The following is a 139,980-nucleotide window of genomic DNA, read 5'->3' on the forward strand; positions in this document are numbered from 1 at the left end:
CTCGGGAATCTCAGTGCCCCCTGCCATTGGCCTCCGGTCTCCAGAGCACAGCGGCCAGAGTTGGGCAGCATCTGACCTGGCCTGACCCACCTTCCCCCAGAGGAGGCAATACTGAGGGTGGCCTTTCCGATCCCCAAGGCTCAATGGGAGCCTGTTCTCTCTCAACACCCTTGGACAAAACAAGGCTTTTCCCCCCTTGTTTTTTGAGATGTGTTCATTCTGCTTGAAATCTGTTTCACCTTAAAGGGAGAACTACCTGTCCAAAGTATGGCAATGTTAGCATCCTTGGCATGGGGTTCAACTGGGACAGCGAGAGACAGCCTCCAGGAACTCTGCCACATGCCTGGGGGACGGCTTTGTCGGTGAGGGTGGCATGAGGGTGCTAGCACAACCTTTGGTCTCTAAGCCCCTCTGAGCATGGCTCTGAGAAGGGGCTTTTTCTTTCTTAGGGTGACTTCTTTTTTTTTTTTTTTTTTTTTTGCGGTATGCGGGCCTCTCACTGTTGTGGCCTCTCCCGTTGTGGAGCACAGGCTCCTGACACGCAGGTGCAGTGGCCATGGCTCACGGGCCCAGCCGCTCCGCGGCACGTGGGATCTTCCTGGACCGGGGCACGAACCCGCTTCCCTTGCATCGGCAGGCGGACTCTCAACCACTGCGCCACCAGGGAAGCCCTCTTAGGGTGACTTCTGTCTCGGCCTGTGTCCCTCCCTCCAACCCTCCCTTTCCCACCCTGAGGCCCCAGCCTCAAGGGGGTCCTTACTGTTCCTATGCAGCTCCGGGGGGCTTCTGATCACAGAATCTGGGGGTGCTGGATGTGGGTCCTGGAGGTCAGCTCTGGGCTTCATACAGTCACACTCTTGTGTGACTGCTGACCACCCCTCCCCCCCAAACACCTGGGATGGCAGGGGATGCTTAGACCTGCTTGAATCGCCATTAATATTTGTTTCTGCCTCCAGTTTTGATTATTTATAAACTTGCCTTATCCCTGCAGCTTGCTCTGCTCTCAATAGCGTGTAAGCTTTTCATGCACATCTTTGTTTTCAGTGTAGAACACCTGGTAGGGTGGCTGACAGGGAAGAGGTGCTCAATAAGTAATTAATGAATTAAACTGGGTTGGAAGTTCCTGGCAATTAAGTTAGAGCTGAGGCTTTCTCTGGAAAGGAAAGGTTGAGATTGAGCAAAAGGTAACAAAGCGCACCAATAACCTCCTCTGCTAAATTAGGGGTATGTGCTGCATGGGGACCATGAAAAGGCTGAAGTCAGCAGTCAGGGACCCGTCTCCGCGTGACTGCCTGCACACCACTGCCCTCCGCCGGACACTGGGCCAAAGCTGCCCCCGACCTGCAGCCACGTCAGGATGTCCTCAGGTTTCCTTCCCTCCCCCTTCTGGATCCAACTGCTGGGCAAACCGGTTCCTCAGCTGCCTTCTCTTACCAGGTTTGTTACACTCTGACTGCTCTGCCTTGAATCCATGAGACCTGGGAAGGCACAAGAGGAACAGCGGCTTCTTTGACTCCCGTGTCTCGTGGGTTCCACAAATGCTTATTGCGTGAAAATCAACCTAGTAACACGCAGTTCCTGGCATGTCAGCAGCACTGTGGACTGTCACTATGATTGTTAAACGAGAAGCCACTTAAGAACCTACTCCTATTCGTAGTCTACAACCACTATGGTGCTGACAGTTTTTAGAAGACAACCGAGGAGAACAAAGAAGGACAAAAAGCTCCAAGGAAAGAATTTGAAAACAATCAGTCATCTCTAACTTAAAAACAACAACAGAGCTTCCTCCTTAGGGGAAAGAGAGAGGAACAGGAGAGTAAACACATGTATCGCCAAATCTTGTGGAATGGACTGCTCTCTGCTGTACTGTGCCACATTTTCTGTCTTTAATTGTAGGTATTTGTGAATTTGCCTTATTATCTCTGCCCCTGATCTCACTAGCTCATAAATATTTTGCCCAACACAATCGTTGGCCCTTGAAAGGTCTGCAATACATAGGTATTGAATTCCTGGCAGTCAAATATAGTATATGAGTGGCTAATAATTTGCCAAATGGCAATAGTAAAATAAGTTTAAAAAGAAGCATCACATTTTTGGCTTATAAATTGCTTCAATTTGCTGAAAAATTGTTTTCATCTCCCAAAATTAAACTCCGGGGTTAGCCCCGGGGTCTGGCAGGCATTTGGATATATGAATCTGAAGCTCAGGGAAGAAGTCTGGACTAAGCAGCATGGAGGTGGAAGTGAAAACCCAAAGAACTACAGAAAGAACTACAGAGAGTGAAAGCCAAGTCTGGTATCTTGGGGCCCAGTGCTGAAGTGCTGAAGGGCCAAAAGGGCACAGGAGGCTAAGACAGAGCCAGAGTGGGAAAAGCCAGAAAGGTAGAAGGAGAAGCAAGGAAGGATCGAGTCAAAAAAGCCAAGCAGCTAGGAAATTGTAAGGATTAAGGGGTGGTCCATGGCCTCAGATGCAGCTGAATAATCCGGTCAAGAAAAGATTGAGAGTTGTCTGCTGGGTTGGGAAATATGAAGGTCACTAGTGACCCTGAGATCAGCTGGTGACCTCGTGAAAGCAACTTCAGTTGAGGGGTGTGGTGGGGACCGAGTGGAAGACCCTGTAGTGGGAATGGAATTGAATGGGAATCAAGGACAAGAAAACAATCACAAGAGGCAACCAATGCGGGCAAAGGAACAAAGGCTTTTGGTTTTGACCTTGCACCCAGGCTGGGCTCCACCCATCCAGCTTCCCTACTGCCGCTAGTGACAGGTTCTAACACTCAAAATTAATCATACCACTTCCTGTTGTTATTAGCATCTGCTAGCTTGCCACTTGCTGAACAATGGAGAGCAAAGTCCAGTGCCAATCTGTTTAGTATAATTTATTTCTCAGATGTGGTTTCTTCATCACTTGTAAAGGAGAGTCGCACAGGTCCATAATCCCTTATCCAAAATCCTTGGAGCCACATATCTTTCGGAATTGACAGCTTGCTGGATTCTAGAAAGGTAATATGGTACACATGCCATATATTACATAATACCTCCAGCAGAGATTAGGCTCCACTCTATAATCAAACACACCAGCTTGGACAAATAAAGACTACAAATAGCCTTATGAGAGGTCAGGTCAAGTTTTCCACCAAGATTATCAAGATACTTCTGTTTTTCAGAGCTTTTCAGAATTACAATAAGGGCTCGTGGACCACCTTCACAGTGTCGTTTTGGTGATCAGATGACATACGTGCATGAAGATGAAGCCGAAAGGATAACCACAAAGGGTGCAGAGGCCCTGCTCTTCCTGACTGGCAATGACAGGAATTTTTCTTTTCTGACATGTGCAAGTGGAGCAATTTATAAAGGACACTCTTTGATAGCCCTTGGGAAGCTATTTCTCCACAGCTGGAAAGAATAACCTACTTTAAAAAAATGCACCCAGGGCTTCCCTGGTGGCGTAGTGGTTGAGAATCCGCCTGCCAATGCAGGGGACACGGGTTCGAGCCCTGGTCTGGGAAGGTCCCACATGCCGAGGAGCAACTGGGCCCGTGAGCCACAGCTACCGAGCCTGTGCGTCTGGAGCCTGTGCTCCGCAACAAGAGAGGCCACGACAGTGAGAGGCCCGCGCACTGCGATGAAGAGTGGCCCCCACTCACCGCAACTGGAGAAAGCCCTCGCATAGAAACTAAGACCCAACACAGCCAAAAATAAATAAATAAATAAATACAATCTGCTAAAAAAAAAAAAAAGAGTAGAGGAATTAAACAAAAAATGCACCCAAGTGTGGCTGGGAACATTTGAATGAAGAAGGGCCTCTACCTTCTTCCTCATCTTGATTTCTCTCTCTCTTTTTTTTTTTTTTTTTTTTTGCTGTACGCGGGCCTCTCACTGCTGTGGCCTCTCCCGTTGCGGAGCACAGGCTCCGGACGCGCAGGCCTAGCGGCCATGGCTCACGGGCTTAGTTGCTCCGCGGCACGTGGGATCTTCCCGGACCAGGGCACGAACCCGTGTCTCCTGCATCGGCAGGCGGATTCTCAACCACTGCGCCACCAGGGAAGACCTTCTCTCTCTCTTTAGGGGCTGGGCTGAGCTAAGCTCGGGGGCTACTGGAACTCATCATGGGAACCCTCATAATGGAAATCACTTCTTTATTGTCACCCTGCCTTCTAAGCTGTGATCTCGATGAGGCAGGGACGAGGTCTTTCTTGTTCACTGTCGGGTCTCCAGTGCCTCGCACAGCCCCTGGTGCTTGCCCGGGGTGGGCACTTGATATGTTTTGCTGAATTGAATTGATCTCTTATGTTTCTCACTGTGATGAAGGCAAAGTTGGCATCGTCTTCACTCCCATTGTTTTCACCTTCAGGCAAAAACCCCTCCTCCCAAAGGGTCATTATTTCTTTTCTTTTTTTTTTTTTTTTGTGGTACGCGGGCCTCTCACTGTTGTGGCCTCTCCCGTTGCGGAGCACAGGCTCCGGACGCGCAGGCTCAGCGGCCATGGCTCACGGGCCCAGCCGCTCCGCGGCATGTGGGATCCTCCCGGACCGGGGCACAAACCCGCGTTCCCCGCATCGGCAGGCGGACTCCCAACCACTGCGCCACCAGGGAAGCCCAGGGTCATTATTTCTGACTCTGCCCTCTCTGCCTCATTCTTTGTGGCTCCCCCAACCCCGTTCTCATTAACTGAGGATTTGGGCCACTAGCTCACAGCCTTCTCCTTCATCCTATCCCCTTTCTTACTCATATGTGACTTTGATCCTAGTATGGACAACCCAGGAACCATTCTCCTCCAAAATGTTAAACCCCAATATCTCATCTGACCATAACCTCAGTTCCTCTTTCCTATTATATTACCTTCAGATTTCCTAGAGACCTGGTCCCTTAAACTCTCTCTTTTGACCCAATTAATTATCCCATGATTTATCACTTCAACTGCTCTCTTGCCTGTAGCGTCAACATTTTTGTCCCCTTGTCCTCCTGCCTTGCATACCCTGCAAATCCCTACTATCTGCCTTTTCCATTCTAAGACCCAAGCTTCTGGATGGTGCTGGAGACCATCCAGATTGGGGCAGATGTGCAGATGGGGGCAATTCCCAGGGTTTGATCTACAGTTTCAGCTGGGCCTTCAACTCTGTTTGACATACATTTTTTTTAAGTTTCTGGTCTGCTTCCTTACTCATTTCGCACAATGGCTTTTCTAAATCTTCTCAAGGCTCCAAACTCACTCTTGCCCTCCTATCTTAGAAGATGACCTTGCCTCTTAGGTGGCAAAGAAAGTTTACCTTCTTGTCCTCGTATCTACATACTCACCTATATCCTTACCCACCTTACCCTCCTTCCCCACCATCTCAAAGGCAATGGTGAATCTTCTCCTGTTTTCATACATCTGTGCCTTTAGTCCTCCCCTTCACGTTTCCCCTGAAATCTTGCTTTCCTCTTTCTCTTGTATTTTTTAATCTTTTCATCTCTTATAATTCCTTCCCTGAAAGTTATAAACAGGCACAAAATCTTTCCATCTTAAACAATAACGCTTTCTTTACCGGTGTCTTTGGGCCATCTTCTTACCTCCTTTTTTTTTTTTTTAATTTTAATTTATTTAACATCTTTATTGGAGTATAATTGCGTTACATGTTGTGTTAGTTTCTGCTGTATAACAAAGTGAATCAGCTATACGTATACATATATCCCCATATCTCCTCCCTCTTGCGTCTCCCTCCCATCCTCCTTATCCCACCCCTCTAGGTGGTCACAAAGCACCCAGCTGATCTCCCTGTGCTATGCGGCTGCTTCCCACTAGCTATCTATTTTACGTTTGGTAGTGTATATATGTCCATACCACTCTCTCACTTTGTCCCAGCTTACCCTTCCCCCTCCCCATGTCCTCAAGTCCATTCTCTACGTCTGCGTCTTTATTTCTGTCCTGCCCCTAGGTTCGTCAGAACCATTGTTTTTTTATTTTTTTTTTTTAGATTCCATATATATGCGCTGGCATACGGTATTTGTTTTTCTCTTTCTGACTTACTTCACTCTGTATGACAGACTCTGGGTCCATCCACCTCACTACAGATAACTCAATTTCATCTTTTAATTTACTTCCTCTTCTGTTTGTGGTTAAGCTCTTATAAAGAACAGTAGAAAGCAACTGCCTTCACTTTTCTACCTCTTCAGTCTCTTTCAGTCAGTTCTACCCGAACCCCAGTCTGACCGAGGGTTCTCTGGCTGAGGGTCGCCAACGGCCTCCCAATGACTACAATCAGTGCACTCATTTTAGTTCTCTCTGTACTTGCTCCCTACCCACCACTGACACCACGGACGACTCCCTTCTCAAAACCTTCTCCCCGCCACCTCCCAGACACTCCTGGTCTCCTTTTATCCCTCTGATAATTTCTGCTTCACCTCCTCTGCGAACTCTACTCCCTCTCTCTAACCCTTTGTACATGTGGCTGTTTCGCAGGCTTTTTCCTTAGTCTTCTCTTCTTAGTCTGTGTCCTCTCCCCAGGAAGGCTCAACTAAGACCTATCTGCTGATGACTCCTATTTCATACCACCTCTGGAGTTCCTGATGGAGATACCCAGCTAAGCTACCAGACATCTTCACCTGGATGTCCCAAAGATATTTCAAACTCATCAAGTTCACAACTGAACTCATCATCTTCCCCAATCTCCCCCAGACCTGTTCTTCTTCCCTTTCCCCTGCATCAGTCAATGGCATCACCACCTCCACTGGCCCAAGAGTCATTCTACTTTTTCCTCTCCTGCATACCCCATGTCATTCACTGAATAAATCTCAAAACTGTTTCCTCCTCTCCATTCCTAAGCTAGTGCCTTAATTCAGATCCATGGCTTTTTTTTTTTTTTTTGGTAAAATATTGGCTATATTCCTTGTGCTGTACAATATATCCTTAAAAAATTCGGGGGGGGAGTATAGTTGTTTTACAATGTAGTGTTAGTTTCAGGTGCACAGCAAAGTGAATCAGTTGTACATATACAATATATCCACTCTTTTTTAGATTTCTTTTCCCATAGAGGTCATTACACAGTGCTGAGGAGAGTTACCTGTGCTATACAGTAGGTCCTTTTTAGTTATCTATATGCCTGTATTACTGTATGAGCATCTTAAGAGGTCTCCCCATCTCCAGGTCTGCCACTTCACTTCAGTCTTTGTGTGAAGCTGGAGCCCTATAAAATGCAAATCAGCTTAAAGCCCTTGCATGGGCAGGAAAACTATAGTGGCAGAAAGCAGATTGGTGATTGTCCGGGATTAGGGGTGCAGGTGGTGGGATTGAATATAAAGAAGTATAAGGGAACTATTCTGGAGATAGAGATGTTCCTTATCTTGATTGTGGTACCTGGTATAAGGGCATATACCCAATGGTTTTAATATATAAATGTGTGTGTGTGTCAAAATGCATCAACCTGTACGTTTAAAACTGGTGTGTTTCATTGTACAAAAAAAAAAACTTCAATAAACTTGATTAAAGAAAAAATACCCTTCTACATCACTCCATTGCCTGGAGGACAAAGTTCAAATGTCTTCTCCTGGCTTAAGTGATGACACGATTTCTTCCCTTGATTCTTCTCTTCCCCCATCCCCCAAATACCTATCACATTAAATACACTACAGACCTAAAGTGGGCCTAGATGTCCTGCCCCGCCTTGCCCACCTGTTGGACATCCACCATGTTTATCTAGATTCAGCTTGTGCCATCACTATTAGCATCCCCCCCCCCACACGTGATCACTCTTCCTTTGCGTTCTACTAACCCGACATAAATATCCACCACATAAAGTTTTTGGTTGCATTCTTGTGTTTATATCTCCTCTCTCTTTTGCTAAGCTCTAGGTGTGACAGCTGGACCCTAATGTCTCCCTTCTTGTGGCTCCAGCGCTTATCACTAAGCTGCTCAATGTTTGCTGAAGAAACCTGGGCTTTATTGGAGTCCAGCCCAAAGAACAGCGGGACAGATCCTCCTCCAGTCCTATAGGGGGCGCTGTGGCAACCTCCATCGTTTCCCCGCTCTCCACTTCTCTGGACCAGCTCCCAGAGCCACACGCTCGGGGCTCCACCTCCTCCTTGGCAACATCCCTCCTTCCCATTGGGCGAGGGCGGTCCGGGCCGTCCAATGGAACGAGGCGTTGGTGCGAGGAGCCGTTGAGCGGCTGGGTCTCTGCGGCGGTAGGTGGCTGCGGGAGGTAGGGCGGTAGGTGGGCCGCGTCGCCTCGCCTCGCCTCAGGTCCGTAGCTTTGCCTCCCTCTCCTGTTCTGCCGCGGCCCCACGATGCCACAGTACCAGACCTGGGAGGAGTTCAGTCGCGCAGCGGAGAAGCTCTACCTCGCAGACCCTATGAAGGTAAATCACTGGAGGGGCCAGTGCCTCTGTCCCAGACCCCTGTCAGGATAACTTCTCTGCCGTCCGCTCGGCCTCCGAAGCTTCTCCAGCATCCTAGTAGGTGCTGTGAGTGAGGAGAGACAGACCCCGCCAAGTCCACTTGTTCCTCCCTTATTAATGGCTCGATGAAGCTCTGAAACGGGCAAGATTGGGGTCATTTCAGGGCCCTTAGATAGCCTTCCCCCGCCCCCAATCCTTGAACATCCGTTATGGCTGTCGTTGGTTTACGTGTCTCTAAGGGCAGGGCTCCTTCCCCTGCAGTTTCGGCCTTCTGTCCCTCAGCTATTTTGCTGCCCTTGTCCGGTACTGCCTCGTGTAAGATAAAACGGTTATGTTTTGGAAAGATCCCAGTTTGGAGGCATCTACAGCCATTAGCGTAGTGGTTCTTAATCTTTTGGAGGTCAGTGCCTTTTTGACAACATGAGATGCTTGCACCCTTTTCTCAGAAAAATCCACTTGTACGTAGAAGTTTGTAAACAATTTTAGAGGGCCCATGGATCCCTGTAATTCATTCATGGCCCCCACAAAAATTATAATAAGTGAGTGTTAGAGGTTAGCTTATTAAAAAGCAAAGAAGTCGCAAGGATGAGAATGTAGCATTTGGGTCTTGACTTTTCTTCCTCTCAGGTTTTTATTTATTTTATTGTCATCTAAATACTATTTGAAGCAGCTAACTGTTAATTAGAAATTTTGCTAGCGGGACTTCCCCGGTGGCACAGTGATTAAGAATCTGCCTGCCAGTGAAGGGGACACGGGTTCCATCCCTGGTCCGGGAAGATCCCACATGCCGAGGAGCAAGTAAGCCCCTGAGCCACAACCACTGAACCCACGTACTGCAACTACTGAAGCCTGCGCGCCCAGAGCCCTGCTTCGCAACATGAGAAGCCACCACAATGAGAAGCCCGCACACCTCAATGAAGACCAAATGCAGCCAGAAAAAAAAAAAAAAAAAAAAAATCCTGCTAGCTTTTTAGACCTAGATAAGTAACAAGAAGCTGTAAAACATTCTTAGTTTCATTCTTTGCAATACAAAGATGTAATAATAACAAATTTTGAAATGAATTAGATATTTTTGAAATTGAGTACTTTGTTTATGACACAATTTCTGGCTCCTCCATTTGGTAGATTTTGTTTGTAGGGCCATGTGTTTCTTTAAGCAGTACACCATGAGGACAATACAGGATTTTTGTCCAGAAGTACCCACAGTGTAAACTAAAAATATTTGAAAAGATAGTAAAGAATATACAAATTCACATTAAGAGTAATCATAGTTTAAGAATGTGGTCATTCTTAGGGAAAATGAAAGTAAAATGGTAATTATAGAGCATTACTGTGAACAAGGCATGTGTAGTATAGGCAAGAGAGCGAGAATCTTTGAGCTCTTTCCCCAATCAGAAAATTCCAGTGGCCTAAAAACTTGTGCCTTCTTATGATAACCTTGCACTAGTTAAAAACTAGTGATTTTTTGATTGGAAGGTGAGGGGATGAGTGGGGAGAGAGTGACAGTTATATTGAGTACCGTGTATGTGACAGACATTTTATATGTATATTTATTTGTATAATTTACGTGAACAATTAAGACAGCCCCTTCAGGTAGATGAATAAACAATCTTAGATACATTAAATGATTTGCTTAGTCTCTAAGAAATGAAGCTAAAATTTGAACCCATGTCTCTAAACCCCATGTTCATGCTATTTCTACCGGTCCATACTGCTGGGACTAAAAAAGAAAAGAAATTTTGTCAGAACTCTTTGGGATCTGTTTTACAGAATTCTTTCTTCCCTCCCTGTTGATTACATCCATCACCTTTTACCATTCTCTGTTGCATCCGCTCTAACTGAAGATGGCATTATTTCTGGACCATGTAATAACCTCTTAGTCTGTCTGTTTTTAAAATTCCTTCTTCACTCTCATACCACAGCTATCTAAAACACAAAAATTGAATTCTCAGTTTCCTGCTTGAAAACTAGTTCTTCATTGATTGCTGGTAGACATCCGGACTCCCAGTCCCCAGTCTGACCCTCTCTCCAGTCTTGCTGGCTTTGTCTTCCACCATTTCAACCATCCTCAGCCCTAGTCTCATGTAGCTACATAATGCATCATATCGTCAGATTGCCACTTCATCTTTTCTCCTAACTTCTTGCCTAAAAGAAAAAAAAATGCATTTCTGAAACCATCTCTATAAAGCCTTTTTACACTTCCCCTTCTCCCAAACTAAATTACTTGTGTTCTCTTTTAACATTTTACCTGTATATGCCTTTATAGGGCTTAATTTATGTTGTCTTATGTTTTGATTATTCTGCTTGGTTGAATTCAAAGTTCCTAAGAAAGCAAGAACCTTGATTTCTTTTTCTGTCTTAGTGGCGTCTGACATGGTAACAGGTGCTCCCTAAGTTACAAAATGGATTCTCTTATGGTACCACAGACCTTTTAACTCTCATTTCTCCTATTCGCCAGTGAATATTCTTTTAAGTGAGAGTTAAAACTTTACGTAGTTGTCATGCTTAGTATATTTTTTAGTTTCAGTTTCCTTTTGTTTCTGACGGACTGAATTTTTTTAAATACGTAAAACGGAATTTAATAGCTCAATAAATAGAATCAGGTCGTCTAAAGGTACTTAACCTAGTTGTCATTATTTATACCTACTTAAGTTCTTGGTGCGTTCCCTTTCCTCCCTCACCAAGACAAACGTCAGGGCGGTATGACTTTTTTTTTGCAATCCCAGGAGAGCAGAGAGCATAATGGGAAAAGCTGTAGGAAAAGCTCTAATAGCCCTTTTAATCTAGTTTCCAGAATTGTCTTGAGGGTCCTGTGCTACATTGTAACCATTTTAAAACTATGTTCCTGTTTTGGCTTATAGATACTTAGCACTTTTTAAAACAGCTAACTAAAACTAAACAAGAGTTATTTATTTTGGTTAACAAGAAACTTGACTCTGCTGCAGTACACTTTTGAGTCCATCATTTAAAGAAGTAAAAATAATGTTCATGGAAGTTGTAAACGCTATTGGAGAGGTCTTCTTTTATTGGAATATTGTAATACCTAAATCATTTTCTTGGCTTCCTAACTGTAGAATACCAAACAACAAAAAGTGCTGCGTAGCATGGCACTCAATATAGGAGTTATTCTGGATTTAGAAAGTTGTTGATGGAGCCATCATGTTGTGCCATCATGATAAAGATGTGATTTTGCTGAGTAACTTAGCCTGAGTCCACCTCCTGACAGCCATGGGAAAATGGAAAGTATAAACTGCAACTGCAGTGCTCTTTCCTGGGGAATGGATTTGAACTGAACTAGCCATTTCTGCTATTTTTTCCCCCTTTTCCTATCATTCCTCTATGGCTAGGTGTGTTGGTATTGTAGGGGAGAAAAAACTCTCCTTTACTCTCTTAGGTGTTATAACTGGGGCTCTGCAAATTAACAGGTAGAAATATACATAGCACAGAAGTTCACAAAGAAATGTGACCTGAGGAATTTGGGACCTGTATGCCATCTTAACAAAGGGTGGGAAAGAGGCTGGACAAAGGAAAAGAGATTTGGGGCTTGGGGCGGGGCGGGGGGGTGGGGGGGTAAGTTGTGAGAAGGTGACTAGGAAATGTATGGGAAATAAGAGTTGTTTAGTAAGGTTTATTAGGGAACAAACCTTGTTCTCTTTTCCCAGGGAGAGGGGAACACCTTTACAATTGGAAACTTATGTCACCTTTACAAAGGTTAATTTATGTCTTGCTTTTGGCCAGAAAGGGCAGAGAGCTAATCATCACCTTCAGCTCAAAACATTCCTTATGCCTAAGTAGTATACTTTGAGGTGGCAAGCTGTGAATACCCTTCAGTATACTATTCTTACTGGCAAGAAATGCCAAACCACCTTCCTTAAGAGTCTCTGAGGCTGTCTGCATATGGACGTGTCTTGGGAATTTTCAGTACATCTCTTCAAAGTGGCTGAAAATAAAATCCCTGACTATTTTAAGTCTTTAAAAAATTACAGCAATAGAAATGAACAAAATGCTGTTTTCCCACATTTCAGTAATAAGTTTACAGTAAAGTTGCCTTTAGATGTTTTGGCTATTAATTCTAAAAGGATCCATTTTAGCCCACCTGAAGACTAAATTATTTATGAGAAATGTCTTCTGACTTCACTGTTTCTAAATATGTATTTTTATTTCAGGCACGTGTGGTTCTCAAATATAGGCATTCTGATGGGAGTTTGTGTATTAAAGTAACAGATGATTTAGTTGTAAGTATACATTTTTATTTGTTGCATACTTTCAATTTTGCTTGAGTTAATCATTTGTTTGAAATTATTTACATAGAATTTATGCAGGTCACCCATTAGGATGCTTATTTCACATTTCATTCCCAAGTCAAGAACCTTGGTCTGGAAGCTATTTTTATAGGCACTTGGAAAGATAATTCAACTTGCTTCATTAATGCAGTATGTTAAGTGTGGTTTGATAACTGCTCTCTTCGGACCCTAAGCAAGAAGAACGTAGAGACCAAAAGTGGATATGAGGGGTAAAGGTTTCTTTATACGTGTGTGAGAGTAAATAATGGTATTTGAACACACAAGTTATAGGCTCTATAATTATATTTCTGACCTTCCCTGTCTGCTCACTCTTGTCTGTTCCTCACACCCCGTTCATCCCTTACCCCTCTGCCATCTGGTTTCTGCATGAAGTCGTCCACTCAGACTGCTCTTGGTGAGAGCTCAGCGGCAGCCCCTTTATTTTCAAACCCAGTAGTCTCAGCAGTTCATATTTTATGTGACCTGGCTGCTTCTGAGAAAACCACTTCTTGTAGAAATTATTATTTTGGCGTCTATTATTTTGGCATCATTTGGCATTAATAACCAAATTATTGATTTGGCAAATTAATGCCTTGGCATTAATTTGGCAAAATTATTATTTTGGCCATTTTATCTTGTTTTTCTTTTTCTGTTTGATTCTTCTTTGCTAATTATTTCACTGATGTGCCCCCATAAATATTGGTTTCTCCAGGATTCTGTTCTTGATCTTTTCATACCACTTCTGGACCAACCATTAAGTCCAGTACTGCCTGTATCTGTCTGTTTCCAGTTTTGTACCTTTAGCTCATATTTTTCTTTTGGCTTCCTGACTAGCTCTAAGTTGAGCATCCTTCCTCCTCTACTCGTTAACATTAGCCTGTCTAGAATGGAACTCATCATCTCTTATCAAACGGGCTCTTCCTGTTTTTTCTCTGTTAGTTGCACTGTCATCTACCTGCTCAGAAACCTGGGGATCATCTTTGGCCCCTTCCTTTCCCTCGTTCTCACGTTAACTGTTCCTTCATTTGAAAAACTTGTATTTTGATCCTCCGATAAGTTCCACACATTTTGCTGGGCATTTGTGAATTATTGACTCAAGTTCCCTCATCTCATTTTCTGCCATGAACTCTCCATCTTGACTGCTAACCTCTTAACTTTAAGGGCTCAACGTCACTCACCTGGACTAGTAGAATAGACTCTAACTGTCCCTGCTTCCAGTTCATTCTTTAGTCGTCCTATGCTGCCCTGCCGGAGTGATTTCTAAAAATGCAAATTTGGTTGTTACTACCCTGCTTAAAAGTCGTTAGTGGCCAAAAAAAATCTTTAGTGGCTTCTCATCACTCATAATGTAAATTCCACCCTCATATCCTGTCTAATCTTCGTCTTTTCTATGTTACTTAAGGGCTCCTTTCATATGCCATGCTGTCTTAGGCCTCTGAGCTTTTGAACAGTCTGTTTCCATCTCTGCAATATTGAATCCCACCCCTACCCCAGTGTGACAAGCCTGCTGCGTATCTTTCAAAACCCAGCTCAAAAGGATGGCTTCATCTCTTTCTTTTATTTCTGCCTCTTTTTGTGCTGTGTCACAATTGTCTTACCACATTTGACTTTTTAATAGACTGTGAGCTTCAAAATAAAGATGAGTAATATTCTTACCAGTGTTTGTAGTGACTAGCATGGTGTCCTGACCCAGAGGGTACTTAGCAAACACTTTTTTAAAATGGATTAATTCTTTTAAAAATTTAATAATGACTTTAAAAATGACTTTTTGGTCATATATTTTACGGTATTTGTGTTCAGGATTGCATTGTGAGGTTGTGTGAAGTCGTATCTTTTAATGATTACCATGTCTTCCAAGAACCAATTGAGTTTGGTGAAGTAACTGTGAAAATGTGAAAAAGGAAGAATAAATTGAGCTGTATTGTGCTAAACCTAGATTCAAGAGATCTGAATCCTAGCTTAGCCATCTACCAGCATTTCATCCTGGGGAAAGTTCAGGCCCAAAGTTTTGGCTTTTGGGGCCATAGTTTTCTTGTCTCTGAAGTGCCACAGTGATAGTCTGCTTACCCAGTTGGGTTGTTGTGGAGTGTAAATGAAATATGTGGAAGTGCCTAGCACTAGTGCCTGCACTTAGTCGATTCAATAAATGTATACTTGAATCTCGAGCATTCGCATTGAGAAAAATTTTATTTATGATTGTCGCAGAGTGAATAGATATATCTACTGAAGAGTAATTGGTATATCCTGCTTTAAAAATAGAGGAAAATGCAGAATTGAATTCAATACAAGAGGCTTTATCTCCAGATGATGACTTTTTGCCTCTGGTAATGATTAAATGTAGTTACGGATTCATGGTAAGCAGTATTGGAAAGAACTTTATTTAAAATTGATGATCCCTGTGACAAGATCTAAATATGAAAAATACTTTTTGTTCCCTTTCTTAAACTACTGAGAACTAGTCCATGTCTAGAAGGGACCAAAGATACAATCAAACCCATTCTCCTAAACAGTAAATATATGAATCAACTCCAACATAAAAATTTGTTTTCTAATGACTCTTAAAGAAAAGTTTGTATACTTCAGTAATTCATTTTAATGGCTAATAATTCCTTCACAAAACTCGTCTTAGACTTCATTCTTATTGTCATGGAGCTTTGACTTTTTTATAGTCCCATTTACACATCATTTTTTTCCAGTGCCATGACTGATTTATAATATTGTCTTCTGTGGACCTAAAATCTTCCTGTGTATTTTAGTGAGAAGGTGTTTGTTCTTCTCACTAAACTGTAGTGAGAAGGTGTTAGTTCTTCTACAGAACATATACTAAAATTGAAAGGGTGGAGATGATTATGGCCGCTTTACAAAATTGTTAGACAAATTTGTACAATGCATGGATAAAATTTTTTTAAGTAAGTGATTTAAAGGCTGTATGAATTCAGATCAGTTGGGCGTGATGGGGTTGAACTCCAAAGTACTTAAGCTGATGAATAATACTGTAGAATCATGAAGTTCCATTGTTTAAAACTCATGTGAACCTAAGATGGGCTAAAGAAAAATGGATCAGTGTTACAAGATGAAAAAAAGACTGCCAGTTTAAATTTGATAATTTTGAAGATTCTAGAACAAATAGTTTTATGGCCAATGATAAACAGATCTTAAGTATCTATCTAATGAAGAATTGAATTTATAGCAAGGAAGAATTTGGTTTGGTTTAAAAATTATAAGTAATGTCAGAAAATCGAGGTTGAATAGATTTATCTCGTTTGATTTAGCTAGCGACCAGCAGTAAGCAAGGGATTCCAGATTTTTAAAAAATTATCATTAACCCTCCCCCCTCCCATTTCACAAATAGAGAAAGGATCCTAAGATTTATATGCTTTTCCCACTGTAACTCAATCATTTATGACCAGATCCCAGGGAGAAAATATCTAATTCCAATCTTGAAGTCTTCTCATCAGATCATGGCAGAATTAGAATTTTCTGGATTTGAATTTGAATTCAGATTCAGAATTTGAATTTATTCAACTGGTCATTTTTGAGAAGCTTCTAATAGAGTTCAGTTTGTTTTTTTAACCACAGCAGTGGCATTTGAAATATTATAAAATACTAAACTTAAGGAATGTAATTGTTGGGGACTTGGAAACTTGAATATAATTTCTTAAGTATGACCTCCAGAGGAAGTAGAGCAAAACAGTGATAGGAAAAGACTCAAAATTTTATCCAAGCATACGTTTGCTACATCATTGATAATCTAGTTTTACCTAGTTAATGTGTGCTTTTAAAATTTCTGACAGTGTTTGGTGTATAGAACAGACCAAGCTCAAGATGTAAAGAAGATTGAGAAATTCCACAGTCAACTAATGCGACTTATGGTGGCCAAGGAATCCCGCAGTGTTGCCATGGAAACGGACTGAATGGTTTGAAATGGAGACTGTCATGTTCTTAGGAAGTAAATATCTTTTGAATTTGAGAAAGCGTTGGGACAGAAAATACTTTATGTAACTAAGTGGGCTATTCAGAAGCCAAGAGATCATTTTTTGTACTTTGTTTTTTAATATTTACTTTAGAGAGCTAGGACTGTAAATGCTTTCAGTTCGAAAGCCTTTATTTATTTTTGGAAATGGAACAAGGAATGGCTCTATCTTGGAAACTTTTTGCAGATTGTTTGATGTTAGACAAAATAAATAATTACTCTGGTAAGTTTGTATCAGTAATTTGAAAATGAGATATCAAGAAAAGCCAATTCTTCCTTAAATTTAGTTAATCTGTCTTTAAAAGAAAAATTAAGTAGAACCATTTTGCTGGATTGATATATTTCTTCTGGAGCATAAATTTTGTGCTGTTGATGACCAGCAAATATAAAATACGGTAACTGGAATTAACTGTGCACAGCAGTATAGCTGATTATATACGGTAGTGTAGTCTCAACTATATCTAAAAATAACTATGAAAACAAGTATGCTTTACCTTAAATTTTACAAATTTAAACTATATTTTTAAATATAAGGGATTCATAGTATCATTAACTTGTTGAGCAAAGACTAACTTTGAATCTAAGTTTCATTGCTCAGAAACATCTGCTATTACTTTAAATGCATGAACAGAATGCTCACTAATGGATTGAAACCACCATATTACAGAAATGTTTGCCACATTTTTGCCATCTATATTTTCTCAGAAGGGCTAAGGATTATTTGACCTGTTAAATTTTTGCATACCTCTATGACACCCCAACCCATTTCTCTCATTACTTAACCAAGGTGTTAAGCATGACTCTCACAACTGTTCTCCATTAAACCAGAAGTGTGATATTATTTGATATTTATCTTATGTTTGTAACCTGAGTTTTACCACCTGAATATAATGTTCACATGTTGATTCCTACATTAAAATATTTTTTGTTAGGAATTTGTTGTGTTGACCAGCGTTTTAACATGGAAAGTTCCATTAGCCATATGAATTTTGGCATTTTTCAGAGAGATCAGTAAATAAAATATTACATGAATATATATTGTTTCTCTTTTAAGTTTTTAACTTCTCAAGAATTACTTATTTCTTGACTGGGATATTCTATATTTATTTAGACTAAAGTGAGCCTAATGATGCTATATATACATTTTTATTTATTTTGTTTCTTGGTACTTTTATTATATGACTTTCTCTGAGCTATATGCTATGGCATTTTGTTCTCTTGATTAAGAAAAGTAACATCAAATAGTATAGGGTTTTTTGGGTTTTGGTGTTTTCCCCCCATAGTAGGATAACCGGAGGTTTTTTTGGCCTTTTTCTTTTTCATTTACATCTTTCACTTTTTTGTGTGTGTGTGTGGTACGCGGGCCTCTCGCTGTTGTGGCCTCTCCCGTTGCGGAGCACAGGCTCCGGACGCGCAGGCTCAGCGGCCATGGCTCACGGGTCCAGCTGCTCCGCGGCACGTGGGATCTTCCCGGACCGGGGCACGAACCCGCGTCACCTGCATCGGCAGGCGGGCTCTCAACCACTGCGCCACCAGGGAAGCCCTACATCTTTCACTTTTTAACACTGCTTTGTGAAGATAACCGGGAATGGGAGGGACTTCTATTTGAGTTCTTTGAGTCCTTGTGGCTTGCAGCAGTGATTAAGAGCAGGGGTTCCAAGGCAGACTGCCTGCGTTGCAATCTTGGCTCCACTGTTCCCCAATTCTGTGGCTTTTGAGACAGTACTTCTCTAAGCCTCCATTTTCTTCTCTGGAAATTGGGCTGACGGTAGTATTCATAGGGCTTTGAGGATTAAATGGCATAATCCCCTTTAAGCCCTTAGCACAGTACCTGGAACACAGTAAATCTCAATAAACGGTAGCTATTATTACTATTATTGTTATGATTGTTATTTTTCAGGGGACTGGGTATAAGTAGCCAGCTCTTAAGTTTTCTCATAATTGGAATTGAATAGTTACCTATAAGTAACGTTTGCTTTTTCTACCAAGCTATGTCTATTATCAAATGCCATTTTTGGCAGGTGAAGTAAAACAAGATTGTCCCCATGGGGAGTGTTCTTAGTGGTGGGGGAAACTGAAATCCTTAAATCTAAAACATGTTTATTTGTATCTACACAAAATAAAATTATTAAGAGAACTAATTGGTGGTGAAAGTATTGAATCTCTTAAAGACCGTATAAATAATAAAACACCAAATTATGTATTCTGAAAATCGCAATGCTGTATACTCTGATTGTTTTCTTTTGTTAGGAAGTATTTCTGGATACTATAATCACACTTTCATGGACTTTTTTTGGTGGGGGGCGCTGCATGTGCAGCCTGCGAGATCTTAGTTCCCCAACCAGGGATCGAACCCTGGGCCCTGGCAGTGAGAGCCCCAAGTCCTAACCACTGGACCGCCACGGAATTCCCCATGAACTAATTTTTAGCAAACTGTTTTGTGATGTATTTGATCAAATGCTGCTGACCCTAAGGTAATCCAAATGAAGTCATCATAGTAATTAAGATTCTAGGTACAGTTAGCGGTTTTGTTCTTCTCTTGGAAAGACCCACTCTCCTTGGAGCACAGAGCCCATTAAGCGTTGTTGGCTACATATGTTCTCTGTTGAAAGGGCTGGCTTCTTCTTCCCTAGCCTGCCAACTTTGTGTCTTAAAAATATAAAATCTCTTAGTCACAGCTCTAAGTCAGTGATTAGAGGCAGTGTTGGCAGCATTTTATAGTTGATATCTTCTGTTACCCTTAGAAAAATCTAACACAACAATATGATGGTAATAGTCTTGAAAGTACAGATGACCCTTGAACAACATGGGTTTGAACTGCACAGGTCCGCTTATATGCCAGTTTTTTTCAAAAATGCATAATACAGTAATACACAATCTGCAGTTGGTTGGAATTACAGTTATGGAGGGCCGGCTGTAAAGTTAAATGCGGATTTTCTACTGCATAGAGCGTCAGCACTCCTAACCCCTGCGTTGTTCAAGGGTCAGCTGTATTCTAAAACTAATTCAAAATGAGTGAAATGTGAAATTAATTGCCCAAGGACAGTAAGAGGTACTCCTTTCTTCCTACTAAAAATGAAACAAAACCAAATTCCTAGTTAATATTTATTCCCCTTTTAGTAAAAAATACCTTGTTGTGGTAATGGCAATATCATAGTATTTAGTATTATTTCTTTTTAAAACAAAATATTCCTCTAATTCTACAGTTAAAATTTATGATAGTATGAGAAGAAAGTCAAAATATTTCATTCTTTTTTCTTGCATTAAAAGTGATTGGGCTGGTTCCAGATAAAGATGAAGAAGCACTCTCCACCATGGCTCTTCCACTGAATATAGCTACGAATGCACAGAGCAGCTGTTTGAGGACTCTGAAAAGAAAATAGCAGGTGGGTTGGGCAAGAAGACTAGAATTTGAAGTACCACTGAACCAGTGATGAATGAGTCTTATCATTTTCCTCCCTCTGGTCTCCCCCAGCCTGAATTCAACACATTGGAAACCTAGAAGTGAGTACTGGGGTGCAGACCAGCAGTGGCAGAAGCCTTCGGGTCTGACCCAAGAAGTAGAAGGGTAACTTCTAATATTTGGAGAGAGTGCAGAAATCCTTTTTCTTTTTCTTTCACCCTCTTTTCTGGATTTCCTTACAGCTCACCCCCAAGCAATCCCATGGTGGTGACAGTGTCAACTGCTGGCAAATGGAAGCCTGCAGGAGCCAAAACTCAGGGAGATAGCCCTACCTTTCCAGCACAGCTGTGTTTCCAAGATGGTGAAACCAACCTTCATTTTTTTTCTCTTTGTTCTCTATCTGCTTGGCCCTGGATGCAAGAGACGGTGGCAGAAGTACACAGGGTAACCAAAGCCAGATTTCTTTTGGCCCGAGAACCAATAGAAGGAATCAGAAAGTACCAGGGAGATCATAGAAAGGAAGGAACTCCAAAAAGTGACCTTATAAAGCTGTTTATGTAGTTCTGAGTCTGCCCCCAGTCTGCTAATGTGTATGGATCTGATTCTTTTCAGCATGTTAAAGACTTAGAAACTGAATAGGTAGACCACCACCCAAATCCCAGACCAGCAGTTAGGAGGCATTCACATGCAGTAGGTCCAAAAAGCACTACAAAAATTCTGAAAGCTGCACCTGTCTTCTGTAGGCTATGATTCCAATGTCAGTTCACCGTTCAAAAACTACCTGGTGTTGAACACCTGAAAGTAACCAAAAGAAACAAAAACAAAAAGCCTTTGCCTGCAACCTAACCAGGTTGACTGCCTGCTAAAACAAACAAACACTCTGTATTCTCCATAGTATTTAAACAAGGCCCAGAGTTGGTAACAATATTCAAAATGTCAAGGATACAATCAAAAATTTCCTGGCATAGAAAACTCTCTAAATCTGGTGAAAAACTTAAAACCTATAGATTCAAGAAGGCCAAAGAGGGGCTTCCCAGGTGGCGCAGTTGTTGAGAGTCCACCTGCCGATGCAGGGGACACGGGTTCGTGCCCCGGTCCGGGAAGATACCACATGCCGCAGAGTGGCTGGGCCTGTGAGCCGTGGCCGCTGATCCTGAGCGTCCGGAACCTGTGCTCCACAACAGGAAAGGCCACAACAGTGAGAGGCCCGCGTACCGCCAAAAAAAAAAAAGGCCAAAGAAATCCATATCATAATGGAAATCCAATCACAATCATAATGAAACTGGACAATGATCTTGAAAGCAGCCAGTGAAAAGCATTATCTATAGGGAAACAATTATTTGAATGACTGGATTTCTCATCAGAAATCATGGAGGCCAGCAGGAAGTGGCACAATATTTCTAAATTGCTGAAAGGAAAGAATTGTCACCCAGAATTCTATATCCACAGAAAATATCCTTCAGGAACGAAAGTGATGTAAAGCCATTCTTGGATTAAGGAAAAGGAAGAGAATCCATTGTCAGCAGACTTGGTGTAAAAAAGAATTACTAAAGGAAGTTCTTCAGTTAGAAGGGAAATGATACCATAAGGGAAACAAACATTCAGGAATGAAGGAAGAGCAATAGAAATGATAATTAACTAGGTTAAAAGAATATTCTTTTTTTCAGGCTACGGACACGCAGGCCCAGCCGCTCTGTGGCATGTGGGATCTTCCCGGACCGGGGTGTGAACCCGTGTCCCCTGCATTGGCAGGCGGACTCTCAACCACTGTGCCACCAGGGAAGCTCTACAAATAATAAATGCTGGAGACAGTGTGGAGAAAAGGGAACCCTCCTACACTGTTGGTAGTAATGTAAATTGGTACAGCCACTATGGAGAACAGTATGGAGGTTCCTTAAAAAACTAAAAACAGAGCTACCATATGATCCTGCAATCCCACTCCTAGGCATATATCCAGAGAAAACCATAATTTGAAAAGATACATGCACCCCGATGTTCATAGCAGCACTGTTTACAATAGCCAAGACGTGGAAGCCACCTAAATGTCCATTGACAGGTGAATGGACAGAGAAGATGTGGTATATATATATATGTAAAATTAGCCATAAAAAAGAATGAAATAGTGCCATTTGCAGCAACATGGATGGACCTAGAGATTATTATATTAAGTAAAGTAAGTCAGAGAAAGACAAATTTCATATGATATCACTTATATGTGGAATCTAAAAAAAAAAAAATGATACAAATGAACTTATTTACAAAACAGAAACAGACTCACAGACATGGAGAACAAACATGGTTACCAAAGGGGATAGGTGGGGGGGAAGGGGTAAACTAGGAATTTGGGAATAACATATACACACTACTAAATATAAAATAGATAAATAATAAAAACCTACTTTAAAAAAATTTAAATGATCACAAGATATGCACTGGAAACTACAGAACATTGCTGAGAGAAATTAAGAGTTAAAAGATGAGTAATATATCTTATTTATGGGTCAGAAGAATTGGTATTAAGATATCATTTTTCCCTATGTTGATTTATAGATTCAATGCAATGTCAATTAAAATCCCAGCAGGCTTTTTTTTTTGTAGAAATTGGTATGCTGATTCTAAACATTTATATGGAAAGCAAAGGACCTAAAATAGCTAAAACAATTCTGCAAAAGAAGAATTAAAGTGAAAAGCTAGGTACTTCCCTCGTGGTGCAGTGGTTGAGAATCTGCCTGCCAATGCAGGGCACATGGTTTTGAGCACTGGTCCAGGAAGATCCCACATGCTGTGGAGCAACTAAGCCCGTGTGCCACAACTGCTGAGCCTGCGCTCTAGAGCCCTCGAGTCACAACTACTGAAGTCTGCACGCCTAGAGCCTGTGCTCTGCAACAACAAAAGCCACTGCAATGAGAAGCCTGTGCACTGCAACAAAGAGTAGCCCCCGCTTGCTGCAACTAGAGAAAGCCTTTGCGTAGCCAAATGCAGCCAAAATAAATAAATAGTAAATTCTTTTAAAAAAAAAGTGAAAAACTAAAACCGCCTCCTTTCCTGTCTCATTATAAAGCTACAGTTACGTGAGACAGCATCAAGATAAACATCTAAACCAATGGAACAGAATAGAGAGCCCAGAAACAGACCCACACATACATGGATAACATTTTACAAAGGAGCAAAGGCAAGTCAATGGAGAAAGGATAGTCTATTCAACAAATGATGCTGATATGATTAGATATCCACATGTTTAAAAAACATGAAACTGGGGGCTTCCCTGCTGGCACAGTGGTTAGGAATCTGCCTGCCAATGCAGGGGACACCGGTTTGAGCCCCAGTCCGGGATGATCCCACATGCCGCAGAGCAACTAAGCCCATGCGCCACAACTACTGAGCCTGTGCTCTAGAGCCCGTGAGCCACAACTACTGAGCCTGTGAGCCACAACTACTGAGCCCACGTGCCACAACTACTGAGCCCACGTGCCACAACTACTGAAGCCCGCATACCTAGAGCCCCAGCTCTGCAACAAGAGAAGCCACTGCAATGAGAAGCCCGCGCACCGCAACGAAGAGTAGCCTTCGCTCACTGCAACTAGAGAAAGCCCGCGTGCAGCAACAAAGACCCAACACAGCCAAAAATAAATAAAATTTAAAAAACAAAACAAACAAAAAAATGAGTAAAACTGTCAAAACTCCCCTTGCCCCGCAAAAAAAATACACAAAAGATTTGAACAGACACTTAACTGAAAAAGATGGAAAGATGGCAAATAAGCACAAGAAAAGATGTTCAACATCTTCAGTTTTTAAGGAAATGAAAATTAAAATCACAAAATACCACTACAGATCTATTATGATGGCTAAAATTAAAAAGACTGACCATACCAAGTGCTGGCAAGGATGTGGGACAACCAAATCTCTCATACTGCTGGTAGGAATGTAAACTGTACAACCATTTGGAAAACAGGCAGTTTCTTTAAAAGTTATACATACGTCTAATCATCCATTCAAAGACTTGTACCTGAATGTTCATAGCAGCTTTATTTATTAATAGCAAAACACTATCAATAGACACAACTGAAAAGTCCATCAACAGGTTTTTGGATAAACAAATTGTGACACATCCATACATAGAAATACTATTCAGCAATGAAAAGGAATGAACTGTTTATACACATGACAAGGTAGATGAATCTCAAAATAATTATGCTGAGTCAAAGAAGCCAGACATGAAAGAGTACATACTAAATGACTTAACTTACATGAAATTCTAAAAAGTGCAAACTAGTGTATAATGACTGCAGATCAGTGGTTTCCTTGGGGAAGAGGGGAGATGTGGATGGAAGGGATTATAATGAGACATGAGGAACCTTTGGAGGTTATGGATATATTCACTATGTTAATTATAGTGACAGTTTCATGGGTGTACACATATATAAAAATTTGTGAAATTGTATATTCTGAATATTTGCAGTTTATTGTATGCCAGTTATACCTCAATATGGTGTTTTGAAGAAAAGGAGAGAACCTCCTGAAAAAAAACTGCAGTTAGCTGGCAGCCTTCAGTTGCCACATCTGTGAGATTTGCTGCAGGTTCACACTGATATGTCACTCTTCCCGGGCTGTTCCCAGCCAGTAACTGACCATGGCAGGGATACTAGCACTGGGCCAGTCCTGCCCCGTATAGCCTGGCCAAGACCGAGAGCTGTACTGCAGGCTGAGGCTCTTCCTACCCAATCTTCCTTCCTCCCTGCTCTCCCTTCACAGGTGTCAGACCTGCACTGTGGTCTGAGGCTCTTTCCCTCTCCTGCTCCCTCTCCTATTCACAGGCATTTCTGCCAACAGACCTCTACACTTCTTATTCCATCTTGGTATGTGCTTTCCAGAGGACTTGAGTTGATAATGGTAACTTCAAACGTGTGTTGTCTGTTTGAATTTTAAATTTTTTGCTAATGTTCTGTTGGGTTGTTGTCACTTCTTTGTTTTTAACATCTTTATTGGAGTATAATTGCTTTACAGTGGTGTGTTAGTTTCTGCTGCACAACAAAGTGAATCAGTTATACATATACATATGTTCCCATATCTCTTCCCTCTTGCATCTCCCTCCCTCCCACCCTCCCTATCCCACCCCTCTAGGTGGTCACAAACCACTGAGCTGCTCTCCCTGTGCCATGTGGCTGCTTCCCACTAGCTATCCACCCTACGTTTGGTAGTGTATGTATGTCCATGCCACTCTCTCACTTCGTCACAGCTTACCCTTCCCCCTCCCCATATCCTCAAGGCCATGCTCTAGTAGGTCTGTGTTTTATTCCCGTCCTACCCCTAGGCTCTTCATGACATTTTTCTTTCTTAGATTCTATATATATGCGTTAGCATACAGTATTTGTTTTTCTCTTTCTGACTTACTTCACTCTGTATGACAGACTCCAGGTCCATCCATCTCACTACAAATAACTCAGTTTCGTTCCTTTTTATGGCTGAGTAATATTCCATTGTATATGTGTGCCACATCTTCTCTATCCATTCTGTTGTCATTTCTTTTTGTTGTTGTTGTTGTTGTTGTCATTTCTTTAAGGGTTCTTGGAAACTTAACCTCTGTGCCTCAGTTTCCTCAGATGTAAAATGGCAGATAATAAGAACCTCATAGAGTTATTATGAAGATTAAATGAATTAGCATTTGTAAAGCACTTAGGGCCAGGTACATAGTAATTTCTATGTGTTTATTACATTAAAAAAACAGGAATCCTCTGTGTTTTCAGAATGTCTTTTGTTAAATATGTCCCAAGCATTTTGCCCATTCTGTCATTCATATTTTATCTTTGTGTATATGGATACTGTTTTGATCCCTTGGAAACTAATTTGTTTGTTACTGCTGCCATAACAGATTATCATAAATTTAGTGGCTTAAAAAAACCACACATTTATTCTCTTACAGGAACAGAAGTTTGAAGTGACTGAAAAAGGGCTAGAATCAATCAGGATTCATTCCATCTGGGAGCTCCAGGGGAGAACCCATTTTTGCCTTTCCCAGCCTCTCGAGGCTGTTCTCATTCCTTGGCTCATGGCTCCACACTGCATCTCCTTTCCTGCCTGTACTCTGTCACCACATCTCCTTCTTCTTTTGACCTTCTTGACTCCCTCTTATAAGGACCCTGGTGATTACATTTAGTTCCCACCCAGATAACCCAGGATAATCTTCACATTTTAATGACATCTGCAAAGTCCCTTTTACCATCTAAGGTAACTGTCACAGGTTCTGGGGGTTAGCTCAGGGATGTCTTTGGGGGAACCATTGTTTAGCCTACCACCAATACCATTTGCCATGCAGAAGTTTCAGATTTTGATATAGTCACTTACTCTCTTAGTCCATCCCTTTATGGTTTCAGCCTGACACCACTTTTCTTGGCATTCATGTACATGCAACCCAGAAATGCAGGGAATTCTAAGCCTGTGAGGTTCACCCTTGACCAGTGAGGGATGGTGCTAATACTCCTACTTTTTGCTTCCTGGGTGGACAGTTCTGAGAATCATTTTATAAATCTTCTCAGAAGGTCCCATAGAATCAAGCACCAGTTACCCAGAGCAGTGGTGGAGTTGAAAACACATCCTCGTATTGTCTTTTCCTCCTTTACATTTTCACGTCCCAGCCCTCACTCCTATCCCTGGGATGACTTCCCAAATAGCTACTATAAGTAAGCCTTTGTCTCAGGCTCTGCTTTCAGGGGAACCTAGATTAAAAGAACAGAAAAGACTCCTGGAAATTAAAAACATGACAGCTGAAGTGAAAAAGTAGAAGTGGGAGAAGAAAAAATTGCAGAAACACCTCAGAAAATGGAGCCAAAAAGAAAAAAGAGGCAGAAAAAAAGGCGAGAGTAGATAGGAAAAACAGTTCACAATTTGGATATAGGAATTCCCTAAAAAAGAACATGGAGTAGAAGAAATCATCAACAAGATTATTTAAGAAATTTTTGCAAAATTAAAGGACATGAATTTCCAGACTGAAAGGACCTGCCTAGTGCCTTGCATGAGGGTGAAAGTAGACCAAATATCAGGACCTATGATCTCAGAATTTCAGTATAATGGTGATAAAGAGAATCTTCTATAAGCTTCCAGAGGAAAAAGGGGGAGGGGTCTTTTTAAAAAATTAATTTATTTATTTTTGGCTGCTACTCTTCATTGCGATGTGTGGGCTTTTCATTGCGGTGGCTTCTGTTGTCATGGAACAGAGGCTCTAGGCACGTGGGCTTCAGTAGTTGTAGCTCATGGGCTCAAGTAGTTGTGGGTCGCGGGCTCTAGAGCTCAGGCTTCGTAGTTGTGGTGCACAGGCTTAGTTGCTCCACGTCATGTGGGATCTTCCTGGACCAGGGCTCGAACCCATGTCTCCTGCACTGGCCAGCAGATTCTTAACCACTGTGCCACCAGGGAAGTCCCGGGGGTGGGGGGGTGGTTCTTTAAAAGGATCAGAACCTTTAAAAGGATCCGATGCCTTTAAAAGACATCAGAGTGGTGGCTTTGGACTTCTCAAGGGCAATACTAGAAACTAGAATATCGTGGAGCAATGCCTTCAGAATTCTGAAGGAAAACTGTTTCCATCCTGGAGTTTTGTATTCATCCAAACAGTTAAAGGGAAATATTAAATAAAGACATTTCCCAGACACATTTAGATTAGGTTTTACTGAGATAACCCCCCAATCTCAGTATCTTGAAAAAAGTTTGTCTTTTGCTCAAATTGCAGACAGTTGTGGCTCCTCAGCCCCTCCCCTGCTCCAGTGTCTTCATTCCAGGATCCAGGATGAAGGAGCCGAACCTGGAGACAGCTCTTAAAGCTTCTGCTCAGATGTCACATCATATTCTATTGGTCAAAACAAGCGACATGTCCAAGCCTGGTATTGGTGACATGGGGAATTATATTCATCTGTAGGGAGGCACTGGAAGTCACATAGCAAAGGGCAGGAATATATATCCAGCAAATCGCCGGGGGCAGTAATCTACTCCACAATGTCTCAGAAATTTACCTCCCACATACCCTTTTTCAGGAAGTCACTCAAGGAGGTGTTCCTCTAAAATGGAATGAATGAAGAAAGACGAAGACATGGGATATAGGAAGTGGATGCCTAACATAGGAGACAGCAGGAAGGAATCCCCAGGACGGTGGTGAAGAGGGAACTCAGATGACAGCTGTGCCACAGGGATGGAGCCACCAGACCAGATCAGAGGCAGGTCAGAGGGCTCCTGAGGCAGTTCTTTAAGAAAAGGAAAAAAATCTGATGTGAATGAATTTACTATGAAGGGATGTAAATAACTGATAGAGAGGTTGGTGGTGAAGTAGTGATCGGTACACAGAAAACCAAGCAAATTTTAAAAATATTAATTCTAGGGAAAACATCATGGTACACAGGAAAAGAAAATCAGAGTGATAATAGCTTGGCCCTGAGTTGCCTTCATAATAATGAAAACACTGAATATTAAAATATAACTGAAATCGGGGGGGAAGGAATATGGGGCGGATGGAGGTTCCCTAGCGAAGTCAGTTGAAGAGCTCATTTCCTTATCTGTTGAAGTCTTCAACAGGTAGTGCCTAAGATGAGGTTAAAAAAGAAAAACACTTAAGTATACAAATATAAAAAGAATCAGTAAAAAGGGTTAAACCTGGTTTTTGCTCTTCAAGGAGAACAGGGGATGGAGGTGGGGGAAAAGGGCTGAAACTGCTGTTGTCTTAAAACCATGAAGAGCCATCTGAGGCTTCAAATGATTGACTCTGATTAAAATACTGAGTTTAAATAACAGTCTCCCCATCCTGGGCAAAACAAGAACGAAATGATTCTCATACTCAAATAGGGCATCGTTATAATGCAGTGTCCAATGCAGGCCCATAGAGGGCTCAAGAGGGCCTTGACTTCCTTTGAACTTTGTGTATAAACTGTGTTTACAACTGGCTTCTTTACTAAATTCTTCTGTTGCCTTTTGATCTTTATGAGATAATATTGTTGACCTTGACATCCTGGGAATATAGTATAGTCAGTGATCTCAAGAAACGTGGGAGAAAGTGGTCAGTGTGAAGTAATTTAAAAGAAATTTCAGGGGCTTCCCTGGTGGTGCAGTGGTTGAGGGTCTGCCTGTCAATGCAAGGGACATGGGTTCGTGCCCCGGTCCAGGAAGATCCCACATGCTGCGGAGCGGCTGGGCCCGTGAGCCATGGCTGCTGAGCCTGCATGTCCGGAGCCTGTGCTCCGCAATGGGAGAGGCCACAACAGTGAGAGGCCTGCATACAAAAAAAAAATTTCAGGATTGTTGAGTAAGTATGTGTCCTTCCGCCTTTCTGTGGCCATAGGAAAAGTGCTTTTAAAAATCCAACATTTTGCATCTTTCCTCTTCGTTTGCATCTTTTTGTAAAACTATGAAATCTATTTAAAACCTAAAATTATTTTCTATTTGAAGTGACTCAGGACATATTATTTTGTCATTCTTGATAATCTCCCAAAAGATATCTTTGTAAATTATCTTGTCTATTGTACATGGGCAAGTTTCTAGAAACTGGGGGTTCCGTTTCTGTTTGTTTATTGGTTGTTTTATTGTGTTGACAGAAAAAAATCAATAAACCAATCTACAATAGGAGTAGAAAAGAGTTTTATTTGAGCCAAAATGAAGTTTACAGCCCAGGAGACACAGATTGAAGTAGCACTTGAATCGTGTTCTGCCATACTACAAAATGGAGGAGGCTTATAAAGGCAAAGACTGCAAAACTACAGGAGCTGTTTGTCAAGAATTATAATTGGCGCTGGCAAGAAGTAAGGTTGCCTGCCAAGGAAGGATTGGTTGTAGTCCCAAATGGTTGCATAGTTACAAGGGGAGACCTTGAGACCGTGAGGTTGCAGCTGGCAGCTATCACATATTGTTTTGAGAACGGATAGTTGTGTCCTTGAGTCTGATACAGTTCAGAAAATTTAAGTCTTAGTAATCCAGGAACGTGTCTGAAACAGTGTTCAAAATGGCCACTCAGCTCCATTTTGAAGGCTTGAACCACAGTTACTCCATTTTGATTTTTTAAAATGCATTCTTTGTGTTAATGGTTAAAGCATATGTACAATGCATGTTTAATAGGCCACAAACAAGCTGTTTTTGTTAGCCAAAAGTTCAAGTTAAATCATGTATAAGCCAGAATAAGTTCTTATACCTCACTATGTGAAAATCTCTTCCATTAGTTCGTGTAGCACTGTATGCTAACAGATGACGGTTAAATATACTTGATTATAAAATGATGAGAAATACAGATATGAAATAATTCTGTGCAATTGATTTTCTTACAAAATGCTCTCTCTTTAGGGCATTTTGTAGAATAGCCATTTGGTATCCTCACCTCCACTGTAAAGTCCCAGGGGATCTGTAATCTGTTCATTTTGCGGTAGATCACACTTTTGTGATGAGTAGCAGGTGATATGAGAATCTAACTCTAATAAAATACATACAGGGTCTGATGCACTCAATAATCTTTCAACTGGCATCTGTAAAGGAACTTGCTGATAAGCATCCAGAGAGCAGAGAGTGCAAGGCAGGAGCCGCATGGTGAATAAATGTGAAGGAAAAGTTTGAGGGGAAGCAGAGGTAAACAGCAGTTTATTGGAACCGATATGAGCCTGGAATTGGGAAGAGTGCAAGTCGTGCTTTAGAAATCTAGGGAGAAATGCAATGAATCTGGAGTATACGATGGCCTTAGAAAATAATATTTTTAAGTGAATTTCTATTTTTATCTGTACATGGTTATTGAGAAATCAAATAATCAAGGCTTAGAATAAAATATAACAATCCCCTTCCCTCATTGTTCTCATTCTACTTTCAAGTCTTTTGGCATTTACCTCTGAATATCTAAATAATAGGCCTATAATGCATATTTCTTGGTTTGTCAATTTTAGACATGACCTATTGATTTTTTCTTATAATAAAGACTTAAGTATTATACACCTGCCCCTACTGCTCCCACAGCATCTTCCCAAGATAGTAACAATAACTTTGTGTTAAATCAATAGTGGTTACCTAATGATGACTATGTAAATATGCTCACTACACAGCCAAGCAGCGTACCATGATTAGATTTGCTTTCTTGAAAAACTTCCTGTTTTTCCTGTTGTTAATCATTTTCCTCCTTCTCTTATTTTTCTATCTTCCTTTCCTTAGTTTTTTTCCCCTAAATAAGCCATCAGATCTGACAAATATCTGTTCATGTTATTTCCCAAAAAGTTAACTCAGTTAATGTATAATTTCATTTCTTCCCTGGAGACCTGCCTCCCAGCCATTTGTCTTCCTCTTTCAATCTGGACAGGTTGCTTTCTAAGCCTGCTGCACAGTTGTCAGCCTAGGACTCCTATTGCTGCTCCTTTATTAGATCCCCTGTTTCCCAAATACCATGTCTTCCCCTTTCATATTTTACGCCCTTGTTTTGCTGGAGCACACCCTCTAGTAATATCCCTAGAAACGGGTGCATGAGAAGTAAAAATATATTTAGTCCTTATACGTATGAGAATGTCCTTAATTTGCCCTCACACTTTATTATATAATTCTTCTTTGGAAATAATTTTCCCACAACTTTTGAAGGCCTGGCTTCACTATTTTATGGCATCTAGTGTTATTGCTAAGAAGTCTGAGGATATTCTGATTATTGAGTCTTTGTGTTGACTATTTTTTTGGGGGTCCCCCCCAACCAAAGCTTTTAGGATCTTCTCTTTTTCTTTAGTATTCTGAAATTTCACAGTGACTTGCATTGGTGTGTTCTTCTGGCTTTTTATTTTGTCATTTTAATCTGGAGACTCCTGTGCTTTGGTTTGGGAAATATTCTTGCATTATTTCTTTAATAATTTCCTTCTGTCTATATTCTCTTTCCTCTCTTATGGAGCTCTTATTAGTCTGGTGACTTCCTGGATCGATCTGATTTTTCTTTTCCTTTTTTGTTTTTTCTTCCAATGTCTATCTCTTTGATCTGTGTTCTATTTTTCTGGGAGAATTCCTCAACTCTATCTTCTGACCTTTCTCTTAAATTTTTAATTTCAAAAAGTGCATTCTAATTCTCTGAATGCTTTTTTTAAATCGTGTCTTGTTCCTGCTTCAATTCATTTTTTATCTCTTTGAGGATATTATAGTTTCTTCTGTTACCTGTGAGCACTTTCTCTCTCTAGCTTGGACTCTGCCTTTTATGTGGGAGACTTTTGCCAGTGTCTGGTGATCTTTTAATATTTAGGAGTGAGGCACTAAAACAACATTTGGAAGTTATGTGTGCGTGGGGGGCAGTAGCCTGACTGACCTCAATGGAGGGTGGTCGATGGGGAGCCAGCTGTTTTGTTACGAGGCCCCCAGATGTCACTATCTGTGGCTCTTTTCTCCGGGATGGCTCATTTAGTTCAGAGGCAGATCCTCTGCTTCCTGCCTCGGGATTATTACTTGGAGACAGTGTTCTGTGGACTTGAGTGGGAAGGGGCTGAGAAGGGTTCTGTGAACTTGAGTGGGAAGGGGCTGAGAAGGGCCTCAGAGGTTAATGGGAAAACTTTCACTTGGTTCTACTGTTTTCAGCCGGGTGCCTCATCCCTGTTCTACTTGGGCCTAGTGCCCCTGGGGTGGAAGCCTTTCAGTTCAGTTTCCAGAAAATAAACCCCTGGTCAGCCACGGTGAGGGAGGACTGGTCACTGGCTTAGACTATGAACAAGGGACAGGAGATATAAATTCTCCTTATACAAACTTTAAATTAATCCTCCTAGGGTTCCCCCCCCCCAATGTGTGTGTCTGTGTGTGTATGTGTGTGTTTGTGTGTGTGGTAAAATACACATAATATAAAATTTATCATCTTAACCATTTTTAAGTGTACAGTTAAGTAGCATTAAGTACATTCATTTATATTGTCGTGCAACCATCACCACTACCCATTTCCAGAACTCTTTTCATCTTGCAGAACTGAACTTCTATACCCATTAAACAGCAATGCTCCATTATTGAGTCTTTGCCTTGCGTTCTTGGCACACCCAGCAGGAACATGCAGGGACACTCATGGCAGATGACCATTTCCCACACCACCACACCCCTGCCTTCAGAGACTCCCCATACCTCTAGCTCCTAAGATTTTGCAGGGCTCTAAGGCAGGGATTGGCAAATGTTTTCTGTATAAGGGTCAGATAATAAATATTTTAGGCTTTCAACTCTGATATTGTATGAAATCAGCCATAGAGAATATGCAAACAAATGAGTATGACTGTACTCCAGTAAAACTTTATTTACAAAAACAAGTTGTGGGTCCGATGTGGCCCATGGGCTATAGCTGAATGATCTCTGCAAGACTAGGGCAAGAATCTGCTTGCTTCTGGTTGTAGAAAGGTTTTCAACTTTATCTGTTCTGCTAAGTCAATCATCTGACTTTTCATCTTACAAAAATCTGTTGACATTTCTCCTCTGCTGTTATCTTTTCTCCCAATCACTTTCCCCTGGTGGAATTTATAGCTTTTCTACCCCTCTGTAGTTATTTTCACGGCGTTTTCAGTAGGGAACTGAGATAAATGTACATGTTTATTTAACCCACATTTTTAAAAACTTTTAATTTCAAACTTACAGCAAAGTTGTTGCAAGAATAGTATAAGGAATCCCCATATATGGTTTACCAGAGTTACTACTAATTGTTAACATTTTGTTGCATTTGCTTCGTAATTCTCTCTCTCTCTCTCTCTCTCTCTCTCCATATATATATATATATATATATATATATATATATATATATGGAGAGAGAGAGAGTATATAGTGTATGAAATGGAAGGACATTTCAGCCATGACTCCTTAAATAATTCAGTGTGTATTTTCTGAGATCAAGGATATTCACTTAGAAAGAATTCATTCTCAAAAATCAAGATATTTAACATTAATAGAATACTATTATTTAATTTATAGACTTTCTTCAAATGTCCCCAGTAGTCCCAATAATATTCTTCATAGAAATGGTTTCTGGTCCAGGATCCAGTCTAGGATAGAGCATTGCGATTTGTTTTTATGACTCTTTAGTCTCCTTTCATCATGAACGTTTTTATTTGCCTTTCCTTTCCTTTCATGACATTGACTTTTCTGAGATTGACATCTTTGAAAAGTACAGGCCAGTTATTTTGTAGAATGTTACTTAATCTGGGTTTTTTTTTCCTGATGTTTCCTCATGATTAGATTCATATTATGCATTTTTGGCATGAAAGATGTTGTTTCCTTCTAGTGAATCAGGAATTGATCTACAATTTTTAGCCAAGATTGTTTCCCCCAACACATTATTCTTCATTCTCCCTGATGTACCTGGAAACTCTCCAGAAGTTTGTACAGAAGAACAGCCTTTGTTCTGACTTTTTAAAAATACATAATTTATTCTAGAGATCACTTTATACCATTCTTTCACTCCATAAACCTTTCAACAGCTTTTGACTAAAAGCTGAAATCTGATTGTCTAAATTTTGCCCTGCTGAGTTGGACTCAGTGCCTTATTTATTTACTGACTGTGTATATATAGACTGTACTTTGAAATATCTTGCACTGTCCTGGATTTCATATTCTAATACTGTATGAATATCTAACCAAGGAGGAGGATATTAGGATACAGGAGTGAGGAGTGAGGTTACAACCTCAGTGCAGTTTTTTTATACAAAAGTAACAGTTTTCTTGAGATATAATTCACATACCATAAAATTCATCCTTTTAAAGTGAACAGTTCAGGGCTTCCCCGGTGGCACTGTGGTTAACAATCTGCCTGCCATAGAAGGGGACACGGGTTCGAGCCCGGGAAGATCCCCCATGCCACGGAGCAACTAAGCCCATGAGCCCGCGAGCCACAACTACTGAAGTCCACCCACCTAGAGCCCGTGATCCGCAACAAGAGAAGCCACCTCAATGAGAAACCCGCGCCGCGCAAGGAAGAGCAGCCCCCGCTCTCCGCAACTAGAGAAAGCCCGCGCGCAGCAACGAAGACCCAACGCAGCCAAAAATAAATTTTAAAATTTATATAAAAAATAAAGTGTACAATTCAGTAGTTTTTAGTATATTAACAGAGTTATGGTGATACACCATCACCAATATCTAATTTTAGAATGTTTCCATCATCACTGCCGTTTGAAGAGTAACAAATTTGAGTCCCTTGGTAAAACGGCCAGAGGCAGAGCAGCTTCTGTCTGAAAGATGTGGGGGAGGGATGGAGGGATTTCACAGGCTGCATAATTTCAAGGAGCACAGAGATGCCAGAGACTGCAGGGATGAGAGAAGGCTTTTGTAGGAGGGTGTGGAATTAAAGAACAGTAGGATTTCATGTTTGGATGTAGGAGAGCATCCTTTCCAGGCATGCTGCACGAGCAAAGTTTGGAGATGTGATTGAATTCAGTGTGTTTGTTAGCCAGGAACAGCCTCTCTTCATTGAAATGGAGAGTTCTTGGGCTAGGGTGAGCAGTAAGGTTGGAGGCCAAGGTGGTGAACTTTATCCTGAAGTTGTATGCAGGGTGACAGTCAGAAGTTTAATATCCCTGTAACAAGCCCTGGTTCTGGTCTTCTGGCTGTGATCTTGAGGATGCCGGGTGTTGAAACTGCATCTGTGAGCACATAAAAAGCAGTGTCGGAGGAGTTGTGAGGCGGTGACGAGGAGCGATGACAGGTGACAGGGTAGGTTTTCTAAGGATGAAGGTCTGGGGATTAACGCTTGTTGCAGAAGTCAAGAGCCAAGCATCCACTGGCCTGAGCGCCCCGCTTCTGCTTAACGGAAGCGGATTAAGTGCTACTGTCCAGGGGTTGAACTACCCGTGGTAGACCTCATCCTCACCATGAAGACCTCTTTGGGTTTTGTTTGTTTGGTTTTGGGTTTGTTTTTACATCTTTATTGGAGTATAATGGCTTTACAATGGTGTGTTAGTTTCTGCTGCACAACAAAGTGAACCAGCTATATGTATACATGTATCCCCATATCCCCTCCCTCTTGCGTCTCCCTCCCACCCTCCCTATCCCACCCCTCTAGGTGGTCACAAAGCACCAAGCTGATCTCCCTGTGCTATGCGGCTCCTTCCCACTAGCTATCTATTTTACATTTGGTAGTGTATATATGTCAGTGCTACTCTCTCACTTCGTCCCAGCTTACCCTTCGCCCCATCCGTGCCCTCACGTCCGTTCTCTACGAGTGCGATGAAGACCTCTTTGAATGGGTCGTACTTTCACCCAGACTAATGCTTCTCAGACTCTGTGTGTTGAAAGACAAATTTGTTTTTAAATTTCCCAATCTGCCTTGGACCAATACACGTGTAAAATACAATAGCAATGAGCGGCTAGAAATATGAAACAAGTCATACAACGTGCAACCTTGGGGTTTGTTTTTTGATTCAGTGGACAAAGTTACTGCCTGAGTTACTAAACACTTCGGCTTCATTTCTGTCCTCGGGTCCGCGGGCAGCACTTTAAGAGCCGTTTCCCAAAGCAGAGGCGGAGCTTAGGCAGGTGCAGAGATTCGCCCGGGTCGCTCAGGTAACAGGGGCGGAGCGCGACTGATCCCGGGTCGCCCCGCCGCCCTGGGCCCGGGCCCGGCCCCGGCCCGCCCCTCTGGGAGGCGGAGCTGGGGCGGGGTCAACGCGGGATTGGCCGGGGACGCGCGGATAGGGAGCCGGGGAACCGGGGGAGCCAGAGCCGGAGGGACCGCGGACCTGCTGCCGCCGAGCCCTGGAGCCAGGAGCAGACGACCGTAAGCGCCCGGGGGCGTCGTGCGCAGTTTCCGGGGCCCGGGCGGCCGTGACCGCGCTCCCAGGGTGCAGGGGCGGATCACGATACCGCGGGCTGGGGGACGCTGTCGGCCGGCGCCGTCCGGCCAGGGCTCCCGGGAGACTTCCAGACAGGCCTCCGCTCCCGCCCGCTTCCCCGCAGCCCGCAGCTCCGTCCAGACCTAGGCTCCGAGCGCGCCGCTCGGCCCCCGCCCCCTCTGGCCCGCAAGCGCACCGGGCTCCGGGAGAGGCCCGCGTGAGCCCTGCGAGCGGGATCGGGCCAGCTGGGGAGAGCAGCGGGGCCTCGTTGCCTGGCTTTCCTGGAGAGTACTGCTTCCAGGGTGCGTCTGGCTCACGCAGTGCAACTGCACTTGTTTGTCACCGGAGTCCTAAAACCGAACTCAAGTCTCTTAGGTGAGACGTGTTCTCTCGCCATCTCTGTGCGCCGCCACAGTTTTTCTCTCCCTCCCTTTGCTCTTCTCTCGGGAGAGAAGGCCAAGCTGCTCAGCTCAGCGCACAGGAGAGGAAACCTGGACCCGGGGTTAAGAGTTCACTATGTAGCAGGAGCCCAGGGATGTGATCAGTGTACGCGCAGCAGAGACCCGAGACTCCTTTAGCCTCCCTCCCCGCAGGAAGCTGGGGAACTTAAGCCTCCGGCCCCTCACTTGCCCGGCCCTTCTGACGCCTTCGGGGTGGAGGCGCGGTCAGAGACTCTAGCAATGTTGTGATCCTAGTTTTGACTTTTTTTGAAGCTTCGTCCCCCACCCCCTTCACTCTCCTCCACTATATAAACTTAAGGCTCCACAAAGCCTGGGTGGGCCCCTGGCGCCCGGATGCGCAGACAGCCTTCTCTCTGCCCTGCCCCCCTCCCCGCGCTGCAGCTCCGTGCCGGCTCCGCCGTGGAGTGGGGAGGGGACCTCTGCATTCGGCACCTCAGCACCCGGATTTATGAGCTGTTGCGGGAAATTGCTGAGAGCGTTCGGATTTTTGCCTGTCTCAGTGCCGCTCTGCAGACTCCTCTGAATTCAGCATTAAAAATAAACTTTGGCAAGAAGCGGCACCGCTCCGGGAGGTAGCATTGTCTTCTGGTATGATGGTTGCTTCCTTCAGGGAGTGGGGGCTTGGGGACGTTGTAGGAGACTTTCACTAGCCCCAGCAGGTCTGATTTAGCAAAAAGCAGTTTTTCCTTGCCACATGTCCACACCTAGGCATGGGCAGTGCGAACGGACTGACCACTGTGTGCAGGCTCTGCCCCGGCACGGGGGCTTTCAGGGAGCATGCCTTCTCGGGGTCTACCGTTCTGCTGGGGGAAAGATGGTCGATACGCACAATAGATTTGTAAAATATAAACTATGTTAGAAAGCGATGTGGGAGCAAAATACAGTACTGAAAAGAGAAGTGGGGGACGGGTAAAAGAAGGCCCCCCTGAGAGGGGATATTTGAATAATACCGAGGAGTAAGGGGGTGGCAGACGGCTATCTGGAGTGATGGTGCACAGGTCAAGCAAGTGCAAAGGCCCCATGGCAGGCATGTGGCTGGCATGGATGAACTTTATATCTGTGTTCACCGAGTGTGGGCCAAGCTGCCACCAGGGTCCTTTGGTGTGAGTGAGCTACTGGATAAACTTAACTGGCTCAGCCTGAGAACAAGAGGCTCCCCCCATCTCCAGTTCCAGGAAAGGAAAGTCTTCCATGGGAAATAACTGCTCAGCAAGGCCACCAGGGTGAACTTCAACACCACCTGCTCCAACCCACACGCTCCTGTGTGATCCCACCTGCCTCCCGGCTATCCCTTAAGTGCATGGGCTGGTACAGACTTATGGGATGTCCGTGGTAAGAGACTGAATGGAGCCTCTTTGGGTAGAGGTACCTTTAGGAAAGGGCATCGGATCACTGGAGGAAGTGGAGTGCCTCCCCCAGCCCCCTCCTGTGGTGTCCTCGTTCATGTCTGAGGTCTAAATCCAGCACCAGCTGGAGGGCACAGGGGGCCCCCATGTTATCAATACACGGTGACCCTCCCATCAACATAACCCAGCATGCCCAGGCTTAGTCATTGCTGACTTGCACCTTGACTTTCCTTCCAGCATCCTGGCCTAGCCCAGACATGGGCAGGGGCTGCCCAGATTTCGGTTCCAGGTTCCAGTTCTCCATCCTTGAGCTGAGATACTCAAAGACATGGAACCCAGCTGGGCTTACAAAATAAGGCAGGGCTCAGTGTGAGCTGCTCACTACTGCCGAAGAAGGAGCCCAGAGCATACCCACTCAGGCTGGAGTGGATACAGACAGAGCAGGCCTGTGGTGACTTGAGGGGTCTTTAGGATCCCATGGTCAAAACCCATCTCTGATAGGACCCTACATTCCATCATAGTGATTCATTCCTTTGAGAGGTGATACAGTGAAAGAGAATTGGCATAGGAAGAATATCTGGCTGGTGTCCAGCTCTGCCAGTTAAGTTCCCCGCTGGGGACCTCATCCATGAAATGAGGTTGGGCTATATAATCTGCAGGCCTTCTTACAGATCTCATATGTGATGATTCTGTGTTTAAGAATCCAAAGGGATCTTCAGAAAAGGAAAGAGATTAGTGGGGCGCTGTCAGTTTTGATGGGGCCTAGGTGGTCCTGCAGCCTACGCCGGGTTCGCTGCAGGTAGTGTCAAATAGAGCGAAGGGCCTCGCCAGGGTGTAGGGGGCAAGACCCCAGGCAGAGGTCGAGGGCCCAGGGTTGAGGCAGAAGCATCACTACCCAGGCCAGCTGGCCCCATGGGTCGCCTGTGGGCTGCTGGTGGGTGGTTCTTGGCCTGAGCCCAGTGGTTTAGGAGCAGAGGCTCCAGGGGCCGTATGGTCAGGTGGGGAGGTTGCAGCAGGGAGATGGCACCCCAGCAATTCCCCCAAGGGGGAACCAAAGCTTTGCCAAGGATCCAGCCCCCACCCCCTTCCCTGAGGAAGGAGTGCTGGACGCTCTCTTGTCAAGGAGAGAACGGTACCATCCTGCCCTCGGTTGCCTAACTGAACACGCCATTGTGCAAACCAGGTTCAAACTGAAACAGCCTCTTCTGCCATCAAGGTTACAGTTGGCCCTCCGTACCCCTAGGCTTTGAGGCCATGGATGTGGAGCCCAGCCATACGGAGGGCAGACTGTACTCTGCCATTTTATATAAGGGACCTGAGCATCCACCGATTTTGGTATCCGGAGGGTGCTGGGACCAATCCCCCACGGATACTGAGGAATGACTCTGTGTTTACTTCCTGCGGGAGGTCATCGTTCATCCTTTGTCACCAGAGAGCAGCTGTTTTCACTGTCTAAAGTCTAGCCTGTGAACATTCCTTTAGACAGGCTCAAGGACCTGGAGTGGAGTCTTCCTGTCCACTGGACTCCACTGTCTGTCTTGGCTTTGCTGTCAGGCAGCGGGCACCGTTCTCACGAGGAACCATTAGAGTGCACGGTCCAACTACTGCAAAGCCACACCTGTTAGGCTCAACTGAAAGTGCTTGCAGTAGGAAGGACTTTCTGGAGGAATCGATAGCTAACCCACAAATGGGAACCATGGGTCTTGTCCCGAGTCAGGAGCAGGAATTTTTACTACCTTTAGCGTTTGGGAAGATTGATAAACAGACTGAATTAAAATATCTTCTTGGCACTTGCAAGCTGGGTTAACTTGGGCAAACTGTTTAGCCTCTCGGAGCTTCATTTTTAAATCTCTTTAAAACAGAAAACAACTACGCCTTACCTCTTAGGGTAATCGTAGCACAGGAGATGGTGTGTTTATGGAGTCTTCCCACCACCGTGTCCCAGTCCAGGGCTCCTTTGGGCTTTCTCAGAGGAGGCGGTGCTGCCCAGATGCGTCCTCACGTTCTGGAAGGGTTCTGGGCGTCCCCGCCGTGGGTCTGTCGGGCTGGCTCTGGCCAGGCTGTGGCCTGCACCGTGAGCCGTGAGGGCCGCAGGAAGCCAGTGACCAGGAGCCGGAGGCCAGGTGCCTCTGAGTCAGAGGCCCGTGTGGCTGGGCGTGGGCTGACACCCTTCCCCGAGGACACCACCTCAGGGTGTCCCCCGGTGGCTCAGCCTGCGACTTGGCTTTCCAGGTGGCATGAGCGACCTTTGAGATTCTGGGTGCGACTTTCCGATTGTACTACCCTTCTCGTTAGAACTGGAGAGACTTGGACCTTTTGGGAAGTAAGGGAAACACTGATCCCAGCACCAAGCTCCATGATTAACCCCTGAGTGCCAAGGGCTCAGGGAAATCTGACGCTCTTACCTACTCTTTGGGAGAAAATGGATGTATTTTCCTGCTTGCCAGGTTTTCTGCCTGTGAACCAAGTTGTTGCTGTGAGGAGGCAGGAGCCGGCCGGCTGGCCACCAGGTGGGGGAAGGCGGCCCCCTGCCCTCGGCCGGTTCTGTGCCCCCTTCCCCCAGGTGGGTCTCCAGGTCACAGTGGTACTGTCAAGATGGAACACCTTAATTTCACAGTTGCCCCCTGGACCTTTGGTTAAACTTCAGAAGTATTTTTATCCTTTTTTGACTTTTTATTTCTTTTTGCAACCTAGACATTTCCACAAGCAAATTGATCCCACCAAGACACCAGCAACCCAGAATATTCCTCTGAACTCAGACTCTAGTCCTTAGGGCTGCAGTACGTGAAGCACAGGGACCCTTCTGGTGCGTTTCAGACAATACAGCCAGCTCAGGTGGCTGCGCTGTGGCCCAGCTGGCAGTGCTATCCTGTTACACGCTATTGAGGAAGCTTCCAGACCGGGAGCACACCGCTGGGGAAAAGCAGACTTGGGGAGGGGAGGGAGGAGAGAGAGTATGGTTAATGGTGGAAAGGAAATCAAATAGGTGTATTGTACGGTGCACGCCTGTTATCTCCTGAAATAGGAGTCTTTCCCTCCTCCAATAGAGAATGCCACGTATTGAAATTCCAGGAAGGTAATGTTTTTTCCTCATAGGCAGTGAACTGTGTTCCACTTGGGTTTTTTCTCTGGTTATTTAGAACCAGTGGGCAACTTGACAGAATGCCATATGGAAAGGATTGAAGTGAAACTCCCAGAGCACGTGTGTGTGAGCCCTGCAGGGTGGAGAGAGTCTGCTCTCTGCTTGTGTGTTGTTTAACTAAAAGTCTGCGTGGCAGCTTGTGTAAAGGAGTTTGTGGTGGCCCCTGCTCCCCCAGCTCAGGGGCATTTAAAATCTGTGGAGGTCAGCATCCCCTCTCTGAAGGTGCTCTGGGCCGGGCAGCCCACCCATATGATTTCCCCCCCTTCACCCATCCAGACCCTCCAGGCAGGTGCTGAGGCTGCCTTCACTCAGGCCCCAGAGCCCAGAGCCCCCTCCTACTCCTAGGCCATGCTTCCCTCACTTTCTGCCTTCCAGCCACACTGGCTTTCAGGCATCCTATCCGCCCTGGAACCCTCTGCCCTTCCCTCTTTCAAGGATCGCTCCTAACTTCCCTTCTTGGTTCAGGTAACACTTCCTCAGGGAAGGGTTCCCTCAGCTTCAGGGTAGGCGTCTCTCCCCAACCTTTAGTGTCCTCAGGATTTAAAAACAAAAACCAAATGCCTGTGACAGCTGTTCCCCATGCGGCCACTTTCCCTGAGTTCATTCAGTTAGGGATGTACTTTATTCCACCCATTTTGCAGGTGTGGAGACTGAGGCTTGGAGAAATGAAGACACTGGCCTAAGTTTACCTAGGCTACGGCTGGTAAGGGATAGGGCCAGGATTCAAAGCAGGCCCTGAGTGCCTGACCACCAGCCAAGCTGGCTCCTGAGTCCATGAAGATTTTCATCAGATCAGATCAGCAGTCAGTAATTGTATTCTGTCTGTCTATACAGGTGTGTGTATGTGTGTGTGTGCAGGTATATATATATATATATATATATATAATTGGGGGCATGGAGATGGGGGCAGAGGCGGGGGGAGACCCTCCAGGGAACACAGTGATGTGCCTTCACTCAGGCCCCAGAACAGGGTTCCCCATAAGAAGGCTGCCCCCCACACTGTTTTTACTTCCCTTTGTTTTTGCCTACAAACGACGCGTTTCTTTTCCTGCCAGGCTGCTCTCCCAGGGCTTGGCTCCAGATCTTTCAGGGAGATAAACATGGCCCTTGTCCCAAGTACGGAGCATTCTAATCTGTCCAGCCCAGCTGACCTTGCCCATGGGCCTGGCCCACCCCAGCACCGCTGGCCACTGGGGTTCTGGGAAAGGCCTGTGGGTGGAGAGGCTGGTCACGTGCTGGGCTGTGCAGAGTTAGGGAGGCCCTTCACCCAGGGTTTTCCCCCACCTGTCCTGGGCCAGAGCAGCCTCCGCTACAGTGAGCTTGCCTGGGAGTTTCGGGCATCGCTGCTGGGGAGCCCGTGGGAGCCCCAGGCTTTGGCCGGCCTTCGGTGCACGTTGCTGGAGGGACGTTCCTGGTCTGGGTGGCCTTCCTTGGCATGCCCACCTGGAGCGGAAGGGAAGCCATCTGTTTTCCCCTTTCTGCTGGATATGCCTCTCCCCAGGGAGGAGCAGTAAGGCTGGGTAGGGCGGCGAGGGGCTGAGGCCGAGGAAGCACACAGACCCCCAGCCCCACCTTTCTTTGGCCTGGAGTCTGGGGGCCCACAGTGTACCCCTCTGCCCCGCGGTTGTGGACCTCTGGCCGACTACTTCCCCAGAAGGAACATGAGGTTATCACGCTTCTGAGCCTGAATCCCTGTCAGGAAGACGTCAGACAACAGGGTGGAGGGAGGAATCCCCCGTGCAGGCCACAGCTGGGCCTTCTCCTCGGACTGAGGTCCGTGTCCTCCCTCTTGGCCTCTTCTCTTAAAGGACATTTGAGCATCCAGCCCAAGGCCAGGTACATGGTCAGAGTTGGAGTTAGCTAGTAGCTCTCAATGATTTGGGGAACATTTTCAGATTGTGAGGTTCTCACCACCTGCCTGGGTCCGAGAGAGGAGACTCTCCGAGGGCAGGCTGGCCGACCCACCCCTCCCCCGATCGTATTCAGCAGGATCCTGAGGCTGATCCTCATCTTTCTAGATCCCAAACCCTGACATTTACAGTGTGCCTGGGATACCGGCCCATCTCTGCAAACTAGGCTCAGAAGTAGGTTGTCTATAATTCCTCAAGGAGAATTCAGCCATCTTTCTGTTCAAAAGGTCTGATAATTTTCAATGCTGTCATTCAAAGAACTTTTAAATTCATTCATTCAACACGTTTTTTTTTTTATCACAAGTTGTCAACAGCACTTTATTTTGTTCTAATGCTTCTTGTTGGCAGCTGCCACCTATCCAGCGATTCTGTCCAGATCTCTCTGTCCCTGAGGTGTCAGTTTGTAGCCCCCATCTTGGTCCTTTCCCACCTTTTTCAGCTCCTCCAGGGCTTGGAGAACCCGACGGGCCATGCTCTTGGAGCCTCTGCCAAAGTGGCTGGGCATGACACCATTTCCCTGACACCCACCATAGATCTTGGTCATGGAGCGCCCCCCCCCCCCACGCTGCCCCGGAGGTACAGGTGCCGTGCTGTGGAAGCAACTCGTGTGTAGAACCAGTTCTTACCGTAGGGAGTGAGCTTTTTATGCTTGACCGGCTTGACAGTGTCTACCCATTCAGGGACTTGCAGCTTCCCGGACTTTTTGAGGAAGGCTGCCAGAGCTCTGACGAAGTCCCGCTGGTTCATGTCTTTTACAGTAACTCCAAGCATCGTGCAGTCTCCAAGCTGCCAGCCGGGGGAAAAGGCCATTCAACAAATATTTACTGAGCATCCAATAAGTGCCAGATACTGGGGACACAGGGGAACCAAAGCAGCCCTAGTCTCTACCCTCAAAGAGCTTCCTTCCAGTGGGGGATACCCCTACCAGTCACATAACCTCATGGACAAACGTGACAGTGATGAGGGCTAGGAAGGAGAGGTGCGTGGTGCTGAAATAGGCTTGGAGGAGGGACACAATCTGAAATCGGGAGGATGAACACAAGTTAAGGAGCTGAGAAGGGACGGGAAGAGCATTGCAGACAGAGGGAACCAGCATTCCGCGAAGCCCTGCAGCAGGCGAGCGCACACCCACCTGAAAGGACATGGGGGTCAGGGCTGAAGCCTGGGAGGGGTGTGGGCAGGTCCGACCACACAGGCCTTGAAGGTCACTTTAACCAGCGTTTCTTTGTCCCCAAACTAGCAGGAAGCTATTTAAGAGTTTTAGCAGGGGACGCGACAGGGTCAGATTTGCATTGCCAAAAGGTGGCTCTGGCTACAGAGTGTACTGGAGGGGGCAGAGCAGGGGTGAATGGACCGGCTGTAATCCAGGGAGAGACGGGCACGTGGGCTGGGTGGTGGTGGTGGAGAAGGATTGGGGATATAAATTGGGAGATAGAGCTGCCGGAACTTGCCGAGAGATTGGATGGGGATGAAATGGAGGAGGGGGGTTTCAAGGACATCGCCTGGGTTTTTGGCTTGGCAGATGGAAGGTGGCTACCGCCAGCTACAGTGAGAGGGAACCCCAGAAGAAGACAAAGTTTACGGAGACAAGTGCAACTTCAGATGCACTGGAGGAGGTTTTGAGACATTGAGGAACTGTCGAGTTGGCAGGTGGGTGCCCGGGTCTGGAGCTCAGAGGAGGTCTGGGTTAGAGATGCTCAAGTGTGTCATCTGTCCAGAGGTGGCAGAGTGGGAGCCATGTGCACAGACGGGACAGCCCCGTTTGGACACCAGTTCTTCAGCAGCCAGTGTTTCTCCCACAGCCCAGCCAGCTTTCTTTACCCTGTTTCATATGTTCGCCAGGCCCCCGGCCCTCAGATGCCTATGGGTTTCGGAGTTCCCAGATTCACCTTTGTCTCCAGGGTTTCTTGGCCACTGGGAAGTCACACCTCAGCTGCTGAGTGCGCTTGCGCGGTTCTGGTGCTGCGACGTGTCTGACTCACTGTTGGAGCTGGATCACAGGGAAGACTCACTCTCGTGGTTGTCCATATTTTTTAAATGTATAATTATTTTGTTTTGGGGTAGATGGTTACATGCATTTGGTAAAAAAAAAATTTTCATGCAAAAGCATATTCAGTGAAAGTTTGTTTCCTCTTTGCTGTCTTTTGAGAACATACCTTTATGTGATTGGGGCAGCAGGAAAATGTTTAGATATCATATAAATGTTCCAGAGATGGAACAGTAATAGAGCGTTGAAAATTTTGAAGACTGGGCATTTGTTCTTAAGAGTGTGTGCCCTGGGGGAACTTGATATATTTTCTTTCCCCCCTGACTTTCTCAATTAGTTGGGATTATGTTAGGCTTTATATAATAGAAAACTCAAAATAACAATGGATTAAACAAGATAGAAGTTTATTTTCCTGTCATATAAAGGAAGTTTGGGAGTAAGCAGTCCAGGCCTGGGCTGGTGGCTCCATGGTGAATGCAAGATCCTTCCATCATCTCTGATTTCCATCCTCAAGATCACTTCATGGTCCAAAATGGCTACCGGAGTCCAGCCATCATGTCTGTGTCCCAGGAGGCATGAAAGGAAAGGGGAAGGGCAAAAGGGTGTGCTTCCCAGCTGAGTCAGGGCTCTCTACATAGTCCTCCATACACATGCAGGACCCATGTACTCTTGTGTAGGTTGTTCCCTGGACGAGGATGCCATTCATATCATCAACATCATGGATTTATATTTTATTTACAAGTGCTTTCTAGCATATGGCAAAGCAGTATATTAGGTTCATCTTCTGATGGTATTTTGAGGAATGGATGCCTTTTCCTAATTCACACAAAGGTACTGTCTGGATCACAGATGGCTCTACCTCAAATACACTTCCAGCTCTTTGTCAGCACCTAATCATCCTGTCATACTGAGTTGCAAAGAGGGCCAAGAAATGTAGTGTTTAGCTGCGCCTCTCCAACTAAAATAAAAATTCCAGTGCTGAGAATGAAGAGGAAAACATAGCTGGCAGTCTGCCACACTATCGATCTGAGGGCATATTTGCTGGAGCAGCCCAGTCACTAAGGGCAGCTGGGGTGGAATGTTGGTTTTGAGTAATCTCTTGCCCTGGCCACCTTTTTCTCCTGCAACCATGAAATACTCACCTCCCAAGTATATTTCCTTTCCTCACTCCCCTTGGCATCTAATTTACAGAAGGGTCATCTGAATTGCAAACACAATTTCTTTTTTTTTGTTTTTTAAAGAAGATGTTGGGGGTAGGAGTTTATTAATTAATTTATTTATTTTTGCTGTGTTGGGTCTTCGTTTCTGGGCTTTGTTTCAAGGGCTATCTCTAGTTGTGGCAAGGGGGGGGGCCCACTCTTCATCGCGGTACGTGGGCCTCTCTGTTGCGGCCTCTCTTGTTGAGGAGCACAGGCTCCAAACGCATAGGCTCAGTAGTTGTGGCTCACGGGCCTAATTGCTCTGCAGCATGTGAGATCCTCCCGGACCAGGGCTCAAACCCGTGTCCCCTGCATTAGCAGGCGGATTCTCAACCACTGCACCACCAGGGAAGCCCACAAACACAATTTCTAAGTTAAACTCCTGGGTCAGCTTCAACATGATGAAGTAACAATTCATAAAAGAGATAAGGTAGGGACTCTTTTCAGCTAATATAGAAAGAAATTAAATGACTGCACTCCAAAGTTTGTAATTGTCAACTCTACGCTGAACATGGATGTAGATTCTTGTGGTTCTTTGCTTACACCATGCACTTTCTTACTTCCATGCCTTTGCACATGCTCTCTTTTCTCCCTAGATTTATCCCCATTCCACCATTATTTTCTGCCTGGTAAACTCCTGTTCATCCTTAAAAACCCTACTCAGTGACCCCCCTCCTCTGTGAAATCTTTGTGGCAGACTTACCACTCTAACTTTGCACACTTCTCTTCCATCTGTGCAGATATATTGTATCTATCATTAGAAAGGTGTTATTTGTTCATCTGTTTGTCTGTCCTACTAGAGCATGAACTTCAGCAGGTACAGGACTGTGTCTTGTTCCTTGTGCCTGCAAAGACCCCAGCTCATGGTCATAGGTAGCGTCTACTAAACCGCCCTTTGATCCAAAAGCACGTTTATACTTACTTTTCCAGCACTAATACAAATCTCTTATTTACTTTAAAAGAACAAATGACTTCTTGATACTTTACATATTCAAATTACAAGAAAAGTGTTTTCACTTGAACTTTCAGTATCAATCTAAAAGTGAATTGTGGGCTTCCCTGGTGGCGCAGTGGTTAAGAATCCACCTGCCAATGCAGGGAACATGGGTTCGATCCCTGGTCCGGGAAGATCCCACATGCCGCGGAGCAACTAAGCCCGTGTCCACAACTACTGAGCCCACATGCCACAACTACTGAAGCCCGCATGCCTAGAGCCCGTGCTCCGCAGCAAGAGAAGCCACCTCAACAAGAAGCCCACGCACCGCAACAAAGTGTAGCCCCCATTCGCTGCAACTAGATAAAGCCCGCGCGCAGCAAGGAAGATCCAATGCAGCCCAAAATAAATAACTAAAACTCAAATTAAAAAAAAAAAAAGGCAGTGAGGAGTGAGGGTGGCGCCTGCAGCTGCCCCACCTCTCCTGCAGGCCCATAGCAGGTGTCTGGGTGCAGAACTCCACAGCTCTGCTTCCCTGGCTGCTTCCCAAGGAGCTGATCAAAGGGTGAGAACTCAGAGCTCATGTGGACAAGTGAAAGCACTGGGATAATTCTATGCAGAAAAGGGAAAGTTGGGCATTTATATCCCAGCAGGAAGTGACCACCGTTCTCCTGGCCTCTCTGTGCTTGACAACATCATGCAAAATTTATCTTATTTGTTTCTACCGCGTATGCTGATTTCACAGATATTGGCCAAGTGCCTTTCTGGGCAGGCATTATGCTGGGCACTGGGGTCAGGGCGGGGACCAAGATAGACACAGTCCTTGCCTTCCCAGCGCCAGACTATTGTGTTGTGACCCTCCCACTGGGGGGACTGTGTCCATCTGCTCCTGCTGCTGGGGGCAGCTCTGCTCTCTGCCTTCTGCCTTTTCCCACATGCTCCCCAGTGCCCCACAATCCCTAAGCCTAGTCCTGCCTTCGAGTACCACAGAGACTAGAGGCTGGCTTTTCTCCATCTTCTCAAAGGGTAGGATTTCCTGGCAGGGACAGAGCGTCTCTCTGTGGGAGGCGGGAGAAGCCTGTGCATGTTTTCTTTTCTTGGCAGGGGCAAACCTCAGAGCCTCAGTAAGCCCCCAGCGGAGTCCTGTGGCAGACAGAGGGCACCCTAGGGTGGGTTTGCTGGCAGCGTCCTCCTCCTGCCCCAGCTTTCCAAGGGAGAGTCCGGATGGGCCTGGGAAGCGGATCTGCTGAGGCCTCACCTGACATCCATGCTTTCTCCTCCGGTTGGGTCCTGACTGCCCTGCGGATATCCAGCAGACCCTCTGCTGGCTCAGGCCCGAGGACGGTGCCCGTATTCACGCACATTTCTCTGAATGTGAACCTTCGGGGGGCTTACTTCCCCTGGGAATGTGCAAGATGAGGAGCTAGATAATAACGCTGGGCCAGTGTCAGCCTGGTACTGGTTTTCAGGAGCTAAGTTCTTCTTTCTCCCCCTTCTGAGAAAAAAGCAGGGGAATCAGACAAATGAGGGTTAAAAGAGCTCAGTTGATATGAAATGTAATAGGCAGGTCTATAGAGACAGAAGGGAGATTAGTGGTTGCTTGGGGCCTGGGGTGGTGTGAGGGACAAAACGGTGTGATAGGTAAAGGGTACAGGGTTCCTCTTTGTGGTGATGAAAATGTTCTAAAATTGTGGTCACGGTTGCACGTATCTGTGAATATACTAAAAACCACCAGGTTGTACACCTTAAACAAGTGAATTACATGGTATATGAATTATATCTCAATAAAGCTGTTGACAACCAACTGAGATATGTGGCCATGTTTGGGCCACTGAACACTCCCCCACCCCTAATGAACTTAACCTCCCAGCTCTTCAGACCTCCCCTCTTACCCCTTATGTGTACCCTGAGGACAGGCCCCCCTCAGAGAGAGATAGCAAGGGGCAAGCATGGCTCCATCTCCTCTCCTGAGCCCACCACTCAGAGAAATCCCTGCCCGTGGGGGAGGGTGTCACGAGGGTGGAGATAAGCTTCTCCGAAGCGTCTGGAGCCAGAGGCCCCTCAGAGAACCATGAGGCCTCAGAAATGCAGGCCCACCACCCAGGGCTGTGCGGAAGCCAACGCAGCTTCATCTTTTCCAAATTTGATTCATGAATTTCATAGCTCAGTAGGATTATGGGTGATGTTGTTTTTTTTTTTTTTGCGGTACGCGGGCCTCTCACTGTTGTGGCCTCTCCCGTTGCGGAGCACAGGCTCCGGACGCGCAGGCTCAGCGGCCATGGCTCAGGGGCCCAGCCGCTCCGCAGCACGTGGGATCTTCCCGGACCGGGGCACGAACCCGTGTCCCCTGCATCGGCAGGCGGATTCTCAACCACTGCGCCACCAGGGAAGCCCTATGGGTGATTTTTGCGTCTATTTCTGTTGTTTTCCAATTTTTCCATATTATGCTTATATTATTTTTTTTAGGTCAAAAGTACCTAAAGGCGAGGGTTGGGTGGGAAAGAAGTCGGGGATCTGGCATTTCCGGCCAGAGGTCAAGGTGGATTCTATCCCCCCTGCAGGAGTCATGTGGCTGGAAATACTCCTCGCCTCAGTGCTTGGCTTTGTCATCTACTGGTTCGCCTCCAAGGACAAGGAGGAAACTTTGCCACTTGAAGATGGATGGTGGGGGCCCGGGGTGAGGCCCACAGCTGGGGAGGACGAGAGCATCCGCCCGTTCAAGGTGGAAACGTCAGATGAGGAGATCAATGTAAGGCACCTCTTTCCAGGAGAGGGAGCAGAGGGGAGGGCCTCAGGCTGGGGCTGGGATGGGGAGGGGCTTTGGAAGTGGTCCTCTCCGGGGTGGGGTGTGGGGTGTGTGTTTCACCTACTCCTCCCCCCCCCCCCGGCCTCTCCCACTCTGCCCACCCGTCCTTTCTGCTCCTTCCCTCCCCTGTTTCCGCCTTCCCCTTCCCAAGGCCCAGCAGTGCCCAGGCCGGCGAGGGGGTGCCAGGCGGACCCAAGGGTCACGGAAAGCAGCTGTTTTTGTCTCTTTGGTGCCCCACCTGAAGCCCTGGGAGTGAGCTTGTAGGCTCAGGGCCTGGGTGGAGATCGTGAGTGAAAAGCAAGGCCGTGGTGACATAAATGCTGCTGCACAGAGAACCTGGCACAGGGCCAGCTGTGGCCAGGCACCTACTGTGTGTCAGGCCCCTTGTAGTCACATGTAGTCCCTGCGGTCATGCAGAAAGTGAAGCTCAGAGAGGCAAAGCAACTGACCCGAGGTGACTGAGATAATAAGCAGAGGGTTTTTGGTTTTTTTTGCGGTACGCGGGCCTCTCACTGCCGTGGCCTCTCCGGTTGCGGAGCACAGGCTCCCGACGCGCAGGCTCAGCAGCCATGGCTCACGGGCCCAGCCGCTCCGCGGCACGTGGGATCTTCCCGGCCCGGGGCACGGGCACGAACCCGCGTCCCCTGCATCGGCAGGTGGACTCGCAACCACTGCGCCACCGGGGAAGCCCCAAGCAGAGGGTTTAAACTCAGATCTGTCTAACTCCAAAACCTATGCCCGTCCTCTGCACGGGGCTGGAATCAGGATGGATGAACATGATCGTGGGGAGGGCTGATCTGAGAGCGAGGCTTGAGCAGGGCCAGGAGGGTGGGTGGGGCCTGGGATGTCCCTACTCATCCTTTTTGCATTTTGTGGGTGTGAGAGCACCTAGTGGGTGCAGGCCCTGTGCCGGGTGCTTGGAAGAAGAGGGAGAGCCTTCCCTCAAAGAGCTCCTAGTCCAGCAGTTGAGAAATGTGGACAGAGAAATGTTAATGATTAATAGAGATAAATGCGGTAAGAAGTGCCGATAAAAAGTCACGGGAGCGCTGAGGAGGATGGGATTAAAGAGCGGAGACAGAGACAGCTGTACCCAAGAGAAGCCAGACTGAGGCTCCCTTGGTAGCACTTGACGAGGTGTCGCTATTGAGGACAGAGGCTGAGCCCTGTCGATACCTCCTTTCGTGGGTTCCTAGGCTCAGCATCTGACATCCCTAAAATCTGTGTGGAGGTTACTGCAGTGCTTGGGAGGACACTCTTGGAAGGGTAACATTTGAGAGGCTCCGTGGACCAACTTGCACTTCCCCAGCTGGGGCTGCTCTTTCAGCTTGATGCACGCCTGCCCGTGAGACTTGTACCTTCTCTCCGGGTCTGTCATTTTTATCCTGAGTTAGGATATACTGTATCGTTCAGTGCTGCGTATCAGAGTCAGCAAATCCATCCTGCCACCTGTTTTTTTTTTTTAATTTAATTTTTATTTTATATCGGAGTATAGTTGATTTACAAGGATGTGTTAGTTTCAGGTGTACAGCAAAGTGATTCAGTTATACATAGACATATATCCACTTTTTTTCAGATTTTTTTTTCCCATATAGGTTATTGCAGAATATTGAGTAGAGTTCCCTGTGCTGTACAGTAGGTCCTTGTTGATTATCTGTTTTGTATGTAGTCTGCCACCTGCTTTTGTACAGCTCCCATGCTAAGAATAGTTTTTACATCTTTAAATGGTTGGAAAAAAATCAAAAGAAGAATAATACTTTGCGACATGTGGAAATTACGTGACATCAAATTTCAGTGTCCATAAATAAAGTTTTTCTGGAACACAGCCATGCCCATTTGTCCATGTACCATCCACGGCTACAAGGACAGAGTGGAGTAGCTGCAGCTCAAAAAGCCTAAGATATTTATGATCTGGCCCTTTACAAAAAAGTTTGCCAACCCCTGCTCTATATAAGCCTCGATAAATTAAAGATCCGTATTGTTCATACATTTAAAAACTGAAAGATGAGAAGTAAACCTGAAGTCGAAAGTGAAGAACATATGTTTGGGGAACAGCCACCGCTGTGGGAAGCCAGGAGGTTTCTTCTGGGATAAACTAACAACCCAGAGCGTAAGTGTGCAGACCAGGAGTCTCCTCACCTTGTCTGGTGAAACTTTGCTTTGCCTCTGCTATACGTATTATATATAATATATATTAATATAATATATAATACATATTATATATCATATATTAACTATATTAATATATTAATTACTGTATAATATATTACATATATAGGATATAATAATATAAAATATATTATACATTTTATGTAATATAATAATGTTATAAAATATATAATATTTGGGTCTTGTGGCTGCAGGGTTTGGAACTGTCTTCTGGAAACAAACTTTCTCTTGTGCTCTGCCTCATTCACCTTCTCTACTTGGGGTCCTGCATTTTGCTCCAGGATTTACACCAGAGGATTGACAAGGTCCGTTTAACCCCACCTTTGGAGGACAGCCGCTTCCACTACGGTTTCAACTCCAACTATCTGAAGAAAATCATCTCCTACTGGCGCAATGAATTTGACTGGAGGAAGCAGGTGGAGAGTCTCAACAGATACCCTCACTTCAAGACTAAGATTGAAGGTATGTTTCCAGAACATCAGCTGGAGGGGGATGTATATCACAGGAATGGCCTTCTTAGGTACTGGACGTGACTTAGGGACTTCCCTGGTGGTCCAGTGGTTAAGACTCTGCGCTTCCACCTCAGGGGCATGGGTTCGATCCATAGTCAGGGAACTAAGATCCCGCATGCCTCCCAGTGCGGCAGAAAAAAAAAAAACAACCTTCCTTAGATACTGGACATGACTTAGATAAAGCCAGGAGACCCAGAATTCAATTATTGGTCACTGAGATGTATTTGGAAGGTATAATGCCATGAGGATGCAAAAATAATGCAGAATCCCAACAAATCCAATGGTCTTTAGAGCTAAACAGGAAAACATATAAATAAATTAAAAACCAAAGAAATGTACAATCCACTTCAGTGACAGAACAATCTCTGAGAGGATGGAGATAAGATTTAGATCTGGAGGTGGCTTCGGTCAATCAGCCCCTCCTTGAAGCTCTAGAGTCCATGATGCTGTGACTGTTCAAGGGTGCTCAGCCTGTCAGTCAAGGTCCGAATAAAAACTGTCCTGTCTCTGCAGCTCTAGACCTCCTGTCCCAACAGTATCACAGGTTGTCACCCAAATTCATCTGGAAGGGAAGTTATCTCTCAAAATGTTCTTGGGAAAGTAACCTAAGATCATTTGGGATGAGATAATAGTTTTCTAAGTGGAAAAGCATTTTTTTAGCTCCAGAAAGATTTAGAATCAAATATAGAAATGCTTAAGAAAATCAAACTCATGCTGTTAATTTTTACAAATTTATCTGTTTTTAATTATAGTAAAATACACATAACATAGAGCTGACCATTTAAACCATTAAGTGTACATTGTTATGTGTAACGCCACAGTGGCGTAAGTACTTTTATATTGTTATCCAGCCAGCACAGCCATGTATCTTCAGAACTATTTTTATTTTGCAAAACTGAAACTCTGGTGACTTCCCTGGTGGCACAGTGGTTAAGAATCCGCCTGCCAGTGTAGGGGACACGGGTTCGAGCCCTGGTCCGGGAAGATCCCACATGCCGCGGAGCAACTAAGCCCGGGTGCCACAACTACTGAGCCTGCGCTCTAGAGCCCGTGAGCCACAACTACTGAGCCCACGGGCCACAACTACTGAAGCCGCGTGCCTAGAGCCTGTGCTCCGCAGCAAGAGAAGCCTCTGCAGTGAGAAGCCTGCGCACTGCAACGCAGAGTAGCCCTCGCTTGCCGCAACTAGAGAAAGCCTGCGTGCAGCAAGGAAGGCCCAACGCAGCCAAAAGTAAATAAATAAATAAATAATAAACTGAAACTCTGTACTCATTAAGCAATAACTCCTCATTCCCTCCCTCTCCCTGGCCTCTGGAAACCACCATTCTTCTTTCTGTCTCTATGAATTTAAATATGATTCTGAATCTAAGTATCTCATATGAATGAAATCGTACAGTATTTGTCCTTTTGACTGGCTTATTGCGCTTAGCATAATGTCCTCAAGGTTCATCCATGTTGTAACATGTGTCAGAATTTCCTTTCTAAGGCTGAATAATACCCCATGGTATAGATATGGCACATTTTGCTTATCCATTCATCCGTCAGTAGACACTTGGGTTGCTTCTACCTTTTAGCTATTGTGAAAAATATTGCTATGATTATGAGTGTACAAATATCTGTTTATGTTCCTGCTTTCTGTTCTTTGGGTATATACCCAGAAGTGAAATTGCTGAGTCAAATAGTAATTCTATGCTGATTTGGGGGGGGGGGAACTATAATACTGTTTTTCCTAGCAGTTGCACCATTTTAAATTCATCTTCTTAAAAAATGTTCAGAGAGGTTGTATTTACCTTCCCAAGGCTGAAAAGTGTGGGAATTGCCCAGTTTCCTAATTTACCACCAGAGGAATATGTAAGTAGAAAAGTCCTAACTGCTTACATATATTGTGTATGAGTATATATAAAGCTGTGTGCATGCTGCATACTGATTTTCATATGAGAATGTTTTGTAATGTAAATGTAATAAATACTACATTATAGGCAAGGGCCTCCCTGCATTTAAAGAGTAGGTTTTCATTTATATGTATTTGGGGATGAAAAATAATAAAATGAGTAAATATTTTTTGAAGTGTACAAGATTCCCAGTTTCTCCATATTCTTGCCAATACTTGTTATTTTCTGTTTTTGTTTTTGTAATAGCCATCCTAATGGGTGTGAAGTGGTAGTATCTCATTGTGGGTTTGATTTACATTTCTCTAATGATTAATTATGTTGAGCACATTTTCATGTACTTGTTGGCCATTTGTTTTTCTTCTTTGGAGAAATGTCTACTCAAGTCCTTTGTTCATTTTTGAATCGAGTTGTTTGTTTTTTGTTGTTGTTGAGTTTTAGGAGTTCTCTATACATTCTGGATATTAATCCCCTATGAGATAATGTGATTTGAAAATATTTTCTCCCATTCTGTGGGTTGCTCTACCAATAATTTTTCATGTTGAAGAAATTGCACGTTTGGAATTTTAGATATTTGTAATGTTTAAGAGAAGTTGGCCTTTGCGAGTAACAGATACGACTTTTCAGTACTAATTTATTTATTTATTTATTTTAAAAAATTTATTTATTTTTGGCTCTGTTGGGTCTTCGTTGCTGTGCAGGGGCTTTCTCTAGTTGCGGCGAGCCGGGACTACTCTTCTTTGGTGGCTTCTCTTTGTTGCGGAGCACAGGCTCTAGGCGTGTGGCTTCAGTAGTTGTGGCACAAGGGCTCAGTAGTTGTGGCTCGTGGGCTCTAGAGCACAGGCTCAGTAGTTGTGGCTCACGGGCTTAGTTGCTCCGCGGCATGTGGGATCTTCCCGGACCAGGGCTCGAACCCGTGTCCCCTGCATTGGCAGTCAGATTCTTAACCACTGCGCCACCAGGGAAGTCCCCTTCAGTACTAATTTAAAGTGGGTAATTGAGTCATGGATTTAGACCTGTGATTTTATATGAAAATCTTCCTGAGTTTATATGCAATATTGGAAGATTTAAGCCTCACCATATTTATAAATTTAATTTATTAAAATTCTAAGAGTTACTTAAAGTTTGTGGAAGATATACTGGTTAGTCAAATCAAGTAAAGTTCTTATAAAGGAAATTGAAATTATACAGTGTTTAAGGGAGTGTCATAAAGCAAGTATAGACACGTACCCCCATTAATCGAAGGTTCCTGGAGAATGACTGTCAACATTTACTAGGTTAAGAAATATATAGAATAATATTTGTAAGTTGAACTCAAATGCTTAATGAAGAGCTTTGAATTTGTAACTTCAGTAAGTTGAAGAATAATTTTTAAATCTGTAAGTTCAATAAGTAGGAGAATAATTCCAAATATAAACCAGTTGTTGCTGTGCACTTTAGAGGACTTTGATACCTTCTGTCATGAGCCTAACAAGAGGATCTAAACCATTTTATCTAAGCCAAAGTACCTACAGGTCCTTGTATGTAATTTACAAAGGTTGCCTTTTGGATCCCTGGTGCCAGATGCCTGGCTCCCTTGGGTTTGACTCAGCTCCTTCTGTTACCCCAGCTCTTCAATGTCCATCTGACAGATATTGACAGGACACCTTCTGTACCCAAGCATTCTGCATGTAACACACAGAGAAGACAAGGTCCCTGCCTTCCGAGCTCACAGGCTCTCGGGGGTGATTATAGCATGTGGTAAGGGGTGCTATGAGGGAAGAGGCTCCGGGAACTTTGTGAGCCCCACATGCCACCTGGGAGTATAAGGGAAGGCTTCCTGGAGGAGGAGGCATCTAGGCTGAAACTTAAAGGATGGATGGGAGTTAGCCAGGTGTGTGGGGAAGGTTGTCCAGAGGAGGGAACAGCATGTTCCAAAACCCAGAGGCAAGAGGCACTAAAGGGCTGTTTCCTTCCTGGAGGCTTGCAAGCTTGAGGAAGCCTTACCCCACTGGACCATCTCAGGGTTCCTCACGACATCACAGGATATCAAGTGTTTATAGCACAAAACCTTCTCAGGGTACAAGTGCTCCAAAGGGGGTAGTTTCTTGTGTGGAGTTTATCACGGAAGCAGCCCACTGTGACTGAACCCGTGTGCGGTTCAGTCACTTCCCTAGGCCTGCAGCTTGGCCTTGGCCCTGGGCCCTGCAGTGGGCCCAGCAGACTTCACGTGCCGTCTGCTCCCCCCGGCCACAGTGTTGAGCTGGCCACCTCTCAGCCCTGGGCCCAGCACGCCTTCAACGTGTCTCTTTTCCTGGCCCCCCAGCCCAAGGAAAAGCCTTCTTGGCCCAAGAAGGCTCCCTCATCACTCTCTCTGCTGCCATCGTCCTCCCTCACTTTTGGACCTTTTCGGGTCCAAACGTGAGGACCTTTTCGGGGTCCTTTGGACCTTTTCGGGGTCCTTTCTGTCTCCGCACTGACCCCTGTGCTCCAGGCTGCTCAAGGCTCAACCTCTGACCCCTCCCCGATGTTCTTTCCTCACCCCCACTAGCCTCCTTATTCGGCCTCCCTGTTCCTGCCACTTCCCTGTTCTGTGATGAGCTTCTGTCTCCAGCCCATGTCCTGGGCCTCCTGCCACAGATCAGTCTCTGTTCTCAGAGAGTCTGAGACATTCAGGGGCTTCAGAGGCCTCCGAGGAACGCAGGCCATCACCTCCAGAGGGAGGGGGAAGTTGCCTGAGTCACAGGGAAGTGGAGGTGCAGGGCCAGAACCCAGCTCTCCAGTCTCCCAGCCTGTCTGTTCTTCCTTCACCTGTGGCCACGGTTTCAGCTCGGGCCCTAGGCTGTGACCACCGCCTCCCCTCACCCCCTGGCCAGGCCCAGTGCTGCCCTCTGAGCCCAGTTTGGCTTCTCGATTCTGACCCAGCAGCCTGGGCACAGAGAACCTACCGGTACCACATAGGGCGACCGAGAGAGCGTTTCCTCCCCAAAGGGAAGGGGGGGCCATAGGGCATATTTTAACATTTTTTTTAATTTTAAAAATATACATATTTAAAATTCAAAAAGTATAGAAGGAGACAGAGCGAAAAGGAAGTCTCCCTCTTGTCCCTCCTCAGGGACAGTGTCTGCTTCTGTTAAACATATGCTTCCAGGGCTTTCCCTGGTGGTGCAGTGGTTAAGCATCCGCCTGCCACTTCAGGGAACACAGGTTTGAGCCCTGGTCTGGGAAGATCCCACATGCCGCAGAGCAACTAAGCCCGTGCACCACAACTGCCGAGCCTGCACTCTAGAGCCCGTGAGCCACAACTACAGAGCCCACGTGCCACAACTACTAAATCCCGCACGCCTAGAGCCCATGCTCCGCAACAAGAGAAGCCACCGCAATGAAAGCCCATGCACCGCAATGAAGAGTAGCCCCCGCTCACCGTGACTAGAGAAAGCCTGCACGCAGCAACGAAGACCCAACGCAGCCAAAAATAAATAAATAAAAAATGAATAAATAAATAAATTTATTTTTTAAAAAAACCATACGCTTCCAGGGATAGCCCATGCATACACAAGAATAGATGTATAGGTGTGTTTTTTCTAACTTTAAACTCAAATGATAACGTGATTGATAGAATTCGAATCAAAAATAATCTCACATCATGCTCTGTGTTCCAAAGGAGAGAAAATTACCTACTAAAATATACTTTAGGAGTAAATTTAACAGCATAGAAAGACACCCAGGATATATTGTTTAGTGAAAAAAATGAGATTCCAAAATAGAATGTATGTAGGGTTCTATTTTTGTTAAAAGAAAGTTATGTTCTCTCTCTTTGCGGTACGCGGGCTTCTCACTGTTGTGGCCTCTCTCGTTGCGGAGCACAGGCTCCAGACGCGCAGGCTCAGCGGCCATGGCTCACGGGCCCAGCTGCTCCGTGGCATGTGGGATCTTCCCAGACTGGGGCACGAACCCGTGTCCCCTGCATCGGCAGGCGGCCTCTCCACCACTGCGCCACCAGGGAAGCCCTGTTGTGTCTTTTTTAAAAAACCTGAACTGTCTGAACAGCCAAAGAGGAGCCTAAGGAGACATGACAGAGAAATGTAATGTGGTGTCCTGGATGAGATCCTGGAATAGAAAAAGGACATTGGGTAAAAACTAAGGAAATCTGAGTAATATTCCATTGTTTGTATGTACCGATATTATCCAGCCTTTAAAAAGGAGGAAATCCTGCGACATATGACGACATGGATGAACTTTGAGAACATTATGCTAAGTGTTATAAGCCAGTCACCGAAGGACAAATACTGCATGATTCCTCTCATATGAGGTATCTAAAATAAATAGCTCATATGAGGTATCTAAGAGAGTAGAATGGTGGTTGCCAGGGGCTGGGAGGTGGGCCAACTGGAGAGCTGCTAATTACTGGGTACAAAGTTTCAGTTACAGGAGATGAGTAAGTTCTAAGGATCCGCTGAAGGACATTGTGCCTGTAGATAATGATACTGTACTGTACACTTAAAACTTTGTGAAGACAGTAGGTCTCAAGCTAGATGTTCTTACCACCATAAAATTAAAAAAATTAAAACTTAAAAAAAACAACTAAGGATATCTGAATACTTAAAGTATAGACTTCAGTTATTAATGTATCAGTACTGGTTCATGCATTGTAAAAATGTACCATCCTAACGTGAGACGTTAATAGTAGGGGAAACTGAGTAGTGGCATATGGGAACTTCCTGTACTAGCTTCACTATTTTTCTATAAATATAAAATTGTTCCCCCAAAAAATTTGTTGCGAAAAGTTGGACAGACAACACAATGTTGTCTTCAGATCATGGGATTACAATTGATTCCCCCCCCTTTTGATTTACCCGTGTTTCCTGTTTTCTATAGAAAACACGTGTTATTTGCATAATGAATAAACAACAGACCTTGCCATCGGTGCCAGCCCTCATGGTGGAAGGTTCCAGGTGTACCAGCAGCCCTGGCTGTGTTTGCCGTGAACACCCAGGCGCAATCCAGGCCACTTGCCTGGGAAGGGGCTGCTATCGAAGGGACTCCAGTGGGGCCTGGAATCCATTCACCTGCCCTGGGCCAGGATGGTGTTCCAGTGCCCAGCACTCTACCTTAGAAAGATTTTCTCCACTTAAAAAAAAAAAAAGTTAGGCATATGTCCATTGTAGAAAAATTTAGAAGTTCATATAACACAAAAAAGACAATAATTTACTTGAAATTCTATTGCTCAGAGAGGACTACTTCTTATATTCTTGTAGTTTATCTCTTCAGACTTTAAAATTCCTATGCACACCGTGTAAACATATGCATACATATGACTGTTTACAAAAATAGGGTCATACGATGGATATGGCTTGGTAGTTTGCTTTTACCACTTAGCAATGTATATGGAACTGATTTCCATATTCAATACACGTCGACAACTGTCATTTTATTTTATTTATTTACTTTTTGGCTGCACCGCCCGGCATGTGGAATCTTAGTTCCCCAACCAGGGATTGAACTTGTGCCCCCTGCAGTGGAAGCGCGGAGTCCTAAGCACTGGACCACCCGGGGAGTCCGGACCACCAGGGAAGTCCTTTTAGATGACTGTGTTATGTTACAGTATACTGTTAAACTATAATCTATTTCATTCTCTACTGCTGGATATATAGGGCTTCCCCCCCCCCCGCAACTTGTAAATTATTAAACAAGTATTCATTGAGTGCTGCCACGAGCCAGGACCTATTCTGGCCTCTGGGAATCCAGCCGTGCGTGAGCAGCCTGGTGCCGGCCTTACAGACAGAGCTCACGTTCTCACGTGAAAGGGGCACGCTGCAGGTGGCCGTGAGGCCGAGCGAGCTACCCGGGTATCTGGAGCTCCGTGTAAGCACTCAGCCAGCACTAGCGGTGGTGCTAGTCAATACCATGGGGGCGCCGAGGGTGGCAGCCCTGCTCTGGCGGTGCAGAGCCTGATTGGCTACCCTGAGAGCTGGGACTGTGGCCTCCCCAGCCTCAGGGCCCTCTCCCCCTGACCCTGACTGTGCTCTGTCCCCCTAGGGCTGGACATCCACTTCATCCACGTGAAGCCCCCCCAGCTGCCCTCCGGCCAGACCCCAAAGCCCTTGCTCATGGTGCATGGCTGGCCTGGCACCTTCTACGAGTTTTACAAGATCATTCCGCTCCTGACTGACCCCAAGAACCATGGCCTGAGCGATGAGCATGTTTTTGAAGTCATCTGTCCATCCATTCCAGGCTATGGCTTCTCAGAGCCATCCTCCAAGAAGGGTACGGGCTGCTGCAGGCTGTGTCACTGCCCCAGGGGTGGGGAGTCGGCTGGGACAGCTTCCTTCAGAGCCTAAGGAGGCTGAGGAAGGAGGGGGTCTGAGACCAGAGGGGAGAGAAGCAATGGGGGCGATTTTATTGCCAAGGGGCCAGTGCATCTTCTCAGGATGTGAGGGGCGTGGCAGGTGGGGGACCGGGCAGAGTCAACGACTGTCCAGAGCTGGCTCAGGGCCTGGACTCTCGTGTCCTCAGGAGCTGCCCACTCAGGGCAGGTCCACGTGTGGGCCCTGCACCGTTCCGGGCCGGCGAGGCCGACTAAGCCCCGCACGCAGTGTGGGCCCCCGGACGCTCAGCGGGACCGGCCCGAGCCCATCACACGCCCTCACTGTCTCCTGCACCCAGGCCAGCACCGGGAGCACTGCCGTCTGGGCACTGGGCACCCCACCCTTGGGCTCCAGGATTCCTTCTCGCCCCCTGTGAGCTGCCCTCCCCTCAGCCTGGGGCGAGTGGGGATGAGGAATCTCAGAGGGCCAGGGAGGACCCGAGGCGTGACCTCCGCATGGTTCTTCTTTCCCCTTTACAACCAGGCTTCAACTCAGTGGCCACTGCCAGGATCTTTTATAAGCTGATGCTGCGTCTGGGCTTCCAGCAATTCTATATTCAAGGCGGGGACTGGGGAGCCCTGATCTGCACCAACATGGCCCAGCTGGTGCCCAGGTGAGGGTGACTGTCAGGCGTGTGTGTACATGTGCAGGTGTGCGTGCACAGCCCACGTGAGGTTGATGTGCAGGGAGGCGGGTTATGCACGCCAGGCCCTGCCTGGGCGTAGTGTCTGAGCCTTGGAGCAGGGGCCACACAGGCGGGGCATGTGTGGGCCCAGGGGAGACGAGGGAGGGTCCCCATCATTCAGCTCTGCCTGGGGCACTTTGACGTGGATCTTCCCTCCACTTGGTGTCACACAGGATTGATTGGTGACTCTGGGCCAGGTTCCCAGGCAGAGGGGGCCAGTTAGAGGAGGAGAAAGTCAGGGAGTAGACCTTTCTGATGGACCGAGTCCCGGGAGAGGCCTGACCGGGACCTGCCCCTCCACCATGTGGTCACCCCGGGGGGCAGATGCCGAAGAGGGCCGGCCCTGCGCGCCTCAACCCTGTGGCCCCTTCCTCCTCTACCTCCGCCCCTGTCGCTTCCCCATCCTTGATGCCACCCAGCCTCCCCTGGCGCTTCTCTGCCCTCAGCCACGTGAAAGGCCTGCACTTGAACATGGCGTTCATTTTAAGAAGTTTCTACACCCTGACCCTTCTCCTGGGATGGCGTTTTGGGTGGCTTTTTGGCTACACCAAGAGGGATATGGAGCTGATGTACCCCTTCAAGAAGATCTTCTTCACCTTAGTGAGGGAGAGCGGCTACATGCACATCCACAGCACCAAGCCGGACACCGTAGGTGAGTGGGCAGGCAGAGGAAAGCCTGGCTCAGTGGCTCGGGTCGGGTGGGCTTACATCCATTCCATTCGGCAAGGCTCCCAACCGGCGGGAAGCCTCACCCACCCCAGGAACACGGTTCACGGGGTGAAAACCTCTTGTGAGAGACTCAGAGCTCCTTCCACCCTTACACGGCATTTCTCCACAGACGGGAGTGATGCGCGGTCATAAAATTCCCAAACAGCCCCGCGGAGCAGCATCAGTGTTCCTGTTGGCTTTGACCCTGGTCCCTGCACCCCTGAGCCCAAGTCCTACAGTGAGAGACAGGGATGGACGGGGATGGGGGGAGGACGAAGCCTAGGGCTCTTTAGGCCTGGGGCTTTGGGGGCAGGAGGGGGCCCCGGGGCCTGGGGGCAGTGTCCCCAAGACAGTGAAGAGGGCCCAGCAACCGTTTCTGCCATCAGGGCCCTGTTAAGGAATCTTATTTATTTATTTATTTATTTTTTGCGGTACGCGGGCCTCTCACTGCTGTGGCCTCTCCCGTTGCGGAGCGCAGGCTCCGGACGCGCAGGCTCAGCGGCCACGGCTCACGGGCCCAGCCGCTCCGCGGCACGTGGGATCCTCCTGAACCTGAGCATGAACCCGTGTCCCCTGCATCAGCAGGCAGACTCTCAACCACTGCGCCACCAGGGAAGCCCAGGAATCATATTTTTTTAAAGATGTTAATCACACAGCTATACTTTGTGTGTACGGGGGATATACTATATATTTTGTCAATAAAGTAATTAACAAATGTAAATAAAAACCCCCAAAATATTTAAAAAGAGAAAATCATACAAATAAAAAATGAACACGTGTCAAAGATTTTATCTAACTCATTAATTAAGAAAGGAACTAGTAAAATTGTGAAACAGAACAGTTCGAAGGCACTTGGGAACACTAAAGTAAATTTGCTAATAGATGCAAAACTTGTCAAAATCCACAGGGTAAAACTCAAGTAAATCTCCACTGGACAAATTTATTTTTCTTTTAGTTTTTTTTGAGATATAACTGACATAGAGCATTGTATACATTTAACATGTACAGCATAATGACTTGACTTATATCTGTTGCAAAATGATTAGCACGATAAGTTTAGTTAACATCCAACATCTCATAGATACAAAAGAAAGAGAAAAAAAAATGTTTTTTACTACGTGATGAGAACCTTTAGGATCTACCTTGCTTCTCTGTGAACAAGAATCATTTGCATTCCTATTAGTTTTCAGCAATTTACAGAGCTGTAAAATAGCTCTAAGACAAGGGAAGAGGGGTCCCCTTGACAATCACATGACCCCAGAAGGGTCCACTAGAAACTCTCCGAATTCCACTCAGAGGATACCCAGAAATTGTTTTGCCCATTTCCAAGTCTTTTAGAGTTTCCGTGACAGTCTCATGCTCACACACGTTAGGCAGCTCATGATAATAATAACAGTGTTTTATAAAACCAGTTTTTTTCCTCTGATTATAAAAGTAATCCATGTTCATTGTCAAAAAATTGAAAGATGCAAGAAAAGCACGAAACAGAAAAGACAATCAGCCTGAAACCTCTCGTCCTTCCCTACCTCTCCTCTCCCAGACCTGCAGAAGAACTTGCTAAACATCTTGGTTGATGAATTTTCGCAAATGGGATCTGTCCATATAACCAGCGCGCACTCAAGAAACAAAGCATGACCCACCAGCCCAGAAGCCACCTGTACCCTCTTCTGGGCACTACCCACCACGCCCAGGGCAGCCACCCTCCTGACCTCTGCCAGATAGATTGCTTTTGCCTGTTTTCATACTTCATATGCATTGGAATCCTCAAATAGGTGCTCTTTTGAGTCTGGCTTCTTTTGCTGAATATTTTGTTTGTGAGATCCATCCATGCCATTTTTAATGCTTGCTCAGTCTTTGAGCTTATGAGTGGATCAATATTATCTGTAACTGATTCCCTATTTTGGACTTTTACGTTGTTTCTAATTTTTCACTAATCATAGAATAATAGAAACCATAAAAACCCCACTTTTAAAAAACAGCATTCATATGCATTTCTCATTTGGATCCTACAAAACCTGGAGTCGTAGACTCTTCAGTTTGAAGGAAGCTGCCCATGTAGCGTATGGATCCCTAAGAGGTAGTGGGAGAGGTGTTACCCCTTTTGCCATTAAGGATTCCAAGGCCAAGGGTCAAGGAGGTGCGGTGCAGGAGCACCCCAAGAGTTAGGGCAGAGCTGTGCTCTGACGCGGGCTTCCTGCCCACGGGGCCGCTCTGTGGGACCAGCACCACACCTCTGTCCTGCTGGCCAGCTCCCTGGCCCGAGGCCTGAGTCGCTCACTTCCTTCTTCCCATGTCAGGCTGCGCTCTGAATGACTCTCCCGTGGGACTGGCTGCCTATATTCTAGAGAAGTTTTCTACCTGGACCAATCCAGAGTTCCGAGACCTGGAGGATGGAGGCCTGGAGAGGTGAGACCCCATCCACCCCTGCTGCCGGCACCACCTTCCTTACCCACCTCCCCTCTCGCCATCTTCATCTCTGCTTGCTCTATCTGGGTGGGATGGTCGGCAAGTTCCATCTGTTGCTGGATGTCCCACAGATCCTCACCCTGTGGCCAGCCTAACCCTGATTTTTGGATGAGGAAGCTGAGGCCCCGAAAGGTCTAGCCTCACAGTGGAGGGGTCAAGAATAGGATGCAGGGCTCAAGACTGTTCCGCTTGCTAAACAAACTCCTCCTGGGACCGGGGCGTCCAGAGGGCAGCAAGAGCCTCTTTTTGGCCAAGACGTGGGGGCAGCCCACGGCCCCTCCCCCCTGAACCCCGGAAGAGCCGGGCCTCATGGCGGTAGGAATGCATGCTCTGTGGAAGCCGGTCCTGCAGGGTGGCTGCAGAAAGAGTGGGGAGGCCGTCCTGTCTCCCGAAGCCTTGGAGGCTGCAGCCTCGACAGCGTTAGACTCCTGGGTCTCTGGTCTGACTTAAGCTTCATCAGGGTTGGTCTTGACCCACCTTCTCCAGGGCCCATCCCTTTTGTTATTCCTTCAGAGACACAGAGAGTGCCAGATACAGTGCTAAGATGTGGAAAAGAGTGAATGGATCTGGCCCTGGAAGTAGGGACTCTGTCTAAGCCATGCCCTAGCCCCAGCGCCTGGAACAGCACTGGGCATATAGTTGGTGCTCAATAAATATTTGTCTGATGAAATGAGCTCTAAAGATACGTGCAAAGGACTGTGGGGCACAGAGAAAGGAGGATTCACTTTGTTTAAGGGACAGGGAGGGGAAATCACTGCGAGAATCTATTTGATCTGGGCCTTAAAGGATGAGTAGGAGTTTGCCAGGTGGAAAGGGCGAAGAAGGGAATTTAGGCAAAGAGAAGAGCAGAGCAAAGGTTGGAGTGATTAAAATGCATGGTGTGCTTGGAAGGGGTAACTTGTCCCAAGGCTGGAGCAGGTACAGTGGAGCCAGACCACAAACTCACTCCTATAGGCAGGTCCTCCAAGAGCCTCACCCTGGTATCTGTCTCCCCCGTCCCACACTGGGCAGCACCCAAAGGTCCATGCAGTGCCCCCGGGAGCACCTTGGCGAGGGGTCCGGCTCTGCTCCTTGCACACAAGTACCTGGAGCCAGATGTGAGGCCAGCCAGACTGCCCGTGGGCTTCCCCCTCCAGCTCCTGCTTGGCTGCATACCAGGAGCACCAAAGCTTTGAGAAGGGGACAGACGTGATCAGATCTGTGTTCTATAAGGGACACAGATCTTTTTGCAGGAGGATGGAAATGGTTGCTGTGGTAGTTTTCAAGCTGTGGTCAGAGCTGTAGGGGAGATGGAAGCACTTGGCCAGCTTGCCACAAGCCAGTTCACCAGTTTATTTATTTATTTTAATTTATATATTTATTTTTGGCTGTGCTGGGTCTTCGTTGCTGCCTGCGGGCTTTCTCTAGTTGTGGTGAGCAGGGGCTACTCTTCGTTGCGGTGCGCGGGCTTCTCATTGTGGTGGCTTCTCTTGTTGCGGAGCACGGGCTCTAGGCGCGTGGGCTTCAGTAGTTGTGGTGCGTGGGCTCACTAGTTGTGGCACACGGGCTCTAGAGCGCAGGCTTAGTAGCTGTGGCGCACGGGCTTAGTTGCTCTGCAGCATGTGGGCTCTTCCTGGGCCAGGGCTCGAACCCATGTCCCTTGCATTGGCAGGTGGATTCTTAACCACTGTGCCACCAGGGAAGTTCCAGTTCACAAGTTTAAATGCTTCTTTTAACTGTTCAGTTTCCACTGACTGGTTTTCATTTTGTTATCAAAATTGCATTTAAAAAGATGTTCAGGACTTCCCTGGTGGAACAAAGTGTGGTTCTAAGGATAAAAATATAATTGACCAACTGCATCCAAATAGCTGAAGCAAACAAGTCAATTAAGCAAACTGACCTTTTTTGGCCAATTGGCTTCTGATGAATCAACGAAGCTAATTGCATACAGCTGAGGAGCCGGGCAGGAGGAGCAGCAAATAGTCTTTAATCCAGGCGGCAAGGATGGGATGGGAATGCAGGAGTGAGGGCAGCAGGGCTTGGCGGGGACACAGAGAGGCTGAGCTCATTTTCTTTTCTTTTTTTAAAATTAATTAATTTAATTTATTTTTGCTGGGTTGGGCCTTCGTTGCTGTGCGTGGGCTTTCTCTAGTTGCAGTGAGCGGGGGCTACTCTTTGTTGCGGTGCGCGGGCTTCTCACTGCGGTGGCTTCTCTGTTGTGGCGAGCGGGGGGCTTCAGGAGTTGCCGTGCGCGGGCATAGTTGCTCCGCGGCATGTGGGATCTTCCCGGACCAGGGCTCGAACCCGTGTCCCCTGTATCGGCAGGCGGATTCTTAACCACTGCGCCACCAGGGAAGTCCATGAGCTCATTTTCGTCACAGATGTGCCGAGTGGGAGATGCTGCCAGGATGCCCGGGCGGAGGTGTCCACTTGGTAACTGGGCTCACAGATCTGGAGCTCAGGTGACGGGTCGAATTGGAAGGAGTTATTTCCACTGTTCTCTTGGTGAATTGGTAGTTGGGGCCACAGGGTAGATCTCAGACAGAGTGCAGCAGGGCGGCATCCAGGGATGCTGGGAGGAGCCTTACTGGCTGCAGAAGGACCAGAAGTGAGAGAGTCTGGGAGGACAGACCTAGTGAGAGGGCCATACCCGCGAGGCCTGGGCGGCAGGGACGGTTCCGGTGTGCAGGGTGAGGAGGCATGGGAGAGATGGCAGGGGTGTGGGAGAGAGGGGACAGGGGTGGGAGAGATGGCAGGGGTGTGGGAGAGAGGGGACAGGGGTATGGAGGGAGGGGAAGGCCTGGGGGCATTCGGGGTTGGGGGGGGGCGGGTGACTGACGTTTGGGCCTGAAGAGGCAGATGGAGGCATTTAGGGCCCAGGACAAGGGGGCGACAGCTCTCCTGAGCCCCGAATCTGGAATCAAGCAGGGAAGGGTATGGGGGTGTGGGAGCACCTGCTCCATGAACTTGGGTTTCCTCAAAGAGGCAGGCAGGGCAGGCGGGAGGCTGTGGGTGAGCACGTCAGGGCCTTGTGAGGACGTGGCGGCTGAGCTTGGAGAGCGTGGCGTCAGTAGTGCTGGAGTCTCCTCACGTCTGTGGACTGTCAGGTGGGCTCAGGGTAGCACAAGGCCCCCAGGGTGAGAGCACTGAAGGGGGAGTGATGTCAGGGGAGCGAGAGGGTCTGGGGTGCGGTGGGCAGTTATTCCAGGGAGGAAGGGCAGATGCTGGGGAGTGGAAGATGAGTTGGGGAACAGTGGGGAAATGGAGGCCCAGGAGGCACAGCCAGTGGAAAGCAGCAGCTGAGCTGGGCAGAGGGGAGGCCGTGGAGGGCTCCGGGGGCTCTGGACGCAGGCCGGGCTGAGGGAGTCCAGCAGCAGGAGGGGGAGAGGGCCGGGTGGGCCCAGGAGGAAGTGGGGCTTTCCGGAGTCCACAGGCCACGTGCTCCCACTTTAGGTACCAAGTGATTATTTCCTTCCAGAGTGTGGGGCTCTGCAGTCTGGGTGGCATTCGCCTGCTCAGCAGTTCCCAGGCTGGAGAAGAAAAGGGGTGTCCCGTGCTGAGTGGGGGTGGTGGGTCTCTGCAGGGCCCCGTGGCTCCCTCCTGGGGTGACACAGGTTTGACAGGAGGCAAGCTGGGGGCTAGTGAATAAAAATGCCCCAGGAGCTGCTGCCCCTGCCCTGCTTCTCCTGGTGCCCCGTCAGGGCAGGATCAGGGCTTCTGAAGCCTTCCTGGAGATCGGGTTTTGCTCAGGGCCTGGCAGGGCCGGGCCCCCCTGAGGATGGTCTGAAGGTGGCCTGCGCTGAGGTCCCAGGAGTGGGCACCATCTCCTGGGAGCTGCACGGTTTGCAGCGCCCTACCCGCAGACCTCCTGGCTACCCAGCGGTGACCAGCCAGAGCCTCTGGGCTCAGTTGACCTCCCCTGCTTCATCCCTTCTGGCCTGAACCGTTAGGCAGGTCAGGGAGGGGGTTGGCTGACACCACCCAAGAGGACAGCCTGCCTTGTACGTGGTCATCACTCTGCATTACCTGTCGTCACAGTTATGGTGACCCTGGGCCAGGCCTGCCTGTGGCACAGGGATAAGATCACCAAGCTGGCAGTGAGGCCTGGGGAGGGAAGCCAGGCGGGCACAGCACCCGGCATACAGCTTGAAAGTGGCAGCTCTTATTTGTCATACAACTGCGCCTGGCACTGAGAGGGACCTTCCGGTCTGCTTTCCCAGGAAGTTCTCCCTGGACGATCTGCTGACGGGCATAATGCTCTACTGGACGACGGGCACCATCACCTCCTCCCAGCGCTTCTACAAAGAGAACATGAGACTGGATAATAAGCATGAGGGGTAAGTCCGGCTGAGACCGGAGTGGGGCTTCTGGGGAGGGTGCCTCCGAGGCAGGGAGCAGGGGAGTGGCCTGGCCTTGGACTCGAGGGAGGACGTTTGGGGCTTCCCTGGCGGCGCAGTGGTTGAGAGTGCGCCTGCCGATGCAGGGGACGCGGGTTCGTGCCCCGGTCCGGGAAGATCCCACATGCCGCGGAGCGGCTGGGCCCGTGAGCCGTGGCCGCTGAGCCTGCGCGTCCGGAGCCTGTGCTCCACAACGGGAGGGGCCATGACAGTGAGAGGCCCGCGTACGGGGGTGGGGAGGAGGGAGGGAGGACGTTTGATGCAGAAAAGTACAGCCTAGCCTTGGGTGCGCACCGGGAGTGTAAGATGAGAACACAGTCAGTGGTGTTGGGAGAGACGCCTGTCATTAGAAGTAGCTCACGGAGGGAACACCAGGCCTGGCCCCCAGACGTCCCGAGGGGCTCCCCCAGGGCCAGGAGGCTGTCCTAGGGCGGCAGTGATGGCTCTGGGACTTCCCTGGAGCCCTTTCCAGATCTCACAGGGAGACTCTCAGGCAGCAGCAAAGGGAAGGGGGACAAAGGTGGGAGTTAGAGGCTGTCCCACCTCACCTCGGTGACGCTGTCCAGCTGGGGCAGCCCCTCCAGAAAAGAGGGCCCCAGAGAGGGCTGGAATTGAGGTGGGTGGTTAAAACCCTGGTTCTGTCCTTCTGTGGCTCCACGTGGGTGAGCAAACCGAACCCCCAGCCCCCTGAACCCCTGCTTTGGGGGAGAGGGGGGCCAGGCCACAGCTTCCCCCTCAGTGAGATCTCTGTCTCTTCCAGGATAAAGGTCCACGTGCCCACGGGCTTTGCTGCCTTCCCTTGTGAGTTAATACACGTCCCAGAAAAGTGGATGAAGTCCAAGTACCCGAAACTCCTCTCTTATTCCTACATGCCCCGTGGGGGCCACTTTGCTGCCTTTGAGGAGCCAGAGCTGCTCGCCCAGGACATCCACAAGTTCATGGGGCTGCTGGAGCGGCAGTGACCCCGGCGAGGACCCTGGCGTGGCAGGCTTCTTCCTGACACCCGCCCTTTTCCCCGGAAGCCCCCAGTCTCCCAGCCCAGCTCCCAGTAGAAGTGAGGCTGGCAGGGAGGCCCCCTCCCAGTCCCCTGTTGGTGAAGTTGCCCCTTTCCCCAGGAATGTGCTTGCTTCCGTCCCCTGCCCGTGCTGGGACCCCATGCTCACCCCTCCCCACACACGCCCCACACACTTTGTTAAGCAACATGGCTTTGATGATAAATGATTTTCCTTCTAAGAGAGGCTGGAACAAGTGACGTGTCGAGCCCCAACCCCACGTGGGGTACCCCTTCCAGCAGAGCTACCAGGTCTGCACTGGGGCTCCTGCTCCAGCCCAGCTGGGGGAGGCAGGACGGGCCGCTGGGGCCAGCGGGAGGCCACTCTGTCCTCCCAGGTGCCCGCCCGAGGCAGCTCTGAGCAGAGGCGGTGAGGCCGAGTGACTGCCGGGGACCTGCCCGCCTCGCCTCAGCGGGGCTGGAAGCGGTCTCTCAGCTCTGCCCACCAGCACCCATCACACCGGCTCGTGCCTCTGGCAGTGGGGAGGCAGCTTCTCTCGCAAGTGCCCAAAGGTGCGTCCCCGCCGCGGGATCCCGTGGGGAGAGAAAAAGCAAGAGGCTGCGCCCCTCCTTCTGTGGCCGTACTTCCCCCTTGGCTTCCAGGAGGCCCTGAGCACTGCTCCCTTTGGAGGGAACAGACAGATGGACTCAAGGGCTGGAGGCTGAGCCCCGCGCACTGGGCCCCGAAGAGGCTGCATCTCACCAGTCTGGCTGAATGGGCATTTTATTAGTGGTCCGCATTGTCTCTGCCAGCTGCGGGTGACCCTGACCCAGCCACAGTGTCACTGGCAACGTGACAGAAAAACAAAGAACCATGGCAGGCATGTGGAGGAGCCTGTGGCGGCCCAGCACCGGCCCGCTCCCGTCCTGTTCCCTGCAGCTCGCTCCTGGGGGGCGGGGGCAGGGGTGTGAAGGGCCTGATACCCAGAAGGGGAAGCTGGGATGGACCTGGACCATCATCTGGCACCCATCTCGGGCCTGCGGTTGCCGCAGACTCTCTGGTTATCGGTTGCGTGTGTGCCCGGAGGAGGGGGGCGGTGTCTGGAGGCTCAGAGGGAGAAGGTCTTCCACACGGTACCTCCCCCTTACTTGATACAGTCACCACACTAATGGGTTGGAGCAACACGGTGCCAACACATGATCCTGCTGAAAAGCATCAGGGCCGTCATCCTGGCCACAGAGCTGGGCACTTATGCAGAAGGGGGGCTTGGAAATAAACAGAGCCTCGGGTAAGCAAGGGAGAGTCCAGAGCTGCACCTCCTCCCCTTACCACCGCCAGGACTAGAAAAGACGGCCACCTGATGGCAGTCCCGCACTTCCGCCTCAGCCAGGGGCCAGAGCCCCTTTCTGCTCCCATCTTTTTAGAGCTGTTGTGTTTAAAACAGGTGGAAAGCAGCCCTGACTTGGTTGAGGTTGGAGTCAAGCCACTTCTCCGCCTGTGTCTCTTCCCCTCCCAACTGCCTGGGTCTGGACCAGCCCGGCAGCTCCCCGACCCTCAGGCCTCCTGGCGGGCGGCCGCCACGCTGTCCGCAGGGCTCTGATCCAGGCGCTGCCCTGGGACGGTCCCACTGATGTTGCGGATGGCACCGTAGGTCTGCTGCTGCTGCGGGGACAGGGCTGTTTTCTCCGAGGACAAGCTGTTCAGAATCCAGGGCACGTAGGACTGCCAACAAATGGGGGTGTTAGTGCTTGGGTGGGGTGGGCATGGGAGTCCCTAGCCCGCTCCTCCCCTACCGCCGTGCCTCCCTCCAGCCGGAAGACACACAGAATGCTCACGAAGGACACATAAAGAAATAACATCAACCTAGGACATCAGGACCTAAAATATGCCAACTGCAGATTTTCCTAACGGCCAGAGCAAATCAGAACACACAGTCACAGAGTTCTCGTGCTCATAGAGAAGAAAGCACACACCCATTTCTCAGAGGAAACAAAACTTCTCCTGGCACTGGGCTCTAGAAGAATTTCTCACTTTATGTCGGAAACAGGTCTAACTACACAGGACGGGCCTAGAATGCTGTCAGTGGGACTTCTGAGCAGCTGACCGGCGCTGGGTAGGTTCTGTTTCCTCTCAATCCCAGACGCCAGCTGCCGACCTGAAGAACCAGGCTGAGGACGAGGGAGCTGCGTTCCCCACCTGCCTTGTCCGGTGGGCATAGTCACAGGTGTGTCTCTGGGTAATGAATCTTCCTGAAACCTTCTCTGGGGCTGGTCCAAAGACAGACACTGATAAGAGTGACTGAAACCTGAGAGGGAGCCACTGGAAAGAACAGCTGCTCCTGATCTAGATGGGCGCTGTCCTAGCCCTGTCTGTCAGGCCGGCGTCACAGCCCCGGGAGCCTGCGGCTCCACCTTCCTTTCCCAACCGCACCCTAGGAGCAGGACCCTGGAGGCCGGAAGCAGGGAGAACCAGGGAGGAAAGGAGTCCTGGCGTCTTTCTAACACTGTGCCCCCCTCCGTAGCAGGTAAAATGTTCATTTGTTGAATTCAGAGGGGAGTTAGTGTGACACCCTCTTGGTGCCTAGCAAAGGACCTCACACAGGCAGGTGCTGGCGAAATGCTCTGAGAGAGCATCATCAAACCGCGAGGCCTTGCGATATGGCTTCGCTACAGGCCCAAGCTCACCAAGCATTAAATATGCAGAGAAGGAAAGTGAGCAGGCAACTGATACCAAGGGAGGTGGGTCTACATCATGGCAAAACTAATTATCTTCTGGTGATGGGTGTGGCTTCACACACGCAAGAGAAAACATCCGGAGGGACCAGGGATTCCTTCTCAAATGACGTTAATTCGGAAACCCGCCTGGCACGTGATCAAGGGACTTTTGTCTTAACGAGAGAGGATCAAAGCAGGGTTGCAGGGCCCATGTGTCGGGGCCGTTGCAGGCGTTCATGCTCGGCTAAGAACCGCACTTACCGTGAACGGTGAAGGCACGTGGGCCCCTGCCTCGCTTCCTTTGTCATTTGCCGATTCTTCCGTCTGCAGACAACAGCAAAAACTTGCGATGATAAACAAAACCGATCTTCCTGAACTAACACCCTCTAAACCAACAGGCTATTAACACCCAGGATAACAGTACCAGCTGGCACAGAGCTCCCAGCGGCAGCCCAAGAGAGGATGGTGTGGGCAGGGAAGGGGGCAGGGAGGGAAGCTACACATCACACCCAACTACCCACGCCTTCCCCGTGGATAAATAAAATCTGGAGAGGGCTGGTGATCTGGGTAGAGGTGGAGGAGGGACGGAGCATGAAGCCACCGTCTTCCCCTCCCAGACCCTGGCTGGGCAGCAGTGGGGGAGGGGCCCTTTACCTTGTAGTTCAGAGGGCTGAGGTGCTTGAAGCATCCAAAGCAGGTGTAGGCCAGGCAGAGCAGGATGGTGAACAGAAGTACCAGGAAGGTGAACAGGGTGAGGGGAGCCTTCAGACCTGGGGACGAAGGGATGCCAGCCTTGGCGGGGGGGAGGTCACACCTGGTGCAGGAACCGTGTGTGGCTTCTCTCTCAGGCCGCAAATGAAGAGAAGGCATCACCCACCCCCTTCCCACCATCTCCAGCAGCTGGGATGGTGGTATCTTCACAGGCAGGAGCACAAAGAGTGACCCACTGAACAGCTGGCATCACCCCTGGTCAGATTTCAGGTACCGGGGCACCGAGTCAAAGGCAAGTTGCCAGCTTCCTTGCTGGGTCGGTTCCCTCCAGTCTCCAGTGCCCTCGGCAGAGTCACACATCTCTTCTGCCTCTTCGTTTTTCTCAAGAGTGGCAGTTTTCCCTCCTGCGTGTCCCCACTGCCTCCACACTGTGAGGTGTGAGGACCTGGGCCCATCCACACCCACAAAGAGCATCGCGTACTAGCTTCCCCCTCTCTGGTTCAGCCCCTTCATAGCTGGTGAAGGGACCGTCTTCTCTGTAAGGCTGTCTGGGGCAATCGACCTGGCCTCCACCAGGTTACACCTGACCTCAGGATAGCTCGGAACTGGGTTGTCAGTGCTGCACCCAATCGGCCCTCACCCTCGGGGTACCACCTTCTGATTGGACACCGAGCTGATGCTCTTAAAACAGGAAGGGATTTGACTGGCTGGTGTGGATGCGGGAAGAGGAGGCTGGGTGTTGCCTCCTGCCCTCCACCCCCGCCCCAGTCAGAAGGGTCACTCACCCAGGCGCAGGAAGGAAAAGAAGTAGAGCCAGAAGAGGCACAGGATGGGAGCAGCCAAGGCCTGGTTCACAGCTGCGAAGTGGATTCTCTTCTCCAGCTTTGCCGGGAGGTAGGCAAAGTAGAGGTTGTGCCGGTCGACCATGTGCTTGAGCAGGATGTAGATGAGGCCTGCAGAGCCAGGGCTGTGAGCTGGACAGTAGCTGGGCCACAGGGGCCACTCTACGCCCTTCCTCCTGGAGGTGGCTATTTGTGCCGGGAGCTAGGCTGGGGCTGTGGCCGGTCTACGTGCATACGTGCGTGTCCTGGCTCCTACTGTTTTTTTCTCCTTCTCCTTCTCTCCCCCCACCCCGCCCCACCCTGTCCACCTCTCCCACTCTCTCCTCTCCCCACCTCCGCTTCCTCCCTCCCAGCCTCTTTCTGACCAAGGGAGTAGAGGTGTTCGTGCTGCTGTCCCCACGGAACATTGAAATTCTAGGACCATTTTGGGGAAAGAGGCGATTTTACACCCAGAGGCCTGGCCTCAACTTCCTCCCACGCTGAGCCCCCTCCCCTTGTCCCTCAGCGCTCCCACTCTCCTTTCCTTCTCCCACCCAAGCTGACTCCCTGTAACATCACTGCCAACAGATGCCCAAGGGTCTAAACGCAGGGATGACACAGCAGGTGGGTGGGTGCTGCCTTTTCTATTATGTCAGGTTCTTTTTTTTAAGGGCTTCAAACGCTTGGCTTTTTTTTTTTTTGGCTGTGTTGGGTCTTCGTTTCTGTGCGAGGGCTTTCTCCAGTTGTGGCAAGCGGAGGCCACTCTTCATCGTGGTGCGCGGGCCTCTCACTATCGTGGCCTCTCTTGCTGCGGAACACAGGCTCAGTACTTGTGGCTCACGGGCCCAGTTGCTCTGTGGCACGTGGGATCTTCCCAGACCGGGGCTCGAACCCCCGTCCCCTGCATTAGCAGGCAGATTCTCAACCAGTGTGCCACCAGGGAAGCCCTATGTCAGGTTCTTTAAAAACATTTTTTGTTGTTGTTTTGAAAGAGTAATACTATTGTAGATCTTTAAAATAGTAGGAGAGAGTATACAGGGACAACTAAAACTTTCTCCTTTCCCTAAACCACAGCTATCACTGCCAACAGTCTCCTGGGTGTTGTTTCCTTCCAGATGCTTCCATCTGTCTGCCAGCTCCTGATGGTGTATTTTAATTGCAAGACCTTGACCTTCTAAGTCAAACAGTCCTAAGTTCATACCTGGGCTCTATTCCTCACTAACGAAGCGTTAAGTGCTTCATCTGTGAAAAGGGGACAGAAACAAGACCTGCCTTGAAGGATCGTGAGAGAATTAAGTGTGACAATCCACGTGGAGAGTGACAGTGGCTGCCAGAGCCAGGCACAAACACGAGAGCCTCCACCAGTGCTGCTGGCACCGTCCTAGCTGCTGCCGGAGGATCAACCAGGAATGAAGCGGTCAGCCGGGAGAGGCCCTCAGACCAGGAGGGGTACTAAGAGATCTCGCGGTTTGGAAGGCCCGTGGAAGGAGTCCATGAGAAGTGAAATTAAACTTGGTGTCCCCTGTGGCTCCTTGGCAGCTTATGGTTCCTGCGGCTACAAGAGGCCCTCTGTTTGTGGGGCCCCATGACGCCCTGCTGATGGCTGTCCTGGGGGGCTCGGCAGAATCGGCCACCCACCTACCCTGGGACCGGCCCCAGGGCCACTCACCGAACGGCACGATGATGGGGCAGGTGATGCTGTAGGCCATGATCACGGTGAAGACACACAGCATCCACGCATACATGGCTCCAAACTCGAACTCGAAGGCCTGGTTCTGGGAGGGGGAGGTGGTGAGGGGCTGAGGGGTTCGGTCCACACCAACCCGCCTCTGTGCACTCCAAGCGGTCGGGGAGGACACAGTGCGGGGGGACTTTGGAAGTGGAAGCCCCACTGTGCTCCTCCTCACCTCTCAAGGCCCCTCCTGTCCCTCCACAGGCCTCCTCCAGCTTCACCTGGCTCACACCCAGACCTCGAAAGGCACAATGACTCGTGCTTTCGTAGTGTTTCTCTTGTTCTAATCCTGTCTACACGAGAGGCCTGTGAGCCCCCAAAGGGCAGAGGGGGCACATCCGACTGTAGAATGTGATCCTCCACAGACTCTGTCAGACCCGACATCACTCCGCCCCTTCTAGCCGTGTGTCCGGGGCCGAGCACTTGACCTCCCGTTGGCTTAGTCTGTGCGTCTGCAAAGCGAGCTCCAGTAGCGCCCATCTCACAGCGGGCTCTGAGGATTAAATGACAGGGTGCAGGGCTTCTCCTCTTATGGTTCCCACAGTGGCAAAGGAGATTAAAAGAGAAGCCCACACATCCAATTTAGAGAGTCATGGAACAAATGCCACCAGCCCCAAATGCTTTGACCTCTGTAGTAATCTAAGAATTTATGCAAATGAAGGTCCATGGGAAAGAAGTGTGTGTGTGTGTGTGTGTGTGTGTGTGTGTGCGCGTGTGTGATCAGCCCGGTTAAAATGCAAAAACCCCCACTCTCTCCTCCAGCCCGAGTCAGCGTGGGGGGGATGACGTAGCCAGGCCCTCACCCAGGCTCCTTACACCTCCTCTCCCCACAGCCCCGGGCCCAGTTGAGAGGCCCCGAGCAGAGGGCCAGGCGGCCGGGTAAACGCGGGCGGCGGGGAGGCTCTGGGACGAAGGCGGCACCCACCCCCACCCTCTGTACCTGCTTGATGTTCCTGCGGTCGGCTGCAGTCTTGGCCATGACCATGCGGAAGGTGTAGAGGATGAGGCCGGGCAGCCGCAGCAGCTCCATGCCGTTGCCAATGAAGGCCGAGGCGATGACATAGTTCACAAAGAAGGCGCCCTGGTCGGGCAGGAAGACGCACCTGGGGAACCACCAGGTGTGCGAGCTGAGCGCCCCGAGAGGGAGAGGGGCCCGTGACTGAGCAGAGACGGGGCTCAGGACTGACCACGGACTTGGCCATCTGGAAGTCACTGTCAACCTAGACCCGAGCTGGTTGGGTGTGGGTGTGTCTGTCTGTGGCTGCCAGCTCCCAAGTCCTCAGTTGACCCAGCGAGAACCCATTTAAGAAAATTCACTCTACCCTTTCAGATAAGCACGGCCAGGCTTCCCTGTGAACAGTCCTTTGGAAAAGTCTATCTTGAACATTCGGGCCTACATTAGGACTTAAAGTATAGTACGCTAGGGGCTGGGGATGAATCCCAGCTCTGTCTCTTAACTAGCTGGGTAGCCTTTTTTTCTTCAGCATGTCTGGGTCTCAGTCTCCTCATCTGTAAAATGGAAATAGTCAAATTTCTGACTCACAGCTTGTTTAAAGATTAAATGAAAAAAAAAAGAATCAAGCATTTAGCAGAGCATCTTCTTAAATAACAGCTATTACTATTAAGTGGGTTCGGTACAAGTTGAAAATACTAACGAGGACACACGTTAGAAATAAGTTCAACTCCTCTCCCCTAGCAAAAATAATCCTGGACCAGACAGTCATTCTGGTTGCAGTGTTAATTATTATTCTCCTTCCCCCCTCCCTGGCACCACTGAGACCCAGCAGTTCCTTCTCCCCAGGCGGTTCTGTTCTCAGTAAGTAAGTTTCAAAGAATGAATGACAATATGCCACGAATTGAGTTTCAACCTAAAAGATTAACCACATTTCTGCACTTGTAGCACAAAGTGAGTCAGTTCCCCTGGTGCAGCCCCGCCAGGAACCTGTAGTGGTGCGGGGAGTCCACAGGCCCTGAAGGACAGACAACCCTCCCCCCCACTGCAGCCCCAGCCCCAGCCCCTGGGGGGCGCGGCTCCAAAACTCTGCGTGGCTGATACTTACTCCAACCTGATAGAGGCCTCAGAGGAAGTTTTATCAAAGAGCCACCGGAAGAAAAAATCCAAACTGAAAGAAAAATGAATCCGGTAAGAACTTATTTCCAACAGTCCATGTGATCACTGCATATGTTTTCATTTTCTTCTGCTTTCTGCTTTTTACCAAAAAAAGAGGCCAAATCTCAAGATCTACCCTGGTTCTCTAAGATGCTACTTATTATACCGTAACTACCGTAACTCATCGGGGCCTGCTTTAACAGAAACTTCCTTCCTCAAAATAACCAAAGCCATGATTAGACCCTCTCCCTAAGTGGAAGGTCCATGGTAAGTTTCATTTTCAAGCTTTTTTTTTTTTTTTTTAAGGCAGAAAGATCATATCTCTGGAAGAATCAGTGGGCCAGCACAATTGCATGCCACGTGAGTGTGACAGGTTTAAATGTTGTCAGGAATTTGCAACCACTCCCAAAGCATCTGCATCTTCTTGAGGACAGTGTTCTCTGTTGTGACCCTGGTTCTGAATTCAGAGCAGGAGGTGGTAATATGTACCTGGTGAGGCCCAGGGAGGGCAGAATCAGCACCATGAAGATCAAGAATATGTAGACCTTGGTCATCATGATTCGGTTTTCCCCTGACCTGCAGGAAGTCAGAGGTGAGCCCTCACAGCCCCTCAGACGCACCGGGCGTCCCCAGTAAGGCCCCTGCTGTATGCCCGTCACGCGGGCGGGGAGGGGGCATCAGAGACGCCCCCCTCAGGGGCGAGCCCCAGGGAACTCACTTGGTCCAGTGAGACTCCAGCAGCGTAGAGTAGTAAACGGCGGTGGGCAGCAGGGCTGAGAAGGACCACAGGAGGAGGGTTGGGAAGAACTGGCTGATGATGGGGTCCTAGAAAACAGTCCATAGCAGAGAGAGCTGTGAGCCCTGGGGGCTTTGCGCCATGACCTCTTGGCATGGTGACTCAGTGACCTCTGGGATTTTGGTCACTTCTGTCCCCCAGAACCAACATTGTACCTGGTACAGGGTAGATAATGTTGGCTGAACAGACAATAACAGCACCTGACATTTGTACAGTGCTTAATTTTTCTCATTTTTATTTTTAAAAATTTTTTGGCTATGCTACGTGACATGTGGGATCTTAGTTCCCCCACCAGGGATCGAACCTGTCCCTCCTGCAGTGGAAGCATGGAGTCTTAACCACTGGACCGCCAGGGAAGGCCCTGTATAGCTCTTTAGAGAGAAGAATGCAACTTCACATATAACTGAACTCCACTTGTCTCACTGACCAGAGAGATAACCTCCTCCATTCTGTATAGAAAGCCAACGACGGACGCCAAAGGAAGACAGAGCACTGACGGCCAGGGCCCTTCCCCAGCCGCCTGCCCACTCAGCTCCCACTGGCCCAGTCGTAGCTTCCCAGAACTGCTTCGTGTTTGTTCCCGATCTCATCTATGCCTGTTGTACTGGTTATTGCAATTACATGGTTCGATTAACTTATTACCTTCTCTGATAAAATGAGCATAGCAATAGAGAGATTTCTTTGAAAACTAAGTTGGATACATTGGAAAGACTTGATAAAGGCCAATTTCTCAAAACTGCTGAATTAGATGAGAGTGAATTAACTGTAAAAGACCAAGGGAAATGAAATCTAGGAGGTTTCTATACTTTGAACGGCTTTGCAAGTATCTTTAAGTTCTTGCTTGACTATAAGAAACCAAAACTAGAATCACAAACAATGAAATAAGCGTTGTTTTATATAAAATATGCAAAGGGGAAATCTAATCAGCAGATCCTTCCTCAAAAGAACAGGCCTTGACCATACATCAAAAGACTGGCAAAGGAATAAACATGTAGATGCTTTAAATCTAAACAAAACTTACGTATTTTTTATTATCTATTGAGTCATTTGATCATCACAACGGCCCCACGAGTATAACATAGCAGAGTGTTACAGAGGAAAAACCAAGGCTCAGAATTCATCAGCTAGGGCATGACAGAGCAAGGACCAGGCCCTCAGGCCCTCCAGCCCCCTGTGCTTTCCCAGAGTGTGATTAACCAAATGCCAAGTGGAATCGAAAAAAAGAAAAGGATGTGGAGTGATAGTTCAGCAAAGCCAATTATGGGAAACCAAGTAGATGCCATTTTAGGGAGTGTTCAGCTGTTATCAATTCATCTAAGATCCTTAAAAATCATTCATTACCTATCGAGAATAAGTAACTCTACAACAGGATTATCAGAAACTGAAATATAGAAAGAAAAATTGATTCATGATCCCGCCACCCCAATCAGAGAAGTGCTCTGCATTCTTTGCTACCCACTCCCCGTAGCAGCCAGCCTGCACACACATCGCTATAACCATTGCTGAGAGATAATTTTATACTCTGCTTTTGTCGTAAAACCCCATGTCTGCCACAAAGTCTATACAGTTTTTAAATGGATGCTTAACAGTCTGTCAGACTGAATATACCTCATTCAACTCAAATTACCCCTATTTAGATGGATTCCACTGTATCTATGTCTCTATAGTAACACATATACACACACATATACATACACATACATGTATACATAAAGTATATACACATATGTATATCTACATAACGTTACTATAAAGACATTGTAATAAATGTGGCCATGCCTGCTCAGGGCTTAAAAGTACATGAGCCTAGTGACATGGCCTCCTGGTTCAGTGGCCCCCACGGCTCTTGGTCTCGTTCCTCCCCCACCCGCCATGCCCTCTTGGGAGAGGCCCTGCAGAATGGTCACTCACATTTAGCGCATGGATGGGTTTGGTGACGTTGAACTTGTCCATGGTGGACAGGATGATGGAGGGTGTGGTCAGGAAAAACAGCCCCAAGGAGAGAGTGAAGTTGATGCCCAGCCATTGGAACCACCAGCGGAGGCCCTGGATAGAGAGGTTCTTCCTGCAGAGGGGAGGACACGGGCCTTGGAGGTTTATCTCTCAGGCTCTGGCCACCTATGACACCTACAGTGCCCACGGCTTGCATGAGTCAGAAGGTCAAATTTAGGCAAGGCAAGAGACTAGACTGAGGGCTCTGGCTGAGGGCCCATCTTGACTTTGGGAGCACAGGCAAGTGTCCTGCACTGAACTTCAGCTACAGGAAGGTCAACTTTGGGGTCCCTATGAGCTCAGAGGGAAAAGAGGTTATTTGCAGCTAGAGTCTGGGAGCCAGAACCTACTCAAAGAGATGCCACGAGCCCCCCAGCAGACCAAACAAGGCTCCAACATGGCATTTTTCAGACATACTAAAGACACGTGACTCCCCACGGGGCCGTGAGCTGTGGTGTGAGCTGGAGGGAGGCGGGGGACAAAAGCAGAAGGCCCAGCTGGAACCCACCCTGGCTTCTCACCCCACCAAGAGCAGGCCGACAAGTCAGTCCCAAGTTTAGAAAGCTCAGTGAACCAAAGAGCAGAAGTGCCAGGGGCTGAAGTACAGCCCGGTGGAGATGAGCGCCCAAACCCTGCTCTGGACCAGGAACTGAGGCCGGGCTGGATGGCGATCCATGCTGGGGCCTCTGCTGGGCTGTGCTCACCCTCAGCATCGTGCTTGAGGCTCCTGTGGACACAGCTCAGCTCACCAGCTTGTGCCCCAGGCTAGAGAGGCGGCTGGCACCTAACCCAGGGCCGCACTGTCTGATACAGCAGCCTCGAGCCACAGCAGGCTACTGCGTGTTGAAATGTGGCTGGTCCAAACAGAGATGGGCCAGAAGTGGCACATACACGCTGGATCTCAAAGATACTACGTATGAAAAGGAGACTGTAAAACATCTCAGCTTAAAAAAATTGATTACATGTTGAAGTGATAATATTTTAGATATAGAGGGAGAACTCTTATTAAAGTTAATTTTAACAGCTTCTTTTACTTTTTTTTAAGACCTGTTTTTTTGTTGTAGTTTTTCTTGGTGTTTTTTGGCCTCGCTGTGCAGCTTGCAGGATCTCAGTTCCCTGACCAGGGACTGAACCTGGGCCATGGCCGTGAAAGCCTGAAATCCTAATCACTAGGCTACCAGGGAACTCCCCAGTTTCTTTTACTTTTTTTTTTTTTTTTTTTTTTTTTTTGCGGTACGTGGGCCTCTCACTGCTGCGGCCTCTCCTGTTGCGGAGCACAGGCTCTGGACGCGCAGGCTCGGCGGCCATGGCTCACGGGCCCAGCCGCTCCGCGGCATGTGGGATCTTCCCGGACCGGGGCACGAACCCGTGTCCCCTGCATCGGCAGGCGGACTCCCAACCACTGTGCCACCAGGGAAGCCCTCTTTTACTTTTTTTAATGTGGCTAAAAGGAAACTTAAAATTACATACATTGCTCCCATTATAATCCTACCAGACACTGCTGATACGGGGGAGAAACACTGGAGTGAAGTCCTGGGTGTGGACACACCACCCACCCCCATCACGCCTCCCACCCCCGGCCCAGAGGGGAGCAGGAGAGTATGAGTGTCTCTCTGAGTGCCAGGTCACACCTGTGCTTCCAGGTGACTTGGGCAGCCCTGCAGGGCTCCCAGGCCCCATTCCCGCCCCTTGCCGGCCTGGGGGCTCACCAGCAGATGTCTTCGGGGTAAGCGGCGAAGCTGACCGTCCACTTGGAGATGCAGAGCTCTCTGCTGTGGGAGGATGGCTGCGGGTCACTTCTGCACTGAAGGCCCTGACACTTGCAGGCGTTGAAGTCCTTCAGGATGCTGCCAGGAAATGTAGAAATGGCCAGGGTCCAGACCCCTCGGGGTACCATATACCCACAGAGCAAACAGGACCGTGTGAGAGTGGGATCCCCATGGCACAGGACCTTTGCTTTATTATCAGTTTATTATACTTATGCTATAAATTGTGCTATGAAAGAGATGCCATTCTTAGCACATTATGTGCAGAATTTTGCATAATCCTCAGGACAACCCTCTAAGCCGGGGATTACCATTCCTATTTTACAGATGAGGAAACTGAGGCTCTCAGAGTTAGGTTTTGCACCCTGTCTGTCTGACCCCAGCTCCCATGCTGTTGGCATTGCCCCAACATAGGGCTCCTCCTTGCGGCCCCACTCTGCCCTGCCCATGAAGCCGGACAACCCGCTGCCAGGCCCGGGGCCTCACTTTTCCACTCCCTCACCTCCTCCCAGGCCCCATAGCAGCATCACCTGCATCACCTACGACTCCAAGATGCCCCTCCCTAGTACTCCCATCCCCACCCTCTCCACTCCTTCCCCCTTTAGTCTCCCACAAAGAACCCACCGGCACCCCTACTCCTGTCTCAGAACACTCTTCCTCTTTCCACTGGCCTCGTCCCCGCCCCAGCCTCACTTGAGAGTCTGCAAGGCACAGCCAGGAGTCTGTTCCCAGGGTTCACGAAGCCCGAAGCAGGGAAGGCAGGGGAAGGGGCATTTGCCGGGCCAACTCCTTTCCGTCTCCCCCTACCGACCCCATCCCCTGCTGCTCCCAAGGCCAGACGCCATGGAGATCCCAGGCATGAGAGCGTTTTAGGAGCTAGAGCTCATGCCAAGGTGCACTATGCAAACCCACTCCCTTGGGCCAGGCTCTCAGCAGCAGCGGGCATCCTGGAGCGCCCAGAGGCATTCCCCCACAGCAGCGCATTTGCAGGGAGATGGGAAGGCCACGCACAGAAGGAAGATCTGTGGTTCCAGAGTGGGTACATGAAAGAGGGTGGCATCCACCCCACCTGGCGAAATGCTGGGTCACAGAGGCAATGATATCCCTGGGGCAGCTGGGGAGAGCCCAGCAGTGGGGTAAGGCCATATCAATCCACGAGGGGGGGTTCAGCTGGAATCACCCACGCCCAGCTGTCACACAAACACCGGCCAGGCTCACCAAGGGATTGGGTGCGGATGGCTGCCCCCAGTCCCGGCCACACCGCAGAAGGAGATGGAAATGCTACAAACAAATCCCAGCGATGGCGGTTCAGCAGTACCGTCTCTATCCAAGAGGGACGGCAATTTATCTGGAGGCAGACAAGGAACGTGCCCACACTCACTAGGTGGCCATGGACTTTTCCTGGAAGGTGACGAAGGCCATTCCCAGGGACTGGTCCTGGATCCTGCATTCCTCCTCCGTGATCCTCTCCGTCAGCCTGTCCTTCATGCGCGTGTAGTAGGAGATGGCGTCCTCCTACCAGAGGACACATCCCCTTGTGATGACGTGGCCCTGTGCAGGTCTCGGGGGACCCAGCGCCCACGTTCCTGGGGGGTGTGGGCCCTCACCCACTCACACCCCTTCACTTCACAGCAGCAGAACTGGCCGCAGGGCTTGGGGTTGATGAGGGTCTGCTGGCCTGTCTTCACCTGCAGGTTTGTGTAATAGGTCAGGCTCTTCTCTGCCTTTTTTCTGCAGTGGGAGGGACAAACGTCAGACTCGCAGTCCTGTGGTGTGACTCACAGGCCCCACACCCATCATCGACCACTGGTCACACCAACTTTCTAGACAAGAAAGCAGCGGAGCCACTCCGCCCCGCTAGGGGATCCGAGGCCAGCAAGGAAGGAGGATGGCATCTCAGAGGGAAGGGGTCAGAAAGATGCAGGCCAGCTCAGCCCACGCCCGCCCGCCCTGCCAGCCCTCCCTTACCTCTCCTTGCACAGGTAAATCAGCTTGGCCACGTTGTAGCACAGCTGGACCTCCACCACTTCACACGTGGGATACGCGTCCCTGCGCCCAGGGCAGATAAGAAGCAAAAGATAGGCATTGGAAAAGAGAAACCCCCAGGCAGGAGAGACACCCCCCACGCCCCGCAAGAGTCCAGGGGTGGCAGAGCAATTACACGGCTCATTTCTGTGCCAGGGGAGACCTCTTTCCTCTTTGTCTTTTACCAAAGGGGGAAATTTTGAAATGTAATACAAAGAGATCCTTTTAAATAGCATGAAAGTAACTGCCTGAAACTGACAAGTTTATACCCACTTGGCTTTAAATCAGTCAGTACTTCTCCTGAAGAAAAAAAATAACACTATTCATTACCTCCTCTACCCATGCAAAGGAGTAAATTTATTGTTTGCTCTAGGTCATTTCCACTCTGGACCATCACTGAAATCCTATTCCGTTTGTGACCCTTTTGAAGATCACAGACCTTTTTGGTCTCACGAAAGCAAAGGACCCTCAGCCCAGTAAATGTCTACACGTGCATTAACAATCATAGTAAAATACTGTAAGTATGCTGTATGTATACTTATTCTTGGCCAGGTACTGTTAGAGCATTGACTTATTTGATCCTCACCATAACCTGTGGGGTTTTTGTCCCCATTTTACAGATGAGGAAAATAAGCGTCAGAGAGGTAAAATGACTTGTGCCCAAGATCACACAGCTAGTGAGTGTCTGAGCCAGGAAGTGAATCCAGGCGGCCCAACTCCAGGGCCTATGCCTGCACCCAGCATATGACGCTCCCTCACCATATACGCGAGATCCTATGTACAACTCCTGGGCATTCCTGAACCGTGTAAATCCCCACCTACTACTTGCCAGGCACTGGGATGGAGCCTGGATAAGTTTACATTTTAGTGAGAGAGAGAGAGACACAGTCCACAGACATGTCAGGTAGACAACTTCAGGTCCCGTTAGGAGCTCTGCTGAAGAGAACAATGGTGTTAAGTATCCCTGCTACAAGGCAAATTCACACATCAATCCCCATGGATTGCAGCAGCTTCACTAAAAGGGCTGCCTGAAATAGGAGAAAGTGTGATTCAGCGTTTGTAAGGGGAATGAGGACTTTTTTTCCTTTTTAAGGTAATATATTAAGTGGAGCTACTGTTGCCTAACAGGCAATTTGGGGGAGCTGTTTCAAGGAATAGAGAAAAATGATTCCAGTACCCAGTGTTTATACATAGAAAAATATTTCTAAAATACTTAGAGTTTCTAAAAGAGAGGTGAGTCAATGTTTTAAACATTCAGTTTACAATTCTGTTTACACTAATAACTTGCTTAGCTAGTGTTCTTCAGAAATAGTGCAAAGCCGAGCCATAGACAACCCCTAATCCATACTACACATTAATGACTGTTGATGAGGAATGAATATAGACTGAAACCTCAGCTCCCTAGCCCAGGTTCAAGCCCTCCAGCCCAGGGTCCTGGGAGCCTTCCCGGCCTGCTCTCCCCCGACCATCCCCTTTCCTGAAGCTCCATGAGATGCCCTGCATTCATTGCACCGTACACACAATTTCCTCCTCCCAGGAAAGCCCTTCCTCTAGCCTCCCCCTGCAGGCATCCCTGGTGCAGGTGCCAGAGGAGGCTGCTGGAAAGCAGGTTCTGCGGGGAGAGCTGTGAGTGAGCTCTGTGAAGACAGGGCTCCGGACGCGGAGTGCTCACTCAAGAGACACGTGCTAAGCAGGAGAATGAACCACGAAATGCAGCGCGGGGCCCAGGTCCCTCCCCGCCTCCAAGACTGCAGTCTCTCAGGTAGCTCTTACTCTGCAAAGCTGACGCTGAGAAGCCCCGCGTGAAGTGTTGTTTCTGTGAATCTTTTTCTCTGCCCCTGAGCTCTCAAGATGTTTATCTGCCCCACGCCCTGGCCTGTATTCTGGCTACTGCGGTCACGTGGGCAGCCGTGGCTGCTGGCAGAGGACGTACCACCCCAGCCCCGGCCCTCACAGCCCCATCCGTGGCTCTGTGGCTGGGCCAGGTCCCCCTGGGGTCTCTCTCCCCTTCCCCCCACCCCCCCCAGCGGAAGCGGCCCTGCTCACCGGAAGTGGCTCTCCACAGTCTCCTTCGTCGCGTCTCTGGGGAGTCCTGTGATGAACAGGGTCCGCCTCACCTGCCGGAGAAACACACCAGGGAGAAAAGTCACCAGGGCAAGCCAGTCTGCCAGGGCGTCACCCTGTCCACGCCTCCCCAAGGAAGATGATGGGGACTCAGAGGCTCAGGTGCTCGCCTTCCTGGCCTGACAGAGCCTGGAAGTCTCTTCTTTACAGAGCATCCTCTTCTAGGCAGTCAAGAATAAACTTCCAGGGACTTCCCTGGCGGTCCAGTGGTTAGGGCTCTGCGCTTCCACCGCAGGGGGCACGGGTTCGATCCCTGGTCAGGGAACTAAGATCCCGCATGCCACGCAGCGTGGCCCAAAAAATCCATTTCGATGAGCCTCCTTTATATGACGAGAGACTGAGAAAGAACCCAGAAAGGGGAAGTGACTCAAATGAGATCGCACAGCAGATCAGAGGAGGACCCAGGCCTGGAACCAAGTAATAGAAACTCCCTCTCCCCCCCCCCATCAAGTTATGGGTTGCAATGAGAGAGGGAACTGCTCTCAATTCAAACTTCTTGGAAGTTACTTAGAATCAGTAACTACAAGCCCAAACCCCACCGATCTAAAGGCTAGTTGGCAAACTGGGGGGAAATAGCCAAGTCCTAAAACAATCAACCAGAAGGAAATTTGTGATGCCGATTCTGAGCACACGTGCAAGCCTGAGGCCCCTCCTCACGCTCTCTGCCGTCGTGGTGCTGGGGAGTAAGCCCGGTGCCACCCCTCCCCAGCTCCCCCCCGAGACCCTCCCCAGCACATGCCCAGCCCCCCACCGCCCCTTACTCACCAGGTTCTCCTCTTTGTACTTGATGGACTGGGTGTGGTGCCGCATGAAACCCACAGTGAGGAGGAGGTAAAGGATAGAGAAGATGGTGTGCAGCCAAAGGAGGTTGTTGCTGGGGGGGAGGGGAGGGACACCACCTGCCATCAGGGCCGCGCTCCCCGGCAGGGAGGGAGGGTGCAGGGCTGGGCTTGGTTACCCTCACGGCACTGAGCTGAGGGCACTGTCCTGCCAAATGAACCCCAGCTCCACGGGGGCCCTCTGTGTTTCCTAAAACCCACTGCAAAACAACAGCGGCCTGGGGCGTGTCCATGCCCATAGCCCAGCAGCGGGCACTAGCGGCGGAGAGGCTTTCGGACGTTAACTCGCTCACTTTGGACGACCTCGGGCCTAGCCGGGGCTCCAGAATCCGCCCTCTCCTCGGCCTCACCCATCAGCACCCTCACGCCCTCCCGCCTCGAACTCACTCAGTCTGTAGGTTGGCGATGGTCGTCCTCCCAAAGCTGTAAGGGTCTTTGTCTGCAGAGAAGCACAGATACTCAGTTGCAGGGTCACACTAGGGAAGTGGGAGGGGGGCAGCACAGCCTTGGCTTGTGGAGCTCTAAGGAGGAGGAACATAAGATGTCCGAGAAGTCAGAGGACTGTGACGACCGTCCAGCCTTCTCAGAGCTACACCAACCAAGGCCTCTGCTTTATTTAGTTATTTATGTATTTATTTATTTATTTTTTTGCGGTACGCGGGCCTCTCACTGCTGTGGCCTCTCCCGCTGCGGAGCACAGGCTCCGGACGCGCAGGCTCAGCGGCCATGGCTCACGGGCCCAGCCGCTCCGCGGCACGTGGGATCTTCCCGGACCGGGGCACGAACCCTCGTCCCCTGCATCGGCAGGCGGACTCTCGACCACTGCGCCACCAGGGAAGCCCAAGGCCTCTGCTTTACTCCAAGATGCTCCTGACCACTTCTTCTCAGCCTACCATGTGGGTAAAGTCAAAATTTGAATTCATCTTGCTTTGAGATGCTCGTGGCATTCCTTGAGAAATCTAGAAACACCCTAAGCTGTTCCCCAAACCCAGGCTGGGAATCACTGGGCGTAAGAAGTGGATTCGTGATGGTGACGCTGGATTCCTGTGGGTGCTTGGAAATAGAATTCCACACCCTGCTTTTCACTTGGGGCACCACAAATGTCTTCTGGATCCACTACTTGTGGCCTCCTGATTCGGGTGGGGGCGGGAAACTATAACACACACTCTGAAAGCCCCTGGTCTTATCAGTCTTGGAGTCTTCCTCCGACTTCGGTATGAGGGGCCCCAGCTCTTGGCCCAGATCTTTAAGCAAATGGAAAAGTTCAGAGGGTCACCCTGAGACCTTCTCACATCTCAATTTGAGCACGAATCCTGGGGTTCTGATCCACCACAGTGAGGCCCCTTCCCCGGGGCTGCTGCTCTGCCTGGGCCCAACTCAGGCAAGATGGGGAGTCCTTACCCAGCAAGCTCCCCGAGAGGTTGACGGGCAGGATGACACACAGAGACAAGAAGCTGACCACCACCAGCAGGCAAATGATGTGTCTCTGGAACGACAGGTAGTGGATGGCGTCCTCCCCACACCACTCCAGGATCTGGTCATCTCTGGCCAAGACACACACGGATTCCTAATGAGTAGTGGTAACAGGCTGGGCCCTTTGGGCCTGGCACGGAGGATCTCATTTAACCCTCATGACCGTCCGTGAGGTAGGTCCCAATGTGATCTCCATCTTTTTAAATATGAGGAAACAGGTGCAGAAAAAGCACATTAACTTTTACAATCATCCAGCCTGTAACAGCAGAGCTATGACGTGAACTCCAGAGCCTGCCTCTCAGCCCTCGTCCCATACTCCTGGACGAAGGAACCCGCCACTGCTCCACTTTAGGTCTCTAGAAACATTTGTGCCCACGTTTGTGTGTAAATACAGTTTTCCCTCCGCCCTTTCCTGCATCTATGGACAAGCAGAGCCACTGACAAGGGGGGTGCTGAGAACCTCCTGGGCAAAGCTGTATGTGTCCAGGCTCATGGCTCCCACCCTTTCCTCCCATCTCCTCCTCAGGGAAACTGGGAGACAGAGGTGGAGCCACTGCTTTATTTTATTTATCTTTTAATATGTATTTATTTATTGGGCTGTGCTGGTCTTAGTTGAGGCGTGCGGGATCTTCGTTACCGCCTGCGGATCTTCATTGCAGCACGCGGGATCTTTAGTTGCCGCATGTGGGATCTTTTAGTTGTGGCACGCGGGATCTAGTTCCCTGACCAGGGATTGAACCTGGGCCCCCTGCATTGGGAGCATAGAGTTTTAACCACTGGGCCACCAGGGAAGTCCCTGGAGCTACTGCTTTAAACATTCTAAGGCTCAGCCCATCCTGCTGGCCCTGCCTCTTCCCTGTGTCCCTGCTGTGGCCCCAGAGGTGGGGGGCGACCTGCTCCATCCTTTCCCACCCTCGGTGCTGTATTTGGAGGCTCCAGGTCATTTGTGGACCCAGAAGATTCTGGGTTCTGACAGCCAGACTTCCATGCTACAGAGGGAGAAGGGGGGGGGGGTGTCTCCTGCTTTCCCACTCTCCTGTCAGGGAGCTACCCTGAGGATCCCGCTTCCAGAAGGCAGGGAAAGCCCTGCACTGGGAGGAAAGAGCTCAGGGAAGCAAGGGCCACAGCATAAAAAGGCAGGTGTGAAAGGTGTGGCGCGAGGGCTCTGCAGCCAGCCAGACAGACCACAGTGGACTCCAGCTCAGCTGACTCTAGAGAGGGTCACAGCACCCACCTGAGGCTGGGACCTAAAGCAGGGAGGCTACTACCTGCTAGCTAGCTGGTCACTCAGCAGGTGCACAGGAGGCAATGAGGATCCAGGCCCAACACCGTGCCTGGTGCCGGGTGGACGTTCGCAGTACGCTTGTTAGTGTTACTCCTTTTTACTGCTTACCTGAAGGACAAAGCTCTGCCACTGACTACACTGTTTTCACTTCTAAATAAACTACCAAAATGCGTATACTTTGCCACAATACGTGCTTACTAAAAAAACACTGGTGAAGATTAAAACCAGTAAGTGGGACTTCCCTGGTGGGCCAGTGGGTAAGACTCCACGTTCCCGATGCAGGGGGCCCAGGTTCGATCCCCGGTCAGGGAACTAGATCCCACATGCACGCCGCAACTAAAAAGATCCCGCATGCCGCAACTAAGACCCGGTGCAGCCGAAATAAATAAATAAATATTTTTTTAAAAAAATAAAACCAACAAGTGAGCAATTTGCATCAACAATTTTTTCTTGAGCTACACCACTAATTTCCCTATCTTGCTGGGAAAGGCAATTTGGAAGGAAACTGAGAGGCCTCTTTAAATGTCAGTTGTAACGCTGGGCGTGAGCAGCTGTTAAAATTTAATTGCAGCCTTAAAAAAAAGTCAAAGCGCTGTCCTTTCTGTGGCAGGAACAGAAGAGAAAAAACAGTGGGGGTTGAAATGGAAAAATATGTCTGATACGTACAGCATTAAAATGACAAAGCAGAATACGTAGCTGTATGGGTATGGCCCCACTCGATGAGAAGTGAGGTCCACGCGGAGAGGGCTGGAAGGGGACGTGGAGTGATAGAAACAGTGGGTGTGGACTGCAGTGCAAACCGTCAGCAGCCTTTGCTTAGTTAACGTGAAGATGATGAGTCAAAGCTTCTGGCTTTGCCCCGCGCGATCGAGGCAGAGAGTGGGAGGCACAGCCCAGGGTAGGGGAACGGGCTCAGTCCCAACCGGCGGTGGCACGGGGCGTGGCTGAGCAGAGGAAAACACGCCGAGGGCATCTTTCAGAGGCAGGGGTAGGGGTGACTTCAAAGTTCTTCCTATTAATTCTGTTCTGTACGTGATGGATTTTTGCACAGAACATGCATGACTTCCAACACCCAGAGGAAATGCTGACATGATTTTGGAGTGGGCAAGCCTACCTCTCCCACCTCTGTCCCCTCCTCCCTCCCAGAAACCTCCCCTCCTGCTCCAGACCAGAGTTTACTGGTTTCTTCTGCACAAGTTGCCTCCTACCAGTTCCCCTGGGAACAACTCTCACCAGCCTGGACTGTTTATGACATGCTCATACGTGTGAATGCATTTGAACGAGACGGAGCAGGTGTTACTCTCAGCCTGCTTTTATAGCTGGGGAAACTGAAGCCCAGAGAGAGGGGCTTACCCAATGTCCTAGAACTATCACATTTCATCACTTCTAAGATGTCATTTTCATATTTCGACACCTCTGAAATGGGGGGCACCCTGGGATCATAGCCAATCACAGCATAATAGGAAGCATTTTCTCATTCTTGGTGCTGTGCGTCTCACAACGCTGGTTTCTCAGATAGAATGCAATACGGCCGCAAGCGGCAGAGCTGAGACTTGCAGCTTGGCTCTGCCGCCACATGCAAGGGGACTAAGTGCCTTATAATCACCAAGCACCTCTTTCAGGATTTCTCTCCAAAGGGCCCAAGTTTTAAGAAAAAAAAAGGAAAACTTTTAACCAAATGAGCTGAATATATTAAGCAATCATTATTTCTCCACTTTTCACTAATTCAAAGACATGACACTGCCTAGAAGAGCTTCCATCCAAATATATCCGTGTTAAATAGTACGTAGATGTAATTCCTGCCTAAAGCAAAAAATTACCTTTAATTAGCTTGCACAGGGGCTCCCTGAGCCACCTTTATTCTCAGCCCCCAAGTATAGCTTTGGGTCTGAAGTGAAAAGTATCTGAGAGACTCCAGCTCAGGATCAGGCATCTTGGCTCTCTCCTCCTGATTGGCCGAACACCCAAACAAACCCACCCAGACAAAGACACCTCCAGCCACCCGCGCTGTACTCACTGCAGGCGGAAGATAGCAGTCAGCCAGGGGCAGCATCCCTGGAAACGGAGAACAGGGATTAGCTTCCAACAATCTCTGTTTTTTCGGAGGCAGATATAATCATCATCTTTGACTCTAAACAACCATCTAACCTCCCGTTTTATAAAAAGCCGTGCTTTGGCCCCAATTCAGCAAGCAACCCTCTTGTCCAAACGCGACAGCGCCGGTGTGCTCCCAGTCCTTTGTAACATGCATCCTGTGCCTGGAGATCTTGTGAAAGCCTCTCAAGTTTTGACAATTTGTGGAATTATACAGGCTCCTGGGTCAAATGGTGCAACTTGAATGGAGAGCTGATGAAAGTTCAAGGCCACTCTGAAGAAGCTGACCGGGGGCTTCTGTTTGTTTCAAGATGACTGAATGAGATGCAAGACAAAAGCAAGGAACCAAGCCCACTCAACTGGACAGTTCCCTGGGACGGGGTTTAGAGAGGGAAAGGGTTTCATGGGTTTTAGTGTCCGTCGTATCTCTTAAACCTGATACCCCTTAAAGCTGCACTATCACCCAGCTGGGAAAGACAAATATTTGCTCGTCGTTCATTTGACAGTTACTTAGCACCTTCCCGGTGTCAGGAGGTGGGGAACAGGGCTGGATAAGATTTGGTTCCTGCTCACAGCTGGCTCATAAGCTAGCAAGCAAGTCAATAATTAACTGTCACACAAAGCCGTTAAGTATGATAACACAGACAAGAGCTGTAGCCAGGTGCCTGAGAATTAATCAAGTCTCACGATCCTGGATCACCCAGCTGCCATCTTTGCTGTGGTATTTCCCGAGTTCAGGTGTCTTTGTCAAAGCAGAGAAGAGCTCTCACCAGCAGGTGCCACTCAAGGTCAAGGGCATTGAGTTAGCGGCTCAGCACGAGTACGACTGCCCTCTCCCTGCCAATTCATTACTGCCCATCCTTGCAAGCCCCCATCCCACAGCCACAACCATCCCTGCCCCTTAAATACCAACCAGCTCGCTTTCAAAGTCCTGCTGCCCTGAGCAGGAAGATGACAGTCTCTGGAATCTGGACTCACTAGAAACACAAAAGGGAAAAATGGCAGATAATTCTTTTAAAAGGTCTAAAAACTTATGTCTAGTATCTCGCTGCCTCTTAGAGCTCAGGACAAAAGCTACTAGTGCTCAGTGGCTCGGACAAAATATAACTCACCCCGTGAAAAATGTAGGCAAGGGCATCGACCATTCCAAGGTTCGGTGAGACATCTAACTCTATGTTACGTGGGATGAATAACAGGAGGTCAGGGCATCAGTGGACCATCCTGTGCTCCACACCCTTGAACCTCAGCCCTGTGACGGGTCTACGTAAAGTGACTTCAAAGTGTTGCCTGTTTACAATATATTTCCCAATATAGCAATAAAACTTGGAATAAATACTGTATTTGATCAAATCTAAGACACCACTGGTTGTAAAGGGCACAATTATTTTTTGAACCACTAAGAAGTAAAGGATGCTGTCAATTAACTATGATCACCATTGATAATGAGTTGCACCCAATTTCATAGATGAGAAAATGCCAAAAATGCGCATTTTAGACTTGATGAACTGGGGCAGTTTACATTGCTAATTTGGGCAGATCCTTTCTTCTGAGTAACCCATAAAAACATCCCATGCGCTGTGAATTTGAGGTGTTTGCAATATGCTAAGTTCTGCTTTTCTCTCTTGTTTTCCTACTCCTGGCTTCACCATCCCACTTCTAATGGCATAAGGCCTGGTGAAGCTCAACTTCCAAAGCCTTTCCAGAGAACTGCCTCATTTGACCTTCACGGTAACCCTACGGGCAAGGAAAGGCAAGAGGAAACAACCCAACGAGCTCAGGGTCCTGACCAAGATGACACAGCCACGGAAGTGTGGAGGCTCCTGATTTCCAGGCGCTCTGGTCTGTTGCAGTGCTCAGCCCTCCTAGGAGTGAATGTGCCAAAAAATGCGCCAGGTGTTTCAAAAGTTTCCCCCCTCACAGTGCAAGGCTGGCACACAGCCGAAGCAGAGGCCCCAGCACCTCAGCCCAAGGTTAATACCCTTGGGCTCGGGGCTTCCCTGGTGGCGCAGTGGTTGAGAGTCCGCCTGCCGATGCAGGGGACACGGGTTCGTGCCCCGGTCCGGGAAGATCCCACGTGCCGCGGAGCGGCTGGGCCCGTGAGCCATGGCCGCTGAGCCTGCGCATCCGGAGCCTGTGCTCCGCAACGGGAGAGGCCACAACAGTGAGAGGCCCGCGTACCGCAAAAAAAAAAAAAAAAAAAAAAAAAAAAAAATACCCTTGGGCTCCCGCAAACGCCAGGGGGGAGGCTGTGGGGAAAGAAGGTGCATTTAGAGACACCCCCATCGCCCTCCTGCACAGACCGCATTTCAACACGGGAGCCCCCTGTGAAGCAAGAGTGGGGGTTTGCCTGCAGAACCCCCGGGGAGGCTTGGGTGGGGCAGCCCGGGCCACTCTCTGTTTCCCCAGTCGCTTCCTATTGCTGCATCTGACACAAGATCCTGGGGTGAGGGACAGCTAGCTGGAGCTGGAAATTCCAGTTGTGCAGACCTGGAACTCATTCTCCCCCTTCAGGTGACACGCGTAGACAGCCCAGGGTGGAGGTAGAAGGACGTGAGTCCTGGCCAAGGCAGTGTGTGCTCTGTGACAGAGCGCCCGAAGCTGGCGGATTAGGGCCACTGGCTGACCCTGACCCAGAGGAAAGGAGCAGCTCACCTACGGCGTCGCTGCCCTGCTCAATCCGGCTCGCCTCATCCCCAGCCCCGAACTAATTAATCTCAAAGAAGATACACTTGAAAATGTCCAAAGGCGAGAAAGAAAGCTGGCATCCTCCTCAGCTGATGATGAAAGCCTTAAGTATCTAAGGCAACTAGATTTCTTCCGTAGCCTGAAGCAGCTGGCTCACAGTCAGCTAGCTCCAAGCCCCAGGGGAAAGCCGGGTGTGTGGGCAATGGTTTTCTTACCACCACAAAGAAGGTACCAAGGCTAATCTCACAGGTCTGTGGTGAAGGGTGGAGAGAACAGTTTCTGGTACAGGCCTGGCAGACACACTCGTGAACACAAGCTAACACGAGCATCATGTGTGGGGTGTGCCTGGTGGGCTTCACAAGCCCCCAGCCTCTGTCTCTATCTCTGTCTCTGTCTCTCTCTCTCACACAGACACTTGACGTAATGAGTCTTTTTTACCTGTTTGCTTCTGACACCAGGGCAATGCGGCCATAATCCCAGAATCTCCTTCTTATGATGGAAAATACCAATACTAAAAACTAAAAGTAGAAAAGAAATCAAGTCTTGTAAAAGCATATTGGATGGCTTCTAATTGGGGGCAATTGTCTTAGGGGCAAAGCCCACCCCTCCCCAACCACCGCCCCCAGACTCAGGGGGGCTAAAAGGGCCAGAGAAGGCACGGAGCTGCCCAAGGCTGCACAGCTCAAGGGCTCAATGCCGGTGCTCACCCCCTTCACCAGCTCCTGTCCCCTGTGCCCAAGCCACAAAGGCTGTCAACGCTGACACGGAGCTTGCCCTGGCAGCCCCCTAATCAAGCCCTCGGGTCCTGCTCTCTACTCTCAAGGCAGCCCTGACAGCCACGGCCTTCCCCAGCCCTGGTCTGCCTGCAGGGCCTCGTGAGCAGGAAGGCCCTCACAGCAGCCCTGCGGACCAGCTCCCTCCTTCACTTTACATAGGGCTGCATTTTTCATTACAGAACAGAGGTAGCAGAGCTCCCGGAAGCCCAGCCAGAAGCGGTCAGATCTTTATCGTGAGTTTGGTTCTCCCGGAGGCAAGCCCCGGGGACGCCTGGCGCAGAGCACGCAGGGGCGGCGCCCGCTGAGGACCTGATGCTCGGTGTGGCTCGGCCTCCACAAGCAGGGGCCCTCGGCAGGCCTGTGTGCCCAGCAGCAACGCGGGGCGCTGGACTCAAGTCTAACCCCCTTTCCGCTCTAAAAGTCTGTCGATTCTAGACCGTCTCCTCGCTCCCTCCGTGTCCACCTTTGCAGGTCCTCTGCCTTGCTCCTGCCTGTCTCCCCTCCCTGGACAGGCTCAGGGCTCAGCGTTTTAATCAGTATATCCCTTCCTGCCCTAGTCAGGAACTGTGGTTTTCAATGTGGGTTTTGCGTAAAATAGCGAGCTAGTGGGAAGCAGCCGCAGAGCACAGGGAGATCAGCTCGGTGGTCTGTGACCACCTAGAGGGGTGGGATAGGGAGGGTGGGAGGGAGGGAGACACAAGAGGGAAGAGATATGGGAACATGTGTATATGTATAACTGATTCACTTTGTTATAAAGCAGAAACTAACACATCATTGTAAAGCAATTATACTCCAATAAAGATGTCAAAAAAATTAATGAATGAATTGGCTATATGGAATTTATAATAAAGAACATTGTATATTTTTTTTAAAAAAAGCAAGCCAGCAAGAAAGAAAGAAAGAAAAAGAAAGGTTGTTGAAGTTAATAAGCACCCAAAGCTGTAGTGAATCAGGGTTTCCTACACTGAGTTGCACATGCAGAAAGGGAACATGAAAACTGGCATTTTCTCCTTCCTATTTGTCCGGGTTGGACGGTCCCTTTATTCACGTCGTGATACTCTTTCTGGGATTCCTTCATGCGAAAGCACAAATAAAATTGCTCTGTTTCTCAAGATATTAAAAAAAAAAATGTGGGTTTTGGACCCAGAGGGGCTGAGCTCCAGCAGAATTTTCTCAAGGTGAATCTGGAAGTTGGTGATATATGTTCAAAGGCAGGTGAGTCCTGCTGTCGGAGAAACATGAAGGTGGCTCGGCAAGTGCCTGCCCTCTGCCCTGGCTGCTACTCCCTTGGCTCGAGCGGTGTGGACATTTCCCATGCATCTCTCCTCCAGGCCCCTCTGGCTCTTCGGTGGGTCCCTTCCTCCACCCCAGCCCCAATCCCCATAGCTTCCTGCAATACAAATCCACCCCCACCAGCACACTCCCCTGGAGAGCTATTCTCTTCTCAACCAAGACATACCCACCCCAGCCTGCCTCTCCCTTCTCTCCTTGGCCCAGGCCGTCCCCTCCCTGGAGACGCTGGATCACAGCTCTAGGGCCATCCTCCTCCATGAATCCGACCAACCCTCAAATCCATCAACACGCTCCTGCCTACTCCCTCCTCCCAACCAAGGCTGGTAGATATGACTGTACTCAACCTACAAATGGGTTTTGGCTCCAAGACGTGGGTTATCCGGCACTTAAGGAGCCCTTTTTCGTAAAAGCAACACGAGTAGCGCATGGGTTCCCACATCTGCCCCAACAATGCAGAGGACCAACAACGTAGGAAAAGTCTAAGGCAACAATTTAGACTTTAATCCTAGGGAGCAAAAGGCCAAGAGGAGTTAGGACCCCCTTTCCCTCTTCCTATGAACGTTTTTCCCGGCAAGAAAACTTGGGTTGGATACCAGCCTCCTTCAGGGACTGGGGCCCTCGGGCTACCCTAACCCCCCTCCCCCAGGCCCCCACCTAACCTGTGGCCCAAAGCAGTCCAAGGGGTCTATCTACTCCCTCCACCCCCTCTTACCCTGTTTAATCAGATGGTCTCCACTACATGGGAGGAGAAGGCGACAGGAGGAACCAACCATCCCGTGGGCACTTGTCAAAAGAAGGTGCCCTGGAGCCCCAGTAAATCTCACCTGGCATGTCTGAGCCAGTAGTCTAGGGGAGAACACGGCATAGTTCAAATTGGGTTGCGGGGGGGGCGGTCTTTGGGAACAAGGAGGTCTGCACTAAGGAAAGGCCACCTGTGAGGTCGGCACTGATAAGGTATACTCGCCTTTCCCCATTTCTCTCCGTTTCTCGTCTGATCCTCTAAAGGCCCAGGGACCCCAGTGGGGAACAGGAGGGTGACATTTACAAATTGGGAATTGCAGCTGCTCTAATGCTCATTCACATCTCTCATCCCTGTGGACTGACCCTTCCCAAGGGCCATAGACACATGACGGGCTCATAACTCGGTAACAATGGTAATAATCAAAAGAATCGTAATATGTACTCTTTACATACATGGCCTTATTTAATCTTGTCCCGGAACCTTCGAGGTAAAAATTATTACCTCCATTTACAGAGCAGAAACCTGAGGCCTAAACAAGCTATGTAACACGCCCAAGGTTACGGAGCTGCAAAGTAGCAGAGCTGGGACTTAAACCCAGGGATGTCTGCTGGCTCCTCACCTGAGTTTCCCAGAAAGCCCTGGGGTGGGGGAGTGGGGGGGGGTGGGGGTTAAACAAACAAATAACTGACACGATTCCCAAGGAGGCTCACCAGGAAGCAGGTGACGTCTATGAACAGGACAGTGGGGATGCCACCGAAGGTGACCCCCTGGAGCACGGTGCTGTTTTTGGCCGAGTTGTAGCAGTAGGAGTCATTGGGCTGGTCCCCGATGCCCGGCCGCTGGCGGATGGCCACCGCCCTGGACTGCCACAGCTCCGGGAATGGGGAGTCAGTCATCGAGCTGGTCCTCCCTGGAGAACGGGACCCGGCGGACGGTCAGGGCTCCAACCCTCCAGTGGTTTCCCCAGCCGGCACTGGCAGAGCCAAGGGCGGGTGTCTCCTCCAGGGGCTGGTGGGGCACAGGGACTGGGGAGAGGCAGACACTGGCCCCGCGCGCCCGGCAGAGTCTACGGAGAATAGCTCCATTGTGGGAACAGCCCGGAGGGTCAGATGGGCCGGGCGGATGGCTCACCCAGGACACAGCTGGCCACCTCCCCAGCGGGGGGCGAACAGGAGGACAGGGAAGGACAGGAGCTGCCGTGGTGCCTGCCTAAGGGCTGCCAAGTTCCTGCAGCCTCAGGGACGACTGCTGGGGAGTCATTCCTGCAGGGGGACCCTGGGAGGTCCGGAGGGCAGGCAGGGGAGACCAGGCAGGGCACAGGAATCAACAGAGGAGGAGGAAGAACGTCCAAGTGCAACAACTCTTGATCATCTGAGCCACAGACAAGAGTTCATGGGGTGTCAGGCCGGTGCCTCAGAGACAGGCCCACCCCATACACTTGGAAACCGAGGCTCAGAGGCTTGAGATTTCCGTTAAGATTAAGGAGCTGGTCGGGGCAGAACTGGGTCTCAGACCCAGCCTCCCGGGTCCCAGATGCCAGCTCTCTTTCTACTACGCCACACTCCCTCTGCAGCTGGCTACACACATATGTTAGTTTAGTGAGAGATTAAAAGCCAGGAAAGGGGCAGAGGAGAGGAGACAGAGAAGGCAAAAGGGGGTGGTCTAGGGTGAGGAGGATGGGGTCCCAGGCCTCCTCAGGGACCCCTGAGTCACCCACCGTGCATCGCTGGAGAAACTCCCTGGCTCTGCCCTCTCATTCCCACACCCCTAGGCTTACTGGAAGGTCCAGCATTTCCAAAGCAAATATGGCTCCAGGCTGGTTGTTGACTTTTCCTTTAAGGCTCCTGGTAACCCAGGTGAAACTAATGGAAATCTCCAAACACCAAAGGCCCCAGAGTTAGTGGCCAAGTTCTGGCCTGCTTTTCACACTGTCTGTGGCTGAAGAGCCTGGAGAAATGCTCAGCGACACCTTCCTCCCAAGGTCCCACCTCCTTAAATCTGGTTAACCCAGATTCCCAGGGGACTTCAGCTAAGTCTGGTCTTTCTACTTGTTACAGGGACAAAAATCTTGGGGAGAAGAAGAGGAGGTACAGAGAACAGACAGATATTTGGACTACCTGGTAATTCTGGCAGGGTGTGTGTTGGGGGAAGGTGATTCCCAATTCTGGCCCCTGGCACGGGTGGTTGGGGACAGTCTCACACACACATGACAGGAAGTGCAGGGTGGGTGGGGGGAAGTGGCAGGTCAAGGGCATGGGGGGACTCCCCAGAAGGCCAAGGCACTCTCTCATCCCTATAAGAGACTGGGCAGTGGCCGGAGGGTGTGATGGCAGAGCCACAAAAGCTGCCTCTGGCAGACAGATGGTCTTATTTTCCCTCCTCTAAACCCCAACCCCTGGCACCGCCCCAGCGGAACGCCCAGCCTGACACTGATTGGCAAAGGCCTGCCCCTCCTTCCTGTCCCCACACTTACCAGATGCCAGGGGAAGGAAGTGCGGATGAATGCCCTGGAGAGGACCTCAGTTGATGCAGGCTCTAGCAAAGGCAGTGGCAGCCCTGGCCACCTCCCCAGCTGCCTCAGGTCCACCACTCATTTCCTGCAGGGCTTTCCTGACTGGGGTCATGGGGCACCAGCCTTTACAGACTTCCCTGAAGGAACACAGACAGTCAGAGTCACGTGGGAGCTGCCCTCTTCCAGTTCAGGGCTTCTGACCTGAAAGCCGGCAGCACACTTCCCCTGCACTCACACGTGCCCCAATGTGTGGGAACTCGAACGCTCGTGCGGAGCCTGTGGTTCTCCCCAACGCGCTCCCTCCCGCCCTGGCTCTCTTCCCAGACTCCTAGCGCTACGGAGGGTCCACACTCCTCTGTGCTGCCCTGCTCCTCTCTCCTCTCTTTTCCCCAGCATCACCTGAGGGTCCAGCCTCCCCCATCTTGTCCAACAGCTCAAGGCCCTACTGAAGCCAGGGCAGTGGACCTCCCCCCACAGAAGCACTGGCAGCTGTAGGCTCCAGGAAGACTGAGTCCAGGACCTCCTACGGGCCCCGAGAGGCTTCCCCAGTGCCCCCAAAGGCTAGAATCAGGAAAAAAGGAATGCAGCAGAACAAACAAGGAAGGCTTGAAAAGTGAAGTGGAAAGACAAAACATCCCCATAAAATGGTCACAGAGGGAGCACCGTCCCTGGAAAGGGGCAGCTGCTGCAGTGGTGCTGGGGCAGGATGAGCCTCACCGATGTTGCTTTGCGCTGAGCTTTGGGAGAGCAGAGGCCATGTGGGAAGCAGGTACCTATGCTCCTCTTCCCCCTCCGGCCCCAGTCACACCTCTAAGTCAAACAGGCTCCGCTGGGTGGTTTTACAAGGTTTGATAAGAAGGACTCAGTGAGGTCAGCCATCAAATCCCACCAGCCTGGGATAGAACCTCAGGGCTCCCCAGAGGTGGCCTGTCTTGCCTGCCCCCTCCAGGTGAGGGCACAGCTTTGGGGGCCCGCATTCTCTCTCAGAACTTTCTGCTTAGTTGTAGTCTGTTACACATGGCAAGTCCAGATTCGGCCGAACCATCAACGGTCCCTCCAGGGCCAGCCCCCTGCATCCTCCCGAACGGGCATGCTCTGAGAGGGCAGCTGGAAACACACGCACCACAGGGTGGCCCTGCCAGGCTCAGAAGGTACGGGAAGGGGAGAGAGGGGAACTCAGCAGGTGGTGACCGGGAGAGAGCTAGCTCAGTGGGCAAAAGACTGGTAGTGCTGGGCAGGGGCCAAAGCAGCAAGTAGGCCCTGTGGCCAAAGGTGCCCTGCCTGGCAATGTTCACTCCTCCCGTATTTGTCAGATATGCATGTGTGAATGCCTCGTCTTACCCATGCCTTCCAGAGAGCTCTCTGCTCATCATCTCATTCAGGAAAGACAAGATACACTGCTGAGACCCAGGTGCCAGGTGACCAGCAGGTGACTCAGGCCCCAATGCAAAGTTCAGCCCACATACACCGTACAGTCTGGCTGTGGCCAGTGAGACTGAGAGCTCAATGCCATGGCTGGTCCCCCAAGTTGTCAAAGAGGTCAGCCACCAACGCTAACCCCCTGCCCACGTGAGCTGCTGGCTGCTGGTAGCTGCTGGCCCCTGTAGCAAATCTGAAGATCTCTACGCCTCCCCCACCAGAAGTGGCAACAGAACGCCGCAGGAAGTGTGTGAGCATGTCAGCTCTTGCAAATTCAGGGTATTTTTATCATCACCAAATTTTCCGACTTTGTTAGGATGACAAGCAGCTCCAGGCCTTCTGCCACAGGAGGTGACTCTGATGTTCTAGATGGCAGGTTGCAAACTTCTGCTTAAAGCCCCACCAAACAGGGCCCAGGAACCTGGACAACCATTTACCTCCACAGACACAAGCCCTGGAGCGCCAAGGAAACGGCACAGTCTGGCTGCAGTGTGGGAGGCGGGGCAGCTGGCAGTCCCCTGAGCAGGCTCTGGAGTTAGGGTCTCAGCACCACATGCCTTTAGACAAGTGACTTAACCACTCTGCGCTTTGGCTTCCTTCTCCATACAACGGGCACAATGACATCTCTCCCGCAGGGCTGGTGAGAGGCAATGCCCATAAAGCACTGCGCCCTCATGGGCGCTCAAAATCTGCTCTTACTTTTGTCACCTCTCCAGACAATGGGAAAGACAATATTAGGAATAGCAGGACCCCATCTGATTATTTTTTTCTGTTACAGCCCAGTGAACAGCCAAGGGAGACCTTTGCCCCCGAGCTAAACAAACAAGAGGCGTATGAAGGTAAAAGGAGGCCTCTGCTTCTGGACACATCCACCTCAACGCACAAGCAAACTCAGGACTACCTGACAGGTGTCAGAGGAGGGGAGAAGGTAGAAAGACAACGGCCATGCAGGAGGGAGAAGGGAAATATGGGTCGTTTCTCCAATAAGCGATGACCGGGGAGTCTTTGCTTCTCCCCAGCGACCGTCCGCAGCCCTGCAGGAGCCAGGGCCTGAGCAAGACCCCAGGATGCCGCCTTGTACGCACTGGGCCTGGACTGGTGAGCACAATCCACTGGCTTCACCTCAAACCCTGCACACTGTGGGGCTGGGACACAGCCACACAACTTCAGCGTGGAAGGAAGCTGGCGGGTCATTCTGTGTACCGCTCTGGCCTGCTGCTCTTCAGGACACCGCCTGAGCTGAAAGACAGAGGCCACCCCAGAATCTCAGGTGGCCGGGCTTATCAGGTACTGGCACCTCTGCGTTTTGGGTTTCCTGGCAGAGCTCTCCTCACCCTCCCCACCCCTCCCCCAAACCCCCAGCTTCCCTCCTCAGGACTCCACCAGGGCTGCAGGGAGCGGTCACCGAGGAGCAGCCCCAAGGTGCTTTCTACCTTCCCGGCAGCAGGTGACTCAGATGCCTGGCCCCTTCCCAGGCCCACCTGGCAGAGTCGGAGAAGGAAGGGCCCCCAGGCTGCGTTCCGGGTTAGGCTAGGAGGTCGACTCCAGCTGACAAATCCCCAAAGAGAGGGGTGGGAAGAGAAAGGGATCAGCCATAAAAGCGAAAAGCTGGAGCCTTGGAGGGGGAAGTCCCAAAAAGCCGTTAGGAAAGCTGGAGAGGCGCGGCGCTGGAAGAGGGGCGCGGGGTCTGCGCGGCCCAGGGACGGACCTTCTCCTCCCACCCACCCGGTCACCCGTGCTCCGGAGTCGGGGCTGCGGAGGCCGGAGGGCCGCACCCCGGAAGCGGACACTAGACATGGCACCCTGACGTAGACCCCAAGTCCTGCACGTCCCGGGGAAGGCGGACGGCGACATTCCCCCCTCCCAACGCTTCTTCCCCTTTACCTGCGGCGGCGGCGGCGCGGCGACGGCTGCGCTGCGGCCCGGCGCGGCCCGGGAAGGTTGTCTGGCTCCACCTGGCCGGGCGGGGCGGTGTCCCGACTACTTAAAAGTTACAAAGTGAAACTCCGGCGCTCGTGCACATGCGCAGACCCGCGTCCACTGCTTGCTCAATTGGCAGCTTCGGCGGGGCAGGCGTCCGTGCTACCGCCGGCTTCCGCACCCCGGACCGTGCGCCCCTCGGCGATTCTCCGCCCTGGGCTGGCCCCGGGGCGGCTGCTCAGCCCGCGCAGCTCCTCCTAACGTTCTGCAGGCCCCGGCCGGGCCGGCTCGCGTCCTGGGACCGAGGAGGGCGCCGCCACGGCTAATTCCTCTCCCCTTCCCCCGGCACCTCGGGGAGCCCCGGGCCTAACACAGGGTGGTCGCGTCCGGGGGATGCGCGGGGAGAGCATCGGCAAACGTTCTTGATTGTCCTGTATTGCACTGAATTTCCGCGACCGGCTCTTAGGCCCGCCCGGGGGAGTGGGAGGATGGGGAGCTCGGCTGGGCTCAGCCCGCACCTCGGCTCCACGCAGTCCGCGGTCACCCAGCTCCCCGTGTGAAAGGCCGCGGCTCCCCCACCGCTCTGGGCAGCCGGACAGGAAACGCCCTGTGGAGGGTGGGTGCGTGCGTCCTACGTTTGGCCCCAAACGTAGGTCGCAGTATTTTCAGCGGTCCCCTGGAGCCAAAGCGGGTACTGCCAGGACCAGGCCGCCGGGGGCACCCATCTAGCCCAGCTCACTAAGCGTGCCTTGTTTCCCCGGGCTGGGTCCCAGGGTGTTTCCTATGAGCCAGCGGCCTTCGCCAACTGGACTGTGTAAGCTCCCGGGGGCGCCGGGGTGTGCGCTGGGCCACACGCAGGACGGGGTTCAGTGAGGACTGCGCCCCCTGTGAAACCGAAGACCACCGCCTGCCTACAGCACCAAACTGCCCTCTTCCGCAGGCCTCGGTTTTCGTGTCTGCAGCACGAGGGGGTGGGACCGAAGCTTCCCCTCAGGTCCCTTCCGGCACTAGAAATTAGTAAATCCTGAACAGGCCTTCACTCCGCACTTGTACAGCTTTGCAGGGCCTCTGATCTGTCTTCCATTTCTGGGCTTTCCTGTTTTCTGGAAATGGTCAAAGTGTTCTCCTTGCCTCCCTCCCCACGCCTGCAGCACCAGCCTGGGGCTCTCTGGAGTGGGGTGGGGTAGGGGATGTCTCCTGCTTCTCTAACAGCTCCTTTTGTCCCATCTGGCTTCCTCCCTCTCCTCCACCCACAGCTGCTAGTTATTTCCCAGAGTTTGCCCTTGGCCCCTGTGCTCAGCCTGGCCCTTGTCCTTCTAAGCAGGTGCCTGACCATCTCTCCTGCTCTTACCTCCAGCTGCCAAGGGCCCACACCTGACCCCCAGCAGGTTCCTGGGTGTGGCCACCGGACTTGCCTCTGGCTTCTCAGACTGCCTCTGTCCACTCTCTGCCCCCCCCCATATGCCCCACCTGCGTGTCCCTGCCTGAGTTAATGGAGCCACATCCTGCCTGGTCTGTGCCCTGGGGCCCAGGGAAGTGCAAAGTTCTAACCCCTACCCTGGTGGAACCACTGACAAAGAGAAAAGTTACGATCCTTGATTTCAGAGAGGGAAGGGATTTCTAAATTTGACTTTCAGTTGGTTATTTCAAAATCAAGAGAAGGGCAAGGCAGATCAAAATGTGAGTTGAGATAACCATAGCCCCCATTATGTGTCACGCAGTATGTGGAGTGCTGATAAAAACACTATTTCCAGGACTTCCCTGGTGGCACAATGGTTAAGACTCTTTGCTCCCAATGTAGGAGGCTCGGGTTCGATCCCTGGTTAGGAAACTAGATCCCACAAGCATGCCACAACTAAGGAGCCCACCTGCTGCAACTAAGACCTGGCACAACCAAATACATAAATATTAAACAAACAAAACACTATTTCCTTAAATCTCCAGTAAAAGTACAGGAGTCAGGGATTGTTCCTATCTGATAGAGAAGAAAATGAAAATTTAGAGGATATAGAGTTTAGAGCTAATAAGAGCTGTGCAGCCTGGCTGGCAAGGAATCCAAGACATCCACGCCCCAGGCCCAGATCCTACATCAAACTCAGTTTAAAAGCCAGTGTAATCTTGGCATTCGAAAATCTTATATTCACCATTTTATCATTTGCTCCCTTTATCTGCCCCCAAATCTAAAGGAGTGACCCACATTCTTGTAATATTGATGATGATTTTGATCACAGATTTTTAAAAATTTTGTATCAAGTAGAATTGAAATAAAGCCCACTCCCTGTGCTCAGAAAAGTAAAAATGTCAACAACAATGACCAAAATAAATTCTGCCTTAATCCTAAAGGACAGGCACCTTAGAATCAATGCATTTTGATCCTAGCACCCTGTATCACTTAACTGAGACCTTGAACAAGTCTTTTTAAGCTTTTCCCTTAGTTTTCTAATCTAGTTGACCTAATCCCTATAGAACTTTCTGTTCCATCACAATTTGTAGGATTCTGGGTAAAACATAGCAATACAGAATAAAATCTGTTTTATTTGTTTCTTGCAGAATGCCCTTATTATCTGAGTTGGGAATGCAAAACCCATACTTGACCCTAGGTTTTAAGCCCAGAGTGGCAGCTGCATCTCCCACCCGTACCACAGAGCTCAGCCCAGATCCAGTGACAGGACAAGGAAACAATAACAAATTGTGGTTTCTCCTCTTAGGTTACAAAATCTACAGAGATAAGTGCTTAGGATACAGTGCAGTGAATAATGTCAAGAAAAGGTAAACTGGGCAGGGATTACCCAGTGGCCAGGGAGTCTTGTTCCTGGGAAACAAAAATCAGAAGGTGAGCTGACTTGTCAGAAGAACTCAGGAGAAAGCACAGAGCATGTGCCATCCACGGTTCAGTAATCCCCATCTCTCCTGGTGCCCTGGAACACTTCTGACACACACACGAGCCAAGTCCCTCCATGGCTGCACCCCACACCTACGGCTCCAGCTTCCTTGGTACGGGCGCCCCGTCCGAGGCACAGCTGCACTTCTGCACCCTCATGTTGGGCAAGCTGACCACCTGGGGCCTGGGCTGGCCTCCCTCCGGGATGCTGACAATCACAGGCAGAGAGGTCGTCTCTGAGGCGACGCACTGTCTCGGCCCCAGAAATGGCCACTTGAAGGTCAGGGGCTCTGGGGGCTGCTGGCAGGTGCCCACACACTCATAGGTCAGGAAGCCCGGGGGCTCCAGGACCCAGTTCTCAGCCCACTTCATCCCCTGCAGGTCAATGTACACCTCCCGGCGGCAGCAGCGGGTGCCCTCGGTCACTGGTGCCTTAGGATCACAGTTTCCCTGAGCTCTGTGGGGGGCAAGGAGAGGCAGAGTCAGAGGTCAGCTGGGAGGGCAGAGGTCAGGGGGCCCAGGGCGGGGCTTAGTGGGGCATCTGGAGGAAGATTTATGGTCCATCTCTTGTTATGTTCAAAATGCTGGATATTTGTGATAAGGATGGAGAACTAGAAATAACCCCCCAATAAATAATTAGACCTGATATTACTCCTAAGAGCGTTAGAAGAAATTGTATATGTTCATCCATTCCCATAGCACCCTGTAAAGTTGCCCATTTCAAAATAAGTTTAATTCTGCCATTTGCCTCATTATTCGGGTTCACCCATCTGACCCACAGCACCTACCCGTAATCCCTGAGGTCCAGGGTGTGCAGCTCCAGCTGGGGCTCCCGCTGCCCGGCGCCCGACGGCCCCTGCGAGGCGAAGCGGACCAGCCTGTGGGCGCTGGAGGCCAGCGGGCCCAGGTGCTCCCTCTGCACCGACACCTGCAGCAGCAGCGGCTGCCGGGGCCGGCGCAGCTGCTGCCAGAAGTTCACGGCATCCGTCACGTCCAAGGCCTTCCAGCCGCTCTCGTGGATGGACACCAGCCTGCGACACCGCACGGAGACACAGGCCCGAGCTGAGGGGTGGGGACTGGGACGGCTGGGGTGGCCCCCGGGGGGGGCCCTCTCCCACCCTCCCCCCGCCCTCCCCCTCCCCCTCCCCTCCCCTCCACTCTCCCCTCCCCCTCCCCCCCCCCAGGGGCCTGCCAGGACCGCACCGCCCCTCCTCCCCCAGGCCACCCCTCCTCCCGCGCCGGGCCCAGCCCCCCTCCTCACCCCCCGCCCCACACCCCAGCCACCACCTCCCCACCTGGAGTCGATGAGGGAGGTGCGGTTGGAACCGTCGTCGCGGACGTGCAGCCACTGGACGGTGACCCGGGCGCGGTCGCTGCGCGGGAAGAGCCGCTCGTGGCTGCGGAGCGCGGCCTTGGGGACCGGCTCCTGGAAGAGGCGCAGCACGGCCTGCACCAGCTCGCTGTGGGGCGGCAGCCGCTGCTCGATGTCGAACACCAGCAGGTGCGAGGAGGCCTCGGACACCAGGAACCTGCCGGCCACCTCTGGGGACACGAGCGGGGTCAGCGGGGCCCCTCCGGGCACCAGGGGAGCTCTGAGGGTGGCAGGGCCAGTGAACAGGGTTTCCCCAGTAATCCCGAGGGAGAGTTTGGGGGCTGGGAAACTCATGGGCCAGGCCAGAAAGAGAGCACCTCCACTCCTAGAAAAACTGCTAGGCCCAAGCAGGCTCTCCCCCATCATCTGAGATTGGGGCTTGTTTACTAGTGGCGTCCGCCCTCACCTGGTAGGGGCAGCTTTGAGCCGCTCTGCAAGCGCTGGGGCTTCCAGTGAGGACTACAAACCCACAGCCTTCTTTAGGCAAAGGGGCAGGAGGGGGGATGGAGGGCAGGAGGCAGAAGACCCAGCTAGTGAAAAATCTATGGTCACCGGCTGAAACTGGCTTTTCCTAAGAGCCAGAGGAAGAGCCCTGAATTTACTCTCATTTCCCTGCTCATGCCCCGTGAAATGTCCCCCAAAGGAGAAAGAGTAGCCAGGGGCCTGTAAGCAACTTTTGTGGGACTGCTGAGCCCTGAGGGAAATGGTGAGGACGGGTACAACACCCTCCTCAGAGACACCAGCAACGTGTCCCCAACACCTGAGGCTCCGGGATCACCTGACCACAGCCAGCCACGCGGCCACAAGCCGTCACCCCTGCTGAGGTGTCCAGGTCTCCTCATCTCCCCAGACACCTGGACTGGTCTATCTCTGGGCACTGAGGCGGTGAGCCCCAGCCCCAGGGAGGTGACAGGCTGCAACAGGATTCAGACCTGGTACCTCCCATCTCATAGGACGCCCACAGCTCTGGGAAGCAGTCAGCGCTACTTTAATCTCACTTCCAGAAACGCAAATAGGCCAGAGTTGTTCGGTGACTTGTCCAAAGTAAAACAAATATCAGAACTGAGAACTGAACTCAGAGGTCCTTTCTCTCTGAGGCAACAGTCTCTGCTGAGGCCAGCCTTTTCGTCCACCAGCACAAAGTCCCCTTGACAGTTTGCCTTCTCTTCTCTATTCTCCCCTCTTTCCACTTTGCTTCCCTACCCCATGATATCTAGTCTTGCCTTGGCCTTGGCAGCGGGTCCAGCCTGGCCCAGCTCCTCCTGGCCCCGAGGGGTGGGGCCCTCAGTGCAGACAGAGGCCAGGCACCCGGGCCCAGCCTTCCTTACAGTCCATGGTCCCTCCTCATCGCCCTGTGGACCCTGTGCCCTCCCCAGAGCAGGCCCTCCCCCTCCCCGCGAGGACCAGGCTGCAGCAGGGAGGGACGGCCTCACCTCGGAAGTTCTGGCTGAACCTCTTCCCCCGGGAGCGGGCCCCGTGGCTGCGCTGCAGCAGGGCCACGTACTGGGCCCTCACGTGCGCGGGGATGATGAGCCTCTCCACATCGGCCTCGTCCAGGACGGGAGCCTCGCTGAGGCGCAGCTGCCGCAGCAGGCTGCCCAGGACCCGCTCCTCGCTCAGGGCCGCCCCGGGGCCGGCCAGCGGCAGCGCCCAGAGCGCCCAGCAGAGCCAGAGGGGCCGCATGGTGCTGCTCGGGAGAGGGAGGGGCAGAGAGGACGTGTCCCCGGAGGAGGCTCGGGGAGGGTCCCAGCTGGGTGTGCTGAGGGCCAGGCTGGGCCAGCTTTATAGCCAGGCCTGGGCTGGGCCTGGGTGGTGGGAGGGAGGGAGCCCAGGAGGGAGGGAGGTCACACCCCTCGGACCTCCTGGGAGTTCAGCGGCCAGACAGGTCCCTGAGCCCCGAGGAGGGGGCTGTCTGGACTGTGGACAGATGGCTATTGTTGTGGGTCAGAAGCCTCTACCTTGGCTTGGGGTCCCTGACCAGTTAAATTTAAAAGCTTGTTTCCTGAAGAAGAGGCAGGGATCTCATTCTGTGCTAGATCCCCTGTCCCGCAAGTCAAAGAGCAAACTTCCGTCCCTGGAGTGTGGACGTAGAGTCCTGTTCCTTGCTGCAGCTAAACTGCCAATTCGACACCCTGGCTCTCTGCCTAAGGACCCATCCTGCCTGCCGGGATGAGCGTCTGAGCCTGGTGCTCGAAGGGCTCCTGGGAGCTGTTGAGCTCCTGGGCTGTCCACGGTTGGAAAACCCATTATTTTCCCCAGTGTTCTGGGGGGTCTTCCTAGGTAAGGGAGCCTGGGATAATTTAGTTCCAATGGGGTTTTGTCCAATAAGGAAGCCCATCCTCTCCCTCTTCCTGGCTGTTCATGGATTCAGAGGTCAGAGTCGAAAAGACCATCCAGCCCATCCCCTCCTCCAGTTTTTGAGCCAAGAAAGCCAAGGCTCAGAGAGGCGAAACATCCCCAGGCTCACAACCATTCTCCATGGACGCCTGCGTAAAGTCAGGTCTTCTGATTCCCAGCCCAGAGTTCTTTCCACAGCCTCAGCTGTTTCCAGCCGGAGTCCTGCTCAACCCGCTGAAGCTGGCCAAGTGGACTCAATCCAGGTGATCAGGGCTGGGCAGGGGCAGGGGGCATGTCCCCCAGTTTCCTGAGACTTCCCCACGTGAACGTGGATTTGCCTGGTTGAAGAGTTTCACTGGGGAAATAAAAGAGTTGGGCAACCAGCCAGGGATCGGGCTGTCAGGTGAAATACCCAACACAATTTGGGATGTACTTTAACAAATTATTTGTTGTTTATCTGAAATTGAAATTTCACCTTCCACCGGGAGTCCTGTATTTTTAGTTGCTAAATCTGGCAACCCTAGCCAGAGGCCAAAAGAAGAAATCGAATGTGGATTGGGAGACTTTTGACAATGGGCTGATTAGCGGGTGGGACGGAGGGCAGCCCCCATCCTTTGTCATGCAGAAGAAGGAGCCAGGCCTCCCCCACTTCCACCCCAACCTGTGTCTGGCCTAACACCCTGCCAGGTCAGGTCGGCTGGAGATGTTAACCATCTCCCCTGAGCCAGATCTTCTGTCTTAAAGGGAGGAGAGGGGTCAGGGGAACAGGGCGTCACTACCGCTGATTACGGGCCAATCTGGACCTGGCCCACAGCCGAGGGTACCACGGAGGGCAGTGGGCCGGCCGTCTTGGGGTGTGGGCAGCAGACCTGGCCCCCAGAGGGTCCAGGAGAGATGGATGATAGGGACTGAGGCAGGAGAGCAGGTGAGGAGCGGGGCCAGGTGCCCACTGCCACCCTCCTGCCCCTAATAGGCTGGGATTTGACCCCAGCCAGAGTCCAGACTGCCAGATGAGGGCCATGGGAAAATGTGAGGTCAGAGGTCATCCTGCGGACTCTGCGGTTGGGGACAAACTGGACCAGAGCCTGGGCTTGGAACCAAAGTGAACTGTGAGGTTGGTGAAGATTGGAGGCCAGGAGCCAGTTCACCTGTGGATTAGAGCATCTGGGGGTCTTTGGGGGGATAGGGGCTCCTGTCCCCTTCCTGATCAGGGCAGGCACTGCTGTGGTGCTCCCGAAATTCCCCGAGGCCCAGCCCCAGGTGCCCTGGGCTGCCCCAGCCCTGCACCCATTATCCTCCCCGACCCCAGACCTGGGGGCCCATGTGGCTCCTTGGGGTCTCCAGACACGCCTCTGGGCGGGCAGCAGGCCCTCCCTGTCCTCCCAGAGCAACTTGGCCTCCGTGTTAGCAGGGCCAACCCTTCCTGGGGCTCCCTGGGCTGAGAAGAGTGGGGAACAGGAGAGGACTAAGGACCCATGTGTCCGTTTATCCACACCTTTCCGGCAAGGGTGAGCCTGGGTTCAGTCCTTGCTGTGCCACTAATCGGCTGTGTGGCCTTAGATGGGTTTTCTATCCCCTTGAATATAAGTCTCCTCTTACAAAATGGGGATAATGCACTTTTTTTTGCAAAGAACCTGTCAGTATTAGTGGAGATGTCAGCAAAGTGCCTCTCACAAAGCCCCCCACACACACACAATAGGTGCTCAATAAATGGTAGAGGTCTTTCAACTGATACTAACTTACCATGTTTAACTTTTTAAATTTTTAAGTTAACAATGTTTCTTAATTATTTTCTAGTTAATACACATGGTACAAAAGTCAAAAGTGCATAAGGTGTTCGTGAAAAATGTCAGCCTCAGGAGTTCCCTGAGGGTCCAGTGGGTAAGATTCCATGCTCCCAATGCAGAGGGCCCGGGTTTGAGCCCCAGTCCGGGAACTAGATCCCACATGCATGCCACAACTAAGAGTTACCATGCCACAACTAAGAAGTCCACATGCTGCAACTAAAAGATCCCACATACTGCAACTAAGACCCGGTGCAGCCTAAATAAATAAATAAAATTTTTTTAAAAGTCAGCCTCCCTGCCTTTGCTGCTCATCTCCCGCTTCTCCTCCGCAGAGACAGTCTGCTTACAAGGAAACTCAGATATTTTTCCCACTGTACGAATCTTACTAATCTATCATCGTGATCCATACCCCCTTTTCAAAATTATAATTTTATTCTGTAAATGGTACGGTAAAAAGTCTCTCCCATCCCTGGCCCCAGTCTCTCTATCCACCACCAACCCCCACCCCAGAGGCACCAGTGTTGTTAGTTCAGTTGATTCAAAGGGGTTTATTGTTCTCTCTGACAAGTTGCCTCTGAAATCAGAATTTGTCTCATAATCACTGACAGCCAGGTGGCAGTTGGGACACTCTTACGCAACAACCTTCTGATGACATTTGGTGTCTCAGGCTGCTCTGGCGGCCATAACAAAATGTTAGTGGGGAGAGGGGAGGGGGTGGTCTTAAACAGCAGAAATTTATTTCCTCACAGTGTGGAGGCTGGAAGTCCAAGATCAAGGTGCCAGCAAATTGGTTTCTTCTAAGGCCTCTCTCCTTGGCTTGCAGATGGCCACCTTCTTGCTGTGTCCTCACATGGTCTTTCCTCTATGCACACACATCCCTGGTGTCTCTCCGTGTGTCTAAATTTCCTCTTCTTAGGACACCAGTGAGATTGGTTTAGAGCCCACCCTAAGAGCCTCATTTAATTTAGTCACCCCTTAAAGCCCCCTGCACCACCATCTCCAACTACAGTCATGCTCTGAGGTACTGGGAGTTAGGACTTCAACATATGAATTTGTGACACAGTTCAGCCCTGGTCAGATGAAGGAAGCTCCAGCATCAAAAGCTCTTAGGTTTGAGGAAATACCATAATTTCTTAGGTATCCTTCAGAGATATTCTATGCAAATATATGCAGATACATTTCTTTCTTTCCTTTTTTAACTCAAAGATTAGCATACTACACAGATTTCCTACACTTTTCTTCTTTCACTTAACAATATACCTTGTAGAATCTTCTATATAGTACTGCCACATTATTTTATTTTACTGTTAACATAAATTTTTTATATAGATGTATCATAATTTATATAACCACAACTTTTGAGTGAATATTCAAATTCCATATCAATCCTTTGCTATTACAAATAATGTTGCAATAAATCGCCTAGGATAAATGACACTTTATACATATAAGAATGTATCTTTTGCAAGTTGATACACTGGGTTACAGTGTATGTAGTTTTCATTTTGATAGTTAAATCAGTTACTGAGATAGTTTATATTTTTTATAGTAGTTTATAGTCGTAGTTTATATTTTTTTGGTTTTGAAAATGGGATCTTTTCCACAGCACTGCCAATTATTGTTTGTACCATTGAAGACTATTGATTTCTATGTACCAATTTTGCACCCAGCCTCCATACTGAATAGTCTTATCATTTGTAGTAGTTCTTAGTTGATTCTCTTGCATTGTCTAGGTACAAAATCTTTTTTCTTAAATTAACTTTTATTGGAGCATAGTTGCTTTACAATGTTGTGTTAGTTTCTGCTGTGCAGCAAAGTGAATCAGTTATATATATATATATATATATATATATATATATATATAACATACACATATATATATAATATACACATACATATATATCCACTCTTTTTCAGATTTTCTTCCCATTTAGGTCACCACAGAGCATTGAGTGGAATTCCCTGTGCTATATAGTAGCTTCTCATTAATTATCTATTTTATACATAGTAGTGTATACATGTCAATCCCAATTTCCCAATTCATCCCACCCCACCCCCCTTTGTAACCATAAGTTTGTGCTCTGCATCTGTGACTATTTCTGCTTTGCAAATAAGTTCATCTGTACCATTTTTCTAGATTCCACACATAAGTGGTATTATTCGATATTTGTTTTCTTCTTTCTGACTTACTTCACTCTGTGTGACCATCTCTAGGTCCATCCACGTTTCTGCAAATGGCACTATTTCATTCCTTTTTATGGGTGAGTAATATTCCACTGTATATATGTTTTAGTACATTTTTTTTTTGTCCACGCCTCCCACAGCATGTGGGAGCTTAGTTCCCCAAACAGGGATCGAACCCACACTCCCTGCATTGGAAGCTCAGAATCTTAATCACTGGACCATCAGGGAAGTCCCTAGGTACAAAATCTCAATGTTTGTTAAAAATGATAATTGAATTCTTCTTTTTCAAAATGTATTCCTCTGAGAAATGCAAACCAAAACTACAATGAGGTATCACCTCACACCAGTCAGAATGGCCATCATCAAAAAAAATCTACAAATAATAGATGCTGGAGAGGGTGTGGAGAAAAGGGAACCCTCTTGCAGTATTGGTGGGAATGTAAATTGGTACAGCCACTATGGAGAACAGCATGGGGGTTCCTTAAAAAACTAAAAATAGAACTACCATATGACCCACCAATCCCACTACTGGGCATACACACTGAGAAAACCATAATTCAAAAAGAGTCATGTACCAAAATGTTCACTGCAGCTCTATTTACAATAGTCAGGACATGGAGGCAACCTAAGTGCCCATCGACAGATGAATGGATAAAGAAGATGTGGCACATATATACAATGGAATATTACTCAGCCATAAAAAGAAATGAAACTGAGTTATTTGTAGTGAGGTGGATGGACCTAGAGTCTGTCATACAGAGTGAAGTAAGTCAGAAAGAGAAAAACAAATACTGTATGCTAACACATATATATGGAATCTAAAAAAAAAAAAAGGTTCTGATGAACCTAGGGGCAGGACAGGAATAAGGATGCAGATGTAGAGAATGGACTTGAGGACACAGGGAGGGGGAAGGGTAAGCTGGGACGAAGTAAGAGAGTAGCATTGACATATATACACTACCAAACGTAAAATAGATAGCTAGCGGGAAGCAGCTGCAGGGCACAGGGAGATTAGCTCGGTGCTTTGTGACCACCTAGAGAGATGGGATAAGGAGGGTGGGAGGGAGACGCAAGAGGGAGGAGATATGGGGATATATGTATATGTATAACGGATTCACTTTGTTATACGGCAGAAACTAACACAACACTGTAAAGCAATTAAACTCCAATAAAGATGTTAAAAAATGTATTCCTCTGGTTTCTTTTTATTGTCTTATTTCATTAGCTAGTATCTTCAGAACAATGCTAAATAAAATTGATGATAATAAATATCATTGTCTTGTCCCTTGTTTTAACAGGACTACTTTACTATTTCCCCATTAAGTATGAGCTTTAGAGTTGAGATAAACACATTTTATCATACTAAGGAAGTATCCATAGTAGGAGTTTTTTTTTTTTTTTTTTTTTTTTTTTTTTTCTGCGGTATGCGGGCCTCTCACTGCTGTGGCCTCTCCCGTTGCGGAGCACAGGCTCCGGACGCGCAGGCCCAGCAGCCATGGCTCACGGGCCCAGCCACTCCGCGGCATGTGGGATCCTCCCGGACCAGGGCACGAACCCGTGTCTCCTGCATCGGCAGGCGGACTCCCAACCACTGCGCCACCAGGGAAGCCCCCATAGTAGGAGTTTTTAAAAATCAAGAATGGATCTTGCAGAAGGTTGGTGAAGATCTGAAGAAGCAAGAACTCTCCTATGTTGCTAGTGAGAGTGTAAAGTTCTACAACCACACTGGAGAATTCTTTCCCAGTATTTACTATAGTTCAAGATACCACATTACCCAAAGACCTAGAAATTCCACTCAGTTGGACAGAAATGCACATGTATAGATGATTATAACAGCATTGCTTATAAGAGCCCAAACTGAAGCAACCCACCAAAAATATCCATCAACAGTGTAATGGATAAATAAAATGTAGTATAGTCCTGCAATAGAATATCCTGCAGCAAAGAAAATGAAACGATATACAATACTGGTGATGATCACAAACAGAAAACTGAGCAGAAGACGCCAGACCCGAAAGACATATGATTCCATTTATTTAAATTAAAACCAGGCAATACCGTAGTGTTTAGAGATGTATTCCTTTGCTTTCTTAGGAAAGAGAAAAATAGTTATTTGCTGATAATGATAATTTTGCTCCTTGTTTCTAATATTTACCTCTGATTTCTCTCTACAGGCACTCACCTGAGTGTTTGCAGCCATTGTGTACAAACTTTTCAGGAAATACCTTCAGGCTAGCAGTGATTCTGACTTATCAACTTCCTTCTTCATACTTTATACTATAATTCTCTGATACACATACTGTACCACTGTTCTCTTACCCTCTACCCACCAGTGGCCTGAAGAGAAGAGGGGAGCCAGCCCTATGAAAGCTCTGAACCCCATACCCATCTTCTGTCCATGGTCTACTAAGAGCCAAGCTGTTAGCAGTTGTGGTGGGGCCCCATTCCTCATATACCACTGTCCTTCTGGGGCCCGGCTGAGGGCAGGCCTGGCTCCTGCACGGTGAGTGACACTGGTTCTGCCCTGGTGGAGAGCCTTTATCCTAAGCTCTCCCTCTGAGCCCCCAGACACAGAGGGTTTTCCCCTGGCACTTGGCAAGAGGGGTGGTGAGCACCCTTCACATGGCACCCAAGATCTTCTACTGAAAATGCCAGGCTGCCCTCCCCCTTTGCTCCACTTCTCCAATATGCTCCCACAATTCCCAATGGAAAGCAAGCTCTTGAAGGAACAACCTTGAATTGTTCACTGATAGATCCCCAGGACCTCGCATGGTGGCAGGCAGCAGTAGGGGCTCCATCAATACTGAATGAAAACATGTCCTGCCCTCTCCTGCCTCCAAACGTTTGCTACCATTCTCTGTGAGTCATGCTACCATGGACTGTGTGAGTCATCTGGGCCTGCAATTTAAAAACTGTACATCTTCCAACTGAAATCCCACTATCCTGCATGGAGCAGGACATGCTTCTACCAGGGGACACATCAATGGTTCCCCTGAATCCTCAGATGTGACATCTACCTGGCCATTTTAGGCTCCTTATCACTGAACCACCAGGTCAAAAAAGAAGCTTCTCCCCTGGCTGACATGACTGATCCCTACTACTAAGGGGAAAAGGGGACTGTCACACAGTGATGGCAAAGAAGACTATATCTGAGGGCTTCCCTGGTGGCACAGTGGTTAAGAATCCGCCTGCCAGTGCAGGGGACACGGGTTCCAGCCCTGGTCCGGGAAGATCCCACGTGCCGCGGAGCAACTAAGCCTGTGCGCCACAGCTACTGAGCCTGCGCTCTAGAGCCCGAGAGCCACAACTACTGAGCCTGCGTGCTACAACTACTGAAGCCTGCGCGCCTAGAGCCCGTGCTCTGCAACAAGAGCAGCCACCGCAACGAGAAGCCGGCGCACCGCAACATAGAGTAGCCCCTGCTCGCCACAACAAGAGAAAGCCCTCGTGCAGAAACGAAGACCCAATGCAGCCAAAAATAAATAAATAAATAAATAAAATTTCCAAAATAAAAAGAAATATGACATTAAAAAAAAAAAAAGAAGAAGACTGTGTCTGAGATCCAGGGAATTCCCTGGGGACCCACTTGGTACTTGCTCCCCCAACGGTAGAGGTGAGTTGAAAACCACAGCAACCCCCCAAAAGGCAGGATAACTGAGGACTCAGACCTTGGGGAATGAAGGTTTGGGTCACTCCAGAACCCAAAGCAGCTGAAGTTCTGGCTGAGGGCTAGGGAAACACGGCATGAGTCGGCAAAGACGGAAACCATAGATACCGACCATGACCTTGTGACTATTACAGGAATGAGCGTGGTGGTAGCTTTGTCTCTCTATGCTTGTTTCGTGCATGTACTGATGTGTAAAAAGTAATCATTCTCCTTTCTCCTTCTTCCCTTTTCAAAAAATTGTATACATGAGTTATTGAAGGTCAATTTTACAATTTAGTAGGAAACAGAATATTGAGTGAGACCACCACCAAATTTGAGGAGGAACTAATATAGCCCATGATGGATACGATATCTATTGGGATGGCGGGTCTTCTCATTTTGGAGCTGAGAGAGAACTGCTTCACGGGTAGGAAGGACAGGTGGATCCTGTTAAGAAGCATACAGTCGTGTTCTTGTTGTCCGGCAGTTCCCATCTGTAGAAGGGAGCGTGTGGAAGCTGAGTTACAAGGGGCGGACTGTGTGAGTCATCAGTTTATCGCCTCAGCTCTGGGTGCAATCTTCAACAGATACTCTGTGATGAACAAAGGAGTTTCGTGAAGCATTTCCTTGAAAGTGAGCATGATATTCAGCTTATTGAGAGAGGGCGCTGGAGGGACCTGGCAGGAAGAGGCTCTCCTGCAGTTTCCAGTGCAGGCCAAGGTCAGCGGTGTGGGAGTCCACCCGGTAGAACACTGCCCCAGCCACAGGCCCAGAACAAAGCCCCTCTGTGGCCTTGTAGCCTTGGCCTGGCAACCACCTTTCCGCAGCCCTCTCACCAGAAGGCAACCGTGGAGGCCTGGAGGGAGAGCATCCAGGCAACAGGACCCAGGCCCTCGCTGAGTGAGACGCTGTGCCCTGACCTTGGGAGTCTCAAGGGCTACAGGGGCAGTGGGTGGAAGCTCACTCCAGCTGGAAGGCGGGACCCACATCAGACTAAGCGAGTCAGGGGCACCATGGAGACGCGGTTGTGTGGTCATCCGGGCACCCATTTTCCAGGGCCAGGTCTTCCAGTAGGGCTGGGCAGGCTGGGCGGCTGGAGGGGGCGGGTGACTGTGTCACAAGGAGATGTCCAGACGCAGATGAAAGCAGCGGCATCTCCTTCACTGCCGGCTGCTGCTCCCACGCGCAGGGAGCAGTTGTGCTGTTTTTCCCCAGCATGAAACGTGTCTCTCAAGAGTTCATCTTTTCCTTTCTTTCTTGGGGGTCTTACTGGGAGAGCTCTCACTCTACCCAGAACAAGAGTACGGAAGACCTGGGAGGCACCGGAAACGGTTATGCGTGCAGAAGAGTCATGTTTACCTACACAGAGGAGCCTCAAGACAGACATCCAAAGAGGCTTGGTTTGGTTTGGTTTTGTGCGTTTGTTTGTTTTTTCTTTTCAGGGCTTAAAGCTCCATCTGTCAATGAACATTTTTTCCGTTGGAGAAAACACCTAAAAGGTGCATGGTGAGGGTGAGTGTTTGATTCCCTCCCATCTCCCCTGTCTGTGATCGGCCACACCGCACACGCAGGCTTTGTCCCCAGAACAAAAGTGAGCCCACTGATGGCGGGGCTGTGGCCTGCCGTCCTCTGTCAACAGCAACAAGTTCAGCTCCAACTCCTCCTCATCCAGCACCTGCAAACACACCTCTCCGTTTTTAAAGACAAGACGTTCCTGGATTCAGAAAATCACAATTGTGATTGTAATACAGGTTGTTTCCTTCCTTCCCCTCCCCCTCTGCTCCTCTTCCTGCCTCTCTTTCTCTTCAATTAATTAAGCAAAATGTATATTGATGATTTTGCCTCCTCTCTGTAACCTGGGGGCAGCTGAGAAGACAAAGGGGCAGCTGATACAAGAGGAAGCTTGAGTTCAGTGAGGCTGGAGGCCGTGGGCCAAGGGCACCCTAAATGCCATGCTTTGGGTGGTTCCACAGCCTCACCCCTGCCCCGGTTGGGCTCTCCCTTTGCCTCACTCACCTCCCATTTCTCCCTCACTCCCCCTCACAGGAGGAAGACACTGTTGACATTGCAGGAAGGAGGCTCAGAGCAGTCAAGAGCCTGGTCCAAGGTCATAGATCGTTCGTTAATGAGAGCACGGAGGGCGGCCGGTCCTGGCCCATGACCTTGGACAAGTTCATCACCTTGCCTGCGCCTTGGTTTCCTTATCTGTGGGGTGGGAGCGCTAATAATATGTATTCCACCAGCTCATGGTGAGAGTTCAGTGAGGTACAGGCCCAGAGTAAACACTCAATCCAGACCAGCTATTGTTATCTGGCCGCAAAGGTGTCCTTCCTGGCCCTCTTTCCAGAAGCCAGGCCTCTCCTTGCCTCACCCAACTGACCAGCAGACAGCTGTCAGAGGGAGGCTCAATGATCCTCCTGAGGCCCCACAGCCGCCCAGCAAGGACTGAACCCAGGACCCAGCTTCGCTGGGAAGGTGTGGATGAAAGGAAAAGCGGCCTTCCTCCACCCCCACCCTCTTCAGCCCAGGGAGCCCCCGGGAAGGGCCGGTCCTGCTGATGCTGAGGCCAAGCTGCTCTGGGAGGGCAGGGAGGGCCCACTGCCCACCCTGTGGGCAGGGGTGTATCTGGAGACCCCCAAAAGCCGCATGGGCCCCCATGTCTGGGGTCGGGGAGGCCGAAGGGTGCAGGGTTGCGGCAGCACAGGGCACCTGGGGCTGGGCCTCGGGGTGTCTCTGGGGTTCCCAGAGTGGTGTCTGCCCCGGGCTGGACAGGGAACAGGACCTCCCTGGAGCCCCCAGATGCTGGGCTCTAGTCTAGAAGGGAACCTGCTCCTGGGCTCCAGCCTTCACGGACCTCAGTCCTCTTTGGTTCTGAGCCCAGGCCCAGGTCCAGCTCATCCCCGCTGATGGAGCCCATGGGACGACCTCTGACCCTCATATTTTCTCATGAGGCCTCAGCTGGCAGCTGGGACTCTAGCTGGAGTCAAATCCTGGCCCTCAGGGGTAGGAGGGTGGTCATGGCTCCCACCAGCCATCTCCCCACAGCGTTCTCAACCTCAGGCCCACGGCCAGGCCCGCAGCCAGCGGCGCTGAGCTTTCCCCCTTCCTCCCGACTCTGCTCTCACCTCCTGTCCTCTGGGACAGCAGATCTGGCTTTGGATGAGTTCACCCCCTCTGGGCCTTTTCCGACAAAGCCAGTGTGCAGAGGGCCAGACTCTCCCCCAGACCCACAGCCGGAAGCCAGGCTCCTTCCTCTGCATGACAAAGATTACCCCAGAGGGCTAATCAGTCCATTGTAAGAAGCCTCCCAATCCACATTGACCTTCTTCTGGCTGATTGCCCAATTATTTTACTTCCCCAGCAAAACTCTTGAACCCCTGTGGAATCCACATTCAGGAGAGCGGCCTGTGTTTGCAGAGGGATAATAGGTCTGGGGGATTTGCTCATTGTCTGCTTCCTCTGATCTGCTTGCCAGGTCTGCACTCAATCAGTCCCCTGTATTAATGGTGTCTCACCATCTCTCTGACCTGGGCCAGAAGGGCCAGGGGCTGACCTGCTATGACAAACAGCCTGAGGTCATGGAGAGAACCTGCTGCTCTTTCTTCCTAAGGGATGTGGTCCAGCCTCCTGGCTCCCCTGCCATCCAATCACTGATGGCTCTAGGCTCACACCTTCAGCCTGCCTACTTCACTGGGTACCGGAACCACATATCCAGCTGCCCTTCCACCCTGACCTGTTCCCTCGCAGTAAATGGCTCCACCCTACACCCAGCTAGACCTCCAGACCTAAGGGTCATTCTTGATTCCTATCCCACATCCTTCAGAGTCAATTCCCAGGAAGCCCCGCTGGTCTCACCTGCAAAATAAGTCTTATATTTGTTCGTGACCTTCCATCACTTACCTGAGCAACTGTCACCGCCATCTCCCTGCTCCCATTCCCCACCCCCTAGTCAATAGTAATCTTAGGCAAACTTTAACCAGATGAACTCTATCTGTTAAAATCCTCCAAAAATTAACTCAAAATGCATCATAGGCCTAAATATAAAGTCCTAAACTATAAAACTCCTAGAAGATAACATAAAAGAAAATCTAGATGAACTTAGGTTCGGCAGTGATGTTTTGCACACGACACCAAAGGCAAGATCCATAAAAGAAAGAATGGATAAGCTGGACTTCATTAAAATTAAAAACATTGGCTCTGCAAAAGACACTGTCAAGAGAACAGTAACATGGGACTTCCCTGGTGATCCTGTGGGTGAGACTCCACGCTCCCAATGCAGGAGGCCCAGGTTTGATCCCTGGCCAGGCCGCAACTAAGACCTGGTGCAGCCAAAAATAAATAAATAAATAAATATTTTTTAAAAAAAAAAAAGAGAGAGAAAGAACAGCAACACAAGCCACAGACTAGGAGAAAACATTTGCAAAGACACAGCTAATTAAAGACTATTATTCAGGGACTTCCCTGGTGGCGCAGTGGTTAAGAATCCACCTGCCAGTACAGGGGACGCAGGTTCGAGCCCTGGTCTGGGAAGGTCCCACATGTCACAGAGCAACTAAGCCCGCGAGCCACAACTACTGAAGCCCGTGAGCCTACAGCCCGTGCTCCGCAACAAGAGAAGCCAACACAGCGAGAAGCCCGAGCACCACAGCGAAGAGTAGCCCCCGCTCGCGGCAACTAGAGAAAGCCGGCGCGCAGCAACAAAGACCCAACGCAGCCAAAAATAAATAAATAAATTAATTAAAAAACCTATTATTCAAACTATACAAAAATCCCTTAAAACTCAACAAGAAAATGCACAACTTAATTAAAAAATAGGCAGATGATCCAAACAGACATCTCACCAAAGAAGATATACAGATGGCAAATAAGTATATGAAAAGATGCTCAACATAGTATGTCATCAGGGAAATGTAAATCAAACAACAATGAAATACCACTACTCACCTATTAGAAGGGCCAAAATCTTGAGCACCAAATGCTGGTGAGGATGTGGAACAACAGGAACTCTCCTTCATTGCTGGTGGGAATGCAAAACGGTACGGCCACTTTAGAAGACTCTTTGGCAGTTTCTTTCAAAGCTAAACATACTCCCTTGCCGCATGATCCAGCAATTGTGCTCCTTGGTATTTACCCGAAGGAGGTGAAAACTTATGTCCACACAAAACTTGCACATGGATGTTCACAGCAGCTTTATTCATAAGCACCAAAATTTGGAAGCAACCAAGATGTCCGTCAGTAGGTGAATGAATAAATAAACTGTGGTTCCTCCAGACAATGGAATATTGTTCAGCTCTCAAAAGAAATGAGCTTTAAAGTCATGAAAAGACATGAAGGAAACTTAAATGCATATTACCAAATGAAAGAAGCCAATCTGAAAAGGCTACAGGCTGCATGATTCCACTATATGACATTCTGGAAAAGGCAAAACTATGGGGATAGTATAAAGATCAGAGGTTGCCAGGGGTTGGTGGGGGGATGAATGGGGGAGCACAGAGGATTTCTAGGGCAGTGAAACTACTTTGTAGTTTAGATGTATGATATTGTAATGGTGGATACATGTCATTCCTCAGTTGTCTAAACCCACTGGATATACAACACCAAGAGCAACCCCTAATGCAAACCATGGGCTTTAGGTGATTATGATGTATCAGTGTAGGTTCATCAGTTGTAACAAATGTACCACTCTGGTGGGGGATGTTGATAATAGGGGAAGCTGTGCATGTTGGGGCAGGGGGACGGGATTATAAGGGAATTCTATTGTGTTTTCCACTCAATTTTGCTCTAAAATAAAGTCTATTTCAAAAAACACAAAACAAGTAAGCAAACAAAAAACCTCCAATGAGTTCTTACGACCCTTTGAATAAAATTCAAATTTCTTACCATGTCACCAAAGCCCAGGCTGACCTGGGCCGGGTTCATCTTCCCACCTCAGGTCCCACCACTCCTCACGTGCTCCTCAAGAGCCAACCACACCGGCCTTCTTACTGTCCCCAAACATGCCATGCTGGTCCCACCTCAGGGCCTTTGCACTAGCTGTTCCCGCTGCCTGCAAGGCTCTGCACGCAGACCTTTGCAGGGTTAGCTAGCTCTTATCATTGAGGACTTAGAGCAAATGTCACCTCCTCAGAAGGCCCTCTCTTGCCCACTCAGGGATACCGTGCAACCCTTCCTGTCTCCTCCAGTCACTATCTCCCCTATCACCCTGGTTTATTTTCTTCATGGCACTTAGTACTATCTAAAGTTACTTTCTTCATCCATTTGTTTAACTGCTTATTGACTGCTTCCACTTTAGAATGTAGATTCCAGGAGCTCAGTGACTTGGTCTACCTGTTTACTGCTGTGTCCCTGTGCTGAGAACAATGTCCAGCCCTTGTGGCGGGTAGGCCAATACTTGTTGGATGAATGAGTTAATTAAAAAGTGGGAGTTTTAGCTGTGCAAGCTCTGTTTTTTGTTTGTTGTTGTTTTTTAATAAATTTATTTATTTTATTTTTGACTACGTTGGGTCTTCTTTGCTGCGCACAGGCTTTCTCTAGTTGCTGCGAGCGGGGGCTACTCTTCATTGCGGTGCACGGGCTTCTCATTGCGGTGGCTTCTCTTGTTGCGGAGCACGGGCTCTAGGTGCTTGGGCTTCAGTAGTTGTGGCTCGCAGGCTCAGTAGTTGTGGCTTGGGGGCTCAGTGGTTGTGGCTCACGGGCTTAGTTGCTTCGCGGCATGTGGGATCTTCCTGGACCAGGGCTGGAACCCGTGTCCCCTGCTTTGGCAGGCAGATTCTTAACCACTGCGCCACCAGGGAAGTCCCTGTGCAAGCTTTGTGAACGTCTCTGGATCTCAATTTCTTTGTAAAATGAGGGAGATAAACTAGATTTTCCTTCCAGCTCCACAGCACTGGAAGAGAGGAGAAGGGTGGATTGGGCGTCTCCCTGGACAAACAGCCACCAGTGTAAGATGCTGCCAGACTCCTGCCAAGGCTGGTCTCCCCAGGACCAGGAAGGGCTGACCATTTCCCAGCTGTGGGCTTCCTACCCAGCAGCCCTCTGAGTGTCAGGCCCATGCTCACAGGCAGGACTCTCCCTTGAGCAGTGAGCCCCGCTGCTGACAGGGAAGTTTCTGCACCTGCCCGGGGCTCAGCTCCAGCAAGGAATGGAGCTCAGCCCCACACAGTGGCCCCAGTTGGTTCTGTGCTGTAAGGCTGACCCAGAGCCTGCAGGATGTGTCTGGTGAGGAGGTGGGCTCAACTTCATCTCCTCAGGAAAATAAGCTCTTCATTTAAGTGGTTGGTCTCCCTGGGTCCAGGAAGGACTCTGGCCACCCAGGACCTCCCAGAGTCACCCTCCCCCGAGGCATCTCCTGACAGGAGGGCACCCTGTGCTTTTTGTGGAGGCCTCGCTTGGTGAGGGAGACAGCATCAGGGGCCTGGCCTCCCTCAGCCCCAGGGTGGCAGGTCCTGCTGAAATCAGTCTGTGCTACAGTCATCGAGAGCTCCCTGCACCTGAGGTGGTGAGGGGCTGGGGACAGGGCATGACATGGCATGCAAAGCAGCCCTGGACACCCCAGGGGCAGGAGTCTGGAGACCTGGCTTTGACCATTTCCAGAAAAGAGGACAGCCCAGAAATGGAAGACAGGTCAGAGGCCCTGCAAAGCTGTACACATGCGGAGCGAAGGCCTGTTCAGGATTCACAGAATTTTAGTGCAGGAAGGGACCTGAGGGGAAGCTTTGACCCAATGCCTTCCTTCGCAGATGGGGAAACCGAGGCCTGCCGAGGCGGAGCCAGGCTGGAGTCCAACGTCTAGGTCACAGAATCCCCTGCATCTCCAAGCTCCAGGCCCCACTGAGCCCCTCACTCCATGTTCCATGCAGTGGGCCCGCAAGGCTTTCCATCAGGAGAACAAAAGTCAAATTAGAAAGCTTACTATTTTCTGGTTCAGCCTCGGAGGCTTTGCTGCCTTGGCTCTGTAATTAAAAATGAAAGAACATGCGAAGTGAGGAGGGAGAGGGTCCCCAGGGCTGCAGGGGGAGCAGCCTCTCATTTCCTGCATGGGAAACTCCCTCCTGGGGCCTCCTGAAAGAGGATGGAGGCTGTGTGGGAGGCTGAAGTCCCCACCCGGAACCAAAGGACCGGGTGGGAGCACCCCAGCATCTGTTTGTGGGTCAGCATTGACAAAGGTAGACTTGAGGCTGGGCTTCGTGTCTTGAAGTCAAACCAAGAGGGCCTGAAGGAGGGAGTGGACGCGGGACAAGCCTTCGAGCTGTGTGATCTTGGGCAGCCCAGGACCCTCTCTGGACAGAGAGGGATTTGACCCGCATAACCTTCACATCCCTTGACCATGGCGGTCTCCTCTAGTTAGGAATCATCCAAGATGTGTCTCTGTTTTATTTCCACTCCATTTTTACTGTTGGTGTTTTTCATAAGAAGATCCTGAGGTGTGTTAGTTCCGCGTCAGCAGCAATTGGGTAAAACAGAAGCATCCTCTGGGTGTGCACGTGTGTGTGTGTGTGTGAGTGTGTGTGTACGTGGGTGTGCAAACCCCTCCCTGACTACAAGCTGACCAAGGGCAGGACCTCGGGCTCTGTAACTGCACGATGACCACAGAGGAGCTCACGGTGGTCCCAGGAAATGTTTTGTTTGTGTTTCAGTGGGAAGGCTGGTTGCTCCTGGCAGGTACCCCTGAGGCGCCCAGAATGCGTCTAATAACAAGGCCAGGTTCCCTTGTTCTCCATATGGGAGTGGCTATAGGTAGATTCTAGAGATGGACAGGATGCGGAAAGAAAAGGAAACAAACCGGCCCCTTTGGAAATGGTTCACACACCTGGGTTGGGCTGGCGTTCTGGGTCCTGTAGTCAGTAGCTCAGCGGCTCAGTGATGCTTGGACCACCTTTGCCCCAGGCTTGGGCTGTGCTTGAAGCAGACTACGCGCTGATGGGAGTGGACACGCCTGGAGAGAGCCTGCTTCCCTGTGGCCTGGCTTTGCAGCTGGTCACGCTAGCAGGGGTGTGGTCAGTGCAGCAGGCGCCCCTGGCCCCCAGCTCTGGGGAGTGGACTTCATCCCCACCGATGAAGACACCACAGTCCCGGATGGCAATTGACCAGAGGTGCCTCCACAACTGCGCTGACCTTTGTCTGAAGCAGATCTGACTGATGCTTTAGCTGGAGGTGGCCACTCCAGCCACTTCCTCCTCCCCCTGAACTTCCTCCCATTTCTCACAGTTCTGAGTTCAGGAACACAGCCCCGGTCACCCTACTCCCCTCTCCCTGGATCACCCGGGGCCTCCGTCATTTGCCAGCCTCAGGGCTTCCACTACGCTCCCAGGATGTCCTCAGACAGGGCTTTTATTTATTTATTATTATTTTGAAAATATTTATTTATCTATTTGGCTGCACCGGGTTTTACTTGCAGCACGCGGGATCTTCGCTGCCGCATGCAGGATCTTTAGCTGCCGCGTGTGGGAGCTTTCGGTTGCAGCGTGCGGGATCTAGTTCCCTGACCAGGGATCGGACCCAGGCCCCCTGCATTGGGGGCGCGGAGTCTTAACCACTGGGCCACCAGGGAAGTCCCAAGACAGGGCCTTTAAACAGGGAATTAAGGTAAAATGGGGCCATTAGCGTGAGCCCTAATCCAATCTGACTGGTGTCCTTATAAGGAGGGAAAGTAGAACACAGACACGGGGAACGCCCTGTGAGGACACAGTGAGAAGGCAGCAGTCTACCAGCCTAGGAAGAAACCCACCCCGCAGACACCTGGATCTGGGGCTTCCAGCCTCCGAAATTATGGGACAATAAATGTCTGTTTCTTAAGCCGCCCAGTCTGCAGTGTTTAGTTAGAGCGGCCCTAGCAAACTACTCTTCTGCTTTTCCCACACAGATGCCCACAAAGCTCCAGCTCTGCTCAGCTCTAAAGCATGGTGCTGGGTCACAAATCCACACCCGGCTCTCAAAGCTTCTTCTGAGCCTGCACCTTGGGGGTCTCTACCTAACCCTTACTTCACCCCAAGTGGGACCCCTGACAGCAGAGTGGGGTGGGCACAGGCTCTGGCCTCCGCTGCTGCGTGCCACAGCCCCAGGGCAAAAGGGTGAGCCTCAATTTCCTCTTTGTAAAAGTGGGCATCAAAACACCCACTCAGCAGGGTTGCTTGCAAGGGTTTGGGAAGATTGTGCAAAGGCCCAGCCCTGGGTCTGACCTTTACTTGGGACTCAACGAATGGCAGCCGTTATTTTTATTATTTCTCTCAAACCTGACCCAGTATTTCCCAGGTCAGCTCCTGGAACCACCAAGCTGAGAGCCTCAGAGGGGCCTCCACACCTGCACCCCCCTACCTGCCCCCACTTCCTGGATCTGACCTGTGTTTGCTTCATTAACTCAACAATCATCATCCAGCACCTACTAAACAACAGCCATTGTGCTCTGCTGAGCACCCGAGCATGAATGAAGCCTGTGGGCAGGGAGGAGCTTCAGCTTATCTGCACATTAATAAACAAACTGAGTTTTAAACAATCAATTACTATGGAGGTGGGTATGCTGGGGGAAGAGGGGGAGGGGTCCTTAAGCCAGTGAATCACCTTCTTTGGCTGGCTCATCTTTTACCCAGATGGCTGCAAGACTCAAGTTACTGTTCCCAAAGGCTTCCAGAATTTCCTTTCTTAAGCAAAAATAGACCCGATCCTTCCCTGCTTAAAATTCTCCCTGGCTGCACCTGCCTTCAGTGGGCCTTCCTCTACACGGTGCAGCCTCACCTGTCTTCCCACCTATCTCCTCCAGCACATCCTTCACTCTTTTTTCTTTTTTAAAAATATTTATTTACTTATTTGGTTGCGCTGGGTCTTAGTTGCAGCTCGTGGGCTCCTTAGTTGTGGCTCGCCAGCTCCTTATTTGTGGCATGCAAACTCTTAGTTGTGGCATGGATGTGGGATCTAGTTCCCCGGCCAGGGAGGGAAGCCGGGCCCCTGGCATTGGGAGCGCGGAGTCTTAACCACTGTGCCACCAGGGAAGTCCCACATCCTTCACTCTTGCCAGGTGAGAGACACTGGCCTCTGTCCACCTCTAGACCTGGGCACAGGCAGTGCCCACCACCTGGGTGTCACTCCTTAGCGCACCTTTGCTCTTAGCCACCTCTTTCTAACTGAAAAACTCCCCTTACCTTTCAAGAACCAGCTCCAACGTCACTTCCTTCACCAGATCTTCCCGAACACCTCCTCTCGACTCCCAAGGCTTTACTGTCTCCATCACAGCATTTATCACCTTGTAGTGTGGAGCTTGCAGTGATTTCTTTCATATCTGTTTTCTCCACTAGATCAGGAACCCCATCAGGGGAGGAAGAGATCAGGTCGGCTTACATTTGCTGCTCCAGTGCCTGCCACACGGGGGCGCTCCACAAGTGCAGAGTGAATAAATGACAAAGGCAGGCGAGTCAGACTGAGCCAGATGCTTCTGACACCTCCTCCCGTTTAATCCCCACACAGCTGAGGAAGTACAAGGTTACAGGAGAGCCAGCTTCCCTCTCTGCCCTGAAAGGCTCAGGATACTGACACCAAACCACGGAGAGTCCTGGTACCTGAATGATTTGCATTTCATGTGCCCATAATACGCTCTAAGTGAATACGTGTTGACTGGTGGTCATGTAGCTATTCTTCTCTGGTCGTCATCTTTTTTCTGGTCTATCTCCATGGATACCCGGGAACGTTGGCTGTGGCCACAATCAGCTCAATTCAACAACCATTTGTGAAGTGCTGGGCAGTGGCTCCCACACTGGCTGAGGCTTGGAATCTCTGATTCTGAGGTTTTAGTGGGAGATGAGGATCTGCCACATTTAGAGAAGAGAAAAGAGAGGGAGAAGTCATTTCCAGTGCAGGAAAGGGGATAAGCAAAAGCAGTGGAGGGCATATGGGTGAGTCTGGGGCCCAGATTTTGGAGATTCCAGAGTAATAAAACTGGGGGCTTCCCTGGTGGCGCAGCGGTTGAGAGTCCGCCTGCCGATGCAGGGGACATGGGTTCGTGCCCTGGTCCGGGAAGATCCCACAGGCCGTGGAGCGGCTGGGCCCGTGAGCCATGGCCGCTGAGCCTGTGCGTCTGGAGCCTGTGCTCCGCAATGGGAGAGGCCACAACAGTGAGAGGCCCGCGTACCGCAAAAAAAAAAAAAAAAAAAAAAAAAAAAAAAAGAGTAATAAAATTGGAAATGGAAATTTTAAAATGCTAGTTTCCTCTACATTTCCCTTAGTTCAAAAGGCAGGTGACCAACTGGTTTGAGAACCAGGTCTGGAGTCAGTGGTGCCCAGGGAACAGGGGCCATGCACACAACCCAGACCTGAGCCTGACTCTGGCTACACCAGGCCCTGGCTCTTGGACCTGTCCTCCTGCTTAACTTCTCTGAGCTTCAGGTTCCTGAACAATTATAGTAAAAACAACAGCACCTCCAGTCATTAGCACTCACCTCCTTCCAGACACCAAGCCCAGACCTTTATCTCATTTAATCCTCATCTCAACCCTTCAAGGTGGGGACTGTTATCATCCTTATGCAGCAGATAAGTGCCTGGAGGGTAAGTAACTTGCCCAGGGTCACAGGACCGCTAAAGGATCTGACTCAAGGCCGCTTGTTTTTCTCCCCAGTTTTATTGAGATATAATTGGCATATAGCACTGTGTAAGTTTCAGGTGTATAGTGTAAAGATTCGACTTACATATATCATGAAACGATTACAGTAGGCTTAGTGAACATCATCACCGCATATAAATATTAAATATATTAAAGAAATAGGAAAAACATTTTTCCGTGTGATGATAACTCTTAGGACTCTCAACTTTCATTTATAACATACAGCAGTGTTACCTTTATCATGTGGTACATTATATCCCTGGTCCTTATTTATTCGAGGCTTCTTGAGCAAGGCTGGTGTGTATCGACTGAGATGACCTATGAGAAGCCTGGACACAGGGGCCCTCGAGAAGGCTCCTCTCCCTCAGCCCGGGATGCCCAGGGGAGGGAACCCGGTGTGGGCAGTCAGGTGTCCCGCTTTTCCCACCAGGGATGACGATGCTGAGGCGAAGAGGGCAAAGGCTGCTCAGGGAAAGATGATTCAAGTGCTTCCCTCTGTAACCAACACTAAGCTGCTTTGTTATGTGAATACATGAAATCACCTGCTGCAGCTGGCACGCGGGGCACCGAGCTGGATCCGTGTTTCTGAGTTTCTACGCGGGGCACCGAGCTGGATCCGTGTTTCTGAGTTTCTACGCGGGGCACCGAGCTGGATCCGTGTTTCTGAGTTTCTACGCGGGGCACCGAGCTGGATCCGTGTTTCTGAGTTTCTACGCGGGGCACAGGTGTTCCGCGTGTTGCAACCGGAATCAGGCGGCCTGGGTGCTCAGCGGCTGGCGCCTGGCGCCCTCTAGTGGCGCGAGGGAGCCTTTCCTCTGCAGCTGAGCCGTGGGGGCCTGACTGGCCCGGGCAGCCAGGACAAGCTTTCCTCGGGGCCTACTGTGTAAAGGGTATTTTGAGGAGCCACCTACTGTCGCTGAGAACCCATCTGTGAAATGAGTGGGGGAAACCGGAAAGAGGACTTGGAATCCGAAAGCTGGGACCCAAGGCCCCCGGTTGCTTTAGCTCTTCCTGTGTGCAACGGGGTTGCTTCCCAAGATCTTGTGAGAATCCTATGGGATGTGATGGGCGACAGCAAATTACTGCGATCATAAGGAAATTACCACCAGAGTGAGGTCCAGGATGCTAAGGACCAGTGAAGGGCTGGGGCAGAGGGCTGAGGAGAGGGGAGGCAATAGAGGGATGGAGTGAGCAAGACCGTGGGGGCACGGGGTTCAGCAGAGACAGGCCCATGTGTGTAGGGCAAGGGGAGCCTTTGGGGGGAGATGTGGGCAATGGCGTTGGAAAAGACGGTGCGTAAATACTCATTTCTCATTCCTTTCTCTTCATTCAAAATGATGGTTATATTTGCTTCCATACTAAAATGAAAAAATAATTAAAATATCTACTTCTCTGAGTGGCTTTCCCGTGGCTTGGTACCCGCAAAGAAAGGTCCCTACCCCCGCTGAAGGCTGGAATGAGGCCAGTCCTGACCCCGCCTGTGTTCTGGGTCTGCTTCCTGGGCACCCGCCAGGGACCCCTGCACATCCCCCGTTTGCATCCCCCCTCAGCCTAGTTTTCCGGTCGTTCCTTGTGTTCCGGCAGGAGGGCCCCTCAGTTAGAGCAGTGAGGAGGGCGGCCATGCCCGCCTGAGGTAGGACATTCAGTGCTTCAGAGAAAGAGTCTTGGTTTCTAGCACCCAGGCTTCTCCCTTCATTGGCTCTGTTCCTAACATCTCCCAAACTCGGCGTTCCCATCAGTAAAATGGGGAAATAATAACTACATCATAATTACTCAATTAAAGATTCAATGAGATCATGTATATTATTGCATATATAATATTGTGCCTGGCACTTAGGAAGAAAATACATGTCAGTGTATTAAGGAAGTTTCTATGTTTTAGGTTATAAATGAGAAGCTGCTTGACAAGGAATGTCGGCCAGGCTTTCCCATCTCAGGAAAGAGGAAACCTTGCGGTGTGGGATTGCAGAAAGGGGTGGGGGGGGGAGGGGAGGGAGACCGGGGTGGGGGGAGGCGAGGGGAGAGGGGCGGGGGACACACCACTGTGTCCGGGCAACGCTGTCATCTGCCGAGGTGCCACCAGGCTGCGAGGTGACTCAGCCTTCACTAAGGCTTTACCCAAAGCAAAGACCACCCTGGGAGAAGCACATGCAATTATTATTATTGTTCCATTTTAATGTAATAATAATAAATTGAAACCAAAGCAGATGAATGACTTGCACGAGGTCACCTGGCTAGTGAAGATTAGAACCCAGACCTTTGTTCTTTCTGTTACCAGAAATGCATTAACCAAGCTGGCAGAAGGAAAACAATCTTTACTGTGATGTAATTGAAAACATACCACAAGTGAAATTCCAGTTCAATATTCAGGTCTTACAATTCAGGGTGACCAGTAACTGAGAGGTGCTGGGGTTTCTCAGCTTCTCCAGGTCACCACTATCGACGTATCTTGATTGACAGGAAAAGTCTCTGATGTCTAACCAAATATATTGCTGCTCCAGCCCACCGAGTGCATTCCTGGTTGTTTTTAATCTTCAAGGAAGAGCGAACACTTATCCATGTAACCCCTTCTAAAATTGAAAGCTGTTATGAAATTGATTTCCATCCCAATCCCATTTTACCTAAACATTCCTGAGGTGCTTCCCTCTTACCTAAGGAACCCCAGAGCTGTATGAAATTACAGATGGTTTTGAGGTGTCCACATGCTGAAAAAGCTCTCAGGCAGCCCTGAGGGAGGGACAGGGTGCACTAATAGAGGTGCCCCCAAGACAGAGTGGCCAGGATATAAATTCACTAAGAGTTCCCCACATCCCAGCCAATCTAGCACGAGCACAGCATCTCAGAAGTGCTCAGCAAACACTGGCTGATTGAATAAAAGAGTCAGAACTCAACAGTTGAGGGTCAGGCTGGGAGCTGCACAGTGCTTTCTCACCAGTAAACCAGAAGCTTCTCGAGGAAAAGCAAGGAAGAGCCCCAACTGACATTTAAGCAGAAGAGTTGTCATTCATTCACTCATGACTGTATGCATTCATTCAGCTGCGTTTACTGGGTGTCAAGCATGAGGACCAGGAGGGATGGCCCACAACCAGCCTGTTCCCCACACCTGGAAGCACCCAAGTTGGTGGCAGAAGCAGACAGGAAAACAGAAGATTACCACGCGACGCGGTCAGCGTCACTGGGGAGGAGTCCCAGGTTCCACAGGAGCCCACAGCTGGGCTCCTGCCCACAGTGACACAGAAGGTGGGCCCAGGTGGAAGGAAGAGGCTGTGCCCAGAGCACCCATCTGTCCACCTTTGCCAAGGAGGACACACTCACGCCCGGAGTGTTCCTGGATGCAGCACGAGACCAGAGTAGGGCACTCGGGTCCCTCCAGCCCTGACTGACCGCCTTGGGGCAATGCGTCCTGCTAGAGCACCGCACAGCCAGGGCAGCCTGGCAGCCCCCCGAAGGTCTACAGAATGTATTTGGTGATTCCTAAATCAGGACATTACAAAAAGGTTTATAATGAGATGTTACTCCAGCCCCTGTTCCCGTCAGCCTCTTACCCCCTGTCCCCCCCACAAGTACCCCTGCTTGGTGTCTTGTGTATCCTTCTAGAGTTTCTTCATCCAATTTCGTATTTCCTCCTTTTCTTACATAAAGGTAGCGAGCTATCCACACTGGCTTGGACCTTGAAAAGAGGTGCATTTCATTTTCAAAACGCTACTGATTTCAAGTAGACACGATATCCATTCTGCCTATGTTCTGGTTGATTGGTAAAAGCAGAGCACAGGTCAAGGCTTGAAGTATTTGATTAGATGTGCAGAAAGGCCTGTCTACGCCATCAGCATCACAGGCCCGTCACTGTCGCGGAAGGCGAGGGAAGACGCACAGTCAGGCTCTCTGGTGTCCCTCCCCAGAGTGCTGCTTAGTAATGGTCACTTGCAGACAAGGATGAAGAAGGGTGTGTTTGTGCCCCAGGCGGCCTGCCAGTGGGGATGAGGGGAAACATTTTAAAATCTTTTAACTATGGAGATCGTGACTGCTTATTGCAAGCAACAATCTAAAGCAAAATAACCAGAGAAAGAAAATCAACTGAGAAGTCAGCCTCAATTCCACTGCCCCAAAGTAACTATTGCTAACTTTTGGGCTGGAGGTCTGTGCCCCCATTTCACAGGAGGGCAAAACTGAGGCAATAGATGAGGGAGTGTTTGGGGGGGGGGTCCTGAGTGAAGCCAGTTATGAAATGACAGCTGTGCCTGCTCTAGGCTCGGCTGCCCCCAGAGTCCAGGTGGAGGAGCAGAGGGTAGGGGAGGGCGGGCAGGGGGTCAGTTGGCACCCTTCCTCACTCTTACCCATCTCCGTGCTGCCTTTTCCTCTGCCTTCCCGTGTTTTCCACTTCTCCTCTCTGTGTCCACATCTTTCCTCAGCCCTTGTGCAACTCAGAACAAGGACCAAGTCTTCCTGACTGCGACACGCCCAGGCCTCACAGGGCACTTGGCGCAGAGGGAGTGCTGCGCATGTGCTTCTCGGGAAGGCTGCCCTAGCCTCTCACACCAGCTTTTACTCCTAAAAGGCATCAGGAGGCATTCACGGGCTTTCCTGGTGGCTCGGGCCCCAGCCTCTAGACCCTCTGTCCGGGGTGTCCTCTGCAGCTCCAGCCCATCAGCCCTGTGAGGAGGCAGGCAGCTGAGAAGGGCGGGCCTGAGGCCCCGCAGAAAGGCGACGGGAACTGATTTCCAAGGGGTGGCCCTCTTCGCCTCCGCCCTGGAGGACTGGGGCCGCAGCCACCTTGGGTGAAATCTAGTCCTGACCACACCTGGTCGAAGCTCAGAAGCAAAGGGCAGAGGGTCCTGAGCAGGTGAGGACTCACCTGAGCCAGGTAGACTTACACACCAAAGCATGAGCCGGGGCCTGGCAGTTAGTAGGTCCTCAGTAAATGTATGTTGGTGGATTTAGGCCTGGGAAGGAGGTGGACTTGCAGGGGCGCGGAGGAGAGGAGATGAAGGACAGTCTCCTGTCACCTAAGACAGCTTGCCAGCAGGCTAGGTACAGAAATGACAGAGTTTGGTATCAGACTTGGATTTGAGTCCTGGTACCACTTCCTAGCTAATTAAACCAGGGATTGAACTCAGGCCACAGCAATGAAAGCCCAGAATTCTAATCACTATGCCACAAGGGAACTGCCTATTTCCTTTTTTTTTTAAAGATTTATGAAGTGTAACTTACATACCGTAAAATTCATGCACTTTAAGTTTACGATTCAATAACTATGTACAGAGTTGTGCAACCATTGCCATAATCTGATTTTAAATCACTTCATCACTCCAAAAGAAACCCTGTCCTCTTCCTATTCCCACCCCAGCCCTAGGCAACCCGTCTATCTCTACAGAGTTGCATTTTCTGGACATTTCATGTAAATGAAATCATATAATTTGTGGCCTTCTGCAAGCAACTTCCTTCACTTAACATGATGTTTTGGGGGTTCATATGTTGTACCATGTGTCAGTACTTCCTTTTTATTACTGAATAAAATCCATCTTTTTTTTTTTTTTGCGGTACGCGGGCCTCTCACTGTTGCGGCCTCTCCCACCGCGGAGCACAGGCCCAGCGGCCATGGCTCACGGGCCCAGCCGCTCCGCGGCATGTGGAATCTTCCCGGACCGGGGCATGAACCCGTGTCCCCTGCATCTCCAGGCAGACTCTCAACCACTGCGCCACCAGGGAAGCCCGGTATAACACATTTTATCCCTTCACCAGTTTTTCAACATTTGGGTTGTTTTCACTTCTTGGCTATTTTGAGTCATGCTGCCGCAAACAATCACGGGCAAGTTTTTGTGTGGACATCTGTTCTCGTTTCTCTCGGGTAGGTACCTACGAGAATCGCCTGGTCATATGGCAACTCTGTTTAACCTTTTGAGGAACTAACAGACTGTTTTCCAGAGTTGCTGCACCATTTTACATCCCTACCAGCAATACAGAAGGGTTCTAACTTCTCCACATCCTTGCCAACATTATTATCCTTTTTTTTTTTTTTTTTTTGCGGTACGCGGGCCTCCCACTGTCGTGGCCTCTCCCATTGCGGAGCACAGGCTCCGGACGCGCAGGCTCAGCGGCCATGGCTCATGGGCCCAGCTGCTCCGCGGCATGCGGGATCTTCCCGGACCAGGGCACGAACCCGTGTCTCCTGCATCAGCAGGCGGACTCTCAACCACTGCGCCACCAGGGAAGCCCCTATTATCCTTTTTATTTTTAACTAGAAGTCACACTAGTGGGTGTGAAGTGGTATCTCACTGGGTTTTGGTTTGCATTTCCCTCATAACTAATGATGTCGAGCATCTCATCTGCCATTTGTAAATCTTCTTTGGTGAAATGTCTATCATCTTTTTGGGCCACTTACTTAACCTCTTACTCTTAATTATACCCAGCTCCTAAGGCCATGAGACTTTATGCAGAGGGTTTGCAAAGGGGCTGCCCTATAATGAGGGCTTAAAGATGACAGCTTTCAGTATTGTTGTACTCTTGTCACTTTGGCCCCCTAGGAATACGCTGGAGTTGGGGCCCAGCTGCCCTCCCTCCTCAGGGGAGGGTGAAGGATGAGCTCCACTGGCACAAGGGTCCACATGTTCTAGATGTTCTGCTGAGCAACTCCACACGATCTCAATTCATACCCACCAGAACGCTTTGATGAAGCATGACCTCCATATTTCTAGGGATGTAACCTTGAGGTCCAAGATATTCAGTACCTTCTCCAAGGCCGCCTAGTTGAAAGTGATGGGAACTAAGATGTGACCTCAGAGCTGATGTTGAAGCCAGTGCCACAGGCAGGAGCTGGTGGGGACAAGCACCAGGCACACGGCCTGCACGGGGAGACTGCAGGCTCAGTCCAGCTGTGTACACGGCCCCACGACTGATGAACAACTCAACCGGAGTAAGCTGCTTATCTCCTTCAGGCCTCAGCGTCTTCTATAAAGTCAGAAAAAAAATAGTTCCTCCCTCGGAGGGCACCTGTCTGGATCCGATGTAGCTAGCGCCTGGCCCACTACAAGCAGGCAGCTTCCTCCTTTGTGTCTGGGCTGCGGCCAGCCCCCCACCAAGGCCACTTGGCTCTTCTCTGCCCTGAGCTTTGGCCCATCCTAGAACACAATCTCCTGTCCCTGACCCTAGGGGCCGGGCTGGAGCAGGGTGTCATTACAGCTCTCAGGGCCTGGCCCCTTATTTCCTCTCATCCTTACTTGCCTTTAGGCAGTACTCTCCCCAAGCTGGAGCACCTGGAGAGAGCCTCGAGTTCTCCAGAATGATGACTTAAGATAAAGCATAAGAAAAGCAGGGTAATAAAAAATAAAGCTTTATTAAAGCAGCTAAGCTTAGCAGCACTGAATAACACACTTTCAATGGTATACCTCTGAAGCAAGAGTTAAATATAACACAGTCTAATATGTGTATTTCTGATTAACTGTGATAATTCTAAGTCCCTCGCTTCTTTTCCATTTACCAATTCAAAGAGAAAAGCTCTTGTCATGTTTTGTACCTCTCACCTCCTTGACTTGGCAACAAACTGACCCTGCCTTGGGCTCCAGCTGGAGGACCCCAGTTGAAGGGGTCATCAGCTGAAGGTCTCCAGACCTCCCTATGGAGCTGGGGCTCTGACTGGAGTCGCAGCCTCTCTCTCCTGTAACCGTGTGAGGTGTGCAGGGCTGCATCTGGTTTCCAGCATCAACCACCCCTTCAGAGCACCTTCTAACCCGAGACAGGAGAGGAAACTAGTGCTGCTTGGTCTGAACAGACTTAAGGAGGTTTTATCACAAGGACCCGGAGACTGACTGAGCCTACCCCTGCACTGCACAGCGTCCCTCATCCGAGGGCTCCGGCCACGGAGAGAAGGGCAGACGGAGGCTGCCTTAGTCCTTCTTGCCTCCTGGGACTGGGCTTCTTGTGAGGAGCTTCCCTGAGCTGGAGGGGGTCAGTGAGGTCACTGGGCGGGAGTCCAGCTTCACTCTGTCCAGGAGGGTCTTCTTGAGGGCAGCCGGGGAGATCTTTTCTTGGTCGGCCATGGACTGCAGCTCTCTGCAGACAAAGCCCCAGAAGGTTGAAGGAGGAGCCAGGGCTGCACGAGGCTTCCCCATCCACTTAACCCCCAACCCTTGTTGACTTGGTACCAGCCAAACTTAGGACCCCAAACCAAAAACTCCCCTAAGCTTCCTAGAAGTGCTATTTAACTGAGTAGGGGTTACTACATAGAGGTAGAGCTTTAAGTGTTATCTGTGATCAGATGGGGAGAGAGAGTGTGGAAAAATCACAGGACTGGAGGTCAAAGACTTGAGGTCGAATCCTGCCTCCATCACTTACTAGTTGTTTGACCTTGGGAAAGCTGTATCTCTAAGCCTCGACTTCCTCATCTTCCTTAGCTCATCAAGCTAAGCCCAGCTATCAGAACTGTGTGAGAATTAAATGAAGGCCTGCAAACCCTTAGCTAACAAAGTCTAATAAATCGTGGTTATTAACAGAGCACAGACTCCAGCACTGGTAATGGGACCAAAGATGGCAGATTCTGCAAGACGGTGTGCAGCCCATACTGGGGCTGGCTGGGAGTAGGGGGCCTGGGCAGAGGAGAGAGACCCACCGTGTTTGGATGCAGGAGGCCTCAACCGCGTTGATGAGCAGG

At 49.6% G+C, this 139,980-nt stretch overlaps 5 protein-coding genes, 1 long non-coding RNA gene and 1 pseudogene across 15 annotated transcripts in view; 3 read left to right on the forward strand and 4 right to left on the reverse strand.

Annotated features, from left to right (window-relative positions):
• Positions 1-8,137: 8,137 nt before the first annotated feature.
• On the forward strand, positions 8,138-18,772 carry SRP9 (signal recognition particle 9). The gene is made up of 3 exons (XM_059065962.2): positions 8,138-8,336; positions 12,542-12,610; positions 16,453-18,772. The coding sequence occupies exons 1-3, from the start codon at positions 8,265-8,267 to the stop codon at positions 16,570-16,572; spliced, it is 261 nt and encodes an 86-aa protein (XP_058921945.1). The 5' UTR covers positions 8,138-8,264; the 3' UTR covers positions 16,573-18,772.
• Positions 18,773-19,901: 1,129 nt separating this feature from the next.
• Positions 19,902-70,955, forward strand: EPHX1 (epoxide hydrolase 1). Of its 10 annotated transcripts, none has more exons than XM_067028526.1 (11): positions 36,666-36,733; positions 42,379-42,571; positions 45,170-45,297; positions 50,329-50,516; positions 53,021-53,201; positions 61,159-61,386; positions 61,971-62,100; positions 62,619-62,824; positions 65,178-65,286; positions 69,546-69,662; positions 70,483-70,955. In XM_067028526.1, exons 4-11 carry the CDS (start codon positions 50,334-50,336, stop codon positions 70,682-70,684), a joined length of 1,356 nt encoding a protein of 451 aa, XP_066884627.1. In that variant the 5' UTR covers positions 36,666-36,733; positions 42,379-42,571; positions 45,170-45,297; positions 50,329-50,333; the 3' UTR covers positions 70,685-70,955. The 10 variants fall into 10 exon arrangements, with proteins under 10 accessions (XP_066884610.1, XP_066884658.1, XP_058921775.1 ...); XM_067028527.1 differs by having other exon boundaries at positions 42,379-42,440; XM_067028533.1 differs by having other exon boundaries at positions 36,675-37,163.
• On the reverse strand, positions 43,976-44,442 carry LOC131758075 (small ribosomal subunit protein eS19 pseudogene; annotated as a pseudogene).
• Positions 70,956-71,479: 524 nt separating the features above from the next.
• Positions 71,480-105,118, reverse strand: TMEM63A (transmembrane protein 63A). Its single transcript, XM_059065726.2, has 24 exons — positions 104,508-105,118; positions 101,166-101,341; positions 99,403-99,602; positions 96,320-96,399; positions 94,110-94,173; positions 93,120-93,157; positions 89,746-89,888; positions 88,732-88,783; positions 88,271-88,379; positions 87,428-87,498; positions 85,325-85,405; positions 84,964-85,087; positions 84,738-84,871; positions 83,300-83,437; positions 81,510-81,663; positions 79,521-79,627; positions 79,292-79,378; positions 78,753-78,815; positions 77,633-77,795; positions 76,630-76,735; positions 74,925-75,092; positions 74,083-74,198; positions 73,690-73,752; positions 71,480-72,436 (listed from the first exon to the last, which is right to left on the reverse strand). The coding sequence occupies exons 3-24, from the start codon at positions 99,586-99,588 to the stop codon at positions 72,269-72,271; spliced, it is 2,415 nt and encodes an 804-aa protein (XP_058921709.1). The 5' UTR covers positions 99,589-99,602; positions 101,166-101,341; positions 104,508-105,118; the 3' UTR covers positions 71,480-72,268.
• On the forward strand, positions 79,275-80,614 carry LOC136793796 (uncharacterized). Its single transcript, XR_010839576.1, has 2 exons — positions 79,275-79,394; positions 79,882-80,614. It is a non-coding gene; the product is annotated as an uncharacterized lncRNA (long non-coding RNA).
• A 1,941-nt stretch (positions 105,119-107,059) lies between the features above and the next one.
• On the reverse strand, positions 107,060-111,488 carry LOC131758009 (left-right determination factor 2-like). Its single transcript, XM_067028583.1, has 3 exons — positions 108,720-111,488; positions 108,213-108,455; positions 107,060-107,881 (listed from the first exon to the last, which is right to left on the reverse strand). The coding sequence occupies exons 1-3, from the start codon at positions 109,160-109,162 to the stop codon at positions 107,518-107,520; spliced, it is 1,050 nt and encodes a 349-aa protein (XP_066884684.1). The 5' UTR covers positions 109,163-111,488; the 3' UTR covers positions 107,060-107,517.
• Positions 111,489-138,647: 27,159 nt separating this feature from the next.
• Positions 138,648-139,980, reverse strand: part of PYCR2 (pyrroline-5-carboxylate reductase 2) — a 4,108-nt gene continuing 2,775 nt past the window's right edge. The window contains exons 6-7 of the mRNA XM_059065865.2: positions 139,939-139,980; positions 138,648-139,382 (exon numbers count right to left, since the gene is read on the reverse strand). The exon at positions 139,939-139,980 is cut by the window's right edge and continues 122 nt beyond it. Coding sequence (XP_058921848.1) covers positions 139,217-139,382; positions 139,939-139,980 — 208 coding nt within the window. The 3' untranslated portion in view covers positions 138,648-139,216. The remainder of the gene's footprint in view (positions 139,383-139,938) is intronic.

Source organism: Kogia breviceps, chromosome 1, assembly GCF_026419965.1.
Source record: "Kogia breviceps isolate mKogBre1 chromosome 1, mKogBre1 haplotype 1, whole genome shotgun sequence".
NCBI lineage: Eukaryota > Metazoa > Chordata > Mammalia > Artiodactyla > Physeteridae > Kogia > Kogia breviceps.

What these genes read in the sequence shown, in the direction of transcription:
- TMEM63A (XM_059065726.2), bottom strand. Translation starts at nt 99,588, where the DNA reads ATGACTGACTCCCCATTCCCGGAGCTGTGGCAGTCCAGGGCGGTGGCC. An exon ending in CTGGTGTCAGAAGCAAACAG is followed by an intron (nt 94,174 to 96,319) that starts GTAAAAAAGACT and finishes TTGTGTTTCTAG; the next exon opens with TGAGTCCAGATTCCAGAGAC. An exon ending in AGGACTTTGAAAGCGAGCTG is followed by an intron (nt 93,158 to 94,109) that starts GTTGGTATTTAA and finishes CTCCGTTTCCAG; the next exon opens with GGATGCTGCCCCTGGCTGAC.
- EPHX1 (XM_067028509.1), top strand. Translation starts at nt 28,191, where the DNA reads ATGACAGCTGTGCCACAGGGATGGAGCCACCAGACCAGATCAGAGGCA. An exon ending in CCAGACCAGATCAGAGGCAG is followed by an intron (nt 28,240 to 50,328) that starts GTCAGAGGGCTC and finishes TCCCCCCTGCAG; the next exon opens with GAGTCATGTGGCTGGAAATA. An exon ending in CGTCAGATGAGGAGATCAAT is followed by an intron (nt 50,517 to 53,020) that starts GTAAGGCACCTC and finishes ATTTTGCTCCAG; the next exon opens with GATTTACACCAGAGGATTGA.
- LOC131758009 (XM_067028583.1), bottom strand. Translation starts at nt 109,162, where the DNA reads ATGATGGGGGAGAGCCTGCTTGGGCCTAGCAGTTTTTCTAGGAGTGGA. An exon ending in ACCTCCCTCATCGACTCCAG is followed by an intron (nt 108,456 to 108,719) that starts GTGGGGAGGTGG and finishes GCGGTGTCGCAG; the next exon opens with GCTGGTGTCCATCCACGAGA. An exon ending in CTGGACCTCAGGGATTACGG is followed by an intron (nt 107,882 to 108,212) that starts GTAGGTGCTGTG and finishes TGCCCCCCACAG; the next exon opens with AGCTCAGGGAAACTGTGATC.
- SRP9 (XM_059065962.2), top strand. Translation starts at nt 8,265, where the DNA reads ATGCCACAGTACCAGACCTGGGAGGAGTTCAGTCGCGCAGCGGAGAAG. An exon ending in ACCTCGCAGACCCTATGAAG is followed by an intron (nt 8,337 to 12,541) that starts GTAAATCACTGG and finishes TTTTTATTTCAG; the next exon opens with GCACGTGTGGTTCTCAAATA. An exon ending in AAGTAACAGATGATTTAGTT is followed by an intron (nt 12,611 to 16,452) that starts GTAAGTATACAT and finishes AATTTCTGACAG; the next exon opens with TGTTTGGTGTATAGAACAGA.